Source organism: Myxine glutinosa, chromosome 4, assembly GCF_964187855.1.
Source record: "Myxine glutinosa chromosome 4, kmMyxGlut1.1, whole genome shotgun sequence".
In the NCBI taxonomy this organism is placed as follows: domain Eukaryota; kingdom Metazoa; phylum Chordata; class Myxini; order Myxiniformes; family Myxinidae; genus Myxine; species Myxine glutinosa.
Window position 1 is genome coordinate 15,322,573 of NC_136264.1, and position 144,179 is coordinate 15,466,751.

The following is a 144,179-nucleotide window of genomic DNA, read 5'->3' on the forward strand; positions in this document are numbered from 1 at the left end:
CCACTGGTCCACCTCCACCCAAAGGAATCACCTCAGACTCTGTATCCACTGGTACACCGTGATGCTCAATGCATGAGAGAAAAGCACCCGACCGGTTGAATCTTTGAACATGTTCTATTTTCACGTTGACACATGTTCTATTTTCACGATGATGCACGTTCTATTTTCACGGTGACACATGTTCTATTTTCACATATTTTCATTATTCTCATAATCGTTTGCACACATATTTTCACATGTTTTGGAAATGTTGCTTTTGAAATGTCAATTTTGGAAATCTAACACATGTTGCTCTTGGTAATTTTGGACTTAAAGGGGAGGATGTCATGTATGAAGCTGCAAATATTCACCGTTGTATCCCTACACCATGACCGCGGGTTTATTTCGGTTTTTCCGGAAGTTACGGCCCAGCTCGGATGGTGCTGCGGTGAATCGGGGCCTGTATCGGGAGAGTCAATAAACGTGTGCTTCAATCGATCGTAGTCTGTCGAGCTTTGTCGAGTCGAATTCTGTCTTTCATTTTTTTTTGCCTAAAACACTCACAGGCACTCACTGATGAACCTCTGAAAGTTTGACGAAGATCCGTCCAGCCATCTGAGAAAAATGGCGACACACAGACAGACCAACAGCTTTTTTTTTTCTTTTTCTTTTTTGTATACTGAATCGAGGCTCGTGAAAGAGCTGACATTTACTTCACAAACAAATCAACCAGACAAACAAAATATATAAAAAGAGGGAGCGGAAGACAAGAGAAGGGGAAGCACACAAACACTTGAGAGCACACAACATTTAAGAGCAGGGAGATGTGTGGGAGGGAGAGGGCTTGGGGGGAGGAGGCGTGGGAAGGGGGGTGGGGGTGGGGGAAGTATAAAACACAAGGACACCAAGGACTTCCAGGACAGAAGTTGGTATTTCAAAAAAGTGGAATTGGGGTGAAATTAGCGGGGATAGAAAAGATCAAGGTTTTGGATGGTGGAAGATAAGAGATGGTGGTGCTCTCTTATATAGTAGAATGTTTCTTTCTATCTTTTTCTCAATCTTTTTATCGTCTGTCTGTCTTCTCTTTTTCTCTATTTTTATATATATTTTTTTCTCTTTTTGTATACAGTAAACCCTTAAATATCATGGTCTGGCCTCCTGGGGTTACTTCCTGGAAAATGCCATGATATTCAAAACAACGAGAGTTAAAACCAATTTCCTATGGGACTAAAACGCCTCGCCATTATTAACGGTGTGCGATAACCATCACAGCTCACCTCAAAAACTGTGATTGGTCAAAATTAACCTCCGTGACAACTAAATTGGTAAGCAAAGAGGTTGCCCCGCGATTTGTCAACACCCATGATATTCAAACCCACTATTTAAGCTGTATTTTCCTATTAGTTTTCATTGTCAGCAATTAGAATCAGACTGACCAATAGATGGGACATTTAATAAAGCAATGACATTTTGTGGATTAGTAAGCAACATGTTTTCTGTGGTCTTTGATATATGAATAAAATATAACCACAGATTTAATACAACATGCTTTTAATATGAAATAAAATTTTCGGCTGTTTCAACATATATATATATATATATATATATATATATAATTTTAAAAAATCAACAGGCATCTTTAGCATTGCATCTTCAGCAAATTAAAAACAGCATCGACATACAAAGCATTGTAGAGTACAAGCCCTCACAATGTACATTAAATGCCGTATTACACCCACGTAAGCCTGTCACAATCAATTTGGCTTGATGACAAGCTTTACATTGTGGTGACTCACAAGCAAGGGAGATGCACCTGCATCAGAACCTTTCTGAAGCCCAAACCCACATGATGACTGACATTTGAAAGGCTTTTTGATAGAATCGGTGTATTTTTTGCATCATGATTTTGTCACTTAAAAATCTTTGCATAGTGAAAAACTTTGTGTCTCACATTCATCGATTATAAAAGCCTGATATTGGCTTATTGGTTAAGGTGGCTGGCTTGAGATCTTGGGGTCCTGAGTTTGAGCCCCTGTCGTGCCGTTGAAATGACACCAGGTGCGTTGGCTCAGCCTGTCAACCTATCGAGGTCGGCAAAGTGAGTATCAGCTGACTGGTAATGGGGGGCATTGCACCAGCGGCACAGCCACACCGCCCCCTGAAAATGATGAACCACCACCACCATTGGTTAGAAAAATTTAAATTTCAAGCAAAGAGCCATGGAAAGACTTTGGCCTCGCCTAACCAAAAGGAACAGATAGATAAACAAACTGATCACATGGAAAGCAAAATTCCTTGATATTCTGATTACAATAAAAAAAAAATCTGGATTTCAGCCGAACACGGCAAGAAAAGACGACCAGTTGACAAAAATAACTACAAACTGGAAACCTAAAGAAGACCCTGAAAGAAGTATATCAAAGATCAGATGGGGAGGAGAAATAGAAAAATTTACTGAAATACAATGGCCTAAATAGGCTGGTCAAGTTGAATGAAAATAATGTGTTTCACAATGGCATAATTTCAGTCCAACCTACAACTCTTTATCCCAGCAGCTGATGATACCCAGATCTACCTGTCCATTGAACCTGCTCTGCATCTCCAAATGCTTGTATCTTTGAAATTCAAACATAGATGGCCATTAATTTTCTCAAACTCAATGCTGCTAAGAGTGACACGTTGGTCATTGTTTGGGCCCTCATGTGTTCTCAGAATTAAATAAAAAAGTGTTTTAAAATATTACTGACAACCTTCAAAGCCAAACATAAATTGATTTCTGCCAATATTTCTGAGCAAATCACACTTTATACTCTTGCGATAAAAATGGTTCAAACAGCAGGAATCTCCTCATAGTTCCTCATACACACGAATATGAAGACCTTTTGCAATCGAGCCAGCATTCCTTCAGATCTCAACTGTGGAACTCTCTGCCTTTTTAAATCACACATAATAATCAATTATGGTTTTTAAAGTTTTACCACTTTGTAATAACTGCCTTTTCTCAATATTTACTATTCTTACCTCTGTTTGTAAAGCTATTTGAGGTTTCACTTCTAAATGCACAAGAAAACGATTGATCTTCAGACCCAATATTTGGATAGCAAAAATATTCAGGTGTTCCATGAAGTGCGGTGTCTCTCCATGTTTCCAAGTATTTTTACAGACGTCTAATGAGGTCCAAGGGAAGATTACCTATCTGCTCGCCATTCCAGGTCTGTGTTGGTCTGAAACTCCTCTGAGGATCGGGCTAGAAGGGGTTAGGGTTAGGCAAGAACGACAATTGTGCAAAATGAGAACGATACAATCAAGGAATTAAAATACCATATGTAAAAAAAAATTGCACTTGCTGTAGCTATGGTTGGTATTGATCACTTAATGGTCTTCAACATCATGAGTTCATAGCCATCCTACCATTAATTTGCAATTGGTTACTGGCTTTGACACCAATACAATTTTTATTACGGACCTGAGGCATCAAAAAGCTACATTTATTGAACAAAGTTTCAAATGGAGCACCTCGCCGCCGTGAGGGCATTTAAATTGCATCAGATGTGGCAATAAATGCGAATTATTGCTCCCAGCTTGCTGGCTCGATGACAAGATGCCATTTGCATTTCTGCCTCCTCCTACCCCGTTTAGAATCCTGTGCGGGCACAGACAACTTCCTCGTTTTATGAACAATCCCATTATTAGTCGAGTGGGTAGAAGGGGGGTCTGTGCACCCCCCTGAAAACAACTTCTAATCAATGCCTCTATATCAGAAAAAATGTGTAGAAAACGATTAGCTTTGTTAAAAAATTCAAAAAGTGTCCCACGTATCATTTTTATGCAAATTTATACAAATTAGTGTTGCCATTACAGAAAAATACAATTTTCACTATATCTCAACCAATACTGCAGATAACTGCACAAATAAGATATCTAGACCCATTTTGAGGGTCAAGGATAATTACAATAAATAGCACCGCAAAGCGGGCGTAACCCCTCAGCCCATGCATGGTGGAAACCAATTTCAAGATGGCTGCCGTGGCGGCCATATTGAAAATCGCAGCGTGCCCATTTTCGAAAGGAAACTTCCTCTACTCAACCCAAACACACACTGCAAAAATGGATTTAATCGGATAAGCCGTTCTGCTTGAAATTGACGGAAACCAATTTCAAGATGGCTGCCGTGGCGGCCATATTGAAAATCGCAGCGCACCCATGAACCTTCCTCTACTCAACCCTAACACACACTGCAAAAATGGATTTAATCGGACAAGCCGCTCTGCTCGAAATTGACGGAAACCAATTTCAAGATGGCTGCCATGGTGGCCATATTGGAAATCACAGCGCTGCGCCCATTTTCGAAAGGCACCTTCCTCGACTCAACCCCAACACACACTGTAAAAATGGATTTAATCGAACAAGCCGTTCTGCTCGAAATTGATGGAAACCAAAAGTTGACGGCCGCCCGGATGGCTGCCGTGGCGGCCATATTGAAAATCGCAGCGCACCCATGAACCTTCCTCTACTCAACCCTAACACACACTGCAAAAATGGATTTAATCGGACAAGCCGCTCTGCTCGAAATTGACGGAAACCAATTTCAAGATGGCTGCCATGGTGGCCATATTGGAAATCACAGCGCCGCGCCCATTTTCGAAAGGCACCTTCCTCGACTCAACCCCAACACACACTGTAAAAATGGATTTAATCGAACAAGCCGTTCTGCTCGAAATTGATGGAAACCAAAAGTTGACGGCTGCCCGGATGGCTGCCGTGGCGGCCATATTGAAAATCGCAGCGCGCCCATTTTCGAAAGGAACCTTCCTCGTCTCAACCCCAACACACACTGCCAACATGGATTTAATCGGACAAGCCGTTCTCCTTGACAATGACGGAAACCAAAAGTTGACGGATGCCCGGACGACAATACTCCTTAGCCCAATTTGGGCTGAGGGATGAAAAGCACTCAAAGATAAAGTAAATGTGTACATGGTAACATGTTAACCTGCAAATTCTTAAGTGCCTGTAATACCAAGAATTTGATTTGTCACTATATCTAGGTCAACGTTACACATTAAGAGGGACTTTTGATGGCAATTTTACCATATTGGTGCTATATTTGTGACCAAATGACTTTTACCACCATCCATCATTCATCATCCTCACTTTCAATGAAATCATCAGTGTCAAACTCGTCCTCTTCTTCTTCCTCATCTTTGCTGTCCTCATCTTTGCTGTCCTCATCTTTGCTGTCCACCTCTTCAGGATCTATACAGTACAGTAGATCAACCAGAGAAGCTGGTAGGACAGGACCACAGGACCACACCGGTTCCAGCAGTCCATCAATCAGCGTCCATCCCTGTCCTTCACTGTCGGGTTTTGGCTTTTCTATGCGGGGTTTATGAGCTCGCTTGAACAGTGCAACACGGTGGTTTACACGTTGGACGTGTGGCTTCAGTGCAGAATGGCAGGGAGGAAGGTGAGCCAGCTCCACCTTCGATTTTGATGTAAGTTTATTGTCCTCCCCCACCATCTCCCACAGCAGCTTCGTACGGATGACGTCCACAGAAGACTTGCTACTCTGTTCATACATCAGGCAAGTGAACTGCTCTAACTGCCGCAGCACCTGAGGCTTGATGTTCCAGTCATCACCGAGTTGGCTGAAGGCCTCCTGAAACCCGGGGTTCTTCTCCAGCTTTTCAAGTTGACGCACCTTCCCCTTGCCTTTGAAGGAACTGGTGCAGTCCTCTCCAGTGAACACGTAAAACCCAAGAAGAGTGGCACAGTAATCTTCTCCCTTCTGCCTCCGTAAGGATTCTGCAAACTCAGAGAGGTTGAGTAGCTGTCGATGCTTTCCTGATCCCATATCCAGGTATATAGTGAGCTTGATGGTGTGGGCGTGGTAGAGTAGAATCATAAAGATATCTGTGTCAGTGGTTTTGACCACTGCATTCTTGTAGCCGAGGGCGGCGGCGTGATGAAGGTACAGTACCACCCTTGTATCTGTCTCTTCCTGATCGCTGCAGATAGTGGTGAGCTCACGCACTTCAACCTGAAACATAAAAAGGCATTGAATTTTGTGAAAAGCAGTTTAATATGAAAGAAAGCAGGATACCTCACACATAAGGATGTGAGATTACAGACAATTATCAATAAGGAGATGGGTTAACTCGATTGTTTTAGCTAAGGTAATGAATGAAGTACATACAGTGCATTTAAAAAGTATTCAGACCCCTTCACTTTTTTCACATTTTGTTATGTTGCAGCCTTATGCTGAAATCGTTTAAATTAATTTTTTCCCTCATCAATCTACACACAATATCCCATAATGCTCAGCCAGAGTGACCATCGGGTTATTGGTCACCTCTCTTACAAAGGCCCTCTCGGCCCTCTCGGCCCTCTCCCCCCCTCCCCCCCCCCCACCCCCCCCACCCCCCCACCCCATTGCTCAGTTTGGCTGGGTGGCCAGCTCTAGGAAGAGTCCTGGTTGTTCCAAACTTCTTCCATTTAAGAATTATGGAGGCCACTGTGCTCTTGGGAACCTTCAATGCAGCAGAGATTTTTTTGTAGGCTTCCCCAGATCTGTGCCTCGACACAGTCCTGTCTCTGAGCTCTGCAGGCAGTTCCTTCGACCTCATGGCTTGGTTTTTGCTCTGATATGCATTGTCAGCTGTGACACCTTATATAGACAGGTGTGTGCCTTTCCAAATCATGTCCAATCAATTGAATCGACCACAGGTGGACTCCATTCAAGGTGTAGAAACATCTCAAAGATGATCAAGAGAAATGGGAGGAACCTGAGCTAAATTTCAAGTGTCATAGCAGAGGGTCTGAATACTTATGTAAATGTGATATTTCAGTTTTTTTATTTTTAATAAATTTGCAAAACTTTCTAAAATCCTGTTTTCTCGTTGTCATTAAGGGGTATTGAGTGTAGATTGATGAGGGAAAAAATGAATTTAAACGATTTCAGCATAAGGCTGCAACATAACAAAATGTGAAAAAAGTGAAGGGGCTGAATACTTTCTGAATGCACTGTACATAGGTTCATGCTTTTATTTTTAGGTTTCTTGAAATAGTATAAGCTTTTAACTCACCTTGCCATTTGATGAAATGAGTTGATGGGCTTCCCCCTCCACGATCAGCACTGCCATATCAGTTCTCTCCAGCCTCGAAACGGCTTGTTGACTACTCCATACTTGCAGCAGAAGCTGGCAGAGCTGCTTTTTGTTGTCATCATTTGCAAGGAATCCCTTGAAATCGTCTGGCCTCCTGGTTGCTGGTCCAGCTATAATGATCATTTCTGAGCTGTCTTTTTTCTCAAGCTGCCTCCTCAACCTCTCCTTGGCTTTGATGGATTCCGGATGGTAACTGTCTGTTGAGAACAAGAAGTGTTTCTTGGCCACCATCTGATCAAGCACTTGTAGACATATCTCACCCAACGTCGGGGGAAGGTTGCGAAGAACATGGAGCAGTGCCATGCCGTCTTGAATGAACAGGGCATCCTCAGGGTATGGTAGACTTCGGGTGGTGTTTTTCAGAAGGTAGTGCATCATGGCGGCTTTGTTTGTCTTGCGGAAAAAACCATCTGGAGTCCCAAGGCTAGGGGGCACAGGCATCAGGCAGTACTTCATGAGTTCTTCCATGTCTAATGGCTCATCTTGATTCTGAGACTTGACGAGAAGCAGGATTGGAAGATTGCTTTGCCCTCGATACTGGATGACCTGGAATAGTAAAGTTAACATGTCAGTGTTAGAGTATACCATCAAAATTCATATTAAATTACAAGTGCAAGATGCCATTTAAAAAGGAAACGATCCATTGAGTATTGGAATGCCTAATTACCGTTCCCTGTGATCTTGTGAGGGTAACCTTCTTTCTGGAAGCCAGCATGGTCTTCTGATTCTTCCTCTTGTTAGGGTCGAAAAAGTTTCCTGCGTCATGGAGATGACATGGAGACATCTGGTCACTTCAATAATTGTTTAATCATGATCTTTGATCCTAAAAATGGGTCTAGATATCTTATTTGTGCAGTTATCTGCAGTATTGGTTGAGATATCGTGAAAATTGTATTTTTCTGTAATGGTGACACTAATTTGCATAAATTTGCACAAAAATAATACGTGGGACACTTTTTGAATTTTTTAACATCGCTAATCGTTTTCTACGCATTTTTTCTGATATAGAGACATGGATTAGAAGTTGATTTCAGGGGGGTGCACAGACCCCCCTTCTACCCACTAGACTATATGTCATGACATTTCTCCCGAGACTAGCTCTGCTTCCAGAAGTTTGGAATCCAATTTTGAATCTGCAATTTCTGAAGTACAAGTTTCATATGACTCGCAATGTTTCTTTATAACCATAATAACAAATTACATTTTACATTTCCATAAGATTACCTTCCAATTTGATTCTATCCATCCTATGGGTTATCTGTGATAGATCCGCTGCACCTCCGTCACTTCCCTGAAAGCCTTCCATGTCTCCGGTGGCTCCTCCATTGCTGACGCAGTACTCGATGAACCTATTGTCACACACGTATGTGGATTGTCAGGACTCCATTTATTTGGAATAATTATGGAAAAGTCAACATGGAAGGTTTGTGGAATATCAAAAGTCATGAATTTCAATGTCTGATGAGACAGCAGTGAACAATATGTGGGAGAGGAATAGAAAATGATGGCGATCGAGTTGGAAGAGATGCATTTTGAAGATGCACACTACAAAAATAAATAAATAAATAAAGTGTCAGGTTCCATATTTCTTGCAGCGGGTAACAAAATGAGTCCCCTTAAGTTTAAAATTCACTTTTTAACTTCATTCTATGTCTGCAGTATTACACATCCCATTGTCTCAGTCTATAGCTAGGGTCTATGATTATTTTTAATTTTTTTTCAATATATGGATATCTCCCCAGACAAGGCATGCAGCCACTCTAGGTAATGGGCTAAGAGAAGGTTAGAAAAATATATGGATGAAGCAAAACAAAATAAAAATAAATAAATAAAAAATAACAAGCAAACATCCAAGACACAGTAAGTAGCAGAGGTCGGGTAAAATGCGATTAGACCTCAAAGATGTAGGAAGTAAAATTGTTTGCGATCGATACTCAGACTTTTCTTTTTGAACGATTACTTATAGGATCTTTCACATTTACAATGCAATGAGCGCATATGGGCAAGCTGGAAACTTAGGCCTGCTGGTCAAAATCTCACCCATATGTATACAAAAGCTTGTGGTGAGGCAACATTCTGTGGAGGACTATAAGGAACCTCCTTTCCCTGGAGGCCAATTCAGATATGTGATCAGCCCAGGAAAGGTCAAAGCAGATTTAGTCCAAAAACTAAACTAAAAACTAGGAATAATATTATATTCCCTGCTTGGAAAACCAGTCCTAGCAGGAGTTATGACATGGTAATGCCACCCTTCCTGAACCTGCATGGAAAGCAATGTGTATTACACACCTATGACAAAAAGGTCAGGTGACTTACAATGGAGACTTGCTCACTGGCTATTGCCAACAAATACCCTTGTTAATCGTCTAGAATCTTAGATGTTACCATGTCAGTGCTCTGTCCCTTCTGCAATACGATTGAAGATTTGTTTCATGGTTATATCGTTTGCATAAGATTGTGTCCTCTTCTTCTTTTACTGAAGAATGTATTTGATCGAGTAAATGTTCTTTTTTATTGTAGTTTTCTCCTTCATTTTGCAATTCCATTGTCTGGGTTACAGTACACTGATTGTTCTCCTTTTTGATTTTCTGCAACTTTATTGTATTCTTTTGAAATGTGCTTTGGTTTTATCCTCCAAACGTTTTCTTTTTTCTTTTTTTATAATAAAAGGAGTCAAAGGTCAAGTCTCTCTATCTCTTCTAAGTCCAAGTGGTAAATTGTTAAAACTCTCAGAAACAAGCTCTTCCACAGTCATCAAGAAAGGAGTTACAATGGACGCAGCTCCTCTTAGACGGAATGCTTGAATCAGGTCTTTGCTGAAAGGGCTCGGGCTCACAATCCACCTTTCCTCGTTCTACATCCCCCCCCCCCCCCCCCCACCTCCCCAATTCCAACAGACAACTTCCCAGAGTAGGTGAGCATCTCATATGCAAAAGGTGGAAAAATATCCTCACAAACTTGACTCATCATCCCACCCAGCAATAGGTCCCGATTGCATCAGTGCGCTCTTCCTCAAAACCTGCGCATCTCAAATGGATATTCTTTCACTCCTCTTCTGCAGATTCTGGGAAGGTATCTTACATCATTCCTTTCCATTTTGAAGGGTGCCAAGCTTGACACATGAAGTACAGACCAGTAAGCCTTCTTCCCATAAGCCGCAACGTAATGGAATCACTAATCTTAGCAGACTTCAAGTCTTATCTTTTTAACTCCTTAACATCAGATCACCAATATGGGTCTTGTCTTGACCACTCCATCTTGTATATGCTACTTCTGCTAACTCAGCAATGGACAATGAGCCTCACAAAAGAAGTCAGGGTGGTCTCAAGGGACATCTGGGCATGTGACACCGACTGGTGCCCAACTCTAATCGTTAAGACATTTAGCAAAGGCACCTGGAGTCATCTTCTTGACTGGCTGATGGATTTTCTCCATGCTCACAAGCAATGCATAGTCCTCGATTGTGTGCAATCCCCTGCTCGTTTCCCATAGGTTGGTGCTCCACAAAACAGTGTATTGGGACTTGTCTTGTCCCTGGTTTATATTAATGATCACATGGCTCTTTGGAAAACTCAATTGTCAATTGCAGATGACCTTACTCTTTGCCATAAAGATTCTAACACCAATGACAGGTAGGTTGCAGCCACATTCTTGTCTGCCACTTTGGGGAACATATGAAACTGATCAATTACCTCAAATGTGTCATTCAATACTTAAAAGTCACACACACAAGCTCTATCTTTACATAAAGACCAAATTAATGGTGAACCTTCCAGTTTGGCTCTGCAATCATCCTCTGGTAGTGGTGCTGTCTTTTGAGCTTTTTGGACTAAATCCGCTTTGGCCCTATCCTGGGCTGATCACATATCTGAACTGGCCTCCAGGGAAAGGAGGTTCCTTACAGGCCTCCAGAGAATGAAGTTAATTCCTTGGCTATATATAGCTCAGTGTACAACAGTGTACAAAGCCTTCATCCATAGTTTCATGGATGTCCTCTGGTCTTGTCCTGCGAGATCTCACTTTGCACTCTTGGAAGCGGTGGAATCCAAAGCCCTGAGGATAACCGGTGACACTCAAAAGGAGCCAGAAGTGCAAGGCCTGATAATCTCCTACCACAGACAGGTTGATAATCTAGTAGAGTTTTCTATTGCCTCGTTTATAGTATCACCCCAATAACCTCCGCTCTCAGCCATTTGTCCCTCAAGAGCAGCTCAACCGGGCTGCAGGTGCTCAGTTAGCAACCCATATCTTGTTAACATCCCCAAATCCAATCTACTTGTTCAGTTCCACTCTTTTGTCCCCATCTTCTCTCAACCATGGAATCACCTTCCTGTGTCCAGTCATATTCCTTTTTTCAACTCCTTTCTATTGGTGAGCCATTGCCATCTCATATGTTGCCCCCCATTCCTATTCCAGATCTTTTATATTCTTACTTCCTTTCCTGTCCACCTGCATTTTCCACCGATCCCTGTCGACTTACAGGGTTCCCTTTTCCTGTCTGTATGGCCCTACTTATGCTCTACGTGTTCTCATTAGTCCCCATTTCTAGCTTTTGTATTCCAACTACCTCTGCTACATTAATGTATTAACGTCACCCCCTCTGTCTTTCATCTCTTACATGAGCCTTAACCTGTTTAAAATTAAAAAGGCATAAAACTAAAAATTAAAGCTTTGTGTAAATTAACCATCTGTACTCCGAGAGATATTTGTCTGTCTGTCTGTCTGTGTCGCCATTTTTCTCAGACGGCCAAATGCATCTTTGTCAAACTTTCAGAGGTTCATCAGTGAGGGCTGGAAAGTGTTTTAAGCAAAACCATTTTTTGAAAATACAAAGTTGGATTTTATTTTATAATCGCTCTATTGTGCCTTAGTATTTGTATCTATGTATCCTCAGCCTCAGTAGCCTCAGCCTTTGAAAGGCAATATTACAGTATATTATCCCCAACCCATTCCTCAGTAGGTGTATTTTTTGGCTGTGTTTTAAGCCCCCACAAAAAAGTATTTTCGGCCCCCACAAATATATATTTTTAAATTTTTTAATTCTTTAAAATGCCAACAGGATTAGAACAGCACTGGGCAACACTGGGTACACCCGCTAGTCTTTTATAAGGTCGTCTGATGAATTGCATTTGCTGGTGCAATCTCGTGTAGACTGTGCATATCATTATTTTATCACCTTGTGGAAAATGGAAACAAAGTTGCCTATTTTATCGTGTAACAATCGGTACTTTTAAATCACAAACAAACTTCCACTGTTCAGCTGAACGTGCTATATTTGAATGACGTATCTTTGTGCAATAATAACAAGGCGATAGTGGCAGTTGTGACATAGCCATAGCTTGGTGTTGGCTTAGCGGTTAGGGTGCCGGCTTGGGATCCTAGGATCCTGGGTTCGAATCCCGATCGATCGCTGAATTAACGCCAGGGGGGTTGACTTAGCTTGTCATCCTTCCGAGGTCGGCAAATTGAGTACCAGCTTGCCGGGATGAATGATCACGGTGTGTACCCCGGTTTAGAATAGGTACACCGTATCCCTGCGCATCGTAAGAGGCGACCAAGGGTTGGCGTCAGGAAGGGCATCCGGCCATAAAAACATTGCCTCAAACAGGGAACCATGATTGTCATGGGGCCCGCAAGGCTAACCCCCGCTCTAGCAGGGAAAATGGCCTTAAAACGATCATTCATTCATTCAGTGGGAGTAATAACGACAACACCAGTAAAAGCAGTGCAATTGTGTTTTGAGTAAAAAGCTGGAGGTGGACTCACGTGCGCCAGTTTTCATCTTTGCCCAGGGTGATCGGATTTCCGATGACGATCAGCAGTGCCTTGGCACGTGTCAGAGCCACGTTAAACCTCTGCTCACATCACATGCATGCAGTACTACGTTATCAGGTGTCTAATGTATATACACACTCACCAGGTAGTTCATTGTAATATAATAAAAGTTAATGAGAACAGATAAAAGTAGAGAAAATAGAAAAACAAAACTCCACAAATCTGTCGAGGAACCAGTAAATGCTTTTACATTTTCAGCAAACCAAATGCTATCGATACTTGTAGTTTAATAGTATAGAGTTCTACTATTTGGCTGTTAAGCATGTAAACTCACCAGTCATTGCGCAGAAACTAGAGTCCTTTATTTATATCTGTTACAAAGATTTTGCGACTCTTTCGGCCAGATAGGGTGAGCAAAAAGGAGGACTCGAAAGGAAGCATCATGGAGGAATTAAAATGAAGAGGTGGAGATGAATTTGGCACACAAAAAGAGTGATAAATTGAAAGCCTGAATGTCGAAGGTGGGCTGGAAGACCGACAGAGACCTGGTGGCGTACGGTGGAAAAAGAACCGATTGATGGAGGTAGAAACCACCTGGACGACTATCAGTCAGTGGGCCCAAAACAGGCGAAAGCGGAGTGGTGCAAGTTTTACAACAGGTCCCACATGTCACCAGACATGACAAGCTCGTAACCAAGTATGGTGTTAGGGTTACGCATTCCTAACTCATTGAAGAACTGCCAAAGGAGATTCCATGAGGATATAACAAATACTGAGGAGCCCTATCATTTATTTTTAACACTAACATGGGAAAATGGTTGAACACCCCATATCCACCCACTCATTCTCGACTGGGTTTTTCCCCATCAATCACTCGACTCCTATCGCCCAATCTTCTTTCCGTTCTCTCTTCAACCCTCCCACACATCATGTAACGCTCCTTTCTCTCCCTCCTATTACCCTTGCTCTCTTCCTTTTCTCACGATAAATTGCATACATTTCAGCACCAAGTCCCCTGCCCCCTTCCCCCCCCCCTCCTCTCTTTCTTCACCCCCACGCCAGCCTATGATGTATGAAATAAAAATATTTTACAATTAGAGCCAATCAACGGGAGGAGTTGAAAAGGTTTTGAAGATGGAATTTATAAAGTTCATTGAACAGAATGGTAAAAATGAGAATAATAATAATAAGAAGTAGTACAGATCAAAAAAGCTTAGAATTGGTTTTGTGACTCCACACACACTTGCATCAGAGAACATGTGTGCGGTTGCACAAAGATGAATGCAATGAGAGGTGAATAACAAAGAAACACAGTGAATTATTCAGGTGAGACCTGCCTTTGGGTTCTGAATGAATCCAAGGCAAAAACGCTTATCAAAATCCAGGTACTCTGTAGCACTTCGCACTGTCGAGATGATTATCACTCGCCTTTCCTGCCCTTGGAACTCCTCCACAGAACCCACCTGCAAAAACAAACAGAATATCCACCACACTGGAGTCATTATTTCAGCAATGGATATTAACAAAGCACCTTTCATGCATTCGTTTGTGACTGGCCTGAATTCTACTACTAATTTGCAAAGCATTGACACCAATACAAAATTGTATTACAGACCTTAGGCATCAAAAGCTACATATAATCGAACAAACAGTTTCAAATGGAGCACCTCGCCGCCATTAGAGCATTTAAATTGCATCAGCCGTGCAAATGTCTGTTTGACGTCCAAATTGCAAATGTGAAAAATTGAAGTATGCTAACCACCATGGGAAGCAAGTAGAAGCTGACGTTTTGGGCATTGACCCTTCATCAGAGCATTCCATCGAACATCATTCTTTTGCTCCAATGAAGGGTTAACGCCAGAGGCATCAGCTTCTCCTCCTTTTACCATGGCGGTAAGCATACTTTGATCAACGATCTGCTGATTATACCCATTAATTGTTTGATCTGTCCCACAATAGCCATCACAAGCAAGACTAGTATTTCATTCTACGATGATGTACTGCTAGGGTGAGGGCGAGGGGAAGAAATTGGACACTTTCTCTTCAAATATTATATTTTAAATTTTCTCTTTTTAATTGTTGCTTTTACTATATTTTTGGAAGTTGACTCTTATTGGCCTGTCTTTTTTGGAAGTTGAATTTTGTCTAAATATAGATATTCCTCAGCGCCGAGAGTGCGAGTAGCAAATTTGATTGGTTGAGATAGTTTAAAATTACGTCTAAATCTAGATATTCCTCAACACCGAGAGTGCGAGCAGCAAATTTGATTGGTTGAGATAGTTTAAAATTACGTCTAAATCTAGATATTCCTCAACATCGAGAGTGCGAGCAGCAAATTTGATTGCTTGAGATATTGTAAAATTGTCCAAATCTAAATATTTCCCAGCCCCAACAGTGCGAGCAGCAAATTTGATTGGTTGAGATAATTTAAAATGATGTCTAAATCTAGATATTCCTCAACACCGAGAGTGCGAGCAGCAAATTTGATTGCTTGAGATATTGTAAAATTGTCTAAATCTAGATATTTCCCAGCCCCAACAGTGCGAGCAGCAAATTTGATTGGTTGAGATAGTTTAAAATTATGTCTAAATCTAGATATTCCTTAACACCGAGAGTGCGAGCAGCAAATTTGATTGGTTGAGATATTGTAAAATTGTCTAAATCTAGATATTTCCCAGCCCCAACAGTGCGAGCAGCAAATTTGATTGCTTGAGATATTGTAAAATTGTCTAAATCTAGACATTTCCCAGCCCCAATAGTGCGAGCAGCAAATTTGATTGGTTGAGATATTGTAAAATTGTCTAAATCTAGATATTTCCCAGCCCCAACAGTGCGAGCAGCAAATTTGATTGGTTGAGATAGTTTAAAATTATGTCTAAATCTAGATATTCCTTAACACCGAGAGTGCGAGCAGCAAATTTGATTGGTTGAGATATTGTAAAATTGTCTAAATCTAGATATTTCCCAACCCCAACAGTGCGAGCAGCAAATTTGATTGCTTGAGATATTGTAAAATTGTCTAAATCTAGACATTTCCCAGCCCCAACAGTGCGAGCAGCAAATTTGATTGGTTGAGATAGTTTAAAATTACGTCTAAATCTAGATATTCCTCAACACCGAGAGTGCGAGCAGCAAATTTGATTGCTTGAGATATTGTAAAATTGTCTAAATCTAGATATTTCCCAACCCCAACAGTGCGAGCAGCAAATTTGATTGCTTGAGATATTGTAAAATTGTCCAAATCTAGACATTTCCCAACCCCAACAGTGCGAGCAGCAAATTTGATTGGTTGAGATAGTTTAAAATTACGTCTAAATCTAGATATTCCTCAACACCGAGAGTGCGAGCAGCAAATTTGATTGCTTGAGATATTGTAAAATTGTCTAAATCTAGATATTTCCCAGCCCCAACAGTGCGAGCAGCAAATTTGATTGGTTGAGATAATTTAAAATGATGTCTAAATCTAGATATTCCTCAACACCGAGAGTGCGAGCAGCAAATTTGATTGCTTGAGATATTGTAAAATTGTCCAAATCTAAATATTTCCCAGCCCCAACAGTGCGAGCAGCAAATTTGATTGGTTGAGATAATTTAAAATGATGTCTAAATCTAGATATTCCTCAACACCGAGAGTGCGAGCAGCAAATTTGATTGCTTGAGATATTGTAAAATTGTCTAAATCTAGATATTTCCCAGCCCCAACAGTGCGAGCAGCAAATTTGATTGGTTGAGATAGTTTAAAATTATGTCTAAATCTAGATATTCCTTAACACCGAGAGTGCGAGCAGCAAATTTGATTGGTTGAGATATTGTAAAATTGTCTAAATCTAGATATTTCCCAGCCCCAACAGTGCGAGCAGCAAATTTGATTGCTTGAGATATTGTAAAATTGTCTAAATCTAGACATTTCCCAGCCCCAATAGTGCGAGCAGCAAATTTGATTGGTTGAGATATTGTAAAATTGTCTAAATCTAGATATTTCCCAGCCCCAACAGTGCGAGCAGCAAATTTGATTGGTTGAGATAGTTTAAAATTATGTCTAAATCTAGATATTCCTTAACACCGAGAGTGCGAGCAGCAAATTTGATTGGTTGAGATATTGTAAAATTGTCTAAATCTAGATATTTCCCAACCCCAACAGTGCGAGCAGCAAATTTGATTGCTTGAGATATTGTAAAATTGTCTAAATCTAGACATTTCCCAGCCCCAACAGTGCGAGCAGCAAATTTGATTGGTTGAGATAGTTTAAAATTACGTCTAAATCTAGATATTCCTCAACACCGAGAGTGCGAGCAGCAAATTTGATTGCTTGAGATATTGTAAAATTGTCTAAATCTAGATATTTCCCAACCCCAACAGTGCGAGCAGCAAATTTGATTGCTTGAGATATTGTAAAATTGTCCAAATCTAGACATTTCCCAACCCCAACAGTGCGAGCAGCAAATTTGATTGGTTGAGATAGTTTAAAATTACGTCTAAATCTAGATATTCCTCAACACCGAGAGTGCGAGCAGCAAATTTGATTGCTTGAGATATTGTAAAATTGTCTAAATCTAGATATTTCCCAGCCCCAACAGTGCGAGCAGCAAATTTGATTGGTTGAGATAATTTAAAATGATGTCTAAATCTAGATATTCCTCAACACCGAGAGTGCGAGCAGCAAATTTGATTGCTTGAGATATTGTAAAATTGTCTAAATCTAGATATTTCCCAGCCCCAACAGTGCGAGCAGCAAATTTGATTGGTTGAGATAGTTTATAATTATGTCTAAATCGAGATATTCCTCAACACCGAGAGTGCGAGCAGCAAGTTTGATTGCTTGAGATATTGTAAAATTGTCTAAATCTAGATATTTCCCAGCCCCTACAGTGCGAGCAGCAAATTTGATTGGTTGAGATAGTTTAAAATTATGTCTAAATCTAGATATTCCTTAACACCGAGAGTGCGAGCAGCAAATTTGATTGGTTGAGATATTGTAAAATTGTCTAAATCTAGATATTTCCCAGCCCCAACAGTGCGAGCAGCAAATTTGATTGCTTGAGATATTGTAAAATTGTCTAAATCTAGACATTTCCCAGCCCCAACAGTGCGAGCAGCAAATTTGATTGGTTGAGATATTGTAAAATTGTCTAAATCTAGATATTTCCCAGCCCCAACAGTGCGAGCAGCAAATTTGATTGCTTGAGATATTGTAAAATTGTCTAAATCTAGATATTTCCCAGCCCCAACAGTGCGAGCAGCAAATTTGATTGGTTGAGATAGTGTACAATTTTGTCCAAGTCCTCATAAACTGGAGGTTTGTGGAAGTGCCACCAAGGTGATTTGTGTTCTACAGTGTTTAAATGTATAATTCAATTTAAATAAAATAATAGTTTTAGAGAACGTCAAAAAAAATAAATCGGAAGTTCACTGCCGTTGATGCAGCATCTTTTACACCACCTTATTTAACACATTAAATTAGTTATCTGTATCTGTTGTTTGCGTCCTTCATGACGTCCTTAAAAACAGCAAGTTTCCTGTTTGGAATGATTTTCTATTTTGTTTGACTGCCAGACAAGCAGACGGAGTAAACTAATTTACTTACTCATATCTGCGCATGTGCGATCAGGACGAGATATCCATACAATTTGTCAAATTCAGAGCCAAAGTACTACTAAACTGCAGGTTTGTTTTCCGATCTGTATTCTGCAGTGTGGAAATATATAGAAATAAATAGAAATTAAGTAGTTCCTCTATCATATAGACTGATATCTGTAGACAGACAGACAGACAGGAGAGTGAACCAATTACTTAACACTGCACTGTGCTTCACGTGCAGGGTAATGACAATGAAAACCCCCAGCTTTGACTTGTAATATTATTGGTGATGCTGGATGGGGGAGGGAGGGTGGGATTGAAGGGGGGGTCCAGCTGAAACAACTGCACAAAGCTCATTGTAAATCTGAATCAATAATGAGCAGAGATAATGAGCCCTGAGAATCAATAATGAGCCGAGGCTCAGCATGTCCTGCTTGCACATTTCTTTTAAGGTGAACATCATAATTTTATGTTCAAAAATCAGAGCCGAGGATTTGCATTGTTGTACCAGTTGGAAAATCAAAATCCTTTGAATGCACTTTTTGACTGCAATTTAAATCTCGGGTAGTATGTGGTTCTGTCCTGAATTGATAACTTTCATGAAAAATAATTTCAAGCAAGGAATGAACCAAAAATAAGTTTACATCATCTGGGAATACAAAAAAAAACAAAATGAGTTGCATCATCAAGGAATAAAATTCTTCTTCTTCTTTATCAGCCACAATTATTAGCCCACCTGGGCCCAGTTGCTAGAAGCTATCCAGTGGATACATTTCATTCACCGGATATGTGATTTATCCACAGCATAGGCTTATCCGGGCTTCTAGAAACCGGGCCCTGGACTTCTAGCAACCGAGCTAATGCGATCGAGCAGTGTCTGTAGGTGAGTCAGTGAGTGAGAGTTTGAGTCTGTAAACACTTCAGTCTTCAGTTATTTGGCTTGAACCAAATACATGATTCCGATGAAATTTGGCCAGAAACTTCATATGTCATGCCTAACCATGGGTGTATTGACCGCATCAAAATCTGCGCTCATTATTCGGGTCTACAAGGGGTTTTTTTTAACCCACCTCCCTCCTCCTCCTCTCCCCGAAAAATAGGTATTTGCTCTCTTTGCATAATCCACTCATCTCCCTCCTCCAGAAACAACACACATTTCCAGGAACTAAACACTTTTTTTCCCCCCCACACAGAGGGGTAGGAGGAGGAGAGAAAAAGAGAAAGGTGAGGAGGTGGGGGGGGTGGTCGTTCAGCAAAGAGAATGTTATGTTATGCCTAACGACCACACACACTCACTCACACTCTCTCTAATATGAGCGCTTGCCAGTGGACCGTTGTGACCGAGGCACCCTGGCCTGTTTGAACTTTCGTTGCAGTAACACACACACACACACACACACACACACACACACACACACACACACACACACACACACACACACACACACACACACACACACACACACACACACACACACTACATCAAAATTAACAACCCCAAAGGTTTATCTTGAAACAGAGGTATGTATGAGCGTAATTAAAGTGGGAACTTTTCGAAATTCAATTGAAAAGTATATCAAGCCACACAGAACACAAAATGTCAGTTGATGCGTTTCACAGCTCGAACTAACACGGCGGAACTCTGAATATGAGGTCGATGGACGTTATTTATTACATGTATCTATTTATGTGGAAGTGACAGGTCGTTATAATGAAAGCAGATCACACAGAAGGAGGGAAAATATGATAGCACAACATTTTTAGCAGGCGAGGCACCACACTGCCCGAGGAAATAAAGTAGACTATAGCAGGAGGAGGGAACATGGGTGTTCCATTACCAATAAGCTCGTAGAGTGCTCGCCAAGTGGCTTAAGCACTCAAGCAAGCAATCCAATGAAACGTTTGATAAGGAATGGCTTGGCAAGCGATTAGTGATCGCTACTTATGAAGATCAGGCATTCGATGATGAGCGCTTGGAGTTCACTTGTCCCGTCATTGCTTTACTCATTGTAATCCTCCCATTATGTTAATCGTTCTTTTAATTTGAGCTTTAATTTGATTTATTTTGCCTTCCCAACTCCGGAGATTTTCCCCACGGAGTGCCAAGGTGCGACTGTGGAAGCCTTCACCTTGATTCTACTGGTTAATTATTTTCGTTGCACTCAATAAAGTTACACATTGGGCACATTCCTTAATCTTTTCTTCATTCAATATAATTTTTGGAACAGAAAAGGTTACGTTTAATGCTCTGGCAATATGGAAGAGGAAGAACAGCCCTGCTTAAAGCTTAGTTATAAGAAATACACTTAATTATAAGAATCGTTAATTTCTTTAAATTTTCAGATTTCATTCTACATTTCGATACTTATTTACTCTATGGGGTCCGATTTTCAAATGCGAATCCAGATTTCAATTATATTCTTTAATTAGTCAGTTAGGTCATCTTGGTTCCAAGGCAAGGCACGTTTGAATAGGCTAAAATAAAATGGCACCTTAAGAACCCCGCGATGTGACAGAAGGCTGACCAAGATGGCGCACCACCATTGCGGTGAGGCATATTTTGTTTTTGTTTTTGTTTCATTTGTGATGAGCATCCCCTAAATTATCTTCAAACGGGGTGTTTTAACACACCCAAACACCCAGTTTTCATTTATGCACTCCCTTAGAGTTCCATAAGTATGCATGCAAAGTTTGGGGCCACTAGGTTTCATGGTTTTGGAATTATGTAGGAGACACACGCACGCACCCACTTATTATTATAATAGATTATTGTGGGGTTGGCCATGGCAGGGTTTTGACCTAAATCTTTCACAAGCAGGCTTGCTTGGCCTGACGCTCAATTAAGTAGTTAGGGGAGGAATTTGCAGTTTGTTCAGAGTGCCAGCAATAGCAATGGTGCAGATGATTCCCCTACTCTTTGTAAAGGACACTATGGGATCTTTAACGTCCACCAACTAATGCCGGCAGACAGGATGCCCGCTTAACACTCATCAAGGGACCGCACACACATTCATGAATCACCCTGCCTGTGAATCACAGGGATGACAGTTTATCGCTGGGTCGGGATTCAAACCCAAGCTTGCTAGGTTAGAGGCGAGTGTGCCACACCAAGGAAAACAACATAAAAAAAGGAGTTCCATCATCAAATAATTCATTCTAAACTCAGTTGAAATTGGAAGAACTTGAACTAATCAAAGCTGATAAATATGTCACACACATTATCACAACACACGCCACAAAAATCATGGGAATCGGATGTTTTGAGTGTTGGAAGAATTTTGAGACTGATATTCAATCCAAGCAACTAATTACAAGTTTAAATCCAAAGGTAAATATTAACATGGATTAACAAGGGAATGACACTTTGAATGATGATCAATCAAGCAAAAAATTGAGAAACCGTACATATGTGAAAATTTACCTTCAATTCCGTAATGTTGTTCAAAGAGCTGAACTCTTTATTCCTTTTCAGAGCTTGCCTGATCTTCATCACCTGAAAAAGTCAGAAACAGAGACTCGGTGATTAAAATTTAAAAAAATCTGAGCACGTGGTGTTTCCATCTGAGCACTTGATCCATAACGATGGGATCCTCCAGGTTCAAATCCCACATACATTATGGATTTGTCCATTGCTTATTTATTCATTGCAGCCCCCCCCAAAAAAAGTTAATTGCCTCTTGACCCCCAGGCCCTACAGCGCATCTCACCACCATGGCTTGCATATACACCGGCCATAGTGCCATACAGACCACGATCGGTCGTTCAAAAGCACGTAGCACTTCCATGTGCCATGAAACATCCAATTCTTCAACTGACCACGCCTGAGGTGGTTTGCGCATGCGTGGAGATCGGGGAGGACTCGTCATGTTTTATAGGTTTTCAATGTATTTTCCACCCAATCGCACATACTTTTTTTTTTGTGTGTATACAAGACCGAGGCTCGTGAAAGAGCTAACGTTAATCACACAAAAAGTCAAGCCGACACATAAAACACAAAATAAGGGGGAGCGGTAGACAAGATGGGGAGAGAGGGGGAAGGACACAAACACAACTTTTGAGAGCACAGGCATCGAGAGAACTGTGGGAGGGAGAGGGCTTGGTGGGAGGTGGGAGAGGTATAAAACATATGGACACTGCAAGGACTTCCAGGAAAGAAGTTCTAATTTCAAAAAAGTGTATCGGGTGAATTAGCAGGGGTAGAAAAAATCAAGGTTTTGGATGGGGGAAGATAAGAGATGGTGGTGAACAGCTGTTTTAAAGACCTGGAGGGAGGAGTGGGATTGAAGGGAGTGGGGGAGTTTGTTCCAGAGGCGGGAGAAAAGGGGAATGAAAGAGTGAAGGTGAGCAGAGAGCCTAGATTTTGGCAGTTTAACCATAAGGGGGTTGCTGGGAGATCTTGTGCGACCTGTAGGAATATTTGGGGGACAGAGCACAGAGAGCTGGGGGAGCAAGGCCGGAGAGGAGTCGGTAGAAGACAGAAAGACCACCAACCTGCCTGCGGTGAGTGAGTGAAAGGCCTTCGGAGTTAGCTTCATCGCAGGAGATTCCAATGATTCTGAAAGCTTTTGTTTCAACAGCGTGAAGCCGAGCTAGGTGTGAGGCAGGAGCACCGGCCCAGAGGCGGGAACAGTATTCCATTGAGCTGCGGACGAAAGCCTTGTATGTGGTGAGGAGCTCAGGTGTGCCAAGGAAGGACTTCGCACGACGGAGGATGCCCAGTCGGCGACTGGCTTTGGAGGCCAGCTTGGAAATGTGGTTTTCCCAAGAAAGATCATGGCAGACAGTGAGACCCAAAAGCTTGAGCGACAGAACTTCTTGGAGAGGATTGTTGAGAAAGTAGATGGGAGGGTTTTCCAGTCGGTCTTTTCGGAGAGACATAGTAAGAGTGTGAGATTTGTCAGGATTGAAAGACATGTTCCACTTGTTTGACCAGTCTGAGATTTTGTCCAGGTCTGTAGAGAATTAGGAGGCTGCAGACTGCCGATCTGAGAGATGAGGAATGGAGCGGCAGAGAGTGGAGTCATCAGCAAAGAGATAGAGAGGATTTTCCAGAAAGTCGGAGAGATCATCGATTAAGACCAGAAAAAGCACAGGGTCCAGAACACTACCTTGGGGAACTCCAGCCAGAACAGGAAGGGGAGATGAGAGAAATCCATTCAGGGCCACACGCTGACTATGACCAGAGAGGAAGTCCGCAAGCCATGCGTGGAGATTTCCATGGATACAATAGTAGGAGAGTTTGGTGAGCAGAGCTGAGTACCAGACCGTATCGAAGGCACATGATATGTCAAGGGAGACAGCTCTGATTTCCTGTTTGGCATTGAGGACCTCCATCCATTGTTGAGACAGCAGAAGCAGCATGTCCAGAGTAGAGTGACCTGGTCTGAATCCAAATTGATGATCAGAGATCAAGCCATTGGAGAAGAGGAAAGATTTCATATCCGAAGCAATGATGGATTCCATGACTTTGCTGATAATTGGGAGCAGGCTGATTGGTCTGTCGTTGCAAGGATCTGTTTTTGCACCTTTTTGTGTAAAGCGGTGATGTTGGCTGATTTCCAAGCTGATGGCAGATGACCTTGAGCAAAAGAGAGGGTGAAGAGAACAGAGAGAGGGAGTGAAACAGCGGCGGAGCAGGATTTTAGGACCCGTGGGCTGATGCCGTCTGTTCCAGTTGCAGAATCAGAGTCGAGGTTTGACAAAAACTTCTCCATCTTGTCAGGAGAGAAGGACAGAGTCCAGGAGCAGTTGGGAGTAGTTGGTTGGTTTGCATTTGTGGAAACGGACGTGTGTGTGGCAGACACATTTGTTTCATGCGGATTATGCGGTGTTTACTGGGTGAGACATAATCTGTAGCTGATGCTCTACCTTCAAGTCAGGAAGTACATTTCTCATAACGGTTGATTATGTTGGTCATTGTTTCGATTTTCGAACGGTGTGCCACCGTTACGAGGGCAAATGAGGCCGAAATCTGGATAGGCAGCTCCGTTTTGACATTTAACCAATGACCACCGTGGAAATCTCAATATATATTGAGTGGCCGGCTGACGCCTCCGGATCGGAGATGACACTTATGGTCTGCACATGGGTGGAGATCGGAGGAGCGCTCGTCATGCTCTTATACTATAGGCATCTACATATCTACATATATTTCTACATTGTGTGTATATATATATATATATATATATATATATATATACATACACACACACACATATACACACACACACACACACACACACACACACACACACACACACACACACACACACACACACACACACACACACACACACACACACACACACACACACACACACACACACCTCAGTTACTTCTCAATTGCAGTTGGATAATTTCAATGATCAATGTTTTGACCAAATACAATAGATTAGGATACAGTGCACCCTCAAAAATCACCAATAAACTCCAATACATTCAGAACTCCGCTGCCCGTCTACTCACCCATTCCCGGACCCGTGACCACATCACCCCCGTCCTTTACAAGCTTCACTGGCTCCCCATCCCCCAGAGAATCCAGTACAAAATCCTCCTCTTGACATACATAGCCCTCCATAACCTGGTCCCATCCTACCTGGCTGACCTCCTCTCCAGACACACTCCCACCCGCAACCTCCGCTCTGCTGGTACCAACCTCCTGACCCCCTCCATCCGGACCAAATTCAGATCCTGGGGGGACAGGGCCTTCTCCATCGCTGCTCCCACCCTCTGGAACTCACTACCTCACACCATCAGAGACTCCTCCTCACTCACCACATTCAAAACATCACTAAAGACCCACCTGTTCAACACTGCATTCAACATTCAACACACAGCATTTAACCCCTGACTATCTCTTCTCCTTCTCCCTCCTTTTGCTTTAAATATTTCCCTATTGATTCTTGTCTTTTTGCAATTGTTGTTTTCATGTATTGTTATGCATTATGTTTGCCACTCTGTCAAAGCACCTTTGGGCTTCTGGAAAAGCGCTATACAAAATAAATGAATTATTATTATTATTCAGGAAGTATTCACACCCCTTGACTGTAAATTCACAAGTGGTCACATTTTGTTGTGTTAGTCTGAATTTAAAATGGATTATATTGAGATGTTTTTGGCGCCGATCCACACGTCGTACTCCATAATGTCAAAGTGGAATTTTTGTTTTACAATTTTTTTACAAAATAATGAAAAAATCAAACAAAGAAATATATAATTTACATGAGTAATCAAAACCGATTACAGCTTCGAGTCTTCTTGGGTATGTCTGTATCAGCTTTGCATATCTGGATTTGGGGAGTTTCTCTCATTCTTCCTGGCAGATTTGCTCAAGCTGTCAATTTGGATGAGGAGCGTCGGTGAACAGCAATCTTCAAGTCTTTCGATAGGTTATCAATGGTATTCAAGTCTGGGCTTTGGCTGGGCCACTCAAGGACTTTCACGTTATCGTTCTGAAGCCATTCCAGTGTTGCTTTGGCTGTATGCTTGGGGTCATTGTCCTGTTGGAATGTAAATCACCGCAGTTTAAGGTCTTTTTCACTCTGGAGCAGGTTCTCCTCAAGGATTTGCTCGTATTTGACTCCATTCATTGTTCCCTCTATCCTATAAGTCTCCCAGTCCCTGCTGCTGAAAAGCATCCCCATATCATAATGCTGCCATCACCATGCTTCATGGTAGGGATGGTGTTAGATTGGTGATGAGCTGTACTTTGTTTCCACCAGACGTAGCACTTTGCATTCAGGTCAAAGCGTTCAATTTTTTATCTCATCAGACCACAGAATCTTTTGCCTCGTGCTCTCAGTCTTTCACGTGTCTTTTGGCAAACTCCAGATGTTCTGTCATGTGCCTTTTTGTCCAGCTCTAGGAAGAATCTGGGTTGTTCAATATTCTTTCCATTTCCTAATGATGGAGCTCAATGTGCTCTTGGGAAACTTTCAAAACTCTATAAAATTATTTTACACCCTTCCCCAGATCTATGCCTCACAGTTCTACGGACAGTTCCTTGGACTTCAAGGCAGAGTTTCTGCTCTGACATGCATTGTTAACTGTGGGACCTTGTATAGAAAGGTGTTTCTCTTTACATCATGTCCAATCAATTGAATTGGCCACAGGTGTACTCCAATCAAGTTGTACAGATGTCTGAAGGATGATCAAAGGAAATTGGATGCACCTGAGCACAATTTGGAATGTAATATCAAAGGGGTTGAATACTTATTGACTCGATATTTCAGATTTTCATTTTGAATTTTGTAAAAAAATTCTAGAAAAAAATATCCACTTTCACATTATGTGGTACTAACAGAAGTACCCGGCATTGCCGGGCGGGGGAGGGGTGGGGGAGGGGAGGGGAACGGGGGGGGGGGGGAGCGAGCCCCTTGGCAAAGCGAGCGTTTTTTTTTTTCATAGCGTCATAGCGTCATAGCGTTCATAGCGTTCATAGCGTTTCATAGCGTCATAGCGATTTTTTTTTTCATAGCGTCATAGCGTTCATAGCGTCATAGTGTCATAGCGTTCATAGCGTCATATCGTTCATAGCGTCATAGCGTTCATAGCGTCATAGCGATTTTTTTTTTCATAGCGTCATAGCGGTCATAGCGTCATAGCATTTCATAGCGTCATAGCGATTATTTTTTTCATAGCGTCATAGCGTTCATAGCGTCATAGCGTTCATAGCGTCATAGCGTTCATAGCGTCATATCGTTCATAGCGTTCATAGCGTCATCACGTGATCGCTCTGAGCGAATCAGCGCCCACCTGCTCTGATTCCGTTGATTCCGTGCGCTGAGGTAAATATGAATAAAAAATATGGATCGTCAAATATTTTGAGTTCGGCCATGTTTGTCCCAGGCTCAATAGCCATGTCTATGCCAAATATCAAGCACGTAAGCCTCTCCGTTTAGGAGTCTATCGGTAACATTACACACACACACACACACACACACACACACACACACACACACACACACACACACACACACACACACACACACACACACACACACACACACACACACACACACACACACACACACACACACACACACACACACACTGTGTTTTATATATATAGATTATGTGTAGATCATTGACAAAAAAAAAATCTCAATTTAATCCATTTGAAATTCAGTTTTCAACACCAGATGTGAAAACGTCAAGGGGTGTGAATACTTTCCGAAAGCACTGTATAATTGAAGAAGAAATTGATCGATTAGAGTTGAGCCAATCTGAACTCGAGTGAATAGCGAGAGTGGTGAAGTTTGAGACGTTTTCCAGTTTGGCTGTACATAAAGGAAACAGAGAAGAGACTTTTGGATTTATGCTGTCTTACTCACCTGCTTACGGTATGGCGTGATTATGCCAACTTCCTTTGGTGAGAGTTTCGCACCACCTCCTTTTTTGGCCTTCTGGCAAAGCAGCTCTTTCAGGTAATAGAGAACTTGCTCTATTTCTCGAATATTGAAGAACGATGGGTTGCTCTCTTCCCGTTCATCTTTGCCAAGAATGCCATGGAAAATGATGGGAAATGCCTGTGGCAGATGGGATTTGTAAAACATTCAGAAGTAAATAAAACATGAGGAACTGAGAACCTGGGGCACCTCAGTTCAGTCATAAAACTGACTATATTATCTGAGTGTGATTTAATTTTTTTTTAAATGGAGAGATTAAAGAAGTTTATCAACAATAACAATAAACTGCTTTTTTAAACTCATCGCATATAACTTTGACAAACATTACTCTGCATGTAAAATAAATATTTGTATTTAATGTAAATGGAAGTTTAAACGTGGTGCCATTAACATTCTTGGATTAACTAGTATAGGATAAGAATGAATAACTAGTCTTGCTGGTGTTGATCTGTGTCACCAGACAAGTAGAGCGATGGATAAAATCAACAGGATATCGATCGAGGTATGCTAACAACCATGAGAAGCAAGGGGAAGCTGACATGTCAGGCCTTAACTCTTCATCGGAGCAAAGAGGCAGACAGGACATTTGAGGGTTTTTTTTTTTTTGATGTACCATACTCTTTACAGTGTTGGTGCTGCTGGAATAGTTTCTTGACAAGAGTTATACTGGGTGGTTTGCTATTGCCTTCCCAGCAATGTATGTACTCTATCCTTTTAAATGCTGAACACTAAGCAAGAAAGCAGCACGTACCATTTTTCAAGTCTTTGGTATTAGTCTGGCAGCTAAGCTAAATATAGCATAACAATTGTGCATTTTGGGAGGAAAGCACCAAATTTGGCACACTAGTAGACTATCATATTATGAAAAGATCTGGATATTGGGCCATCTCAGATTCAGAGATTTGATTTTTGCAAGATTTGCAAATTTTGCAGATTTGCAAGCTGAGATTGCAACGCCAGGGACGGACGACTCCTTCCTGCGAGCTGCCCACGACACCCGCACAAGAAGAGCTCATCAAATCACTGCAGTGGCACTGCACATCCTGCAACACCGTGCGTATGAATGCCACTGTATGACATATGCTGATGATGCAGAAGACCTGCCTGAGTTCGAAGACTGGTGTCACCAGAGAGGAGAAGACATTCCCAACTTTCAGTACTGGGCAACTGTGCTGGAACTAGAGATGTTGGAACTGGTCTACGTGCATTCTCTGCGGCAGGCTTCATTCACGATGTACCTTGATGCCCTGACGGAACTGGTCCCATGGTTCCATGCCTTAGACCACACACACTATGCCAGGTGGGTCCCCGTTCACCTGAGGGACATGGTTGCACTCCCAATGAAGCACCCAGATGTAGCCAGAGAATTCAGGGCTGGCAACTTCACTGTACAGAAGACGAAGAAGGTGTTCTCTTCGATCCCAATCGACCAGGCGCATGAACAGAATAACGCCTGCATCAAAGGAGATGGTGGAACAGTCGGCCTCACTGACAACCCAAGTGCCCTGCGGCGTTGGATGATTGCCGGGCCAGAAGTTGCTAGGGCCATAGAAGAGTTCCAAGATGGCCATCAACACTGGGGGAGGCGAGAGGACACACGTCATCACGACCAGACACCAAGTGTGCAGACCTCTTTCGCCAAGGATGTCAGCGCCGTTGTCAGCGTCATAGAAGAGCTTGGCAACCCCTTTGAGGAAGAGAGCATGGATCTGGTTGTCCTTGACACAAAGGAAATTACAGGTCCTGCTGCAGTTGAGACTGTCAGTAATGTGAAGAAGATTGGCCAAGAGCAGTTCCAGGCTTTCACCAGAGAATGCCTGGTGGAAAGGACCAAGCCAATTGATGATGCAATTCGTCGGAACAAGCTGAAGGTGTCATTTTGGAAAATGGCTGCCACAGCCATCAAGGGCTGAATTTGAGATGGCCCAATATACAAATCTGTTCACAATAGAATAGTCTACTAGTGTGCCAAATTTGGTGCTTTCCTCACAAAATGCACAATTGTTATGCTAAGTTGCCCCACTATATGCCTCGGCCAGAGTTCAAACCTCTGACCTCCGAGACTCAGAGTGGACACTCAAACCATTACACCACCGAGTCTGGTGGGATCAGGATAGCTTCACTTAATTTCGCAAGACAAGTGCACACACCTTCTTCAATGCTGCTTTTGGAAGACGCTCCCAATTGCAGAAGGAATTGCGAAGAATCTCATCAGCACAAGCTTTAAGTTCGTCGTCATAGAACATCATGTTTGGAACCTTAAGAATATCAGGGTGAGATCTGGGGAAAAACAAATATCAATCCATATGAACCTATTAGTATTAGTATAGCTTTTGGCTTGATATGACAATATTAGACATATAGTCAATGTAAATACACAAATTAAAGGCTCTTAACCCTGATGGCAAATTAGGCAGTCACTATTTTGATGAGCTACGACGAAAAGAAGCAAATTTTTGAGAGGGATGGGGTGGTTTAACGGGTATAGAAAAGATCATGTGTTACGGGGTACTCCCCTATCGAGTCCCCGGCAGAAAGATGTGTTGTCCTTGTGTGAAAACCAGCCAATCAACCAACGAGTCCACACCAAGGGATACGAACAAACCACAATATATTATAACACTTCAAACCCACAATATTTTATCACACTTCAAACACCATATAATTCATATCGACAGGTGGTACCACCTTATTGAGTCCCTTAACCCCCATACTCACGGCCCTTTCCCCCAATGTCTCTGTACTCCTCCATAACCCTCCCACAGCCGCGGACTGGTGGGTTGCACAGTCGTCCCTGGCAGCCCGCCGGAGAGAAACGCCTGGTCGACGCGCCGCCAAAAACCCGGTCACGGCCGGTGATGCGCGTGGCGAAAGTGGCGGTCGGCTTTCTCTCACTGCTCGGTCGGGAGCTGCAATCCGACCACGTTTCACTGCTCGGTCAGGAGCGGCAATCAGAACACGCCTCACTGCTCTGTCGGGAGCTGCAATCCGAACACGTTTCACTGCTCGGTCGGGAGCGGCAATCAGAACACGTCTCACTGCTCCGTCTGGAGCTGCAATCCGAACACGTTTCACTGCTCGGTCAGGAGCGGCAATCAGAACACGTCTCACTGCTCCGTCGGGAGCTGCAATCCGAACACGTTTCACTGCTTGGTCGGGAGCGGCAATCAGAACACGTCTCGCCGTTTTCTCTTCACTCCACCCCTTTTCTCCGCTCCACCGCTTCCGGTCTCGATCCGGATTTCCGGCCACATTTCACCAGGAGGGCTTTTAATTCTTCGACCCACAACAACCCTGTCCCATAAGTCACCATAAGCATAATATCTAGGATACTTCGAACCAACAACAGTAATCATAACAATCATCATTAGGGCCGAATACGTAACACTTCCCCCCCTCAAGAAAGAAAGTTGGAACACCGCGAAAACTTTCTTTGCATGCCCTCTTTGAACAGGCAAAAGTAAATTCACAACCCAAATCAGCAATCCCTGGGGGCAACAATATTCAACCTTCCCCAAAAATAGAGCAACAAAATTTTACACAACCCCCAGAACTTTCCCAAAGCTAATTCCCTCTGGACCAAGCGTCAACAACTTCTAGTTTCTCTTGAATGAAGCTTAAGGGGTGGTGACCAAAACCCCAACGTTAAACAACTTGATAGCACTTTTTTCGGGAGGCCAAGCTGAGTATTCACTACATGGACGCCTTTAAGAACGTGGCGTTCACGGTTAGTCCGTGTAGGAGTCTGGGCTCGGCGGCTCCGCCGTATTTAGTGCTTCAACTTCTCAGGACTCCTAACAGTTACGGTGGGACCACTTGTCACAGTAGTCGCCTGAATGGCGGTCTCCTTCTCGGCCAGTGCTCTGACAATCATTCTTTCGGGAGATGCCGTAACTCTGGGAGCCTCCATAGTAATATCGGCTGCTGCCACCACCAAAACTACCGCCAAGTTGTCCTCTTCTGTAGACCTCCCGACGCCTACGAAATGCCTTCCCTACTGTTATGGTCCGACCCTCCAAATCCTTACCATTCCAATTCTTCTCTGCCTCTCTGGCGTCTTTTGTGCTTGCAAACTCGACAAAACCGAACCCTCTTGACTGTTGCATTTCCCTGTCTTTTACCAACCGCACTTCCACAAGCAGCCCATATCTGTTGAAGACAGAGGTCAGAACTTCCTCCCCTGTTTTGAAGTTCAGTCCCCCTACAAATAACTTGGTACTTGTGTCGCCATCCCGAGCTGGTGGGGTGTTATTTTCCCTGCTGGGCTCTTTACCAACCCTCGGGTTACCATAACCTTGACCCCCGGCCAAATCATTCCCGATAACCACAGATACTCCCTCTACAGGAAGCGTGGCTTGTAAACCAATGGTGACCGGACCTGACACCAAGTCAGACTCCAAATGGATGACATGAAGTGGAGCACTAACACAGCCACCGATCCCTTGTAACCGAACACTATCACCAGTTGCTGTACTCTTCGACAATGGCAAAATGCCTTCAAGCATTAAGGATTGATGTGCTCCTGTGTCCCTCAATACCCTAACAGGTTTCTGGTTAGTTGAGTCGCCATCCAGTGATACCAACCCCTCTGAAATTAAAGGTTTGTAGCCCTCCTGAACAAGGTCGCTCCGGGATGCCGTAACTTTGACCAGGGAACCTGCACAAGGCTCTGCTCTCCAAGAACGATTTCTCGCACTTGCCAATGCATTCGGAGTCGTGCTAGTCCGATTCCATTCTGGGTTTTCCCTTTTCATGAGGTAACAACTGGACATCAAGTGTCCAGGTTTCCGGCAAAAGGCGCAAGTAGGCCCGGAGGGGAACCTCATGGTCTGTCTCGAGCCCCCCAGAAGATAAGGTGGTCTCGGGCCCATAGTCTTCTGATTTCAAAAAGTGGTGGTATCAGAGTGGTCCCCATAATCTTCTCGAGGCCGCCCCCATGCCTTGTCGTTCTCCGCACCGGATGTACCGTAGCTCCCTGGTTTAAATCTAGGCGAGGGGTTAGGTTTATGGAACCCCATCCTGTGTGTTAAGGCATAGTCATCTGCCATGGTTGCCGCCTCATACAACTTTGGTACCTTCCTTTCCTCCAGGTATATTTTAATGTCCTCGTGGACACACTGTTGGAATTCCTCCACCAGGATCAATTGTCGCAATAGTTCGAAGTCTTTCCCGACATCTTTTGAATCACACCACCTATCAAACATGGTTTCCTTCACTCTGGCAAATTCCACATGGGTCTCACTCTCCCTCCTCCTGGAATTCCGGAATTTTTACCGGTAAGCTTCCGGGACCAATTCATAAGCTTTGAGAAGGTGTTTTTTTAATACCTCATACTCTGCACACTGGTCAATCGGTAAAGCCGAATAAATCTCTTGAGCTTTACCCACCAGAACACTTTGCACTAGTATGGACCAGTACTCCTCAGGCCAGTTTAACTGTCGAGCCACTTTCTCAAAGTGGGGAAAAAACTTGGCTACCTCCTTCTCATTGAAGGGTGGGACCAGCCTCACATGTCTGCCAACATCCCAGGTGTTCTGACTAGGTGTCGAACCAGCTGGCATGGATGGTACCTCTCCCCCGTTCTCTTATTAACTCCAGCTGCTTGATTTTAATTTCCTGCTGAAGCTCCATGTCACGTTCCTTTAACTCCCTTTCGGCTCTTCTTTCCTCCGCTCTTTCCCCTGCTCTTCTTTCCTCGAGGTCTCGGTCCTGTTCTATTCTTTCCTTCTCTGCCTTCCTTTCCTCTGCTTTTAACCTTTCCTGGCTCTGCAGTTGCATCGCCAGTTTCCGGAGCTCCACATTTTCTTGTTCCTCGGGTAACCAATCCAAGGCTACCTCTGTCCATATGCCCTGTCCCACCAGAGCTTCTATCACCAATGTATGCATCTCTGCTTTCTTCATATTAACTCGGACCTCCAAGTTAAAATGTCTGGCCAATATGAAGAGTTCCGATTTTTTTTAACGCTTGGAACTGTGCCTCACTAGGGGACGCCGCAAACTTTTCTGCATCAAACACCATGGTGACTATTCGTCAGCACCTGTTAACCTTCACACAAAAATTTTCCAACAAACAAAACAAAAGTTTTTTTTGTTGTTGTTGTTGTTTGTTTTTGGGAAAAATTTGGGAATTTGGAAAAAGTTCCAAACGTGGGAATTCTTTCCTGGACTAAATTTAGGAATTTTTCAGATCCCGGACGCAGACCCAATTGCGAGTCCACGAATATCAATTGGACGAGCCCCCAATTTCTGTTACGGGGTCCTCCCCTATCGAGTCCCCAGCAGAAAGATGTGTTGTCCTTGTGTGAAAACCAGCCAATCAACCAACGAGTCCACACCAAGGGATACGAACAAACCACAATATATTATAACACTTCAAACCCACAATATTTTATCACACTTCAAACACCATATAATTCATATCTACAGGTGGTACCACCTTATTGAGTCCCTTAACCCCCAAACTCACGGCCCTTTCCCCCAATGTCTCTGTACTCCTCCATAACCCTCCCACAGCCGCGGACTGGTGGGTTGCACAGTCGTCCCTGGCAGCCCGCCGGAGAGAAATGCCTGGTCGACGCGCCGCCAAAAACCCCATCACGGCCGGTGATGCGCGTGGTGAAAGTGGCGGTCGGCTTTCTCTCACTGCTCGGTCGGGAGCTGCAATCCGACCACGTTTCACTGCTCGGTCAGGAGCGGCAATCAGAACACGCCTCACTGCTCCGTCAGGAGCTGCAATCCGAACACGTTTCACTGCTCGGTCGGGAGCGGCAATCAGAACACGTCTCACTGCTCCGTCGGGAGCTGCAATCCGAACACGTTTCACTGCTCGGTCGGGAGCGGCAATCAGAACACGTCTCGCCGTTTTCTCTTCGCTCCACCCCTTTTCTCCACTCCACCGCTTCCAGTCTCGATCCGGATTTCCGGCCACATTTCACCAAGAGGGCTTTTAATTCTTCGACCCACAACAACCCTGTCCCATAAGTCACCATAAGCATAATATCTAGGATACTTCGAACCAACAACAGTAATCATAACAATCATCATTAGGGCCGAATACGTAACACATGGTTTTGCATGGGGGGGGATGACTTGAGATGGTGGTGAACAGCTTCTTGAAGACCTGGAGGGAAGAACAAGATTGAAGAGAATGTGGAAGGTGGTTCCACAGGTGGGGGAAAAAGAGAGGCACAAGTGAGTGGAGGTGATCAGTGGTTTTTTATTTTGGCTGTTTCACCAAGAGGTGGTTGCTGGCAAACCTCGTGCATCCTGCACATACCTGTGAGGAGGTTTAGGGGGGACAACGTGAGAAGGCAGAGGGTGCAAGTCCAAGAAAGAGGTGGAAGAAGACATAGAGACCACCGAACTGTCGGCGATAATGAAGTGATTGGCCCATAGAGTCAGCTTCATCGCAATAAATTCCAATGATCTTGAAAGCCTTTTTTTGTACGGTGTCAAGCAGAGCAAGCTGTGCAGTACTCCATCAAGCCGTGGATGAAAGTCTTGTAGGTGGATAGAAGCTCAGGTGAGCCAAGGAAGAACTTTGCTTGATTTAGGATGCCCAAGTCTGGCTTTGGAGGCCGACTTTGAAATGTGGCTTGGCCAAGAGAGATCATTGCTGCAGGAGAGACCCAAGAGTTTGAGTGACTGAACCGCTTCGACAGGGTTGTTGAGAAAGTAGATGGGAGGGTTTGTGTTAAGGTATTTTAGGAGAGCGAGGGACAGAGCGAGAGACAGAGCGAGAGACAGAGCGAGAGACAGAGCGAGAGACAGAGCGAGAGACAGAGCGAGAGACAGAGCGAGAGACAGAGCGAGAGACAGAGCGAGAGACAGAGCGAGAGACAGAGCGAGAGACAGAGCGAGAGACAGAGCGAGAGACAGAGCGAGAGACAGAGCGAGAGACAGAGCGAGAGACAGAGCGAGAGACAGAGCGAGAGACAGAGCGAGAGACAGAGCGAGAGACAGAGCGAGAGACAGAGCGAGAGACAGAGCGAGAGACAGAGCGAGAGACAGAGCGAGAGACAGAGCGAGAGACAGAGCGAGAGACAGAGCGAGAGACAGAGCGAGAGACAGAGCGAGAGACAGAGCGAGAGACAGAGCGAGAGACAGAGCGAGAGACAGAGCGAGAGACAGAGCGAGAGACAGAGCGAGAGACAGAGCGAGAGACAGAGCGAGAGACAGAGCGAGAGTGAGACAGAGCGAGAGTGAGACAGAGCGAGAGTGAGACAGAGCGAGAGTGAGACAGAGCGAGAGTGAGACAGTGAGAGAGTGAGACAGTGAGAGAGAGAGACAGAGAGCGAGAGACAGAGAGCGAGAGACAGAGAGCGAGAGACAGAGAGCGAGAGACAGAGAGCGAGAGACAGAGAGCGAGAGACGGAGAGCGAGAGACGGAGAGCGAGAGACGGAGAGCGAGAGACGGAGAGCGAGAGACGGAGAGCGAGAGACGGAGAGCGAGAGACGGAGAGCGAGAGACGGAGAGCGAGAGACGGAGAGCGAGAGACGGAGAGCGAGAGACGGAGAGCGAGAGACGGAGAGCGAGAGACGGAGAGCGAGAGACGGAGAGCGAGAGACGGAGAGCGAGAGACGGAGAGCGAGAGACGGAGAGCGAGAGACGGAGAGCGAGAGACGGAGAGCGAGAGACGGAGAGCGAGAGACGGAGAGCGAGAGACGGAGATCGAGAGACGGAGAGCGAGAGACAGAGAGCGAGAGACAGAGAGCGAGAGACAGAGAGCGAGAGACAGAGAGCGAGAGACAGAGAGCGAGAGACAGAGAGCGAGAGACAGAGCGAGAGACGGAGAGCGAGAGACGGAGAGCGAGAGACGGAGAGCGAGAGACGGAGAGCGAGAGACGGAGAGCGAGAGACGGAGAGCGAGAGACGGAGAGCGAGAGACGGAGAGCGAGAGACGGAGAGCGAGAGACGGAGAGCGAGAGACGGAGAGCGAGAGACGGAGAGCGAGAGACGGAGAGCGAGAGACGGAGAGCGAGAGACGGAGAGCGAGAGACGGAGAGCGAGAGACGGAGAGCGAGAGACAGAGAGTGAGAGACAGAGAGAGTGAGAGACAGAGACAGAGACAGAGAGTGATAGACAGAGAGAGAGAGAGAGACAGAGACAGAGACAGAGCATGTAGGAGATTGCTCAGAATTGAAAGACATAATCCAAGTGGTGTTTAACCAGTTTGTGATTTTGTCAATTTTTAAAGAGAGGGAAAAAGCTGCAGCCTGTCTGTCTGAAGGATGACGGATGACACGGTAGAGAGTGGAGTCATCAGCAGAGATAAACAAGAATTTTCAGAGAGTCAGTGAGATAATTGATGAAGATTAGGAATAGGATAGGGCCGAGAACACTGCCTTGGGATACTCCAGCTTTGACAGGGAGAGGAGATGAAAGAATTCCTTTGAGAGCCACGCGTTGTCTACAAAAGTTGAGGAAGTCAGTAAGCCAAGTGTGGAGTTGGCCTTTGATTATATCAGCAGACATCTTGAAGAGCAAGGCAGGATGCCAGACTATCAAAAGCTTGAGATATGCCAAGAGAAATGGCTCTGATCTCATGGACGATATTGAAGGCCTCCATGCATTGTGGGAAAGCAGAAAGCAGCATGTCCAAGTTAGATTCCCCATAACCTTGCTTGTAATTGGAAGCAGGCTAATAGGCCCATAGTTAAGAGGATCCGTTTTTACATCATGTTTATGGATTCCAGTGATGTTGGCTAACTTCCGGGCAGACGGAAACTGCCTCAGATAAAATTATCACGTGAACAAAGCGTGATAATTGCTGGTGTTGGCTTAGCGGTTAGGGTGCTGGCTTGGGATCCTAAGATCCTGGGTTCGAATCCCGGTCGATCGCCGAATTAACGCCAGGGGGGTTGACTCAGCCTGTCATCCTTCCGAGGTCGGCAAATTGAGTACCAGCTTGCCGGGATGAATGATCACGGTGTGTACCCCGGTTTAGAATAGGTACACCGTATCCCTGCGCATCATAAGAGCGTGACCAAGGGTTGGCGTCAGGAAGGGCATCCGGCCATAAAAAACACATTGCCTCAAACAGGGAACCATGATTGTCATGGGGCCCGCAAGGCTAACCCCCGCTCTAGCGGGGGAAATGACCTTAAAACGATCATTCATTCATTCATTCATTCAACAAAGCAGAAAGAGGATGAACAAGAGCGGATGACAAGGTTTTTAGGACACAAGCATTGATGCCACCTGGGCCTGTTGCATATTTTGAGTCGAGGTTTGCCAGAAACGTCCCTACCTTCTCAAGTGGAGAATAGGAGCGGTTGAGTATGAGAGGGTAGGGTAGCATGTGTGAGGGATTTGGTACACAAGTATTGGAAGCAAACACAGGATTGAGAGTTCAGCCTTGATTTTGGCCAGATGGTGTTTTTTGGCCTTCTTGGGAGTGGACACAAACTTGTTCTGGGCTTTTTGGAATTTACTTAAGTTGGAGCAACTTTGATGAATGCGAATAAACGTACCTGTAGTTGTTCAGCAGTTTTGTAACAAACTTGATGTCGTAAGCTGATTCTTCCTCCCTGCGCTGGTACAGTGGGTTAGACGTCATGAGTCTCTCCAGCAGAGACATTTCTGCACCCAAAAGAAAACAATTAATTCATAATGATTACAGATTCGTGATCTTGGTAAAAGCACAAAAGTAACACAAGCCGAAAGGGAAGTGTTTGGGCCCAATTTTAACCATGAAGTGACTATTCATGAATCAATGCTGATGGATCAAATATACCTTCCTGGGGCAGAGGGTATTCTGGGGTGTGACACTGCAATGTAAATGGACTGGAATTGTTGGATGCATTTGATTTTTACAGTGACAATAATTAATGGATACACTTGTAATCGATCGACTATAATAAATCGAGGTTTTGTGGCTGCAGCTGTGTCAGCAATATTCATTTGTCGATTGGTCGTGGCACTGACCAATTGGGTGTGTCCATTTTTCCCAGCATCGTTATTCGTGTCTATTGTTATCGCATCTGTCTGTCAGCAAACAATGGTCCATCTATGTGGTGCGGCCAATCACATGCTTTCCTCACCTCGTGTTTCCTCACCCCTCAGCGGTGATTACAATGTTGGTGATTACGGTGCGGCATCTTTATCACATTCTTTCCTCACCTCATGTTTCATCACCTCTCAGTCATGATTGCCGTATTGGTGATTACGGTGCGGCAGCTTTATCACATGCTTTCCTCACCTCGTGTTTCCTCACCTCGTGTTTCCTCACCTCTCAGCGGTGATTGTAATATTGGCGATTATGGTCCGGCATCTTTATCACATGCTTTCCTCACCTCGTGTTTCCTCACCTAGTGTTTCCTCACCTCTCAGCGGTGATTGTAATATTGGTGATTACGGTGCGGCATCTTTATCACACGCTTTCCTCACCTCATGTTTCATCACCTCTCAGCGGTGATTACAATATTGGTGATTACGGTGCGGCATCTTTATCACATGCTTTCCTCACCTAGTGTTTCCTCACCTCTCAGTGGTGATTGTAATATTGGTGATTACGGTGCGGCATCTTGATCACACGCTTTCCTCACCTCATGACTCATCATCCTGGTGATTACTATATGGACCATGATGCTATCCTTGACTCACCGGCATTAAGTAGCCATCCATGTTCGGTGGGCCGATACGGGTAGTCCCACACGCGAGCCAGATTATGGGTATGAATATTATAATGCAGTAGATTATAGCATTATAAATATAAGATAATTAGAATTTCTCTTTACAAATCAAAACACGAGTAAGGGAGACCACCTGTTTTACTCTTTCGTTATGAGTAAAAGTATGATTTATGTTGGCGATACACAATAACTAAAGAAAGAATTCTGGTTACACGTGAGGGTGACAGAAAACTTGTTACCAAGGCCATTTTTCTTGGCTAACGAAGATCTCAATATGGGTCCTAGTTGTTTTGGGTCTCCAGCCAACACCAGCTGTCCTCCTGTAAGATTGTCTTCGGACATAGGCTTCAGAAGACCTGTACAAGATGGAAATGAGATAGAAATGCTAAACAGGCCAAAACTTCCCTTGTTTTAGTCTAAATTATACACAAGTGAGAACTGTTCCACTCACCTGCTACAGGGATGAGGCATTCTGGTTCAATGGCATGCGCTGCCTCATCAACAAACACGTGCGAGAAATGTCCGGGTGGAAAACCTGCCGAAACGAGTCTGCCGACAAGAATTGCCGAAGTTAATCAAAAGCTCAACGTTCACAACACAACATGTCAACATACGCTCAGAGGAAGTTTACGGACAACCATAGGCAGAGAAGGCTTTGTGTTAAACAACCTTATGTGGAACTCTTTAGGCAGGGAATCCTAGCAGTGATTTCTTTTTTTTTTTGTATACTGAATCGAGGCTCGTGAAAGAGCTAACATTTATTTCACAAACAAATCAAGCAGACAAACAAAATATATAAAAAGAGGGAGCGGAAGACAAGATGGGGAGAGAAGGGGAAGCACATAAACACAACATTTGAGAGCAGGGAGATGTGTGGAAGGGAGAGGGCTTGGGGGGAGGGGGCGTGGGAAGGGGGGGAGGGGTGGGAGAAGTATAAACACAAGGACACCAAGGACTTCCAGGACAGAAGTTGGTATTTCAAAAAAGTGGATTTGCGGTGAAATTAGCGGGGGTAGAAAAGATAAAGGTTTTGGATGGGGGAAGATAAGAGATGGTGGTGAACAGCTGTTTTAAAGACCTGGAGGGTGGAGTGGGATTGATCTGATGATATTGCATCAGAAACAAACCTGGATAATAAAATGGCATATTTAAAGTCATTGTATGGCGTAACTGCAAAGCACACAGTCATCAATATTTTAAAGTGGCCACAACAATATAATTCTGCAATTTTCCATCAGGATTTGAACAGCAATTTTAGAGTTAAGGAGAAACGAGTGAAATGTATTCCTTGGGCTACAGGATGTTATGTGGATGGAAAGTAAATGCATCTACATTTGACAATCATTTTCTACAAAATCAGCAAATGCCTTACCTGCCGGCTGTGACCAAGGTGACAACAAGCAAATTGTATTGCATGAGATCATTCTTTGATGGGTAGATATATTCTCCTATGTCTGGATCCCAGTTACAACATTGCTGAAAGCAAAAGAATCAGAGTTAGGCTCACAATCTTTTTATGTCCCAGGCTTGTGAAGTCTCTTAAAATATGATCAACTTTCCAAAATAAAGAAGAAATGAGAATGGCACTCAGTGAAGAACTGAGCTCGACCAGGCTGAACAGTTCACGGTTTGTATCCCACTGATATGCTAGATCTGCATCCTGACCTGAACCAAAATCGAATCAGGTTGTTCTTCTCACCAATCCAACTCATCCACCAAGTTTTGGCATAATCTGTCCACAACTATTTGAAACGTAATGCTTTAGTTCTTGGCTCCATACCTCAATGGTGAAGAATCACTTTAAAAAAAAAATTCCGGATCCGGACCGTCACCAACATTGTTTATTAACCTCAAATCCTTCCTCGTCACAAACCAATCTGTCCACCAAGGTTCGTCTGAATCCGTCCATAACTTGCTGAGACACCATGCTATACCCTCGGACCCCGCTATTCGCAGGGGATACGTTCCTGGAAAACCCACAAACAGTGAAACCCGCAAATAGCGGGGCATTGGTTCAAAAAACAAAAACCCGCAAATAGAGAGGGCCAAACGGTGAATAGAGAGGCAAAATCCGTGAATGGTGAGGCAAATCCCACGAATGGCGAGGCAAAATCCGCGAAGGTTTTATAAATACTGTACTGTAAAGCTAACGGCTCGTCAACATTTGTTGCACCCCTGAAAAACCGTGATTTTGCGGAACACGGCCGCGAATAGGAAAAAAGAAAAAAAAACCGTGATTACACGGAACACGGCTGCAAATAGGTAAAGAAACCGCAAATTTGTAGGACACTTTTCCGTGAATAGAGAAACAGGTCGCATTTTATCAACCGCGAATAGCGGGGTCCGACAGTATATCGTTTTTGGCTCTTTCTCAATGGGGAAGAATCAGTTAAAAAATACAAAAGAAAATAAAAAATCCTTTTGGATCCGGTTTGGCACCAATATATATATATATATATATATATATATATATATATATATATATATATATATAGCATTCAGAAAGTATTCAGACCCCTTCACTTTTTTCACATTTTGTTATGTTGCACCCTTATGCTGAAATCGTTTAAATTCATTTTTTCCCTCATCAATCTACACTCAATACCCCAAAATGACAAAGAGAAAACAGGATTTTAGAAAGTTTTGCAAATTTATTAAAAAGAAAAAACTGAAATATCACATTGACATAAGTGTTCATACCCTTTGCTATGGCACTTGAAATTTAGCTCAGGTACCTCCCATTTCTCTTGATCATCTTTGAGATGTTTCTACACTTTGATTGGAGTTCACCTGTGGTAATTTCAATTGATTGGACATGATTTGGAAAGGCACACACCTGTCTATATAAGGTCTCACAGCTGACAATGCACATCAGAGCAAAAACCAAGCCATGAGGTCGAAGGAACTGCCTGCAGAGCTCAGAGACAGGATTGTGTTGAGGCACAGATCTGGGGAAGCCTACAAAAAAAATTCTGCTGCATCGAAGGTTCCCAAGAGCACAGCGGCCTCCATAATTCTTAAATGGAAGAAGTTTGGAACAACCAGGATTCTTCCGAGAGCTGGCCGCCCGGCCAAACTGAGCAAGTGGGGAAGAAGGGCCTTGGTAAGAGAGGTGACCAAGAACGCGAAGGTCACTCTGGCTGAGCTGCAGAGATCCTGTGTGGAGATGGGAGAAACTTCCAGAAGGACAACCATCACTGCAACACTCCACCGATCTGGGATTTATGGCAGAGTGGCCAGACGGAAGCCTCTCCTCAGTGAAAGACACATGAAAACCCGCTTGGAGTTTGCAAAAAAGCACCTAAAGGACTCTCAGACTGTGAGAAACAAGATTCTGTGGGCTTTCATGTGTCTTTTTTTGTAGGCTTCCCCAGATCTGTGCCTCGACACAATCCTGTCTCTGAGCTCTGCAAGCAGTTCCTTCGACCTCATGGCTTGGTTTTTGCCCTGATATGCATTGTCAGCTGTGAGACCTTATATAGACAGGTGTGTGCCTTTCCAAATCATGTCCAATCAATTGAATTTACCACACGTAGACTCCAATCAAGGTGTAGAAACATCTCAAAGATGATCAAGAGAAATGGGACGCACCTGAGCTAAATTTCAAGTGTCATAGCAAAGGGTATGAATACTTATATCAATGTGATATTTCAGTTTTTTCTTTTTAATAAATTTGCAAAACTTTCTAAAATCCTGTTTTCTCTTTGTCATTCTGGGGTATTGAGTGTAGATTGATGAGGGAAAAAATGAATTTAAACGATTTCAGCATAAGGGTGCAACATCACAAAATGTGAAAAAAGTGAAGGGGTCTGAATACTTTCTGAATGCACTGCATATATATATAGTTTTTTTTTTATTATTATCTCAGATCCTTCCTGGTCACACACCCAACCTGTTGACGAGGTTTCATCCAAATTTGTCCATAACTTGCCGAGATATCCTGCTATATATCGTTTTTGGCCATATCTCTCAATGGTGAAGAATCATTTACAAAAATTCTCATATCCGGATCCAGATCCGGATGTTCACCAAAATCTAATCAATTCGTCCTTGTCACACACCCAACCTGTCTACCAAGTTTCGTCCAAATCCGTCAAATAACTTTTTGAGATATCCTGCTCACAGACAAACAGACAGACAGGGGTGAAAACATTCTCCATCCATCTTCAGCAGAGGAGGTCGTAAACGAGCCTGACCTTAATGTCTTGTGGAACATCTTCCCAAGATCGACTTCTGGCAATGATCCTGTACAGGTTGCGTCTGTCGATGTGTGGAACCAAATTTTGGCACAGCAGGTCTGCAGCACTGTTTGACGTAGCACATGCCAGCACATGGGTAGTTGGTTGGTATTTCAAGACCTGTGAAAGACCAAATAATATGTATACTACAAAGCATTCAGTTTATCATTTAACGCAACAGTTAAAGAGAAGCATTTACGATGACGTGATTGATAAGTGGCCTCGTAAATTGTTTGATGCACCAATACGTACCACAAACATTAAGGAAATGCCAATGTAAACAAAATAATGTTTTGTGAGTTGTATTTTTGACCCATACATCAGCTAGTGGAAGGAGGCCATTTGAGAACCACGACAAACTTTGGCCATTTGACTCCATATCAAACTCCATTGGGAGTATCTATATCATTGTTCCCTTCACCATCTGATCACACCAATTTCATTTTCTAGGCACTGGGACAAGCCAACCATACAATGGTGCATCCGCAAGTACATTTTGTGGTAAATGCCTTTTCACAGCAATACTTCAAAAATGTCTCACCTGCTTGATCGCCTCCACCATGGTTGTCGTTTTACCCGTGCCTGGTGGTCCAAACAGTAAATAAGGAGCAGGTCGTGATATGCCGCTAACAATATGCTGGATGGCACTGCATTGTTCTGGGTTGCCTTCAAGCTTTCTGTCGTAATACCTGCAGGCCAATGAACAAAATTGACAGCACATCATGTGATAACGATTCAACATAAAGATGGAGCAAATGCCCACAACTTTAATCATTAGATCAAACATTTAAACTGAATGAGCAAAACCAGATAGTGATCCATCCCATGAATGGAGCTCAGGTTTAAAATAAACAAGCGTTACGCCTAGGTCCCCCGCCGGTGAAGTGATGCGAGATGACAAAGTGGAAGACGCAAGGCGGCCATCTTGGATTTTGACGTGGCGACCCAATTTTCAATAGCGTTCTTCCTTATGCCTAGATACACCCAAACACCAGATTAGAAGTTGGTACTTCGCTTATTTTTCAAGATATTCAGCTCACAAGGTTCAGACATACATGGCATCAGACATACATGGCAGCGGCCATCTTGGATTTTGACGTGGGTTGCACCCACACACCAAATTCGAATACGGTCCTTCGCTTACGCACGCCCGCACGCATGCCCGCACGCACACACGCCCGCACGGACGGAGGGGAAAACCATAGTCCCCCTTTCGCTCCGCGGTGCGACGGGGGACAATAAGTGAATAAAATCTGTTGTCCTCTTTATACCTCCGCCAACAAAGTCACCGTTATGTTTTCTGGTTGTCTGTCCGTCCATGATAAGTTTTCATTACCGCGTAACTTAAGAACGGCTGAAGGGATCTTCGTCAAACTTGGGTGCAGGTATGTACGAATATAATGATGTTGTAGCGGTTGCCGCTGAACATACACAATCGCCTTACACCTGCCGAGGACAAAACCACGGAGCGATCGCTGTGCCGGGCTCGCCCAGACCGCCCGGAGACGCTCAGTCTCGCCTTTCCCGGGCATGCCCGGACTCGCCTTTCCCGGGCTCGCCCGGCCCCGCCGTTCCCGGGCATGTCCAGGCACGCCCGGCGACACCCAGTCTCGCTGTTCCCGGGCATGTCCAGACTCGCCCAGGTCTCCCGGACACGCCCAGTCACGCCTTTTAAGGGCAAACGCTCCGGCATGAGATATTCGAGTGCTTGTATATAATGCTGCCCGATAAACGGGCTTTTCAGTTTACCCGAGTTGATTTGATGGAATAAAGAAACTCGGACGAATTCCAGCTTTTTGTCGCGTCCATTCTTTCGATTCGAGTTGGAGCACAGCTCCTTCATTGGTGACCTACCGACATGGACACGGCAGTTGCCCTCAAATTGCCTACCTTCTGGGAGGCTCACGCGGCGGTTTGGTTCGCCCAGGCGGACTCCCAGTTCGCCCTGCGAGGCATCACCGCCGACGACACCCGCTTCCATCATGTGGTAGCAGCACTCGGCTCAGCCACCGCGGCCCGCGCCCTCAGCCTCCTCCAGCACCCGCCAGCCGCTGACAAGTACGGCGCGATCAAGAAGCTCCTCCTCGACGCTTTCGCCCTCTCATCGGCGGAACGCGTACGGCGCCTGCTCGACCTGCCCGAGCTCGGCGACACGCGCCCGTCCGAGCGAATGGATTACATGCTCTCGTTGCTCGGGGAGCATGCCCCGGATTTTCTTTTTCAAGAGCTGTTCCTCCGTCAGCTGCCTAGCCAGGTATGCCTCACCCTGGCAAGCACGCAGATCACGGATCCCTGCGCCCTCGCCAGGGAAGCCGACAAGATCTCCTCGGCAGGGCAATGCATGGGGGCAGCGACCTGGAGCCCGCCGCCGTCCGAAGCAACGCCCATGGCGCCCGAGCACCCGGCACGGTCGGCGGCCGAACTGCCGGCGCAATTGGCGGCCGCTACGCCGCGCCGACCGCCTCCAACACGACGACCGGGGCCTCCACCTGACCAGGCGTGGTGTTACTACCATGCCAGGTTCGGACAAAAGGCCCGGACATGCCGACCCCCGTGCACTTTCGGCAAGTCGGGAAACGGCCGGGCCGGCGTTCATTACCAGCCATGAGCGCCGGCCACACGGGCAACTTACTTTTTATGAGGGACAAAGCGTCCGGACGGCGCTTCCTGTGTGACATCGGCGCCCAACTGAGCGTCATACCTGCCTCCGATCAGGACAGGCAGTCCGCGGTTTGCGGCCCCTCCTTGGTGGCGGCCAACGGATCGGCCATCCGCACCTTCGGCCCGCGCAACGTCACCCTCTGCTTCAGCAGCCAGTGCTTTCATTGGACTTTTGTGACCGCAAGCATGCCCATGGCTCTGCTGGGCGCCGACTTCCTCTGCGCACACGGGCTGCTGGTTGACGTCAAACGGTGTCGCCTCGTCAACGCCGAGACCTTCAGCTCCCTGGCATGCACGTTGAGCAGCTCCGCACCGACCGAGCTAGCATGCGCCCTCCCGGCGGCGAACGAGTTTGCTCGCCTGCTCGCGGAGTTCCCGGCTCTCACGCGGCCGACGTTTTCGGCCGTCGCGGTACGACATGGTATCGAGCACCACATACCAACCACGGGCCCGCCGGTCTACGCCAGAGCCCGCCGCCTCGACCCAGCCAAGCTCGCCATGGCCAAAGCCGAGTTCGACGCTTTGGAACACCTCGGCATCGTGCGGCGCTCCGATAGCACGTGGGCTTCGCCACTACACATCGTACCGAAGCCGGGGAGCGGCTGGCGCCCATGTGGCGACTACCGCCGCCTTAACGACGTCACCACCCCCGACAGGTATCCGATCCCGCACATTCAAGACTTCTCCGCCAGTTTGGCAGGACGGGTCATTTTTTCGAAGATCGATTTGATACGGGGATACCATCAGGTACCTGTCAAGCCGGCCGACGTCCCAAAAACGGCCGTTATCACGCCGCTCGGCTTATTTGAATTCCTTTGAATGCCATTCAGCCTCAAGAACGCGGCTCAGGCGTTCCAGCGCTTGATGGACGGCGTGCTGCGCGACCTGCCGTTCCTCTTCATCTACCTGGATGACATCCTCGTCGCCAGCGCATCCCGGGCCGAGCACCTCCTCCACCTCCAAACACTGTTCGGGCGCCTCAGCGAGCACGGCCTAATTGTCAACCCGGCCAAATGCCACTTCGGCATGACGGCCGTTGATTTTTTGGGCCACCACATCACCAAGAACGGGGCCGTGCCGCTGCCTACCAAGGTTGAGGCCATCACCGCGTTTCTGCGTCCCCGCTCCATCAAGGCCCTGCAGGAGTTCCTCGGAATGGTGAATTTCTATCACCGCTTCGTGCCCCGCGCTGCTCAGCTCATGCGGCCCCTCTACGAAGCCCTCTGGGGCAAGCCGGCCAAACACGACGTCGTCTGGTCCGCAGCCATGGACGCGGCATTTACAAGCTCAAAGCGGGCCCTTGCCGACGCAACACTGCTCGCTCACCCGGTGCTCAACGCTCCCATCGCCCTCACCACAGATGCCTCCGACTACGCGGTGGGCGCCGTACATGAGCAATGGGTGAACGGGGTTTGGCAGCCACTCACTTTTTTCAGCCGGCAACTCCGGCCGAACGAGCTCAAATATAGCACGTTTGACCGCGAGCTCCTCGGTCTACACCTGGCCGTTCGCCATTTCCGCCACCTCCTGGAGGGCCGACCCTTCACGGCTTTCGTGGACCACAAGCCGTTGGTTTACGCAATGGCCAAAGTCACGGAGCCGTGGTCGGCCCGCCAGCAGCGCCACCTCTCCGCCGTGTCGGAGTTTACCATGGACATCCGGCACGTCGCCGGCAAAGACAACACCGTGGCCGACTGTCTTTCTCGGGCCAGCGCGGTCCACCTCAGCGTGGACTTCGTGCTTATGGCGGCTGACCAGACCACCGACACCACGGTGCAAGCCCTCCGGGCGGCAGACATGGGCCTCCGCCTGGCCGACGTCCCCTTCGCGGACACTGTCCTGCTCTGCAACATCTCCCAAAGCCAGCTCGCCCCATCGTGCCCGTTACCTGGCAACACCGCATCTTCGCCTCCCTCCACGGCCTTTCCCACCCGGGCTGGAAAGCTTCCCAGAAGCTGGTGTCGGCGCGTTTCGTCTGGCACGGACTTCGACGGGACGTCCGCGATTGGGCCAATGCCTGCACAGCCTGCCAGCGGGCCAAGGTCCACCGCCACACCCAGGCCCCGCTGGCACCTTTCACCGTGCCCGAACGGCGTTTCGACCACGTCAACGTGGACCTGGTGGGCCCCCTCCCCCCATCAGGGGGTTTCACACACCTGCTCACCATGGTGGACAGGACCACCAGGTGGCCGGAGGCCGTTCCCCTCGTCTCCACCACCACCGCTGACGTGGCGCAGGCTTTCATCGCCACCTGGGTCGCCCGTTTCGGCGCACCGGACATCTCTTCGGACCGCGGGCCGCAGTTCACCTCCGAGCTGTGGGGCGCGGTCGCCTGCAACCTGGGGGTCAGGCTCCACCGTACCACGGCCTACCACCCCCAAGCCAACGGGTTGTGCAAGCGGTTCCACCGTTCCATGAAGGCCGCGCTCATGGCCGGCCTCCAGGACGGCGGCTGGACCGACCGGCTACCGTGGGTCCTTTTGGGCCTCCGCACAGCCCCCAAGGAGGACCTCCGGGCGTCCACCGCCGAGCTGGTCTATGGCCAGCCGCTACGCATCCCGGGCGAATTCGTGCCTGACGCTACCAGTCCCTGGTCTGCAGCTCGACAGCGCTCGGACCTTCAGGAGACCGCCCGACGGTTTGCCCCCGTGCCAACGTCCCACCACGGTGACCCCCAGTCCTACGTCCCCCCAGCACTTCGCACAGCGGAGTACGTTTTTGTGCATCATGTCGCACACCGGGGGCCACTCAGGCCGCCGTACGACGGACCCTTCCGGGTCCTGCGATGGGGCGACAAGTCCTTCGTCATCGACGTCGGTGGCAGGTCGGACCGGATTTCGGTGGACCGCCTCAAGCCAGCACACGTTGACATCGACCAACCACCTCGGTTGGCCCTTCCTCCGCGGCGAGGCCGCCCCCCATCGATGGTGCCTCCCGCTCGACCACCCACCCCCACACCGGACCCCCCCCCCCCCCCACAACCCTCCAGGGGTCACTTTGGCCGGGTCATCAGGACCCCCCTTAAATTGACCCTGCCGGTGCAAGTCGATTCTGGGGGGGCGTGTGTAGCGGTTGCCGCTGAACATACACAATCGCCTTACACCTGCCAAGGACGCAACCACGGAGCGATCGCTGTGCCGGGCTCGCCCAGACCGCCCGGAGACGCTCAGTCTCGCCTTTCCCGGGCATGCCCGGACTCGCCTTTCCCGGGCTCGCCTGGCCCATCCGGCAACACCCAGTCTCGCCGTTCCCGGGCATGTCCAGGCACGCCCGGCGACACCCAGTCTCGCCGTTCCCGGGCATGTCCAGACTCGCCCAGGTCTCCCGGACACGCCCAGTCGCGCCTTTTAAGGGCAAACGCTCCGGCATGAGATATTCGAGTGCTTGTATATAATGCTGCCCGATAAACGGGCTTTTCAGTTTACCCGAGTTGATTTGATGGAATAAAGAAACTCGGACGAATTCCAGCTTTTTGTCGCGTCCATTCTTTCGATTCGAGTTGGAGCACAGCTCCTTCAATGTAACGATGAACACATTGGATTTTGGGGTCATGAGGTTAAAGGTCAGAGGTCCCTTTTCTGTAAAACACTGCCACTGTGCTAACTTGTGAACCAGTGATGGGATTTTGACCAAATTAGGTATAAGTATATCTTATGATGCAAAGATAAACTGATTAGATTTTTGCATCAAAGGTCAGAAGTCATCTCAGGTAAAACTGATGCTTGAGAACAGCTGAAGGGATTTAAATCAAACTTGGTGCAGGTATGCATAATAATGTAATAATGTGGGTGGAGGCACATCGGTCGACATCTCGACGTCAAAGAGTGTTCTTCTGGTTATCATTACGTCCGCCACTGAAGGTGGATGGAGGTGATGTTTTCAACCCCGTCTGTCTGTGAGCAGGATATCTCAAAACATTTTGGACCGATGCGGACAAAATTTGGTGGAGAGGTTGGGTGTGTGACAAGGATGAAATAATTAGATTTTGGTGAAGATCCGGATCCGGATCCAGATACTAGAAATTTCTAAGTGATTCTTCGCCATTGAGAGATAGGACAAAAACGATGCATAACAGGATATCTCAAAAAGCTGTGGATGAGTTTTGACAAAACTTGGTGGATGAGTTGGTTAGATAACAACAACAAGCCAATGAGATTTTGGTTCAGCTCAGCAGATCCGGCCCATCAGTGGGATCCAAAACGTGAACCGTCTTATCTGGCAGAGGTATGTGCTCTACCGAGTGCCATTTTAGTTCGCAACTGAGCTGATGGCCGACGATGCTTGGAACAAAGGTTCAAGTTCAATATGCTATGTGTTTCTCAATTGTCTACAAACTATGATCTTTTCTACCCTTGTTAACCCACTCAAATCCCTCCTACTTTCAATTTTTCAGTTTTCCCTCCTTGGAATTTCCTTCTGTATCCACTTTGTCCACCAAAGTCCACCGCTCTTGCAGGGAAAATGGCCTTAAAATGCCTGTTGTTGTTGTGTATCCACTTTGTCCACCCAACACATGCAAGTTTTGCGTCCTGTTGTTGTGTTACGTCCTCATGCATTCACTGTACTAGCTCTTACACGAGCCTCGACTAGGTATACAAAAAAAAAACTCCTTGAAATTCACATTAAGGTGCAATGATGTCAAATTAATGTATGTGTACTTACTGCATATGATAATGTTGACAAACATTCCATGAATGTCAAAAAAAGAATTTAAAAAAAAAGTAAATTGGTGACTGCTAAATTTGGTAAATTGGTGAATTGGTGACTGTCCACTGGACACAAAGTAAATTATTGGTGGCCATGAACAATTATATGTCATGATGGAGGGTTTGCTACAGCTACATTCTTGGCTGTGCCGCTGATTTCAGTGAGTTGGTACTCATTTTTCCGACCTCGGAACGATGACAGGCTGAGTCAACCCACCTGGCATTAATTCAACGGCTCGACGGGCTCAAGCTCAAGAACCTAAGATCTTAAGACAGCCACCTTAACTGTTAAGCTAACATCAGGTAACTCATTAATAATATGTCACAATAAAGGACGTCTGATAACTAGAAATAAACAACATACGAGGGACGTTCAAATAGTTTCATGCAGAAAGGTGCTCACAATAGTCGTAGACAACAAAACATTTTTAACACCTGTAATACCCAATCCCACCGGTAGCGAATTATGGTGTCAATACCCCCCTTCCCTTCTCGAGGTCCTGCTTCGTATTCACGTGACGTATAGACGGAGGCGTCTCCTTCAAGTAATAGCAATCCGTCCCCTCTGAGTTTGTTTTTTTTTTTTTGTATACATAATCGAGGTTCGTGAAAGAGCTAACATTTATCACACAAACAAATCAAACAGACAAACAAACAAAGTATATAAAAAGGGGAGCGGTAGACAAGATGGGGAGAGAAGGGGAAGCACATAAACACAACATTTGAGAGGGACATCGGGAATGTGTGGGAGGGAGAGGGCTTGGGGGGAGGCGGCGTGGGAAGGGGAGGGGGGTGGGAGAAGTATAAACACAAGGACACCAAGGACTTCCAGGACAGAAGTTGGTATTTCAAAAAAGTGGATTTGGGGTGAAATTAGCGGGGCTAGAAAAGATCAAGATTTTGGATGGAGGAAGATAAGAGATGGTGGTGAACAGCTGTTTTAAAGACCTAGAGGGTGGAGTGGGATTGAAGAGAGTGAGGGAGTTTGTTCCAGAGGTGGGAGAAAAGAGGAATGAAGGAGTGAAGGTGAGCAGAGAGTCTTGATTTTGGCAGTTTAACCATAAGAGGGTTGCAGGCAGATCTTGTGCGATCTGTAGGAATATTTGGGGAAGTGAAGAAGAAGTGTCAATACCTGCTCCCTCCGACAGGGCTCAGTGGTTAAACCACTTGCACGATTCCCAGTGTACCCAGTGTACGATTCCCAGCCCCTTTTGATGAATAACACATCCACTGCTCGGGTAAGGGTTGTGAATCCCATCCAAAACGATTCATTACGAGTTAAACAACAAACAATTGTTCACAATGAAATAAAGAATCAGGGATGTTTCACGTGGTGCTGTTGTGTTGTTGTAGAGAACGATGCGTTGGCTTTTTGTTGTTGTTATACAAGTATCCCAACCTTGTTTATTTTCATTTTGACATTGGGAGCCATCCATACATTTTCAATAAACTTGTACATGTATAAATTTTAAAAGATTTTTTTCAATGTTTTTAAACATTTTTTAACTTTTAAATTCATTTTAAAATATTTTTAAACATATTACTTGTTTTAACATATTACTTGTACTAATAGTTGGCATGACTTGAACTATTAAGAATATGTCGTTTGTATAACTTTTTCCAACACATTACATAACAAGCTTTAAAATGTTGATCACTCACAAAAGCCTGGATGAAGAGTCCATGTAAGAGCTGCCATGTGATTCTTTTGGGAAAACAAAGTCAACAAGTCCATCCCTTTTGAGCAACTCAACGGAGCGATGCTCAACCATGAGAGGCAGTCGATTGAAGGTAAAGGTCACATCGAAGGTCATATTGTCTATGAACTCATTCAGCAACCTAGGGTAAGGGTTAAACAGACTGTTGTCAGATTCACCAACTACCAACTTATAAAGTTTTTAGGCCACACCGCTTTGGATATTCTGTCGCATTTAGCCAATGCTGGTATGGAGACAGTTGGCGCATGATGAGTCGTTAAATCGCCATCACATGCATGACAAGAGTGCAGAAATTTCAACCGAGCATCAATGGGAATCAAATGCACTCCACTGCAAGCAATGCAACAAGGTGGCTTTATTAAGTCAACCATCACCCTACTCGATTGTTTTTTGGGGGTTTTTGTATACATCGTCGAAGGTCGTGGGAGAGCTAGTTGTATTGTTGGAACCCATCTGTGGATCGGTCCCATCGGCCGATGGGTCTGACCCATCTGTGGATGCACGAGAAATGACAATGCAGACCCATCGGCCGATGGGTCTGCGCCATCTGCGGATGTGTTGTTCACCTTGAAGGTGAACCCATCTGTGTTTCCTATGCATCAATGGTGGATGAGTATGTTTATTTGAACCTAAAAATAAGCAATTGATGTCATAAATGTTTATAAAGCAGTCCGTGACATGTGGTTTAATCTGTTAAACATTTAAAAATCATCTCTGTTAAATTCCTACCACATGTAATTCCAATGACTGTGTACCTGATTGAAGAGCACCATTCTGTCAACACATTCCTTCAAGGTGAACAACACATCCGCAGATGGCGCAGACCCATCGGCCGATGGGTCTGCATTGTCATTTCTCGTGCATCCACAGATGGGTCAGACCCATCGGCCGATGGGACCGCTCCACAGATGGGTTCCAACAGTATTACACTGAACGGATCAGGATGCAACAGGACAAAGAATTCGTTGAGAAAGGAGGAAACAAAAACAGCATAGTTGAAGGCCAAGCTAGAGGCAGACTTGGACAAACTGTGTGTGGGGAGAAAAGGGGGGCAGGAGAGGATGAATGGGATTGACAAGATGGATACAGAAGGAAACTCTCAAGAGGGAAAAGTGGAAAGTTGGAAGGAGTGACTGGGGTGGGGGGTTTAAGGGTGGGGGTTAACGAGGGTAGAAAAGATCAAAGTTTTGGATTGGGGACAATCTGAGATGGTGGTCAACAGCTCTCTTGAAGACCTAGAGGGAAGAATGAGATTGAAAAGAATGTGGAAGATGGTTCCACAGGCGGGAAGAAACGGGTGAGCAGTAACACCAATAGGTGAGCAGTGATCTTGGATTTAGGTAGTTTCTCCAGGAGGGGGTTGATGGTGGACCATGTGAGCCCTGCAGAAACCTGGAATCGTGTGTGCCCTGCAAACTTTAAATGTAGAACTTGTTGGTGAAGGTTAGCGTCGATTTATCAACATAATCAAGATCACTGTAACTACCGGTCCTTAAATATCTAGACTTATGTGTAAAAAAAGAAACATCAAACCTCAAAATGTTTCTCTCTAAAATGTCAGTGCTCGAGAATGTCTATGGAGCAAACTTGTACTGTCACGACCAAAAACAAATCAACATTGTTTTAACACTTGTAACCAGGGGTGTAGTGATGCCGGAGTGCACCGGAGTGCCGCTCTGACACCTCACTCCGGGATCCAAGGCAGTGACTTAGTGCCACAACCGTTTAAAAATATAGGGGCAACAACCCTGGGCGCTCCCTGGTAGAATAAAGCAGTATACGACACCAATGAAGGTATTTTAAACAGTATCACGGTATTTTAAACCAATTTCAATGGTTGCTAGAAGACAGGGCAGCATGTACAATCATACTAACGTAATTATAAGACTTTAAACAAACAAATTTTCTTATAAGGCCCTGAACAAACATTGGTACATCACGGGTGAAGGTTGTGGTCAAATTTCATTAAAATTGTGTGTGTAGTGTCAAAGGAGAGAGAAAAAAATACATACTTTGGGGAACAACGCCAGGATGGTCAATTTGGGGAACAACGCCAGGATGGTCAATTTGGGGAACAACGCCAGAATGGGGGTGTGGGGGGAGGTCAATGATGAAGCAGCACTTACACGTAAGGAGTAAGGAAAGAAGTGAAGATTCATTGCGATCACGAACAGGGGATTTATTTTATATCTGTTGCCTCAGTTTTGTCGTGTGTGTGTCTGTGTGTCTGTGTCTGTCTGTCTCTTCCACCCTCCCGTTCTCTCTGTGGGAATAAACCTTTTGTTCATAAAATCCTGTACATGGTCATTCAAGGTATGGGACTTTGCCATTGAGAACGAGTGAATTGGCTATTTTAAAAAAAAATCCGGTAGCAGGCCGATTGGAAAACGCACATTTAATGCACGTATGGCGCCATTCAAAAATTACGTAACACTATTTTTCGTGAGGTGCTTATGGGCTTGACTAAACCTCACTAAGAATTTAACACTCGACCCAAACAAAGCCAGTGGAAATCTGACGCAACAAAACCGAGCATTGTATAATCAGCATAGGCCTACAAGCCTAATGTTAGGCCCACCAGGAAACAAGATGGTGGCCATATCATTTTGTCTTGGCACTATGGTGGGTGGAGTCAAGCAACAGATGTGGGTGTGGTCCAGTGACTGTCTAACCAATGGTGCACCTGTCAAAGGGTGACCACAAACGAGCCCCAGCAACAACGCGAAGACCTTGTAGACATGTGACATTTCACAAGTAAAAATGAATTTAAGTTGTATCATGCATACACTTTGGTACCGTTTAGGTCATCGATTTTCGATTATTGAACAGATGAGCTTATAAAATGGGTTGTGGTGCCCGGATGACTGTCGGCCATGAACAAACCAACTCCTTACCTCCCTGTCTGTCCAGTTGTCCGTTAGATTTTGCTCTTTTTTCTATTTTTAATACTCCCCCTTCTCACTCGGGTGATTGTTCTGAAACTTGACTCATCAATACAAGACAGTAGCCCACAAAATCACTCAGACTTCGATTTCAAATCATGGAAGCTCCCAGGGAGGTAAGGAGGGGGGAGTGAGGGGGGGGGGGTTATCCCATGAAATTTTGGATCCCTACTCGTCCCTTATTTACCAACTGCTTGCTCTGAAATTTGATACAACCCTTCTACTCAATGGTCCACAAGATTGTTCATTCTTGCATTTTCCGACTTCGTTTTGTTTGTTTTTCATTTGAGATCATAGGGGCCGCCAGGAGGGGGAGGGGTGGGGGGAGAGGGGAGGGAGGATCTCCAGATTCATACTCTTCCCTTATTTACCAACCGATTGCTCTGAAACCCGATAGAGCCCTTCTACTCGACGGTCCACAGGGTTGCTTGGTCTTGCATGTTTCGATTCCAGATCAGGGGGCTTGAAGGGGGATTCCCCCAAATCAGCAGAGGTCTGAACTACAACCTCAAGAGATGGCTGTCTGCCCACTCAGGGCTATTTATTAAGCATAATTTAATTTAAAATATATATATATCAAAATTTGTTTGACCAACACTTTAGTGAACCAGAATGGTACTCGGTAGAGCACATACCTTCGCGAGGCTGAACAGTTTACGTTTTGTATCCCACTGAGAGGTCAGATCTGGATCCGAACCACTCGATCACACCTACCTAAATCACCCACCATGTTTTGTAATAACCCATCTCAACCTTTTTCAAATATGATGCTATATGTCGTTGTTGGTCCCATCTCTCAATGGTCTTACTTAAAGAATCACTTGAAAAATCCAAAAATGATCGTATCCGGATCTTCACCAAAATCGATCAATTTGGCCTTGCCTACCAAGTTAGCTGACCTGTCCACCAAGTTTCTCCGAATCAGTCCATGAATTGTTTGTGATATCTCGTTTTAAATCGCTTTTGGCCCTATCACTCAATGGTGAAGAATCACTGAAAAAATATATTGGATCCAGATCTATTGATGAAAGGAAGGTCATGGATTATTGTGAATGACATTTTGATGTTTGTAGAGTATTGTTTTGTATTGTTTATTTTTTTACATCTGTAGAGTATTGTTTTGTTTTTGGTAGAATTTTTTTTTTTGTCAAAATGTCGCCCATCTAATTTGCAAACTTGGTGGGTAAAAAGACCAGCGACCAGCAAACAGCTCCTAAATACATCCAGGATCACCGAACCGCTCTAATCTTAGGAAGAAAACTATTGGGATTCGATAACTTTTTGCAGCAAGACAATGACCCCTAGCATGTATATAATGCAGATGGACTTTTAAAGAGGAACAAGATCCGGCTGTTTAATTAGCCCGGTCGGTCTCCCAACCTCAATCCATGGACACATTGAGGGAGAACAATCTATTGATTAGGTATGCTAAAATTACCTAATTCAAGAATTACCAAATTCAAGAATGGGCCAAATTGCCGAAGGGAAGACATTTGTCAAGGGTTGAAGAGGGCGATAAGAACTCGTGTGTTTGCATACTTTTGTCCACAATGGAAATACACAACTGAGTTTACACAACAATGTTACTTGGTTAGTGGATTGTGAAAACACTTTTTGATTAAGTATTTCTAGATTATTACAGCTTCTGTATAAATGCCCTTCGTTAACTCCATTATAATTTGCCTGCAATATGCAAGAGGTGTAAAAAGATCTGCATCAAGTGTGACTCGTAGTCCAGAAAAAAAAAGCCACTTGCGTTTCTGCAGTATCTGGTAATCCAACCAGGCACTTTGGTCTACCAAAGGATAAATCATTTGGCCTACCTTCTACTGTATGTTACTGGTAAATAATTAAATGGTGGAAACAATTCCAACATTTACCACCAAACCCATCACACCTTTGATGAAAGTTGATCTTCAAGACATCCAATTCCACATGATGGACGTAACCACGAAAGCGATTGCGAGAAAACCTGTTTCTGGTATCACTCTGAATGACGTCGACATAGTCCCCTCGAAGTACTGATGGTCGTCTTTCTGACACATCGGGCACCTGCCATAAAAAGCACCAATGGGAAGATACCAGTGAGATTCAAGCAATCCCTTATTTTATGTATAAAATTGGGGCTCATGGAAAACTGAGTTGACAAAGTTAACATTCAGTAGAGGTAACAAACAAAAGAGGAAAGAGGGGAGGGGAGAGCAGGAAACATAGTAACCTACAAGTAAGAGGGTTGGGCTAGGTATGGATAATGGGGGTAGTAAAGATTATTATGGATAGGGATGGGGATGGGGAGAAGAATCCAGCTAAACTGTCTTGAGTAAATAGTTCCACAACAGGTAAAAAAGTACCAAAACAAGTACAGATACATTTAAAGTACACCGCCCCCATGCCAAATAAATAAATAACAGATCCTCCAGCACGCGACATTGCGAATGTGGTAATTTTTGAAAATTAATTGAGTAATTAATCGAAATTTTTTTTAAAATAAATAACCGATTAAATGATTAATCAATAAATGAAATACCCTTTATAGCCACATCACTTGGCCACTGTCGTGTCCAAATATCAGCTCCCTCGCTCAAAAGGTGCCCGAGATATTGCCCAGATGGGAAAGAAAATAAATAAATGATTAATAAATCAATAATAATTAAGTAGTTAATCATTCAATCGATTACTTTTTTTTTTTTATCCTTTTATTGCCAAAGCACTTGTTCACTATTGTGCCAAAATGTCAGCTTCCGAGCTCAACATATGGCTGAGATATCGCACGGACAAACAAACAAGAAAACAAACAAACGGAGTGAAAACCGAGTACTCCCATTCAGCGCGCGTGATGCAGTGCCTCGAGATTGAATAGGGAGGGAACAGTGTACAACAAGCGGAGCTACATTCAAAGTACACGCCCCATGCCAAATTTATAAATAACATATACTCCAGCACGCCGGGGAGCCTTCGGTGCCCAATGATGCCGCTGTAGAGCACATGGTGAGGGAATTGGGAGTGTTGGAGTGAATTTTTAATTAGAGTGTTTTATTTCCCAATATGGCCGATTGTCGCCAGTATAGAGAAATAAATAAAGCTGGCAAGTATTAAATTTTTAGCCGCGTCGCAGACGCTGCTCATAGAGTGCCCTCTGCTGTTGTTGTTGTTGTTCTTCTTCTTCTTCTTCTTCTTCTTGTTCTTGCAGAGAAGACAAAACCTCAAAGCTCCAACCATTCTCGGAACCATAGCTCCACCCATTCTGGGAGAGCCTTCATAAAAACAAATATCCACCATTTTATTAACTCGCATAGCTTTGAGGCCTGTTTTGTAGGCCCGTGGTGTCTTCCTCTCTCACACAGTTTTATTTCAAATCAAATTCGATATATCATTTCATTTTTCACAGTCGCTAACATAGTTTTAGACTCGGTTGAAAAAAAGCGGGAAGAAAATCCGATGAAAGTTGCCCTTTATAGAACGAAATGAATTCTCAAAGGCCTGTAACTTCAAGTCCATTGAGATTTTTTTTTTTTAAATCGCGGCATGCTCAGTCATACACCGCCCGAAATAACAGACGAGAAAATGCCGAGATATATTAAAAATTCGTCCATTTGATGACAATCGTCACGATGAAATATTTAATTTATACGTCGTCACAATAATGTGGAGAGAGAAGCATAGCTTCGTTCACGTGTCGCCACATACGGGAAATTGCCGATATATTTTTTTTTACATCGCGGCATGGTCAGTCATACACCGCCTGAAATAACAGATGGGAAAATGCCGAGATATATTAAAAATTCGTCCATTTGATGACAATCGTCACGATGAAATATTTAATTTATACGTCATCACAATAATGTGGAGAGAGGAGCATAGCTTCGTTCACGTGTCGCCACACACGGGAAATTGCCGAGATATATATTTTTTTTACATCGCGGCATGGTCAGTCATACACCGCCTGAAATAACAGACGGGAAAATGCCGAGATATATTAAAAATTCGTCGCCACACATGGGAAATTGCCGAGATATATTTTCACTTTGCACAAAAATAACATCAAGTAATCGAATCAATAGGAATGTCCTGTGCCTATAACATCGACGTTATAGGCACAGCTGCATCTAGGCATTGGGTAACATCGACGCGGCTTTTGTTTTAATTAAAACTTTTTGTACTTGTTTCTTTACTGGAGCCTGAACCATACTGTTAAAGTGATCCGTTAAAATATAATTAGCCCTTTTAGTATATATATATCTATATATCTATCTATATCTATACGTATATCGATAATCTATATATCTATAATCTATCTATATCTATCTATATCTATATATATCTATATATATAATCTATAAAATCTATATCTATATATCTATATCTATATATCTATCTATATCTATATATATATATAAAATATAAAATAACCACCTTTAGAGGCCATTTTTCCCCGCAAAGCGGGGGTTGGCCTTTTTCAGGAACCGTGGTTGTTGTTGTTTTTTGGTCCCCTTTTTGAAGCAATGTTTTACGGCCGGATGCCCTTCCTGACGCCAACCCTTTTTGCTGCCTTTAACGACAAACAGGGAATTACCAGTGAACTGGTACTCAATTAGCCGACCTCGGAAGGATGACAGGCTGAGTCAACCCCCCTGGCGTTAATTCAGCGATTGACCGGGATTCGAACCCAGGATCCTAGGATCCTAAGCCGGCACCCTAGCCGATAGCCCAACACCAGGTTGAATATATATATAATCTATAAATATATCTATATATCGAGAATCTATATATCGAGAATCTATATATCTATATATCTATAATCTATATATCTATAATCTAAATCTATGTATCTATCTATATCTATGTATCTATCTATATCTATGTATCTATTTATATCTATATATCTATTTATATCTATATATATATATCTCATCTATGTATATATATATATATATATATCTATCTATCTATCTATCTAATCTCTATATATATCTATATATATATCTATATATATATATATATATATATATATATATATATATATATATATATATATATGTATGTATATATATATATATATATATATATATATATATATATATATATATATATATATATATATATATATATATATATATATATCTCTCTATATCTATATCTAGATATCTATCAGTCCATCTGTCTATCTATCTATATATCTCTATCTCTATATCTATATCTACAGTATATCTATATCTATATCTATATATCTATCTATCTATATATATCTATATACCTATATATATCTATATATATAATCTATAAATCTATCTATATCTATATATCTATATCTATATATCTATATCTATATCTAGATAATCTATATATCTATAATCTATATATCTATATATCTATAATCTATGTATCTATCTATATCTATATCTATGTATCTATCTATATCTATGTATCTATCTATCTCTATATATCTAATCTCTCTATATATATATATATATCTCTATATCTAGATATCTATCTGTCCATCTGTCTATCTCTCTATATCTATCTCTATCTCTATATCTATATCGATATCTATCTCTATATCTATCTCTATATCTATATATATACTATATCTACTTCAGCTTGGATTACTAAATATAAATCACCTAAAGTACTTGTAAACAATAAGATGCATTTAATTTGAATAGATTAACTATTAAATAGTAGTAAGAGAACGTACTGTATATCAAATATATATTCTTTGGATAGATATGAAATGCCACGTATTGAGTGAACTTGATATTGAAGTAGGTTTTAAACCTACACTCCAGGTCGCTTTCTGTGTCTCACGTCTGGCCAACAGTCCTGTGTTATCTCAAGGTCAGGCCTTGAAGCCACAGTTTTCCACTCGCTGGGTGTGTAGACCTTTGTTCCACAAAAGTTGTCATCAATCATTTAACATGTTTATAGTTAAAATCCCTGAGAACCCTTCTCTTAGACATTTTGTTATTATCTGAATAGCCAGCTAAAGTCTTCTGATTGGCTGAAGTCCTCCGAATACTAGACTTAAAGGTGCCAGCCGCCGATTCATCCCACCAAGCCTACATTCCCCTTTTCCAGAGACCTCCCCCCTCACCTGCATAGCCAAGAATGTATATAAATGCATGTATTGAAGTTTTCGGCGAGAGAATGTCAGAATTTTATGTTGAATATTTTGAGTACTCACTGGGAAAATCTCCCATGCTCATGTGATGAATGATTTGAGCTCACGGAACCCGAAGAACAAATTATTTTCTCTACACTTTATGTTGATCTAATTTATTTCTTCCACAGGAGGAAGTGGCATGCAATAATTGATTAATTGCGTAATTAAAATACATAATCATTTTTTTAATCAATTGGCCAATATCACACCTAAACCACCACCATTTCATCCAAACGTAATTTTTTGAAAATGAATCAATTCATTGAATATTAAATAATGAATCAATAAATAAAAAATACCCTTTATCGACAAATCACTTGGTCACTATCCTGTCCAAATATCAGCTTCCTCGCTCAAAAGGTGCCCAAAATATTGGCCAGATGAGAAAGAAAATAAATAATTAATTTTAAAAAATCGATAATAATTAAGTAACGAGCCGAAACCCGTGGAACATCCACGGAAGGGAGGATGTGGTGTATGGATAGAGTGTACCATTATGGATGGCATAGGGGAGCGCTCATGGGATCTTCTTCCGTTAAGCTCCAATTTTTTCTCTTTAAGTTAAGTCCAATCAGTCCTCTCTGCTCGAAGTGCTCAGGCCATGCCTTCCCGCTCTCATACTTTTATTTCCGTTCGGTGTAGAAAGAGATTGACATATCGTTCGTCTGTTTTCAGCTCGTTATCTGTAAGCTTCCTTACGTCTCGCCACCTGTTACACCTCTCTGAGTTACGAGGATTTATGCAATGCACCCCGAGTATCGCAACGTCACTCCATTTAACTTCATTAAAATGACGATAAAGACGTTTCCTTATATATCCTAATTTAAAATGTTCAAGGGAATAAAAAGACCATTTGGTTCACACCACCCATGTTCACACCACTCGACTGTCCAATCAGCGGACGGCTCGCATCGCCTTCGCCCAGCAGACGCCAATACGATGGCGTCGTAAGATGGCGTCGTATCGGCCGTTAATCGGATGCTTTTGGGCCCCAAAGTCGACTAATTCAGATTTTTCGAGTGTGGCTGTAAGTGTGTGGCTCTCTTCTGTAAGAAGTTTCTGTAAGAAGTAAGAAGAAGAAGTTTTGTAAGAAGTCTTCTTCTTCTGTAAGAAGTTCTGTAAGAAGTTCTGTAGTTCTGTAAGAAGTTCTGTAAGAAGTAAGAAGTCTTCTTCTGTAAGAAGTTTTGTTTGATAAACAAAGAGCGCGGTTCGTAGATGGTAAATCCATTAGTGCCGTGGGCATCGGGTCACTGGGTGCGGCGTAAAAGGGATAACAAAGTCGAGTCCTTACGGTATTATTATATAGATTCATCAAATCCAAAAAAATAAAAATAACGTTTTTGCCAAAGCAATTGTTCATATGGTGCACAAATTTGAGCTTCCTAGCTCAAAGGATGGCAAATATATCGACCGGACAAACAAGGAAGAAAACTAGAACGTCACTCGGTAGAGAGCACACCTCCACCAGGCTGAACAGTTTACATTTTGTCTCCCACTGATAGGCCGGATCTGGATTCGGACCTGAACCAAAATCTAATCGCCTTGTTCTTGTCACCTAACCAACTCGTCCACCAAGTTTAGTCATAACTCGTCCATAACTTTTTAAAATACCATGTTATAAACCGCTTTTCACCCGATCTCTCAATGGTGAAGAATCACTTAAAACTTAAATAATTCTTGTAGCCGAATACATATTCAGATCTTCACCAAAATCAAATCTATTTGTCCTTGTCAGACACCCAACCGGTCCACCAAGTTTCGTCCAAATCCGTCCACAACTTTCTTGAGATATCCTGCTATGTATCGTTTTTGGCCCTATCTCCCAATGGTGATGAATCACTTAAAAAATTAAATAATTATCATATCCGAATCCATAATCAGATCTTCACCAAAATCAAATCTATTTGTCCTTGTCAGACACCCAACCGGTTCACCAAGTTTCGTCCGAATCCGTCCACAGCTTTTTGAGATATCTTGTTCACAAACAAACGGACAGACAAACGGACAGACAAACACACAGGGGTGAAAAGATAACCTCCATCCACCTTTGGTGGTGGAGGTAACAAGAAAACAAACGGAGTGAAAACAAACCGAGTACACCCTTTCGGAGCGCAACATCGCCGGGCGGTGAAGGCCTTCAGTGCCCGGCGATGACGTCGTGCAGCGCCTGGAGATGAATAGCGAGGCTGGAGTACAATAATGGAGGTGTGTGGAAAGCATGGATTTTTGTAGTTGAACCAGGAGAGGGTTACAGGTAGAAAAGACAAATACTGGAGGAGATGGAGAGGGTTGGATGGCTGAGCGAGCAGAGTAAGGCTGGAAAATATCAGATACTAAATACAGAGGCCGCTAACATTTCTGCAATGTGAGAGCAGCAAGCCTTGTCCTTCAGCATCATCACAGAGGATTCTAATAATGAGAGCTTAAGATTCCAAAGATTCAAAGCAATCCATCTCTTTGCTTGTACCTGCTCATCTATTGGTAGTATCACTTTGTATTTGAATAAAAATACATCATATCTCATACCTGTGGAATCCCTCACCTCCATCTTTAGTAGTCCACGTTCAGCCTTAGTCATGGATACATCCTCACGGGAATACTGAAGGATATCTTCCTTCATCTGTGCCTCCTCTAGGTGCAGAAGCAACTCGAACTTTGACCAGTAGTTTCTAAAGGTCAACGGAGCAGCCAACTCGCCTCTAGGAAACATAGAGAGAAGCAGCAGTTGGTTGTAACCGCTGATATTTAGAGGGGAAGGGATTGCGGGAAGTTTGGGGTGGCTGGGCCTATTCATTGGTAGAATTTTAATATTATGGGAGATGAAGAACCCAACCATGAAGTGCGGACTGGAATCGCATGGAGACCAGACGAGGTTAGGGCAGGCAGATCAACAGATTCATGTAGGTCATTAGTGAGTCAGCTGGGTCTTCTGTGCAACCCAATATGGGATTAGCAACATGAATTAATTTCTGCCTATTATTTGAACTATGATAGAGAGTTGTTTTTCCATACATACTGTTTATGTTACAACAAGGAAATTATCAACAAAAAAGGAAGCAAGCACAGCAGAGCAGAAAAGCAAGTTCAATGAAATTAGACAAATTATATCGATGAAATAAACATTGTCTGACTGGAATTCAGTTTACTGGTTAAATCAATAAATTTGCTCCCTTGTGTTGGCTGCTGGGGTTCAGCGTGATGGATGGGCGGAGAGACAGACAGAACGGTTTACGATATCCGGGGTTTTTTTTCTTTTCTTTTCTTTTCAAAAAGAGTGGGGATAATAATCTACTCCAGAATCTCCATCACATTTGTATTTCCGAGCAATACTAATTTTGAAAGTTGCGCATTTGAGGCAGTTACGGACCAGGAAGGGTCGCAACGAGGGAGTTTGTGGTCAGGCTTAATCTCGACACATAGGCCAAAATTTGGTCATGTTAACAAACTAAAGGCCAACAGACAATTAATTATTTACATCAATTGGTGCAAACAGATAGGAAAGCCAGCACAATTCACTTCTTGTAAAGATACTTTGAGAGGTGACACCTCAGGATGACCATGAACCTTCCTTGGTGGATGTTATATCACAAATCGCTAAGTAAGAAGCTGCCGTGTAGTTATCACCACTGTACTTGTACAAACGCTACACGTTCATTGGCAAACATGGTACCAAGCTTGTAGAACAACACACCACTCAAGTTTGCTTACCGGATTTCAGAGGAAGCACGTGTCATAAACTGATAACGCGTCCTGCTCATCTCCGCAAATTCGATCACATGTGGTGGGCAGAAATAATTGCCCAAAGGAATGGACCTCTCCAGCTGAGATTCCCCGCTGCACAACATCACCAAAATGGCTTTAGTATTGAGCAAACCACGTGTAGTAATTATGCATTTACTCGAAATCATACTCACGGGCAGAGCCTTTGTCCAAACAGAAGCTCTTCTTGCACATGTGGTTGCACCACTTGGCGTACGCGCGGGTGGTAAGGGGTAGTCGGCGCCAGAAACTTTGACAATTCGGACTGGGTGAACGCAGACAAAAAGCGAAGGATGTAAAATGGAGTCTCGCTGTCCGCACCGATCAGCTCGAGTGCAAGGGTCAATGGGAAGTATCCGCTGTAGTGGGTCAGACAACAGACCTTAATCAAGTACGTGGCACCTGAGGAAGACAGGAAATGTGAAAAAATAATTAAAAACGGAAAATGAAAAGGGGGGAAAGTCAAAAGGTGTGAAAAGGAAAGCAGGTATCATTACAACTACTTTGGGGTTTTATAAAATGTGATAAACAGTCAAACATGCATTAAAGTTTATGGATCCATTTATTTATTATGTACACATAATATGTATGTTCTATACATGCCGCTCACCCCCTCCCCTTACTCTTACCTCCTATCACTCCTCACCCATACCTTCTCAGGAAAAAAAAAAGCACAGGATTTAAAATATTAATTTTAACACATTACCCTCCAGACCCCCAATCTCCATTGCCCCCATGCATTCGTAACTAATCAAAAGTTTTTTTTTTTTTTGTACACACAGTCGAGGTTCGTGGAAGAGTTAGTATCAGTACACTGACCGGATTATAACACAACAAGACAAGAGGAACAGCAGAGAGAGGAGGAAACACCAACAGCAGAGTTGAAGGCCGAGATAGAGAGATGGACAAACAATGTGGGTGTGGGGAGGAATGGGGAGGGCAGAAGCAGATGCATGGGATGGACAAGATGGATACAGAAGGAAACTTTCAGGAAGGAAAACTGGAAATTTGGAATGAAGAGGGACTGGGGTGGGGTCAACGAGGGTAGAAAAGATCATGGTTTTGGATTGGGGACGATCTGAGATTGTGGTGAACAGCTGTCTTGAAACCCCAGAGGGAAGAATGGGATTGAAGAGGGTGTGGAAGGCAGTTCCACAGGGGGAAAAAAAGAATAATGAATGAGTGAAGGTGAGCAGTGATCCTGGATTTAGGTAGTTGCACCAGAAGGGGGTTGATGGTGGACCGTGTGAGCCCAAAATAAACCTAGAGGGGACAAAACATGGAAAAAGCAGAGGGTGCAAGACCAGAAAGGGGGCGGAAGACAACTGAGAGATCACCGACCTGTCTGTGATGGCAAAGTGATAGACTCAGCTTCATCGCGGGAGATTCAAATAATCCTGTAGGCCTTTGTTTCTGCGGCTTCAAGCTGAGCATGATCTGAGGCAGGGGAGCCAGCTCAGTGGGGAGAACAGTGTTCCATCAAGCTGTGGATGAGGGCCTGTTTGGTGGATAGGAGCTCAGGTGTGCCAAGGAAGGACTTCGTATGATGGAGGGTGCCCAGTTGGTGGCTGGCTTTGCAGGCAATCTTTGAAATGTGGTTTGTCCAAGAAAGATCATGGCTGATAGTGAGAGCCAGGAGTTTGAAGGACTGAACTTCCTCAAGAGGATTGTTGCGAAGGTAGATTTGAGGAGGGCAGCATTGCCAGACGGTTTCAGAGAGAGAGAGAGAGAGAGAGAGAGACAGACAGACAGACAGACAGAGAGAGAGAGAGATTTGTCAGGATTTAAAAAACATATTCCAAGTATTTCACCATGTTGTGATTTTGTCATGCTTTGGTGAGGATGCTGCCTGCCTGTCAGAAGGATGAGGGATGTCACAGCTGAGGGGGTGGAGTCATCATGAAATAGATAGAGGATTTTCCAGAGTCAGATCGATCATTGATCAAGATCAGGAACAAGACTGGGCCCAGGACACTGCCTTGGGGTTTCATAACCAGTGCCAAAAAGAAAGAAACAGCATGAGCACAAAACATTCCAAAGATTAAATCTCAACCTGTGTTTATTAAATTTTTATTTTTAACCATTCAATCCCAATAAAATCTGCTCACTTGTTCTGTATAAGCATAAAGTCATCGTATGAAGGGCGTTAATAGGAATTTTGCTGTGTTATGGATAAACAGATTTAACATTTCCAAATCAAGCTAAACCGGTTTGTTCTCGACGGTAAAATAAGTCACTGTACGCCATGTGAAATAATTTCCGAGAAGTCATAATCAAATCGAGATGCCAATGACGTCACAAGTGGCCATACTGTTAGTATGAGTATGGCCACCATACTGTTAGTATGAGTATGGCCACTTGTGACGTCATCGGCATCTTGCTTTGATTATGACTTCTCAGAAATTATTTCACATGGCGCACTTTGAAGGTGAAGTCGTCATGTATTGAAACAGAAGAACTAAATACTGCATTGGGGTCATCAGAAGGAATCCGAATAAGTAAAGAGCAAAGATGGAGTCATCAGGCGGAACCTGGATAGGATTTGGGTTTCAGCCGCTACTTCTTTACACTCAAACCCATCCAGGCACAGCCAAGTGAACCTTCCAGAAAAATCTCTGCAATAATTCACTTCGCCTTGGACAGATAGATAAAGAAACATAAAAAGAAAGAACAAGCAAGAATTAGAATGAACTAGCAACAGTACCCGCCCTACGGGCGGGGCTTCAATTGGGAAGCCCAAATGAAAAGGTAAAATATCAGAAATTGCCTTTAAAACGATCATTCATTCATTCATTCATTCATTCATATAAACATCCATTGAATCATATCACACACAAATCATCAAAATCTAAACAGTACATGGCTAAACAGTACATGGACGATCACGTACCACGTACGTGTCGCGTCTCGCTTGCTCTCATGTTGTCCCGATAATGATCCTTCCGCAGGTTCACCGACAGAAATCTTGTTACGACTTTTACTTCCTCTGGACAGTCACATTCGCTCATCTTTTCGGTGCACCGGCACGAGCCGAGAACGGCCCATGCAGGGGCTGATCCGAGGATCTCATCAAACCGTCCGATCGGTAGTAGCGACGGGCGGTGTGTACAAAGGGCAGGGACTTAATCAACGCGAGCTGATGACTCGCGCTTACTGGGAATTACTCGTTCGTGGGACACTGTCTCAAGCCCCAGTCCCCATCACGGACGGGGCCAGCGATTTACACGAGCCTGACGGCGAAGGGCAAGGTACACGCTGGCCCGTCCAGTGTAGCGCAGGTGCCGCCCTGGACATCGAAGGGCATTAAACGTTCATTAAACATTAAACGTTCATTAAAGGATTACGAAACGAAAAACATGACGAAATTACGTTCACACCGTCACATCAAACACTACCGTGAACACATACATCGTCACATCATCGTCACAATGAGAACATCGTCACAATGAACGTTATGTGAACGCGAATGTTATGCGGGAGTCCAAACCTGAGAATGCTGGAGACCAAAGCTGAAATTGGGAAAACGAAATAGCCTATTTTACTCCCAGGGGTACCAGGATTACCCACCCGAAATATCTTTGCGATCGGTTCAGCAGTTTTTACGATACCTTCGAACAGACAGACGGACATTTGGTGAATTATAGTAAGATAAGGAGAAATGTGAAAACAGTATAAAGAAATGAGAAAGGAACAAAGATCCCTAACTCCCAGCCCTGGCCCATTCCCTCAACTCCAGCCCAAATTCCTATTCCTAGCACTAACTCCTAGCCCTAACTCCTATATGTACCGGGAAGTGGATTTCAGTTCTATACAGGTAATCGACTACAAGGAGGAGCTGATGATGCCATTGCCCACAAGCATGAAATCTCAGGCTTTTGTAATCATCGTGCTTTTTTAATAGCAACCAAAACTCCATTGCAGCTTATAGGCGAAATACTGTACATACATTACACGAGAGGGTGAAGAGCTTGCAGGTACAACGTGAAAGATACTATAGACCACGTGGTTACAACAGCATCAGCAGACATGTACTTCTCACCAGGCTGGATGTCAAAAGGTGTTTCTGGTGAAGCATCGCTTTTGATTTTAAATACGTGCAGTAGGTTGCCTGCTTCTACACGCCGAAGTTGCACAGGACTCAGACCCTGGTTCCGCACAGAGAGGTTGGCCGTGCACTCCTGTCCTAGTGAGACGGCCATCTGAATACGGCCATTCTTTTCTTCTGGTTTTGAGATGACGGTGACGTCGAGCTTGTTATCAACGAGCCACTCTCTGCCAATCACCACGTGCAGAGCAATGAACTCGAGCTCAATGTCAATGTAAACAAAATTCAATAATATCCTACTACGACTACAACACACACACACACACACACACACACACACACACACACACACACACACACACACACACACACACACACACACACACACACACACACACACACACACACACCGATGAGGTCAAAGCCCCCCAAACCCCACACCTGTGGTCTCGGAGAAGGCGGTAGATCTCCTTCCAGCGTTCAGCAAAGTTCATGCCCGTTCTAAACTTCACATCAGTTGGTTCAGGTCTAGTGCTCGGTCCTTCAGATGGTCCATCAGCGGATGTATCAAAATGGATGCCCATACGATGCATAATCTGTTTGAGGGTTAAGAAAAATGAGCGTGTCAATGTTTTTTCATAAAATCAAAATTCAAATTAAACTCAAAGTAAAATGGTCACTTAAAGGAACACGGCAAATGATGTTACCGATCACTGCAAACCCATTCACGTCACGTCTGCACCAAAGAGACAGAAGTATTGAAAATGCGGAGATTATAAATAGAATGGTCATTCACAATGGAAATGAGAACGAAGTTGAGGTCAGTGACAGGACGTCGCAAAATCGTTGCATATTCAATGTGTCCCCCAATGCTGATGGCATATACAGAGTTTCATTAAAGAATGTGCTGGTAATTGCATTTTTTGGTATTTGACCTTTTGACCTTGCCTCAGAGGGCAGGGCCAAACACGATACAGCTCTCGCACATCCGTGCCATGTGGTGATCAGAACTACCAAGTGTGGTGAATTTCTGCACAACCGAGTAGGAGGTGATAGCGCGACGGTCGGACGGATGGACACACAGACGGAGCCGATTACAATATCTGTCGACCTGTTGTTTTTTCAAAAAGCGTGAGATAATGAAATGGTTCCCACGGAGACATGTGGTCTTTGTTACATTTTTACTGTTGAATAAACAAGGAATAAGTGCAGTTATTTTTCCACCTTATTTTTCAACATGCGTCATTGTTCATCAATGGTTACAGAAGAATATTCAAATCAGATCAAGAGATGTACATTATTTCTGCCCCTGGGGTCACCTTGGACCCCAAACAAGAAGATGACCAAGTTGTGTGCTTGGTGTAACGAATACCTGCAAGCATCTTCTGTTTCAACCATGAATTGTCACGATACATATATAATTATTACTGGAAAATAAGGAAAAATATACATTTCCTTGTAAAGAATCCTTCAATATACAGAAAAGAAATGTTTTTTTGCTCCAAAAATATACAAATAGTGAACTTGAATGCATTAAAAACCATAACATTGGATCAGGTACGATCCAATTACCAACAAAAATATAATGAAACCTTTGCAGTCAGGTGATTCATCAATGGGCGTGATGTCCTTCGGATGGACGTTAAACTGGGCGATCAGTCTGCCGGCATTAGTTGCTGGACGGTAAAGATCCCACGGTGTCCTTCGCGAACAGTAGGTGATATAGCACAGGCACCGGGAACAAATTCCAAATTCCTGCTCTAACCTATAGGTGGCACTACAGCAGTGGCACAGCCGTGCCCCCTCGGCAATGATGCAAACCAGCAGCCATGGCACAGCACAGGAAATGAAATGAAATATAACTTGATGCGATTCCACCAGGAAAGTGCAGAGGTCACGTACTTACTTTGTCAGTGCTTCACAGGCAGGGCCTTGCATCACAATGTGCATTAAGCTGGCACTATCTTGTCTGCTGGCATAGTTGGTGGATGTTAAAGATTCTGCAGCGTGTTTTGCAAAGAGTAGGCAAGCAATTGCCAGCACCCTGAACAAATTTCTGTCAACTTTATTTAGATGTCAATCCTAGCCAGAAATTTAATGACATTACCTTTGGATGTTTTACCTTCGGATGACGGGAATAGGTTTCATTCCATGGTGCCAACCAGACTCGGAGGTGTCCAACCAGACTCTGAGTCTGGGAGGTCGGCGGTTCAAACCCGGCCGAATCATACCAAAGACTGTAAGATCGGTACATGCTGCTTCCTTACCCGATGTTCAGCATTTAAGAGGATAGAGCATGGACAAATGACGTTGGAAAGGCAATGGCAAACCACCCAGTATAACCTTTGCCAATAAATTGTTTTTTTGAGCACCAACACCCTGACATGGTTGCCCTTCGTATCTGTAGAAGGCCATTCACGTGTAAGACGCAAACCATCTGGTAATTTTGTTTACAGTGCAAAGCTGCTGCCAAGACAGCAACCACACTAAGATAGCAAGCTGTGTAACCTCATGTTGAGTAACTTCTGGGAAGGCCTCACCACTTCCTATCTGAAGTCCAGCCAGGAATTTGTAATTCGTTGTTGCCGACGATACCTCTAATGTTCGCGAAGAGCACCGTGGAATCTTTAATGCCGGCAGATGGAGGCAGCCAGTTTAACGTCCATCTGAGGGATGCCACACACATTGATGAATCACCCTGCCTGTGAAGCACCGAAAAGACAGTTTATAGCCGGGTCGAGATTCACATCCAGGATACACCGTTCGTGCTGTTAAACCCTGCGGTATCCTGGTCCTTTGCTCGGGCAAAAGACCAAATCTTTCCTTTCTGTTAACAGCGGCATGGTCAAGGAAACAGGAATGTGTGAGAGGCCACGAGGTCAATTCACCTTCCGAGGCACTGTGCACATTCCTGGTCCCCCTCCCTCAATCTCCTACTCTTGCAGCTGAGCAGACAGAAGCCCTGTTTTCCCCTCAGGACACTTGCTGTCCAGTATGAGGACCAAGATGGAAGTTAAATCCTTCATCCTTTTTGTAAATTTGTAAAATGGCCAGTACAAAAGATGGACTGAAGACACTTCCATGTACTATCACATTGTAAACAATATAATGTTCATTCCATCTCTACCCTCCTACTCTCTCCCACCCCAATGCAGTAAATGTATATCACTAGTATTTACATGACAACACGCTATCATTGTTACCTTCACATCTCCTGATGGATGGACCTGGATCATGTGAGCATTTCTCAAAGCGAAGAGTACAACGGAGAAGTTTGGAAGTGGAGAATCATAGCTGGAGAGAAAGAAAAGTATATATATATATTGTTACACATAGTACAACAACAACAACAACATGCATTTTAAGGTCATTTTCCCTGCTAGAGCGGGGGTTAGCCTTGCGGTCCCATGACAATCTTCTCCATTTTGCCCTATTTTCTGCATCTCTCCTTGTTAACCCCCTTGCCCGCATTTCTTCTTCCACCATCTTTAGCCAAGTCTTTCTCGGTCTTCCCCGTCCTCTGCTTCCTTCTACATTCATTTCCATCACTCTTCTCAACCAGTCACTTTCATCCTTCCTCAACACATGACCAAACCATCTCAACCTGTTCCTCATCACAGCATCAATCACAGGCTCTATTCCCATCATCTTTCGCAATTCATCATTTGTCTTCCTCTCCCTCAACGATACTCCGCACATCCGTCGAACCATTATTGTTACACATAGTACATGGTCAATATTGGGTATTCTTTATTGTTGTCCATGTAAAAACATGGAAATGTTCCTTTCACTAGCCATACGCACTGGGTGGTGGTGAGTAAACAACTTCATGTTTTGGGGGGGTTTTTTGATGGGATAATAATCAATGAGTCAGCTGTGTGGTCATGCGTAAACATGACATCCATTGTGTGTCGGTTGGTAGAATGTACCAATTTGTAAAGGGCCAGAAAACAAAGCTTTTGCTGTATACATAACAGGAGCGGATCCGGGGGTGTCAGGGGGGTTCACTGGGTGCACATCGATTTCTGCATATTGCAGGCCAGCTACCACTTTGGACAAAAACGCCAACAAGAAGGCAAACGAACCACATGCTACAGAATCAAGTCGTACACAACCTTCAGAGTCCCAGCTATCATCTTTTCTGGCTCTGGAAATTTTAGTTGATACAGAGGTGCACAGTGGTCAGTTAGAGTGGAAAGGCAAGTCAGCAACAGAGGTCCCAAGCACAGCCGCAAAAACCCTCAAACAGCCAGAAGATCATTCTTCCCCAACATCCACTGCCTGATACGTCTCTTCTGCACGATGCCCGTAACATCATGCGAGTGCGAGTGGTCCGAGATATCTGCAGACGACAACGTGTGAAGATCAGATGAATGGAGTGCTGCTAACGCACATTCACTATGGTATGGATACCAATGTCATGGTTGATGACTTTGCAAGGCGAAATCCACGAAGAATGGAGCTTCTGGACAGTCTTTAGTAGAGCTAGTTGACTACAAGAGCTAACAATGTACAAATAGTAAACAGTCACTTCACTCAGTAGGCCGGGTGGCACAAGCTTACGTTCATCACGATTCAGGACAATATCTGGCTTTTAGATAAATATTGTCAAGTGAAGAAAATAGAAGATGAATACATTGACTTGAATAAGGCTTGGTGGTAGATTTTGTGATCTGTGACTATTTTAACCTCAAGTGAACCCACCCTAAAAATTTCTGGATCCACCCCTGCATAATACAATATATATATATAACTGTAAGAAATAGTAGAAACTCCAAAGTACGAGCAGGGCGTCTCATTTGTATTGAATAAATAATCGTTAGATTAAATAAGACGCGGACGTAGCTTCAGGACGTCGATCTTTAATTAAAGATCGACGTCCTGAAGCTACGTCCGCGTCTTATTTAATCTAACGATTATATATATATATATATATATATATATATATATATATATATATATATATATATATATATATATATATATATATGTATATATATATATATATATATATATGTATATATATATATATATATATATATATATATATGTATATATATATATATATATATATATGTATATATATATATATATATATATATATATATATATATATATATATATATATATATATATATATATATATATACAGGGCGGCATGTAGAATCATACTGACGTAATCATGACTTTAAACAAAAAAAAATACCGAATTTTGGGGAGCAAACCCCACCTCATAGACTCCCTTACACCTCGATTTTTCTAATGCCGTGAACAAACCTTGTTACATCATGCATAATGAAGGTTGTGATTTATTTTATTTTTTTTGTATACTGAATCGAGGCTCGCGAAAGAGCTGACATTTACTTCACAAACAAATCAACCAGACAAACAAAATATATAAAAAGAGGGAGCGGAAGACAAGAGAAGGGAAAGCACACAAACACTTGAGGGCACACAACATTTAAGAGCAGGGAGATGTGTGGGAGGGAGAGGGCTTGGGGGGAGGAGGCGTGGGAAGGGGGGGGGGGGGTGGGAGAGAGAAGTATAAAACACAAGGACACCAATGACTTCCAGGACAGAAGTTGGTATTTCAAAAAAGTGGATTGGGGTGAAATTAGCAGCGGTTGAAAAGATCAAGGTTTTGGATGGGGGAAGATAAGAGATGGTGGTGAACAGCTGTTTTAAAGACCTGGAGGGTGGAGTGGGATTGAAGAGAGTGAGGGAGTTTGTTCCAGAGGTGGGAGAAAAGAGGAATGAAGGAGTGAAGGTGAGCAGAGAGTCTTGATTTTGGCAGTTTAACCATAAGAGGGTTGCAGGCAGATATTGTGCGACCTGTAGGGATATTTGGGGGATGGAGCCCAGAGAGAGCTGGAGGAGCAAGGCCAGAGAGGAGTCGGTAGAAGACAGAAAGACCACCAACCTGCCTGCGGTGAGTAAGTGAAAGGCCCTCGGAGGTAGCTTCATCACGGGAGATTCCAATGATTCTGAAAGCTTTGGTTTCAACAGCGTGAAGACGAGCTTGGTGTGAGGCAGGAGCACCAGCCCAGAGGGGAGAGCAGTATTCCATTGAGCTGCGGATGAAAGCCTTGTGTGTGGTGAGGAGCTCAGGTGTGCCAAGGAAGGACTTCGCACGACGGAGGATGCCCAGTCGGCGACTGGCTTTGGAGGCCAGATTTGAAATGTGGTTTTCCCAGGAAAGATCATGGTAGATAGTGAGACCCAAAAGCTTGAGTGACCAAGTTTAATAAAAAAAAAATTCGTGTGTAGTTTCAGAGAAGAGAGCAAATACCTATTTTTGGGGGTGTCACACCCCCCCACACACCACCTTAAACCCTGATTATTTTTTTTATATTGTGAACAGACGTTGATGCATCACGGGCGGTGATGGTTGTGATTAAGTTTCATCAAAAGTGTGTGTGTATTTTCAAGAGAAGAAAGTAATACCTACTTTGGGGGGGAACTGTCTGTGAACAGGATATCTCAAAAAGTTGTGGATGGATTCGGACGAAACTTGGTGGACCGGTTGGGTGTCTGACAAGGACAAAATGATTCGATTTTAGTGAAGATCCGAATCTGGACACGAGAATTGCTTAATTTTCTTAAGTGATTCTTCATACCGTGGGAGTTGTTGTATGCAGATGATCTGGTGTTGATTGCGGAAAGTATGGATGGACTGAAGGAGAAGATGAACAAGTGGAAGGAATGTATGGAGACAAAAGGTCTGAAGGTGAATATCAGAAAAACGAAGGTGATGGGAAGTGGTAAAGCATGTAGTGAGGTGGAAAGAACTGGGAAGTGGCCGTGTGCTGTGTGCAGGAAGGGTGTCGGAGTGAATTCCATTCAATGTACAATGTGCGCTGAGTGGGTTCATCAAAAATGTAGTGGTCTGAGAGGGTCATTAACCACTGTGGCAGCTACATTCAAGTGTAAGGTGTGCACAGAGGGAGCTGCAGATGGAGGAAATGTTGAGTTTGATCTTGGAGACGGCGTGAAGCTGGAAGATGTGGAAACATTTTGCTACCTAGGAGATATGCTGAATGGAGAAGGTGGATCAGACTCGGCGATGGTTGCTAGAGTGTGATGTGCATGGAAGAAGTTTCGGGAACTGAGTGGCGTGCTGACGAGGAGGGGAGTGTCGTTGAAGCTGAAGGGAAAGGTGTATGCTGCATGTGTGAGAAGTGTTATGATTTATGGGAGCGAGACATGGGTAATGAACGTAGAGCAGCAACGAAGGATGGAAATGCGAATGGTTCGGTGGATGTGCGGAGTTTCATTGAGAGAGGGGAGACAAATGATGAATTGCGGAAGATGATGGGAATAGAGCCTGTGATGGATGCTGTGAAGAGGAACAGGTTGAGATGGTTTGGTCATGTATTGAGGAAGGATGAAAGTGACTGGTTGAGAAGAGTGATGGAAGTTAATGTAGAAGGAAGTAGAGGACGGGGAAGACCGAGAAAGACTTGGCTAAAGATGGTGGAAGAAGAAATGCGGGCAAGGGGGTTAACAAGGGGAGATGCAGAAAATAGGGCAAAATGGAGAAGATTGTCATGGGGCCCGCCAGGCTAACCCCCGCTCTAGGAGGGAAAATGGCCTAAAAATGCCTGTTGTTGTTGTTGTTGTATTCTTCACCATTGAGTGATAGACCAAAAACCGATATATAACATGATATTTCAAAAACTTATGGATGAGTTATGATTAAACTTGGTGGACGAGTTGGTTCGGTGACAAGAACAAGCCGATTAGATTTTGGTTCAGGTCCAAATCCAGATCCGGCCTATCAGTGGGATGCAAAACATAAACTGTTCAGCCTGGTGGAGGTGTGCGCTCTACTGAGTGCCGTTCTAGTTGTAAATGCATTGTCCATTACAGTAACCACATTTCTTCCTATTGTACAGACTGTGTGGTATCCTTTTTCATGCAGAGGAGAACCGTAATGACTAATGAGGTCTCCAATGATTGCAGTTTGTGGAACAGAAGATTGGGTGTAATTAAGTCACAAGGGGAAGACAGGATAAAATCATTTATGAGAAATCATCTGTTATCTAACGAATTAGGCCATTGCAAGCACGCTGAGCGTGTACACTTTTTAAAGTCTGTTTGTACCTACAACTGAAGCCAAGTCTCCATGAAAGCTCCTGAGCCTAAGGTGGACAAGATGAACAATGTCTTACATCAACCGAATGATGATAAGACCGTTTTCCACCATGAAAAAGGAGGTGTGGGGTTCATTCAGCGATACGGCGTTAGGCCCCAATTTGAGGATAATGTACAATCTGTTACTCCGACAGTAAACATACTATTTATCAACATTTACTAAATTTAGCACCAATCTAATTGGGGCTTATTGTTGAGGAGACTGGAGGTGTTGGGGGTGGGAGGGTAATGCAAGGGGAGGGGATTTGTTCACAACAAGCCATGATTGGAGAGACTATGGGGTAGGGGGAGCAGAAACCCCAGTGGTGCAGTGATTGCCTACGGGTGAACGATCGGTGAGGAAGGAGAACTGTGGCAAAAAAAACAATTCTGCATGCTCGAAGGTGCGCTATTGGCCCGTGTCTTTGGTAGCCGAGACATTATGCAAACACCAGCAGCCTGCTTCCTCTTCATCGTACCTACTCTCCTCCCTGGAAAGGGGGCAGTCTGGAGCCCCTTCACCAATGTTATTTCTGTCTCACTCATCTGGTTCAATGTGAATCATCATTTGTGGAAGCCCATAGTCAGGGCGTATTTTTTTGTGTACATGGTTGAGTCTCTTGGAAGAGCAAGAGCAGATTGGAGGGGAACAAAATGGAAAGGGGAGTAGAAGTGGGAGTGAGATCAAGGGGAATGGGGAGAAAGACATATGGGGTGAACAAGCTGCACATAAGATGAAACACAGGAAGAAGAGGGAAGGCGGGGGTGAAACAGAAAAGGAACAAACCAACCGACAACTAACAATGAAAAAGAGGTGAGTGATGGGGGGAAAAAAATAATCAAAATAACCTGGAAAAACAGAATTGCTTGGGAACGGGGTCATTTGGGGTGGAAGAGTTCACGATCATGGGTGGAGGATGACCAGAGGTAGTAGCGAACAGCTATCTCGAAGCCCTGGAAGGAAGAATAGGACTGAACAGACTGGGGAAGTTGGTTCCACGTGTGTGAGAAAGGAAGAACAAATGAGTGGAAGTGAGCAATGAGCCTGGATGTTGGGAGTTGAACAAGAGGAAGGTTAAGTTAGGATGAAAGACATTGCACGACAACAGATGCACAGTTTTGGGGGCTGGCTTTGGAGGCCATCTTCAAAATATGCCCAAGAAATATCATAGTTAATGGTGAGGCCCAAAGGTTTGAGTGACTTAACCTTGTTTATCAAGTCATCATGCATAGTTGTGTTAATTAATCGTGTCATTTTGTATCAAGATTCTGTATCGTGTCGTTTTCTTTATTAAATTATTTATTTCTCAAAGCTTGGTGTACATTTGAGTTCACGCCATTTTGCCATCCTGATGGTTTGAGTTTGATCGATTATGTTTGGAGGACTAAATTCATAACAAATCTGCATTTGATAGCATATGTTTAGACACGCACAGGATTAATGGCCTTGGGTCAATCGTCCTTGAACTGTAGCTTCAGTGAGGTCAGTTCCTGCTCAACAGCGTGTTGGCCATACACGTGACATTATAAACAAGAAAAAGACGTAAAATGTCATAGCCCCCACCATGGTTTTAGTAATTTTGCTGTACAGAGTTAAAGGCTGTCATTCAGCCATCTTTGGTCGGATGACAAAACAAAATCGTCCGCATATGTAAACTCCCAATTATTGCCTTTGTGCCAGGTTTGAAGAAAATCGGTCTATGCATATCTGAGAAATGGATGGGGACACGTTTAAGTAACAAAATGGCCACCAGTCAGCCATCTTGGATATGATCTCAAACAAAAATGCCGTGCATATGTAACCCGTCATTCATTATCTGTGTGCCAAATTTGAATAAGATCAGTAAATGCATGTCCAATAAATGGTTGAGGACGTGGTCAATATCAAGGTTTTTTTTACAACCAAAATGGCCGCTAGTCTACCAGTCGGCCATCTTTGATCAATCACAAAATGAAGTGAATCGCACGTATATGTCATCATGCACTGTTTGTGCATGGTGCCCGGCTTTGAGGCAAGTTTGAACAAAGTCGGACCGTGCAGTTCAATAAATGGACGGACACATTTAAGTAACAAAATGGCCGCCAGTCGGCCATATTGGATCTGATCTTTAAAGAAAAGAAAAACGACGTGCATATGTAACCCGTCATTCATTTATCTGTGTGCCAAGATTAAACAAGATCGGCAACTGCATTACTGATAAATGGTTGAGGACGTGGTCCATAATTGGGTTTTTTTACAACCAGAATGGCCGCCAGTCTACTAGTCAGCCATCTTTGATCGAATCGCGTAACAAAATGATGTGCATATCTATACCGTCATGTATGTCTTTGTGCCATGTATGAACAAAATCGATCCATACATCTCCGAAATATGGTTGTGTGGATGCACAGGTGAGACCAAACCCGAACCCCCCGTTTGGACCAAGTCCAACAGGGGCTACTAATTAGTGAGGACACGGGTGTGTTTATCAACACCCCCGTGTATGTGTGGGCTAGCAGCCCAGCTTAGAGATATCCACTCTCGCCTCTGATTTGTCTCGGTGTGGGTTTGAATCCCGGCTCAACTATAAACTGGCATACTTGTGTATCACAAGCAGGACAGTTGATCAATGTGTATGCTGTCCCTCGGATGGACATTGAACTGTCCTGTCTTCTAGAATTAGTTAGTGGACAACTGGACATGAAAGATCCTAGTTGTCCTTAATGAGGAGTTGGTGAGTTTCATATGAATGACCTTCTTCTGATAGGAAAGGCAACCAATTTTAAATAGTTACTGGAATACAAGACCCGTCGCTTCGCTGACGGAAATACCAATCTTTTCTGTAATGGCTAATCTGTGAGGGAATTTAAAAAAGGATTCCTGGGAGATCCTGCTCTCCGTGCAGGGATAACCAATGTCACGTGTTGGCATTTGCAGTTTTAACACACGTGTCCATGTACCCATTAAAAAATTTTAAATTTAAAAATTATTATCATTTTTTTGGTTTGTTTGGCTCACAAACACTCCCGGGAGTTACCCAAATCCACCGTAGTTGGATTTATTGAAATCCATTCTCAAGTTATAACACGACAAACAAACAGACAGACAGAGACACGTCTCCTTTTATGATATAGATTATAGAAGATGGATGCATTGAGAAATTTAAAAAGCTGGCTTGTCTTAGACTCACTCGGCCAACATTTTGAACTCTTCGAGCTTCAATATTTCCATACAACATCCTTTTTGACATGAATGTCTGCATCGTCGTCCATTTTGCGAACACAAAGAATCATCCCACTCGGTTCTACCTACTCGGCTATAGTTAGCAATTGACATATTTGTTTCTCTACAAACTCGAGGCTCATGGAAGAGCAAGTTGACAGAAGGAAGCAACTGAAAGTAGGGCAGTGGGCAACTACTGGGCTAACTAGAACAGCATACCTCCGCCAGGCTAAACCGTTTATGTTTTGTATCCCACTGATAGGCCGGATCTGCATCCGCAACTGAACTAAAATCAAATCAGCTTGTCCTTCTCACCCACACAACTCATCCACCAAGTTTCATCCGAATCTGTCCGCAACATTTTTAAATATCGTGCTATATATAGTTTTTGGCCGTATTTCTCAATGTTGACAGATTATATTTTAAATTCTCATATCTGGATTTTTGGATCTTCCCCAAAACCGTATCAATTTCTTCTCGTCACACAAACCCAACCTGTCCAGCAAGTTTCATCCAAATCCGTCCATAACCATGAGATATTGTATATCGTTTTTAGCCCCATCTCTTGATGGTGAAGAATTTATTTTTTTGTAATGAAAAATTCTTGCTACCTCGGAGACGGTGGATCAGACTCGGCAACGGTTGCGAGAGTGAGATGTGCATGGAAGAAGTTTCGGGAACTGAGTGGCGTGCTGATGAGGAGGGGAGCGTCGTTGAAGCTGAAGGGAAAGGTGTATGCTGCATGTGTGAGAAGTGTTATGATTTATGGGAGCGAGACATGGGTAATGAACGTAGAGCAGCAACGAAGGCTGGAAAGGGTGGAAATGCGAATGGATCGGTGGATGTGTGGAGTATCGTTGAGAGAGAGGAAGACAAATGATGAATTGCGAAAGATGATGGGAATAGAGCCTGTGATTGATGCTGTGAAGAGGAACAGGTTGAGATGGTTTGGTCATGTGTTGAGGAAGGATGAAAGTGACTGGTTGAGAAGAGTGATGGAAATGAATGTAGAAGGAAGTAGAAGACGGGGAAGACCGGGAAAGACTTGGCTAAAGATGGTGGAAGAAGAAATGCGGGCAAGGGGGTTAACAAGGGGAGATGCAGAAAATAGGGCAAAATGGAGAAGATTGTCATGGAGACAGCAAGGCTAACCCCCGCTCTCGCAGGGAAAATGGCCTTAAAATGCATGTTGTTGTTGGTGTTGTGTAATGAAAAATTATTGTATCCGGATCCGGATCTTCACCAAAATCGTATCAATTCGTCGTCACACACAACCTGTCCATCAGGTTTCACCTGAATCCGTCCATATCTTTGAGATATTGTGCTATCCTGTATAATCGCTTTTGGTCTCATCTATAAATGGTGAAGAATTTTTTTTTATTGTTCTTAAAATCTCGTATCCATATTCAGATCTTCACCAAAATCGTATCAATTCGTCCTTGTCACACACCCAACCTGTCCATCAGGTTTTGTCCGAGCCCGTCCATAACTTTTTGAGATATCCTGCTCACAGTTAAACAAACAGACACAGACAACCGGAGGTGAAAACACAACCTCTGCCCACATTAGGTGCAGACGCAATAGGCAAGGAAATTACCAAACAGGGAAAGGGGAGAAAAAGGAAGGAAGGAAACACAGTAACCAGCTGCGAAGTTAGAGGGTTGGGTTAGGAAGGGTTAATGATGGTAATAAATGTTCTGGGTAAGGATGATGGTGGCATATGATGGAAATGCACCTCCTGCTTGAAAGCCTGGAAGGAAGAGCGGAATACAGTGAGGGCATTAGGAACAAACGGGCCTGTTCCTGGAGAGAAAGCACAACATTCATGATTATCCATGCAGGAATGTCGTCAATCCAGTATCTCCAGTATCTCGTGGTGTCGAGTGTGGGCATAACCAGGTAGTTTCAAGTTTGTTCTTATTGACGGAATTCACCAGTCGCTCGAGCCGCTCGCCTGCGTCATCCCAAATCCCACCTCTGAATCCAAAACTACACAAGTCTCATAGTAACCGACTACAAGTACTAACTGACCATAACACCAAAAATAACCAACTGTGTTGTTGTTGTTGTTGTTGTTTAACCCCGGACAGTTCTCTCGAACAAGCCCGCGGCGCAAGAACATCTGATCAATCTTACAGGAGCGACCCGGAGATCCCCCACATTCAGGATGGTGGACCCCCACCTTCAGGAAGTCAGGGCCATGACTTAGTGAAAGAGAGAAAGAGGGAGGGGGGGGGGAGGAGGGAGTGGGAGAGAAGATTGGGAGAGAAGATTGGGAGAGAAGATTGGGAGAGAAGATTGGGAGAGAAGATTGGGAGAGAAGAGTGGGAGAGAAGATTGGGAGAGAAGAGTGGGAGAGAAGAGTGGGAGAGAAGAGTGGGAGAGAAGAGTGGGAGAGAAGATTGGGAGAGAAGAGTGGGAGAGAAGATTGGGAGAGAAGATTGGGAGAGAAGAGTGGGAGAGAAGAGTGGGAGAGAGAGGGAGGATAAAGTGGTAGGGAGAGGGAGGATAAAGTGGGAGAGAGTGGGAGACAGAGACAAGAAGGAAAGGGTTGGTCCATGGGGACCGATCGGCACTCTTATCGTGACTACGCTGCCCTGACGAATCCAGGAAGCCAGAATAATGGGGAGAGTTTGACCCCCGACTTCCGTTGCGGGCCACAACTACCACGAAGAGGGGTCCCCGATAGTTGTTCAACTGTTGTTGTTGGTGGTGTTGTTGTTGTTGTTGTTGTTGTTGCTGTTGCTGTTGCTTCGTATGCAGCCTGTGGGTGCTGGTGGCATAATTTCCGGAAGAGGAGCTGTGCCGCTGATGCAGTGCCCCTGCTTCCAGTAAGCTGGTACTCATTTTTCCGAGCTTGGAAGGATGACGGTCCAGGTCCTACTTGGTGTTAATTCAACGGCACGACAGAACGCTGAGCCAACCATTATGTATCTTCTTCTTCTTCAATCTTCTTCAATATATATAAAAGAAAGTTTTGGTTTGTTTGTTTGTTTGTTTGTCTGCACGCGCTAATCTCCTGAACGGTGAAAGATAGGAGGAAACCTCTGAAACAAAAAATGTCGGGACGGGCCCCGGGAAGGTTATGGGCCAGGTGACTAGGCCGGACGAGGCCCACCTCGGCCGGGCTGGGCCCATTCCGCAATAAATCTTCTTCTTTCAAAATTGTCTTGAAGTACAACTTATGTACTCAATAGGAATATCTGATTGCAACACGTGCTTTGAAAATTCTCTCTCGCGGGGCCCGACTGAAGAACAAGGAATCATTGAGCACTAACTCATACTGGGCTCGCGTCAGACATATCATATGCACAGAAGATTTAATTCATTCAAAAAGAACCCGGGCAACGCCGGGTGCATTCAGGTAGTATGCAATAAAGTCTACCTGTACCTCCTGTACCACCTGTACGTACAACTCCAACCAAAGTAGCCTCAGGTTCCTATAAAAACTCATTGCTAACTCAGCAGGTATGTGCGTGCAGGTATACTCTCGGGTACGGTACTCACTTGTAGCGAAATTGCTCGTTGTAAATGTCACGCAGGTAAAACCTGTTCGCCAAGGGCTGAGGCAGGCGACCCTGCGAGTGCGCGAAGTGGAAGTACTGCGTCCCGATTTGTAGCGCGTCCCCGAAATCGTGTGGTTGATGAGCCATCGCTACCTCCACCGCAACCTCGACTCGTCCGACCTCACGGTTATAGCGACGATCGATCGCATTCACCACCCATTCCTGTTACTGACGTCACCAACAAGCAACAACACCCGTGAATGCTCAGAAATGACGTCATCACGCACAAGTTTCGGTTCCGTTTACTAGTGACCGTCAATAATTCATATGAATGACGATAATAATAATAAATAACATTATTATTATTTTTGCATTCGGATTATTTCCCATTGGTGACAATTTATGACCGTGTGTAAATGTGTAAATGCACGTTCATCTTACGTACGATCCGAAATACGTCACTTCGTTCGTACGTAAACACAAGTTACATAAAGAAAACATGAAACTCCCTTTAAGGTCTCGTTTTATTAACCTTTAAACAAAAATAATGTAATTTGTGTCACCTGAAGGAAACTGTGTTTTAACAAGTTAATGAATGAATGAAGTCGAGCTTTTCATCGACTTGTTTCGACACTTTAATGAATCGTGTGACTTGTTGTCGTCATGACTACTAGGGGGCGGAGTCAGGGGGCAGGGTGACGATTGTCGCCTGACTACAATGGGAGGCGGAGCCAAGGGGCGGGGTGATGCCGGACTACAAGGGGAGGCGGAGCAAGGTGGCGGGGTGATTCCCGACTACTAGGGGAGGCGGAGCCAGGGGGCGGGGTGATGCCGGACTACTAGGGGAGGCGGAGCCAGGGGCGGGGTGATGCCGGACTACGAGGGGAGGCGGAGTCAGGAGGCGGGAGACGCTTGTCTTGACTACTAGGGGAGGCGGAGTCAGGAGGCGGGAGACGCTTGTCTTGACGACTAGGGGAGGCGAGGCCAGGGGACGGAGTGATGCCGGACAACTAGGGGAGGCGGAGCCAGGGGCGGGGTGATGCAGGACTACTCGGGGAGGCGGAGCCAGGGGACGGGGTGCTGCCGGACTACTAGGGGAGGCGGAGCCAGGGGCGGGGTGATGCCGGACTACTAGGGGACGCGGAGCCAGGGTACGGGGTGACGCTTGTCGTCCTGACTACTAGGGGAGGCGGAGCCAGGGGACGGGGTGATGCCGGACTACTAGGGGACGCGGAGCCAGGGGACGGGGTGACGCTTGTCGTCCTGACTACTAGGGGAGGCGGAGCCAGGGGACGGGGTGAGACAAAATGCGGAAGTGAATACGGATGGACAGGGGAGTGAGCCCGATGTTTGTACAGATCTTCCTGGTGACTCGACAGCTGCCTGGACCGTGAACCCTCTTGATGATGCACAAAACAACCATCATCATTACTCATTCATCAAGCGTCTTTGGGAGTGAGCCCGATGTTTGTACAGATCTTCCTGGTGACTCGACAGCTGCCTGGACCGTGAACCCTCTTGATGATGCACAAAACAACCATCATCATTACTCATTCATCAAGCGTCTTTGGGCTTCCTGAAAAGCGCTATATAAAATAAATGCATTATTATTATTATTATTAATCGACTTGTTCATGCGATGTGTCTGATCTCAATTTCTTTGCACCTCATGTCATTCATAAATCAAAAGGATTTACATTATTACTTGAGAAAATCGAAGATTTTTCAAGTATATTGGTCGGTCTTTTGCGTTATTCTGTCTGTCTGTCTGTATGTCAGTCGCCTACAGGTCACAATTTTCAACCGATCTTCACCAAACTTCACCAAATGGTGGAGTTGGTCATAAGCAGGAAGCTGATTGTTTTGGGGTCAAAAGGTCAATAGGTCAACATTGGCCAAAGGTCACCATCTTTGTCCAGTTTATAAAATCCTCAATTTTCATCTGATTGACTTGAAATTTGAAGAGGATTTGCATATCAGGTCACTGAATTCAACCACCAAGTATTTTTGAGGTCAACATAGGCCCAAAGATCAACATAGGCCGAATTTCTAAAATCCTCAATTTTCAACTGATTGACTTGAAACTTTAAGAGGATTGGCATATCTGGACACTGAATTCAACCACCAAGTATTTTTGAGGTCAACATAGGCCAAAAGGTCAACATTTCTAAAATCCTCAATTTTAATTTGATTGACTTGATATTTAAGAGGATTTGCATACCAGGTCACTGAATTAAACCACCAATTACTTTTGAGGTCATCATATGCCAACAACTTATTTTAAGGACTTTGCAGGTATCGTGCTAAGCATGACATATTTCTTGTTTTTTTTCATTTATTAGCCCGTCCCCTGCACCCAGGAGCCGGGGTTTTGGAATCACGTGTGTGTGTGTGTGTGTGTGTGTGTGTGTGTGTGTGTGTGTGTGTGTGTGTGTGTGTGTGTGTGTGTGTGTGTGTGTGTGTGTGTGTGAGTCAGCCCAAAACATATCAATTGAATCCATTTTAAATTCAGACTGCAACACAACAAAATGTGAAAAAGTCAAGGGGTGTGTATACTTCCTGAAGGTACTGTATCCTAATCTATTTGGTGAAAACATTAGGATACCTTTACCATTCAAAAGGGATGTCTCCACACATTGATCATTGAAATTATCCAACTGCAATTGAGAAGTTAACTGAGCAGTGTGTGTGTGTGTGTGTGTGTGTGTGTGTGTGTGTGTGTGTGTGTGTGTGTGTGTGTGTGTGTGTGTGGTGTAACCGTTTACCATTTGAGTTTTGTCATCACATTTTCAACAAAGCTTTATTATGAGAATATGGAGAAGGCAAATTAATAATTTTGCCAAAAGGTCAAAGGTCAGCATCACATAAAATTGTCAATTTTCATCCAATTGACCTGAAATTTTAAAGAATTTGCATATTGGGTTACTGAATTGGTTCACCAATCAAAAGCTATATAATCCGATTGTTTGTTTTTTTTAGATCAAAAGGTCAAAGATCAAGGTTGCGTAAAATCACAAATTTTCATTCATTTGACCTGAAATTTAAAGAATTTGCATATTGGGTCACAAAATTGATTCACCAATCAAAAGCTAGAAGCCGATTATTTTTTTAGAGGTAAAGCTCAAAGGTCAAGGTTGCATAAAGTCATCAATTTTAATTTTTTTTAATTTTTATATAAACTGCTTTCGTTATTTTTAGCATACGGAAGAATAAGTATATGTCTGAATATAAACGGACGTGTACGGGCTTTACATTTTCAGATGCTTTCTAGTTACCCTCGCCAGAGGAGAGGGTATTGCATTTGAGTTTACTAGTGAGGTACCCGTGCTACGCAATGGTGGGAGGGCAGAAGCAAACAGGCAATGCAGAAACGGCAAATGCTAAAGCATGAAACTAATAAATTCCACATTCCTGTAGCACCTTCAGTCGCACATCAGACATGGACAGCACGTTCGTGAAGGACTTCCATGAAAAACGTACCCGTTCGCAAACAAACGGGTACGTTTGTTCCATACCCAGTCAATGGTGAATCTGCATATGGTGATCCATATGCAGATAAAGCAAAAATTCACGTTCAGAAAGTAGAAACCATCACGGCATTCCGTCATTCAATTGAACTCGGTATCTCTTTTTTCATTCCAATCACAAATCAATCACAAAATAAACTTTTAACAATATTGTTAATGTTTCCTTCATTGTAAAAACTACCTAGTCAACAGTTAAAAGGATTTTGAGCCGATAGGTGTTACGGCCTTGGCAAGATCGATGGAGACAGCGATCTGTTGGCTTATACACCGCCCAAATAGCTATGTGGATTTCTCTCATGTAGAGATTAAACTCACATCGTTTGAACTTTGCCCGAGGTCATTATTTACTTTTAATGATGTTTATATATGAATCAAAAAGAAGATAATTGGTTTTGGGTCGTCCTTTCCGCATATCTCATGGGATTGTGAGTTGGAGAGATGATCGTGATGGCGGGGAGGGGGATGGCATTCTCTCAAGCGGGGATTCAACCCATGTCCTTATAAAAGGTCTTTGTCCGAGGTCACCGAATCCGATCGGTGCAACTGTGCAGCGTTCGGTGCAGCCGTTTGTGCGGCACCTCGGAAAATAACGTTATGCGGGAGTCCAAACCTGAAAATTCTGGAGGCCAAAGCTGAAATTGGAAAAACAATATACCCTATTTTACTCCAGGAGATCCCAGGATTACCCACCCAAAATATTGTTGTGATCAGTTCAGCCGTTTTTGCGGTACCTTTGAATGGACGGACAGACAGATGGACGGACAGACAGACGGACGGACATTTGGTGAATTGTAGTAAGATTTGTTACTTGGCAAAGAAAAAAAAATTGACAAGTATGTTGATCACTCCAGTTTGTGTGTGTGTTTGTGTGTGTTTGTTTGTCTGTCCGCTCACTTATACTTGCCTGCAGGTCACAATTGTAAACCGATCTTCATAAAACTTCACCAAATGGTAGGGTTTGTGGTCTGACAAAAACCGATATATTTTTTAGATCAACATAGGCCAAAGGTCAACCACCTTTTTCAAATTTCTTAAATCCTCAATTTTCATCCGATTGACTTAAAATTTGAATAGGATTTGCATATCAGCTGACTGAATTCAACCACCAATTATTTCTGAGATCAACGTCGGCCAAAAGATCAACATAGGCCTATGGTCAATAACCTTTCCAAATTTCTAAAATCCTCAATTTTCATCCGATTTACTCGAAATTTGAATAGGGTTTTAATATCAGCGAACTGAATTCAACCACCAACTAGTTTGTGGTCGTCGTGGGCCAAAATATCAACATGGCCAAAGGTCAACAACCCTTTGAACCTCGACGGTCCACATTACATCCACGATATTGTTGCGGATCTCGAGCCTGTCGACGTACTAAGGGGGGTTAACGCTTCTCCCCCTCGAGCTTCGAGTCCACGAGGCCGATCCCCACTTTGCACTCGTGGGGGGTGTGGGGGGAGGTGGAGGGGGCGGATTGCTAAGCAATTCCAGCCGCCAACCCCGGAGCGAGCGTGCGGAAGGGTTTCTGGTCAAATACCCAAGTACCTTCGATACACACGCCGCCCCGAGGACGGGGGCTGAACCTCACACGAGTCATGCTGGGTTGATACGCCCGAGCGGTTTGCGTGTCACGTGACTCGTGCCGTTAATTATTACTGACCCGATCGAGCGGTTTTATCTCGTACAATGCGAGGCCAATGGTGGAAAAGACGTGAACGGCCAAATGGAAGCAAAGAACACGGGTTTATTACACTTTGTACAATGATCAGAGCAAAGAGACACAGGGTAGAAACTTAGCCATCCTTAACTTAATTTCCCAGACAAGGGCCCTCTCACTCATGTGGGGAAAAGGATGAAGAGGAAGAACGCGCCCAAAGCGCGGCCGTTTGTTCAGTTCGCCCCGGACGGCTCGTTAGGCGTTCCCCTTTGTGATGTTCGTGGCACGTGACGTCGGCCTCGGTCGTGCATGCACGGGAATCCGCCCAGCATGTCCCGAAGTCAACGAGGCAAATGCGCACGTGCAGGGAGCCCAGGCAGGGAGATTGTTGGAGTCTTGGGCCCCAGGAGAGATCGTCCTGTGAGAGCGCTTATAACAGGGGCAGCTCAGAGCAGGGGCAGAACGCAGACTACAGAGAGAGCGATGAGAGCTTCTTTTGTTCGGGGGCAGAGAGAGAGAGAGATCTGGGCACACAGAGACGTCGACCACCGAGCAGAGAGAGCAGAGAGCGCGCTGGGAGCTTGGCCATAGAGAGAGAGTTCGGGGGCCCGGGACCGGGTTTTATAGCCCCCCCCCCCTCCAGAGTCCCACCAGAATGTTCCAAGCACCTCCCCTGGCTGCTGTTGCTGGCCACTCCCCTTTAGCTCCCATTGGCTGCCGTTGTTGGCCACTCCCCTTTAGCTCACATTGGCTGCCATTGTTGGCCACTCCCCTTTAGCTCCTCCCTCGGGCCTCCTAGACTTGTCCTGGTCCTAGCACATGGCACTCCAGGCCCAATGAGGCCTACCCTTATCTACCTGCCTCAACTCATACTAACACAGGGAAGGAGACTATACTTAACATTGAATAAGAAATAACTGAACTAAGCGAGGCTACATGTTGTGGTGCAACTAACTAAAAGGGGGGTTTCCCTTTATTCCGAAAACCACAACAATATATACACAGTCCACGATACATACACTAAGTTGGTCCAGGTGGTTCTAAGACTTGAATGGAGTATGCTTTTGAGCTGATACAGGTGAATTCAGCGATGAACACGGATATCACCAAGACTGTTATCAGGACTTCACAAATAATCTTGATCGACTGCACGGGAATCAACCCAGAGCATAATGCTGAAGTGGTCCACGCTTAGGCGTCATATGTGATAGTAAAACTGTATTGTTTGCACAAGACTTGATATTTTGTAACAGATATGAGAGCATTGCCATAAAGGTCGGGTTCTTGGACAATGGAGTCAACAACAAAATTCATGCCAGAAGGATGGAGAACAGTTCTTGGTTGTGCAGAAAGAAACCGTTGACAAGAATAAGAGGTGATGACCTGTTTGCAGCAGAAGTGCATTTTTTTTATTTTTTTTTGTGTATAGAGTCGAGGCTCGTGAAAGAGCTAACATTTATCAAACAAACAAATCAAACAAACAAGCAAACAAAGTATATAAAAAGGGGAGCGGTCGACAAGATGGGGAGAGAAGGGGAGGAAGCACACAAACACAACATTTGAGAGCAGGGACATCGGGAGATGTTTTTGGAGGGAGAGGGCCTGGGTGGAGGCAGGATAGGTATAAAACGCAAGGACACCAAGGACTTCCAGGAAAGAGGTCAAAAGTCACCTCAAAAAAGTGGATTTGGGGTGAAATTAGCGGTGGTAGAAAAGATCAAGGTTTTGGATTGGGGAAGATAAGAGATGGTGGTGAACAGCCGTTTTAAAGACCTGGAGGGAGGAGTGGGATTGAAGAGAGTGAGGGAGTTTGTTCCAGAGGCGGGAGAAAAGAGGAATGAAGGAGTGAAGGTGAGCAGAGAGCCTAGATTTTGGCCGTTTAACCATAAGAGGGTTGCTGGCAGATCTTGTGCGACCTGCAGGAACATTTGGGGGACAGAGCCCAGAGAGAGCTGGGGGAGCAAGGCCGGAGAGGAGTCGGTAGAAGACAGAAAGACCACCAACCTGCCTGCGGTGAGCAAGTGAAAGGCCCTCGGAGATAGCGTCATTGCGGGAGATTCCAATGATTCTGAACGCTTTGGTTTCAACAGCGTGAAGACGAGCTAGGTGTGAGGCAGGAGCACCAGCACAGAGGGGAGAGCAGTACTCCATTGAGCTGCGGATGAAAGCCTTGTATGTGGTGAGGAGCTCAGGTGTGCCAAGCAAGGACTTCGCACGACGGAGGATGCCCAGTCGGCGACTGGCTTTGGAGGCCAGCTTGGAAATGTGGTTTTCCCAGGAAAGATCAAACATTTTCAAGAGTCAAGACCCCAGCATTGGACAAGTGTACACAGTAAAGCAAAACCCCATCAAGAAGAACGAGAGAAAGCACATGAGTGTGCATTGAGCGGGTGTGCGACTGAATGTCCAGGGAAATTGTGCGTGACCGAAAGATTGTTAAGCTCATTGACTTCTGTGAGCTGTACATTTCATCTTTAGAAAAAAACATCCTTTCCCAACCCCATGTGTCAAAATGAGACTTGAAAACAAAATTGGAGCACACCTATGGAGAGAAGATGGCCTTTTGCCCCCAAAATATCCCGGGCAAGTTTATCTCACACTTGGTTTACAGATTAGACATGAAGTTGGAAACAGCAATACAGCGGGAATTTCTGGTAGGAACCGAAGATAATTTGGCAGAAGCTGCAAGTTCTTTACGACATGTAATCCTTGATGCTTAGGAGAAGTCAGTCATCTCAAGTGGCCCCCAACTGCTGGCAATCTTGACAACACAGATGATATCATTCCACCGGAGTTGAGCAATTTTCTGAAATGCATTACAGCTGCAAAAGGTAAAGAAACTTCTGCACAGCCCAACAGGCTTGTAATCTCAATCGGGCAAGACATGTGTCAGGAAGTTAGAAATGGTGAATGGAAGATGCCAAAACGTTCCTTGTGTGTGTGATTTTTTTTTTCTTTTTTCTATACAAGATCGAGGCTCGTGTGAGAGCAAACATTGATCACAAAAAGACAAACTGACACATAAAACATATGATAAAGGGAGCGGGAGAACAAGATGGAGAGCAGGGACATCGGGAGATGTGTGGGAGTGAGGGGGCTTGGGGGGAGAAGGCATGGGACACGGGGGGGGGGGGTGGGGGGCGGGGGGATGTGAGTAACACGGACTTTGCGACATATGTAAAGAGAAGTAAGCAGCTGACCAACGCTCATTAACTCATGAACTGGTTAGGAATACTCACGAACTACCTTCCTTGATATTCATGAACTTGAATACTCATGAACCTTGCCTTCAATACGGTCGGGCACCTGTAGAAGTATCAAACTTCTACAGGTAGGCAAGACATCACAAGCATTCCAATTGAAACCTGTACCTTGTCCTTTTAATTGATAAAAATGCATTGTAATGACAATAAACTCTAATGTATTGTTAAAGAGATAGAAATAGTTCAGTTCTTTGATGAATCTTAACAATACTATGCTATAGTTCATAATGATCTTGTAGGAAACGATTAATTATATTATTAAGGATGTGCACATATATATATATATATATATATATATTACATTTAAAGGTATTTAACAGAATAATTCAAACTCTGGTTGACTCAGGTATTGCTTTTGTGATGAAAATACACGCAGTATCTCTCATTTGCAGTCCTGTGTAAATACTAGTTGGGGATAACATTATAAAGCTTTGTTGTGCAAATACAAATTATCTTTTGTTTCGAGCAACTCACTGAGAAGATAACGGTTTAATCAGTGATTCCTCAAACCGCGATCTACCCCACCCCAATCCCTTATCAGAATCCCTCGTCCCCTGATCTCCTCCTGCTTGCCCACCCCACTGTGAGGACCTAATCAAATATTCTCTCTTTGTTCTTATTGATATAAAAGAGGCAAAAACAGTGCGATCAGGGAAGAATACCTGTGTCGGCCCGGGGTCCTTGTGCTGAGTGAGTTGGTTACCATGTATTGCTTTTGTAACACAATGAGTATTTTTCTCAGTGTTATTAAATTTTACAAGTATTCAATGAGTGCACATGAGTTGGTTTATGCACACCAAATTGTTCCTCAACACACCCCGCCCTGCTCACCAAACTCTCCTCCTTTGGTATCCATGGAAATCTCCACGCATGGCTGGCGGACTTCCTCTCTAGTCGTAGTCAACGTGTGGCCCTGAATGGGTTTCTCTCATCTCCTCTTCCTGTTCAGGCTGGAGTTCCCCAAGGCAGTGTTCTGGGCCCTGTACTTTTTCTGGTCTTCATCAATGATCTCTCTGACTCTCTGGAAAATACTCTCTATCTCTTTGCTGATGACTCTACTCTCTGCCGCTCCATTCCTCTTCCCTCAGATCGGCAGTCTGCAGCCTCCTCACTCTCTGCAGGACAAAATCACAGACTGGGCAAACAAGTGGAACATGTCTTTCAATCCTGACAAATCTCACAATCTCACTTTGTCTCTCCGTCTGCGATACCGTACTGTTCGACGTTGTTGCTAACTGTTGCTAACAGTACACTAACTGATGATGTTGTTGCTAACTGTTGTCGATTGATAACAGATAACAGTACAGATAACAGTACAGTAACAGTACAGTACATAACAGTACAGTAAGTTACTTACGTACTAAGTTACTAAGTTAAGTTACTAAGTTATTAAGTTACTACATTACTAAGTAACTAAGTTAAGTTACTACGTTAAGTTAATTCGTTAAGTTACTAAGTTACTTACTTCCTAACTTACAGTAAATAACAGTACAGTACAGTGAAGGAGTTAACAGTACAGATGTACAGATAACAGTACAGTACAGATAACAGTACAGAAAGTAAGTTACTTACTAAGTTAAGTTACTAAGTAAATAAGTTAAGTTACTAAATAACTAAGTTAAGTGACTAAGTTAACTACTTAATAAGTTACAGTACAGTGAAGGAGTTAACAGTACATATGTACAGATAACAGTACAGTAACTAACAGTTGTCGATTGCTAACAGTACACTAACTGATAATGCTGATGTTGTTGGTAACTGTTGTCGCTCCCTCTGGGATAACTGTTCGATGTTGCTCCCTCTGGGATAATGTCGGAATACTGCACTCCCCTCTGGTCTGGTGCTCCTGCTTCACACCCATCTCGTCTTCACGCTGTTGGAAACCGAAGCTTTCAGAATCAGCATTATCTCCCGCGATGAAGTTAATGAGGATTAGGAACACTCCTGACCCGGTTAGGAACACCGATGCACCGGTTAGGAATGCTTCTGCACTGGTTAAGCCACTGTGTATGAATGAATGCAGGAATGAATGAATGAATGATCGTTTTAAGGCCATTTTCCCCCACGTGAGCGGGCGTTAGCCTTGCGGGCCCCATGACAATCATGGTTCCCTGTTTGAGGAAATGTTTTTTTAATGGCCGGATGCCCTTCCTGACGCCAACCCTTGGTCGCCTCTTACGATGCGCAGGGATACAGTGTACCTATTCTAAATCGGGGTACACACCGTGATCATTCATCCCGGCAAGCTGGTACTCAATTTGCCGACCTCGGAAGGATGACGGGCTGAGTTAATTCAATTAATTCAGCCCCCTAGCATTAATTCAGCGATCGACCGGGATTCGAACCCAGGATCCTAGGATCCCAAGCCTGCACCCTAACCGCTAAGCCAACACCAGGCCGTGAAAATCATTAATTTCCTTAGAGCTGGAAACCTCGATTTCACAAGCAGTAGAGCCGGCGTCACCCTTGCTTTCAACACAGATTACAAGACAAGCAGATGTACCATCCATTTTACATTTCGAGTTTGCCAATTTGGACCAGTTGGTAAACTCTCTGACTGGTGCTGGTTCTGTCCACATCTCAAATGGAATTATGATGCAAGAGTACAGGCCTCAAGGGAACATTGCTTTCCAACTGTTCGTCAAAACACAGGACAAAGAGGCACAGATGGATCCGGTGTATCTGCTGAAATATCCTCTGATGTGCCACTTCCAGCATTGGCACAGCCGATGGCTACCAAGCGAAGACCGACGAACCTTCAGGTTTCAAGTACTTGGTGAAAGAGAGAGACCCTGCCAGTAAACCACCACACGAGTTTATTGTCCCCCGTCGCACCGCGGAGCGAAAGGTGGACTATGGTTTTCCCGTGTGTCCGTGCGTGCGTGCGTACGTGCGTGCGTGCGTGCGTAAGCGAAGGACCGAATTCTAATTTGGTGTGTGGGTGCAACCCACGTCAAAATCCAAGATGGCCGCCACCATGTATGTCTGAACCATTTGAGCGGAATATCTTGAAAAATAAGCGAAGTACCAACTTCTAATCTGGTGTGTGGGTGTATCTAGGCACAAGCAAGAACGCTATTGAAAATTGGGTCGCCACGTCAAAATCCAAGATGGCTGCCACCATATATATGTCTGAACTTTGTGAGTGAAATATCTTGAAAAATAAGCGAAGTACCAACTTCTAATCTGGTGTGTGGGTGTATTCAGGCATAAGGAAGAACGCTATGGAAAATTGGGTCGCCACGTCAAAATCCAAGATGGCTGCCACCATATATATGTCTGAACTTTGTGAGTGAAATATCTTGAAAAATAAGCAAAGTACCAACTTCTAATCTGGTGTGTGGGTGTATTCAGGCATAAGGAAGAAGGCTATTGAAAATTGGGTCGCCACGTCAAAATCCAAGATGGCTGCCACCATATATATGTCTGAACTTTGTGAGTGAAATATCTTGAAAAATAAGCGAAGTACCAACTTCTAATCTGGTGTGTGGGTGTATTCAGGCATAAGGAAGAACGCTATTGAAAATTGGGTCGCCACGTCAAAATCCAAGATGGCTGCCACCATATATATGTCTGAACTTTGTGAGTGAAATATCTTGAAAAATAAGCGAAGTACCAACTTCTAATCTGGTGTGTGGGTGTATTCAGGCATAAGGAAGAACGCTATTGAAAATTGGGTCGCCACGTCAAAATCCAAGATGGCCGCCTTGCGTCTTCCACTTTGTCAACTCACATCACTTCACCGACGGGGGACCGAGGCGTAACGCTGTTTTAAATAAGCACGACTTAGGACAAATATGCAAGAACTTGTTCAACAGGAACAACTACAAGCCCGAAAGGTCAAACCTATCTCTGATTGAATAGGTTACACCTTTACATCGGAGGATGACAAAACAACAATGAGGAAAAAGGTTGAAGTTCTGGCATCAACACAATAAGACACTGACACAATGATTATATTATATTGTTGTTTGCAAAGGAGCACGGTTACAAGAACATACAAGTGAAAAGTGCAGACTGTCATTGGACTAGACGGATTTCTGAAAAATGTGGATGTTAGGTGCATTTTTGGGTAAAAGTTGGGAACCTCACTTTTTAACATAATTAGAATCATGTTAATAGAATTTGAAGAATTCTTTTCGTCCCAAGAATTTGAAGCAACAATGCAGAAATGTACCTTATGTGACGATGAGGTGACATGACAACGTCATACTATTGGAAGTAATTTATTATCACCAATAAACAATTCCGAGGGTGTGTTGAAAAGTAATGCCTCCTATTCTTTTTCTCTAAAACAGGTAAATATATTTAAATGAATCAAAGACAGATACTAACATCAATCTTTATTCTATCATAATGAATATTTATTTCTCAACATGAAACCTCTGTGATCTACATATTTCTACCAACGTTCAACTTGTTCTGTGATGATGTCATAATAGAACTGTGTGTCCTATTGACTTAACCGGTGCTTCACAGCAGCCTTGACATCATCATCAGAAGAAAAATGTTCTCCATGAAGGAGATCCTTAAGTTTGGGGAAGCGAGGAAAATATGGCAGAGTGAAGTTGTGGAGTGAAGTTGTGTAGTGAAGTAGTTGTTGGAGATCCTTAAGTTTGGGGAAGAGGGGAAAATATGGCAGAGTGAAGCTGTGGAGTGAAGTTGTGGCTGGAGATCCTAAAGTTTGGGGAAGAGAGGAAAATATGGCAGAGGGAAGTTGTGGAGTGAAGTTGTGGCTGGAGATCCTTAAGTTTGGGGAAGGGAGGAAAATATGGCAGAGTGAAGTTGTGGCTGGAGATCCTCTTTGGTGGTCTCCATTGACCGTCTCTAACTCTCAGTATCGTAGTGGTGCACCCGACTCTCATCTCCAGTCATCCAAGCTCTCATCTCCAGTCAGTCATCCATACTCTCATCTCCAGTCATGCATACTCTCATCTCCAGTCATCCATACTCTCATCTCCAGTCATCCATACTCTCATCTCCAGTCATCCATACTCTCATCTCCAGTCATCCATACTCTCATCTCCAGTCATCCATACCCTCATCTCCAGTCAGTCATTCATACTCTCATCTCCAGTCAGTCATCCATACTCTCATATCCAGTCATCCATACTCTCAACTCCAGTCATCCATACTCTCATCTCCAGTCATCCATACTCTCATCTCCAGTCATCCATACTCTCATCTCCAGTCATCCATACTCTCATCTCCAGTCATCATAACTCTCATCTCCAGTCAGTCATCCATACTCTCATCTCCAGTCATCCATACTCTCATCTCCAGTCATCCATACTCTCATCTCCAGTCATCCATACTCTCATCTCCAGTCATCCATACTCTCATCTCCAGTCATCCATACTCTCATCTCCAGTCATCCATACTCTCATCTCCCGTCATCTATACTCTCATCTCCCGTCATCCATACTCTCATATCCAGTCATCCATACTCTCATCTCCAGTCATCCAAACTCTCATCTCCAGTCAGTTATCCATATTCTCATGTCCAGTCATCCATACTCTCATCTCCAATCATCAAAACTCTCATCTCCAGTCAGTCATTCATACTCTCATCTCCAGTCAGTCATCCATACTCTCATCTCCAGTCATCGAAACTCTCATCTCCAGTCAGTCATCCATACTCTCATCTCCAGTCATCCATACTCTCATCTCCAGTCAGTCATCCATACTCTCATCTCCAGTCATCCATACTCTCATCTCCAGTCATCCAAACTCTCATCTCCAGTCAGTCATTCATACTCTCATCTCCAGTCAGTCATGCATACTCTCATCTCCAGTCATCCATACTCTCATCTCCAGTCATCCATACTCTCATCTCCAGTCATCCATACTCTCATCTCCAGTCATCCATACTCTCATCTCCAGTCATCCATACCCTCATCTCCAGTCAGTCATCCATACTCTCATCTCCAGTCAGTCATCCATACTCTCATATCCAGTCATCCATACTCTCAACTCCAGTCATCCATACTCTCATCTCCAGTCATCCATACTCTCATCTCCAGTCATCCATACTCTCATCTCCAGTCATCCATACTCTCATCTCCAGTCATCATAACTCTCATCTCCAGTCAGTCATCCATACTCTCATCTCCAGTCATCCATACTCTCATCTCCAGTCATCCATACTCTCATCTCCAGTCATCCATACTCTCATCTCCAGTCATCCATACTCTCATCTCCAGTCATCCATACTCTCATCTCCAGTCATCCATACTCTCATCTCCCGTCATCTATACTCTCATCTCCCGTCATCCATACTCTCATATCCAGTCATCCATACTCTCATCTCCAGTCATCCAAACTCTCATCTCCAGTCAGTTATCCATATTCTCATCTCCAGTCATCCATACTCTCATCTCCAATCATCGAAACTCTCATCTCCAGTCAGTCATCCATACTCTCATCTCCAGTCAGTCATTCATACTCTCATCTCCAGTCAGTCATCCATACTCTCATCTCCAGTCATCGAAACTCTCATCTCCAGTCAGTCATCCATACTCTCATCTCCAGTCATCCATACTCTCATCTCCAGTCAGTCATCCATACTCTCATCTCCAGTCAGTCATCCATACTCTCATCTCCAGTCATCCATACTCTCATCTCCAGTCATCCAAACTCTCATCTCCAGTCAGTCATTCATACTCTCATCTCCAGTCAGTCATCCATACTCTCATCTCCAGTCATCGAAACTCTCATCTCCAGTCAGTCATCGAAACTCTCATCTCCAGTCAGTCATCCATACTCTCATCTCCAGTCATCCATACTCTCATCTCCAGTCAGTCATCCATACTCTCATCTCCAGTCATCCATACTCTCATCTCCATTCATCCATACTCTCATCTCCAGTCATCCATAGTCTCATCTCCAGTCATCCAAACTCTCATCTCCAGTCAGTCATCCATATTCTCATCTCCAGTCATCCATACTCTCATCTCCAGTCATCCAAACTCTCATCTCCAGTCAGTCATTCATACTCTCATCTCCAGTCAGTCATCCATACTCTCATCTCCAGTCAGGCATCCTTACTCTCATCTCCAGTCATCCATACTCTCATCTCCAGTCAGTCATCCATACTCTCATCTCCAGTCATCCATACTCTCATCTCCAGTCATCCAAACTCTCATCTCCAGTCAGTCATCCATACTCTCATCTCCAGTCAGTCATCCACACTCTCATCTCCAGTCAGTCATCCATACTCTCATCTCCAGTCATCCATACTCTCATCTCCAGTCATCCATACTCTCATCTCCAGTCAGTCATCCATACTCTCATCTCCAGTCAGTCATCCATACTCTCATCTCCAGTCAGTCATCCATACTCTCATCTCCAGTCAGTCATCCATACTCTCATCTCCAGTCATCCATACTCTCATCTCCAGTCATCCATACTCTCATCTCCAGTCATCCATACTCTCATCTCCAGTCATCCATACTCTCATCTCCAGTCATCCATACTCTCATCTCCAGTCATCCATACTCTCATCTCCAGGCAGTCATCCATATTCTCATCTCCAGTCAGTCATCCATACTCTCATCTCCAGTCATCAAAACTCTCATCTCCAGTCATCCAAACTCTCATCTCCAGGCAGTCATCCATATTCTCATCTCCAGTCATCCATACTCTCATCTCCAGTCATCCAAACTCTCATCTCCAGTCAGTCATCCATACTCTCATCTCCAGTCATCCATACTCTCATCCCCAGTCATCCATACTCTCATCTCCAGTCATCCATACTCTCATCTCCAGTCATCCAAACTCTCTTCTCCAGGCAGTCATCCATATTCTCATCTCCAGTCATCCATACTCTCATCTCCAGTCATCCAAACTCTCATCTCCAGTCAGTCATCCATACTCTCATCTCCAGTCATCCATACTCTCATCTCCAGTCATCCATACTCTCATCTCCAGTCATCCATACTCTCATCTCCAGTCATCCATACTCTCATCTCCAGTCATCCATACTCTCATCTCCAGTCATCCATACTCTCATCTCCAGTCATCCATACTCTCATCTCCAGTCATCCAAACTCTCATCTCCAGTCATCCATACTCTCATATCCAGTCATCCATACTCTCATCTGCAGTCAGTCATCCATACTCTCATCTCCAGTCAGTCATCCATACTCTCATCTCCAGTCATCCATACTTTCATCTCCAATCATCCATACTCTCATCTCCAGTCATCCATACTCTCATCTGCCATCATCCATACTCTCATATCCAGTCATCCATACTCATCTCCAGTCATCCATACTCATCTCCAGTCATCCCTACTCTCATCTCCAGTCATCAAAACTCTCATCTCCAGTCAGTCATCCATACTCTCATCTCCAGTCATCCATACTCTCATCTCCAGTCATCCATACTCTCATCTCCAGTCATCCATACTCTCATCTCCAGTCATCCATACTCTCATCTCCAGTCATCCATACTCTCATCTCCAGTCATCCATACTCTCATCTCCCGTCATCCATACTCTCATATCCAGTCATCCATACTCTCATCTCCAGTCATCCATACTCTCATCTCCAGTCATCCAAACTCTCATCTCCAGTCAGTTATCCATATTCTCATCTCCAGTCATCCATACTCTCATCTCCAGTCAGTCATCCATACTCTCATCTCCAGTCATTGAAACTCTCATCTCCAGTCAGTCATCCATACTCTCATCTCCAGTCATCCATACTCTCATCTCCAGTCAGTCATCCATACTCTCATCTCCAGTCATCCATACTCTCATTTCCAGGTCTCCATACTCTCATCTCCAGTCATCCAAACTCTCATCTCCAGTCATCCAAACTCTCATCTCCAGTCAGTCATCCATTCTCTCATCTCCAGTCAGTCATCCATACTCTCATCTCCAGTCAGTCATCCATACTCTCATCTCCATTCATCCATACTCTCATCTCCAGTCATCCATAGTCTCATCTCCAGTCATCCAAACTCTCATCTCCAGTCAGTCATCCATATTCTCATCTCAAGTCATCCATACTCTCATCTCCAGTCATCCAAACTCATCTCCAGTCAGTCATTCATACTCTCATCTCCAGTCAGTCATCCATACTCTCATCTCCAGTCAGTCATCCATACTCTCATCTCCAGTCATCCATACTCTCATCTCCAGTCATCCAAACTCATCTCCAGTCAGTCATCCATACTCTCATCTCCAGTCATCCAAACTCTCATCTCCAGTCAGTCATCCATATTCTCATCTCCAGGCATCCATACTCTCATCTCCAGTCATCCAAACTCTCGTCTCCAGTCAGTCATTCATACTCTCATCTCCAGTCAGTCATCCATACTCTCATCTCCAGTCAGTCATCCATACTCTCATCTCCAGGCAGTCATCCAAACTCTCATCTCCAGTCATCCAAACTCTCATCTCCAGTCAGTCATTCATACTCTCATCTCCAGTCAGTCATCCATACTCTCATCTCCAGTCAGTCATCCATACTCTCATCTCCAGTCATCCAGACTCTCATCTCCAGTCAGTCATCCATACTCTCATCTCCAGTCATCCATACTCTCATCTCCAGTCATCCATTCTCTCATCTCCAGTCAGTCATCCATACTCTCATCTCCAGTCAGTCATCCATACTCTCATCTCCATTCATCCATACTCTCATCTCCAGTCATCCATAGTCTCATCTCCAGTCATCCAAACTCTCATCTCCAGTCAGTCATCCATATTCTCATCTCCAGTCATCCATACTCTCATCTCCAGTCATCCATACTCTCATCTCCAGTCATCCATACTCTCATCTCCAGTCATCCATACTCTCATCTCCAGTCATCCATACTCTCATCTCCAGGCAGTCATCCATACTCTCATCTCCAGTCAGTCATCCATACTCTCATCTCCAGTCAGTCATCCATACTCTCATCTCCAGGCAGTCATCCAAACTCTCATCTCCAGTCATCCAAACTCTCATCTCCAGGCAGTCATCCATATTCTCATCTCCAGTCATCCATACTCTCATCTCCAGTCATCCAAACTCTCATCTCCAGTCAGTCATCCATACTCTCATCTCCAGTCATCCATACTCTCATCTCCAGTCATCCATACTCTCATCTCCAGTCATCCATACTCTCATCTCCAGTCATCCAAACTCTCTTCTCCAGGCAGTCATCCATATTCTCATCTCCAGTCATCCATACTCTCATCTCCAGTCAGTCATTCATACTCTCATCTCCAGTCAGTCATCCATACTCTCATCTCCAGTCATCCAAACTCTCATCTGCCGTCATCCATACTCTCATATCCAGTCATCCATACTCTCATCTCCAGTCAGTCATCCATACTCTCATCTCCAGTCATCCATACTCTCATATCCAGTCATCCATACTCTCATCTCCAGTCATCCATACTCTCATCTCCAGTCATCCATACTCTCATCTCCAGTCATCCATACTCTCATCTCCAGTCATCCATACTCTCATCTCCAGTCATCCATACTCTCATCTCCAGTCATCCATACCCTCATCTCCAGTCAGTCATCCATACTCTCATCTCCAGTCAGTCATCCATACTCTCATATCCAGTCATCCATACTCTCAACTCCAGTCATCCATACTCTCATCTCCAGTCATCCATACTCTCATCTCCAGTCATCCATACTCTCATCTCCAGTCATCCATACTCTCATCTCCAGTCATCATAACTCTCATCTCCAGTCAGTCATCCATACTCTCATCTCCAGTCATCCATACTCTCATCTCCAGTCATCCATACTCTCATCTCCAGTCATCCATACTCTCATCTCCAGTCATCCATACTCTCATCTCCAGTCATCCATACTCTCATCTCCAGTCATCCATACTCTCATCTCCCGTCATCCATACTCTCATCTCCCGTCATCCATACTCTCATATCCAGTCATCCATACTCTCATCTCCAGTCATCCAAACTCTCATCTCCAGTCAGTTATCCATATTCTCATCTCCAGTCATCCATACTCTCATCTCCAATCATCAAAACTCTCATCTCCAGTCAGTCATTCATACTCTCATCTCCAGTCAGTCATCCATACTCTCATCTCCAGTCATCGAAACTCTCATCTCCAGTCAGTCATCCATACTCTCATCTCCAGTCATCCATACTCTCATCTCCAGTCAGTCATCCATACTCTCATCTCCAGTCATCCATACTCTCATCTCCAGTCATCCAAACTCTCATCTCCAGTCAGTCATTCATACTCTCATCTCCAGTCAGTCATCCATACTCTCATCTCCAGTCATCGAAACTCTCATCTCCAGTCAGTCATCGAAACTCTCATCTCCAGTCAGTCATCCATACTCTCATCTCCAGTCATCCATACTCTCATCTCCAGTCAGTCATCCATACTCTCATCTCCAGTCATCCATACTCTCATCTCCATTCATCCATACTCTCATCTCCAGTCATCCATAGTCTCATCTCCAGTCATCCAAACTCTCATCTCCAGTCAGTCATCCATATTCTCATCTCCAGTCATCCATACTCTCATCTCCAGTCATCCAAACTCTCATCTCCAGTCAGTCATTCATACTCTCATCTCCAGTCAGTCATCCATACTCTCATCTCCAGTCAGGCATCCTTACTCTCATCTCCAGTCATCCATACTCTCATCTCCAGTCAGTCATCCATACTCTCATCTCCAGTCATCCATACTCTCATCTCCAGTCATCCAAACTCTCATCTCCAGTCAGTCATCCATACTCTCATCTCCAGTCAGTCATCCACACTCTCATCTCCAGTCAGTCATCCATACTCTCATCTCCAGTCATCCATACTCTCATCTCCAGTCATCCATACTCTCATCTCCAGTCAGTCATCCATACTCTCATCTCCAGTCAGTCATCCATACTCTCATCTCCAGTCAGTCATCCATACTCTCATCTCCAGTCAGTCATCCATACTCTCATCTCCAGTCAGTCATCCATACTCTCATCTCCAGTCATCCATACTCTCATCTCCAGTCATCCATACTCTCATCTCCAGTCATCCATACTCTCATCTCCAGTCATCCATACTCTCATCTCCAGGCAGTCATCCATATTCTCATCTCCAGTCAGTCATCCATACTCTCATCTCCAGTCATCAAAACTCTCATCTCCAGTCATCCAAACTCTCATCTCCAGGCAGTCATCCATATTCTCATCTCCAGTCATCCATACTCTCATCTCCAGTCATCCAAACTCTCTTCTCCAGGCAGTCATCCATATTCTCATCTCCAGTCATCCATACTCTCATCTCCAGTCATCCAAACTCTCATCTCCAGTCAGTCATCCATACTCTCATCTCCAGTCATCCATACTCTCATCTCCAGTCATCCATACTCTCATCTCCAGTCATCCATACTCTCATCTCCAGTCATCCATACTCTCATCTCCAGTCATCCATACTCTCATCTCCAGTCATCCATACTCTCATCTCCAGTCATCCATACTCTCATCTCCAGTCATCATAACTCTCATCTCCAGTCAGTCATCCATACTCTCATCTCCAGTCATCCATACTCTCATCTCCAGTCATCCATACTCTCATCTCCAGTCATCCATACTCTCATCTCCAGTCAGTCATCCATACTCTCATCTCCAGTCATCCAAACTCTCATCTGCCGTCATCCATACTCTCATATCCAGTCATCCATACTCTCATATCCAGTCATCCATACTCTCATCTCCAGTCAGTCATCCATACTCTCATCTCCAGTCATCCATACTCTCATCTCCAGTCATCCATACTCTCATCTCCAGTCATCCATACTCTCATCTCCAGTCATCCATACTCTCATCTCCAGTCATCCATACTCTCATCTCCAGTCATCCATACCCTCATCTCCAGTCAGTCATCCATACTCTCATCTCCAGTCAGTCATCCATACTCTCATATCCAGTCATCCATACTCTCAACTCCAGTCATCCATACTCTCATCTCCAGTCATCCATACTCTCATCTCCAGTCATCCATACTCTCATCTCCAGTCATCATAACTCTCATCTCCAGTCAGTCATCCATACTCTCATCTCCAGTCATCCATACTCTCATCTCCAGTCATCCATACTCTCATCTCCAGTCATCCATACTCTCATCTCCAGTCATCCATACTCTCATCTCCAGTCATCCATACTCTCATCTCCAGTCATCCATACTCTCATCTCCAGTCATCCATACTCTCATCTCCCGTCATCCATACTCTCATCTCCCGTCATCCATACTCTCATATCCAGTCATCCATACTCTCATCTCCAGTCATCCAAACTCTCATCTCCAGTCAGTTATCCATATTCTCATCTCCAGTCATCCATACTCTCATCTCCAATCATCAAAACTCTCATCTCCAGTCAGTCATTCATACTCTCATCTCCAGTCAGTCATCCATACTCTCATCTCCAGTCATCGAAACTCTCATCTCCAGTCAGTCATCCATACTCTCATCTCCAGTCATCCATACTCTCATCTCCAGTCATCCAAACTCTCATCTCCAGTCAGTCATTCATACTCTCATCTCCAGTCAGTCATCCATACTCTCATCTCCAGTCATCGAAACTCTCATCTCCAGTCAGTCATCGAAACTCTCATCTCCAGTCAGTCATCCATACTCTCATCTCCAGTCATCCATACTCTCATCTCCAGTCAGTCATCCATACTCTCATCTCCAGTCATCCATACTCTCATCTCCATTCATCCATACTCTCATCTCCAGTCATCCATAGTCTCATCTCCAGTCATCCAAACTCTCATCTCCAGTCAGTCATCCATATTCTCATCTCCAGTCATCCATACTCTCATCTCCAGTCATCCAAACTCTCATCTCCAGTCAGTCATTCATACTCTCATCTCCAGTCAGTCATCCATACTCTCATCTCCAGTCAGGCATCCTTACTCTCATCTCCAGTCATCCATACTCTCATCTCCAGTCAGTCATCCATACTCTCATCTCCAGTCATCCATACTCTCATCTCCAGTCATCCAAACTCTCATCTCCAGTCAGTCATCCATACTCTCATCTCCAGTCAGTCATCCACACTCTCATCTCCAGTCAGTCATCCATACTCTCATCTCCAGTCATCCATACTCTCATCTCCAGTCATCCATACTCTCATCTCCAGTCAGTCATCCATACTCTCATCTCCAGTCAGTCATCCATACTCTCATCTCCAGTCATCCATACTCTCATCTCCAGTCATCCATACTCTCATCTCCAGTCAGTCATCCATATTCTCATCTCAAGTCATCCATACTCTCATCTCCAGTCATCCAAACTCATCTCCAGTCAGTCATTCATACTCTCATCTCCAGTCAGTCATCCATACTCTCATCTCCAGTCAGTCATCCATACTCTCATCTCCAGTCATCCATACTCTCATCTCCAGTCATCCATACTCTCATCTCCAGTCATCCATACTCTCATCTCCAGTCATCCATACTCTCATCTCCAGTCATCCATACTCTCATCTCCAGTCATCCATACTCTCATCTCCAGTCATCCATACTCTCATCTCCAGGCAGTCATCCATATTCTCATCTCCAGTCAGTCATCCATACTCTCATCTCCAGTCATCAAAACTCTCATCTCCAGTCATCCAAACTCTCATCTCCAGGCAGTCATCCATATTCTCATCTCCAGTCATCCATACTCTCATCTCCAGTCATCCAAACTCTCATCTCCAGTCAGTCATCCATACTCTCATCTCCAGTCATCCATACTCTCATCCCCAGTCATCCATACTCTCATCTCCAGTCATCCATACTCTCATCTCCAGTCATCCAAACTCTCTTCTCCAGGCAGTCATCCATATTCTCATCTCTAGTCATCCATACTCTCATCTCCAGTCATCCAAACTCTCATCTCCAGTCAGTCATCCATACTCTCATCTCCAGTCATCCATACTCTCATCTCCAGTCATCCATACTCTCATCTCCAGTCATCCATACTCTCATCTCCAGTCATCCATACTCTCATCTCCAGTCATCCATACTCTCATCTCCAGTCATCCATACTCTCATCTCCAGTCATCCATACTCTCATCTCCAGTCATCCAAACTCTCATCTCCAGTCATCCATACTCTCATATCCAGTCATCCATACTCTCATCTGCAGTCAGTCATCCATACTCTCATCTCCAGTCAGTCATCCATACTCTCATCTCCAGTCATCCATACTTTCATCTCCAATCATCCATACTCTCATCTCCAGTCATCCATACTCTCATCTGCCATCATCCATACTCTCATATCCAGTCATCCATACTCATCTCCAGTCATCCATACTCATCTCCAGTCATCCATACTCTCATCTCCAGTCATCAAAACTCTCATCTCCAGTCAGTCATCCATACTCTCATCTCCAGTCATCCATACTCTCATCTCCAGTCATCCATACTCTCATCTCCAGTCATCCATACTCTCATCTCCAGTCATCCATACTCTCATCTCCAGTCATCCATACTCTCATCTCCAGTCATCCATACTCTCATCTCCCGTCATCCATACTCTCATATCCAGTCATCCATACTCTCATCTCCAGTCATCCATACTCTCATCTCCAGTCATCCAAACTCTCATCTCCAGTCAGTTATCCATATTCTCATCTCCAGTCATCCATACTCTCATCTCCAGTCAGTCATCCATACTCTCATCTCCAGTCATTGAAACTCTCATCTCCAGTCAGTCATCCATACTCTCATCTCCAGTCATCCATACTCTCATCTCCAGTCAGTCATCCATACTCTCATCTCCAGTCATCCATACTCTCATTTCCAGGTCTCCATACTCTCATCTCCAGTCATCCAAACTCTCATCTCCAGTCATCCAAACTCTCATCTCCAGTCAGTCATCCATTCTCTCATCTCCAGTCAGTCATCCATACTCTCATCTCCAGTCAGTCATCCATACTCTCATCTCCATTCATCCATACTCTCATCTCCAGTCATCCATAGTCTCATCTCCAGTCATCCAAACTCTCATCTCCAGTCAGTCATCCATATTCTCATCTCAAGTCATCCATACTCTCATCTCCAGTCATCCAAACTCATCTCCAGTCAGTCATTCATACTCTCATCTCCAGTCAGTCATCCATACTCTCATCTCCAGTCAGTCATCCATACTCTCATCTCCAGTCATCCATACTCTCATCTCCAGTCATCCAAACTCATCTCCAGTCAGTCATCCATACTCTCATCTCCAGTCATCCAAACTCTCATCTCCAGTCAGTCATCCATATTCTCATCTCCAGGCATCCATACTCTCATCTCCAGTCATCCAAACTCTCGTCTCCAGTCAGTCATTCATACTCTCATCTCCAGTCAGTCATCCATACTCTCATCTCCAGTCAGTCATCCATACTCTCATCTCCAGGCAGTCATCCAAACTCTCATCTCCAGTCATCCAAACTCTCATCTCCAGTCAGTCATTCATACTCTCATCTCCAGTCAGTCATCCATACTCTCATCTCCAGTCAGTCATCCATACTCTCATCTCCAGTCATCCAGACTCTCATCTCCAGTCAGTCATCCATACTCTCATCTCCAGTCATCCATACTCTCATCTCCAGTCATCCAGACTCTCATCTCCAGTCAGTCATCCATACTCTCATCTCCAGTCATCCATACTCTCATCTCCAGTCATCCATACTCTCATCTCCAGTCATCCATACTCTCATCTCCAGTCATCCATACTCTCATCTCCAGGCAGTCATCCATACTCTCATCTCCAGTCAGTCATCCATACTCTCATCTCCAGGCAGTCATCCAAACTCTCATCTCCAGTCATCCAAACTCTCATCTCCAGGCAGTCATCCATATTCTCATCTCCAGTCATCCATACTCTCATCTCCAGTCATCCAAACTCTCATCTCCAGTCAGTCATCCATACTCTCATCTCCAGTCATCCATACTCTCATCTCCAGTCATCCATACTCTCATCTCCAGTCATCCATACTCTCATCTCCAGTCATCCATACTCTCATCTCCAGTCATCCAAACTCTCTTCTCCAGGCAGTCATCCATATTCTCATCTCCAGTCATCCATACTCTCATCTCCAGTCATCCAAACTCTCATCTCCAGTCAGTCATTCATACTCTCATCTCCAGTCAGTCATCCATACTCTCATCTCCAGTCATCCAAACTCTCATCTGCCGTCATCCATACTCTCATATCCAGTCATCCATACTCTCATATCCAGTCATCCATACTCTCATCTCCAGTCATCCATACTCTCATCTCCAGTCATCCAAACTCTCATCTCCAGTCAGTCATCCATACTCTCATCTCCAGTCATCCATACTCTCATCTCCAGTCATCCATACTCTCATCTCCAGTCATCCATACTCTCATCTCCAGTCATCCATACTCTCATCTCCAGTCATCCATACTCTCATCTCCAGTCATCCATACTCTCATCTCCAGTCATCCATACTCTCATCTCCAGTCAGCCATACTCTCATTTCCAGTCATCCATACTCTCATATCCAGTCATCCATACTCTCATCTCCAGTCAGTCATCCATACTCTCATCTCCAGTCAGTCATCCATACTCTCATCTCCAATCAGTCATCCATACTCTCATCTCCAGTCATCCATACTCTCATCTCCAGTCATCCATACTCTCATCTCCAGTCATCCATACTCTCATCTCCAGTCATCCATACTCTCATCTCCCATCATCCATACTCTCATATCCAGTCATCCATACTCTCATCTCCAGTCATCCATACTCTCATCTCCAGTCATCCAAACTCTCATCTCCAGTCAGTCATCCATATTCTCATCTCCAGTCATCCATACTCTCATCTCCAGTCATCCAAACTCTCATCTCCAGGTAGTCATTCATACTCTCATCTCCAGTCAGTCATCCATACTCTCATCTCCAGTCATTGAAACTCTCATCTCCAGTCAGTCATCCATACTCTCATCTCCAGTCATCCATACTCTCATCTCCAGTCAGTCATCCATACTCTCATCTCCAGTCATCCATACTCTCATCTCCAGGTCTCCATACTCTCATCTCCAGTCATCCAAACTCTCATCTCCAGTCAGTCATCCATACTCTCAGCTCCAGTCAGTCATCCATACTCTCATCTCCAGTCATCCATGCTCTCATCTCCATTCAGTCATCCATACTCTCATCTTCAGTCATCCAGACTCTCATCTCCAGTCAGTCATCCATACTCTCATCTCCAGTCATCCATACTCGCATCTCCAGTCATCCAAACTCATCGCAAGTCAGTCATCCATACTCTCATCTCCAGTCAGTCATCCATACTCTCATCTCCAGTCATCCATACTCTCATCTCCAGTCATCCATACTCTCATCTCCAGTCATCCATACTCTCATCTCCAGTCATCCAAACTCTCATCTCCAGTCAGTCATCCATACTCTCATCTCCAGGCAGTCATCCATACTCTCATCTCCAGGCAGTCATCCATACTCTCATCTCCAGTCAGTCATCCATACTCTCATCTCCAGTCAGTCATCCATACTCTCATCTCCAGTCATCCAAACTCTCATCTCCAGTCATCCATACTCTCATCTCCAGTCATCCAAACTCTCATCTCCAGTCATCCATATTCTCATCTCCAGTCATCCATACTCTCATCTCCAGTCATCCAAACTCTCATCTCCAGTCAGTCATTCATACTCTCATCTCCAGTCAGTCATCCATACTCTCATCTCCAGTCATCCATACTCTCATCCCCAGTCATCCAAATTCTCATCTCCAGTCATCCATACTCTCATCTCCAGTCATCCAAACTCTCATCTCCAGGCAGTCATCCATATTCTCATCTCCAGTCATCCAAACTTTCATCTCCAGTCATCCATACTCTCATCTCCAGTCATCCATACTCTCATCTCCAGTCATCCAGACTCTCATCTCCAGTCATCCATACTCTCATCTCCAGTCATCCATACTCTCATCTCCAGTCATCCAAACTCTCATCTGCAGGCAGTCGTCTCATCTCTCCAGTCTCATCTCAGTCAGGGGCACCCTACATATGGCAAATAAAACACATTTACGCCTTCATGCAGTTGTATGAATCAAATTGGTGCCTCTTTATATTAACTTTTCTGGAGCATTACTTGGTTCCTCCTCAGAACACAAGGGTAGTCCAGCATGCACATTATATTTTTTTGAATGCCCCTTATTTTGTATTGTTTGGCATTTTCTACAAACTATGGATTGTCCCTTCTTTTCTATACTTTGCCACATGGCACACACCCTTATATAAAGGGGCTTTTTCTATGGCCCTGGCATTTTCCCAAGAACTACTACCGGAGTCATACTTTTTCCATGTCCAACTTTTTGGGGATCGCGACCCCATGAGCTAAGCAAAAATAGGACCGCGGGTTCTGAAGCTCATCTGGATCAGGAGCAACAGTCACTCAAACCCTCCTCAAACCCTGATATTTTTAATACCGTGAACAAACTTTGGTACATCATGGGTGATAAAGGTTGTGATCAAGTTTTATTGAAATCGTGTGTGTCGTTTTGGAGAAGAGAGAAAATACCCAGCTAACACAACATAACACCGGTGGGTCAACGTTTGAGCAACGGCTGCACTTTCGTTGGACCAACGTCGAAAACTATAGCCCAGCAAACATCGCCCCGACGTTACTACGTCCCTGGCGACTCTATGGGGGGCCGACCTTTGAAGTGAGGGTGGCACAACTTTGGACCAACGTTAGACAGACGTTGGTCACACGTTGGAATGAAGTGTTGGCCCAATGTTAATCAGATGTTGGAAAGGAGTACTGTTCCAATGTTGGGCTGTCGTTGGGCCCACGTCATCCCCGTCGTTGGACCAACGTCATCTTTATCGTTGGGCCAACGTCATCCCCGTCGTTGGACCAACGTCATCTATATCGTTGGGCCAACGGCCAAAAAAGGTTGGGCCAACAGTGGGTCGACATTGGAAGGGAGTGCTGTCTCACCGTTGGGCCAACGTTAATTAGACGTTTTAGGGAGTGCTGTCCCACCGTTGGGCCAACGTTAATTAGACGTTTTAGGGAGTGCTGTCCCACCGTTGAGCCAACGTTAATCAGACGTTGTAGGGAGTGTTGGACCAACGTTAATGAGATGTTGTAGGGAGCACCGTCCCACTGTTGGGCCAACGTTAATTAGACGTTTTAGGCAGTGCTGTCCCACCGTTGGGCCAACGTTAATTAGACGTTTTAGGCAGTGCTGTCCCACCGTTGGGCCAACGTTAATTAGACGTTTTAGGCAGTGCTGTCCCACCGTTGGGCCAACGTTAATTAGACGTTTTAGGCAGTGCTGTCCCACCGTTGGGCCAACGTTAATCAGACGTTATCGGGAGTGCTGTCCCGCCGTTGGGCCAACGTTAATTAGACGTTGTTGGAGGCGTTTGCCCAACGTTAATTAGACGTTGTAGGAAGTCCTGTCCCACCGTTGGGCCAACGTTAATCAGACGTTGTAGGGAGTGTTGTCCCACCGTTGGGCCAATGCTCCCATCCAGCATTTGCCCGACGTTAGGCTGACGTCATAGTACCCTCACCAATACAGTATGAAGAGCTTCAAAGAACAATTATTGTAAAAAAACATTTATTCAAAACATTATTAAAAGTTCAAATAAAAAACATATAAATCGAAATTTTAATAAAAGACCAAGAAGCAAATTAAGAAAAAAAAAACATTGTAAAACATTCCAACATTGTAAAACATTCCAACATTGTAAAACATTCCAACATTGTAAAACATTGTAAAACTAGAATCCGGGCACTCGGTAGAGCGCATACCTTCGCCGCAGCTACTGTTCTGTACTTGGCATGGGAGTGTATGCGATGTGAAACTTTATGTGAAATGCGATCGATTTTTAAAAATCAGAATTTGAGCAAATCTGTTTCATTCGTCTGTTAATATGCCTCCCCGATTGACAAATCTGCAATTTGAATTTCATTTGAGGTTGAAATGATTGCGGGAGATCGCGTTATAGTGATGACGTCTTGGATGGACATCCTCTTCTTCAGTCGCTCATAACTTTGAGTGAAATACGATCGAGTTAAAAATAGTCAGAATTTGAGCAAATCTGTTTCATTCGTTTGTTAATATGCCTCATCTCTTGACAAATCTGCAATTATAATTTTTTTTGAGGTTGAAATGATCGCGGGAGATTGCGTTATAGTGATGACGTCCTGGATGGACATCTTCTTCTTCAGTCGCGCATAACTTTGAGTGAAATACGATCGAGTTAAAAATAGTCAGAATTTGAGCAAATCTGTTTCATTCGTTTGTTAATATGCCTCATCTATTGTCAAATCTGCAATTATAATTTTTTTTGAGGTTGAAATGATCGCGGGAGATCGCGTTATAGTGATGACGTCCTGGATGGACATCTTCTTCTTCAGTCGCTCATAACTTTGAGTGAAATACGATCGAGTTAAAAATAGTCAGAATTTGAGCAAATCTGTTTCCCAAAATCTAATCAAATGTGTCCCGTATAATAACCAATCATCCCACCAAATTTCATGCAATTCGGTTGAATACTTTTTGAGTTATGCGATTAACATACACACACACAGACATACAAATAAATACACAGCGATCAAAACATAACCTTCCGCTTTTGCGAAGGTAACAAAACAAAGACTCCAACAAGCAGCAACGTTAGGATCTGGGCAGCAGGGAAGACTGGGGAAGATTTACCCCAGACTTGCATTGGAGGGTACAACCACCACGAAGAGGTGTCCCTGATAGTTATGGAATGACAAGTTGTCACGCTTGCTGGACTTGACAAACCCATCGGCAGTGAATCTTGTGTTCAGGACACTGCAACTTGCAGCAGCTGTAATAAAATGACATGTGAAGAACCGGACACGGATGTTGCATTTTTGCAAAAAGAGATAATTTTATTTCACACAAATATAAAATATTCCGGATATTTCAGGCCGGATCTGAATTCGGACCTGAACCAAAATCTAATCGGCTTGTTCTTGTCACCGAACTAACTCGTCCATCAAGTTTATTCATAACTCGTACACACCTTTTCCAAATATCATGTTATATATCGCTTTTCACCCGATCTCTTAATGGTGAAGAATCACTGAGAAATTAAACAAGTCAGGAGACGACGATGGTTCACGAGCGAGCGGTATTATCTGTTATGAGACTAGTTAGCTACACAATACCGAAAATTCGGTTCGATTCCGACAACTTTGAAAATTTGACCTTTGTGACCTTGAAATGTCAAAACGAAGGTTATTGACCTTGAAATGAGATAGAAAATACTGTATAATCAGTTATGAGGTTAGTTAGCTACACAATACCGAAAATTCGGTTCGATTCTGACAACTTTGAAAATTTGACCTTTGTTACCTTGAAATGTCAAAACGAAGGTTATTGACCTTGAAATGAGATAGAAAATAATGTATAATCATTTATGAGGTTAGTTAGCTACACAATACCGAAAATTCGGTTTGATTCCGACAACTTTGAAAATTTGACCTTTGTGACCTTGAAATGTCAAAACGAAGGTTACTGACCTTGAAATGAGAGAGAAAATACTGTATAATCAGTTATGAGGTTAGTTAGCTACACAATACCGAAAATTCCGTTTGATTCCGACAACGTTGAAAATTTGACCTTTGTGACCTTGAAATGTCAAAACGAAGGTTACTGACCTTGAAATGAGATAGACAATACTGTATAATCAGTTATGAGGTTAGTTATCTACACATTACCGAAAATTCGGTTCGATTCCGAATTCCCCAATTCCACTTTTTGAAATACCAACTTCTGTCCTGGAAGTCCTTGGTGTCCTTGTGTTTTATACTTCTCCCACCCCTCCCCCCCCCCCCCCCCTTCCCACGCCTCCTCCCCCCAAGCCCACTCCCTCCCACACATCTCCCTGCTCTTAAATGTTGTGTGCTCTCAAGTGTTTGCGTGCTTCCCATTCTTTTGTCTTCCGCTCCCTCTTTTTATATATTTTGTTTGGCTGGTTGATTTGTTTGTGAAGTAAATGTCAGCTCTTTCACGAGCCTCGATTCAGTATACAAAAAAAAAAAACTTTGAAAATTTGAACTTTGTGACCTTGAAATGTCAAAACGAAGGTTACTGACCTTGAAATGAGATAGAAAATACTGTATAATCAGTTATGAGGTTAGTTAGCTACACAATACCGAAAATTCGGTTCGATTCCGACAACTTTGAAAATTTGAACTTTGTGACCTTGAAATGTCAAAACGAAGGTTACTGACCTTGAAATGAGATAGAAAATACTGTATAATCAGTTATGAGGTTAGTTAGCTACATAATACCGAAAATTCGGTTCGATTCCGACAACTTTGAAAATTTGACCTTTGTGACCTTGAAATGTCAAAACGAAGGTTACTGACCTTGAAATGAGATAGACAATAATGTATAATCTGTTATGAGGTTAGTTAGCTACACATTACCGAAAATTCGGTTCGATTCCGACAACTTTGAAACTTTGACCTTTGTGACTTTCAAAGGTCAAAGGTCGAAGATTCTGAAATTTGTTGGAAAACTTGTATTTCATGATGTATGTGATAATATAAGATCATGTACGACATTTCACCCTATCAGGAAGCGAACAATGTAATAAAACCATCAAAAATCGACTTTTCTAAATTTCGTGACCTCGTGACCTTGACCTTGGGGCGAAAATGAAAAATCGAGCTCCGTGGGGCTGGACACGTGACATTGGCCTAACCAAATATCGAAACCCCTGTCAGATTGCACCAAACCCCTCGGAGAAGATGTAGCTTGAACTCGATTACCCCCTAAAAAGACATCTTTTTCGGGCGTGGCTCCGCCCACAATGGGCGCAATACGCCCACTCTAGGCAGGACACAACTAGATCATGATATCAACCTCCCACCCAAGTTTCATCGAGATCGGATGATATCATCGGCTAGTTATGCTGCGGACAGACAGGCAGACAGACACACACCCATGACGAATATAGTGGTCACTCTGTTTGATAACTCGTGAACCAATAATTCTTGTATCCGAATCCATATTCATATCTTCACCAAAATCGAAGATTTTTCCTCGTCACACACCCAATCGGTCCACCAAGGTTCGTCTCAATCTGTCCACAACTTTTTGAGATATCCTGCTACGTATCGTTTTTGGACCGATCTCCCGATGGTGAAGATTAACCGACAATATTCTAGTAGCCGGATCCGAATCCGGATCTTCACCAAAATCTAATTATTTCGTCCTTGTGACATTTCTGCCAAATTCCGTCCGAATCCGTCAACAACTTTTTTAGATATTTTGTTCACAAACGGACAGACAGACAGGAGTGAAAACATAATCTCGATCCACCTTTTGTGGTGAAGTTAAAAAGGCACGTACATTTTGGGAAAGAGTCCTGATATGGCATTTCAAGGTTTGACAGATTTCATTGACTGCCTGTAATCAGCAGTGTCTGACATATACAGTGCATTCAGAAAGTATTCAGACCCCTTCACCTTTTTCACATTTTGTTATTCTGCACCCTTATGCTGAAATCGTTTAAATTCATTTTTTCCCTCATCAATCTACACTCAATACCCCACAATGACAAAGAGAAAACAGGATTTTAGAAAGTTTTGCAAATTTATCTAAAAGAAAAAACTGAAATATCACATTGACATAAGTATTCATACCCTTTGCTATGACTCTTGAAATTTAGCTCAGGTGCCTCCCATGTCTTGGGAGTGCTCAAGTGTCTCCCTCCGATTTAAACGAAGCCGACAAAAAAATCTCTGCTGCATTGAACGTTCCCAAGAGCACAGTGGCCTCCATAATTCATAAATGGAAGAAGTTTGGAACAACCAGGACTCTTCCTAGAGCTGGGGCCGCCAGGCCAAACTGAGCAATCGGGGGAGAAGGGCCTTGGTAAGAGAGGTGCCCAAGAACCCGATGGTCCCTCTGGCTGAGCTCCAGAGATCCTGTGTGGAGATGGGAGAAACTTCCAGAAGGACAACCATCCCTGCAACACTCCACTGATCTGGGCTTCATGGCAGAGTGGCCACACGGAAGGCTCTCCTCAGTGAAAGACACATGAAAGCCGCTTGGAGTTTGCAAAAAAGCACCTAAAGGACTCGCAGACTGTGAGAAACAAGATCCTTCGACCTCATGGCTTGGTTTTTGCTCTGATATGCATTGTCGGCTGTGAGACCTTATATAGACAGGTGTGTGCCTTTCCAAATCATGTCCAATCAATTGAATTTACCACAGGTGGACGCCAATCAAGGTGTAGAAACATCTCAAAGATGATCAAGAGAAATGGGAGGAACCTGAGCTAAATTTCAAGTGTCATAGCCAAGGGTCTGAATACTTATGTCAATGTGATATTTCAGGTTTTTCTTTTAAATAAATTTGCAAAACTTTCTAAAATCCTGTTTTCTCTTTGTCGTTATGGGGTATTGAGTGTAGATTGACGAGGGAAAAAATGAATTTAAACGATTTCAGCCTAAGGGTGCAACATGACAAAATGTGAAAAAAGTGAAGGGGCTGAATACTTTCTGAATGCACTGTACCCTGCTGGAACACACACACACACACACACACACACACACACACACACACACACACACACACACACACACACACACACACACACACACACACACACACACACACACACACACGTTAGACCTGGTCGGTCTCCGTTCCACCTTCTGAAACCCGCATATGGAGATAACAAACAATGGAGTAGCATACCTATTTCATGGTTCAACCCCTCTTATTCCCCATAAACCCCTTTAATGTGCCCAGATTTTGATGTGGTCAATACACCTCCTTCGTTAGTCGTCAGATGTGAAGCTTGTAGCTGAGTTTCACCAACATCGTGTGTGCAGTTTCTGAGAAGAGAGCAAATACCTATTTTGGGGGCAACCCCCTTTCGGGTCCGATTTTTTTAATTTTATGCCGTGAGCAACCTTTGGTTGGCAATACTAGCGCAGGCTCGATGTACCTCCCGGTCTTTGCCTCCGTTGAAGTTCCTGTTCCTTATAAAGATAAAAAAAACCACCTTGGATCGAAAATGGCCCTTTAGAAGCACGTGACGTTTTCTGACCAATGAGAGATCCAGTACAACGTTCCCGTAATAACCAATCCTCCCCTCTGGGAGTCTAGATCGGTCACGATGTAGCGTATTCAATATACTTATTGCTTATATTCGGAAATTTGTTTTCCTTATTCCTTGCATTCAGGAATATACTGATTTGTCGTTTGTATCCAAGATCGTTTGTATTCTGGAATACTCTGAAGAAGATGTATTGATATTTAATATCAGCTCGGCTGTGAATTTATTTCCTTTTTTTTTTTTTTAAATCAAGTTCGGCTTACAATTGATGTAACATTAGATTTAAACACAAAATGTTGAATACAATGACTAGGTATCTGTATAAATTCAAACGAGCTGCACAAAGAGGGACGTTATTGGCGGAGTTAGGTGCGATGGCGGAACAGCGCATGGACGGTGAGGTTTTGTGAGATGACGAGGTTTGCGGTTGAGAGCGGTTTGTTGTTTTTATAATGTGCCGTGTTCGTGGTTTCTCGAAGATCCTGTGGTGTTGGTGCGCACCACACGTACACGTGGCTAATTTGTGCTCGTTTCGCGCTCTCACTGGGCACTTCCGCTTTGTCAAGCGATGGCGTCGTCCCGTGGAACGGCCCCACAGTTGGTTATTCGGCGGGAAAATGATTCTCGACGGTTGCGCAATCGTTGTGCTGGAGGTTGTAACACCAGAGATGAGGAAGAGCACTGGTAATGGCTCATCGGCTTGGTAATAAAACCACATTTACGACTACAGGTGTCCTTAGTTACCAACAGGACGTATTGCTGTCTGGAGAGGCAGCCCCATTTTAGTGCAGTATTTAGGTCTATTTAGTTAAACCGACGTGTTTCGGGAGAACTTCGCCGTTTTTTATATTTTTTTTATTGACGAGTTTGCTTGACCAGGTGAGGAGCGTCATCCACGAATGCGTGTCTCTGGTTGGTTGATTGGTTGGTCATCATCGGCACTGAGCAGGCACCGCATTGCTTCCCCCCCCCCTCCCCCTCCCCCTTCCCCTCCCGCAGAAGTCACCTTGGATGACCTGGCCCTGGCCCATAAAAGTGAGAATCTAATGTCCTCTTATGACGCTGCAGTACGATCTATCCTGTAGACCGCTGGAGTGAGCATGCTGGATCTGCTGTGTTCGTCCCACAACGGCGTTCGGATTCCCGGATAGATGGAGCGAGCAAGGAATACGATGGATCCGCCTCCTACTTTGTAACGGCATTAACTATTAAATAAATAAATAAAAATTCCAATACAATCTTACCTTATTTCTTATTTACTTTCAAGCAGAACCGATAACATTTTCTTTCCATTTCATATTACCCAATACAGATTTCAGAATTCATTTCGTATTTGAGAATTTAATTTAAAGCTGACTTAAACAAAACAAGCTTTTGTGCACAAAGTCTAGACTCATGGAGGAGTAAGGTGACAGAAGGTATAAACTAAAGCAACACTAATTTGGTCGATGTGCCAGGAGGAGAAGGAGAAGGAGAGAGAGAAGAGGGAAGGAGACCTAACAACCTGCAACCTCTGGTTGTACAAAAATGAGCCTGGCACAACAAACTACAAACAATAAGAGTCGAGCACAGCAACTGTACAAACGATAAAATTCTGGCACAACAAACTGTACAAACAATAAGAGTCGAGCACAGCAACTGTACAGACGATAAAAGTCTGGCACAACAAACTGGACAAACAATAACAGTCTGGCACAGTAAACTGTGCAAACAATAGGAGACTGGCACAAACTATAAACAATAACAGTCTGGCACAACAAACTATAAACAATAACAGTCTGGCACAACAAACTATAAACAATAACAGCCTGGCACAACAAGCTATAAACAATAACAGTCAGGCACAACAAACTATAAACAATAACAGTCTGGCACAACAAACTATAAACAATAACAGTCTGGCACAACAAACTATAAACAATAACAGTCTGGCACAACAAACTGTATGAACAATAACAGTCTGGCACTACAAACAATAACAGTCTGGCACAACAAACTATAAACAATAACAGTCTGGCCCAACAAACTATAAACAATAACAGTCTGGCACAACAAACTATAAACAATAACAGTCTGGCACAACAAACTACAAACAATAACAGTCTGGCACAACAAACTATAAACAATAACAGTCTGGCACAACAAACTATAAACAATAACAGTCTGGCACAACAAACTAGAAACAATAACAGTCTGGCACAACAAACTAGAAACAATAACAGTATGGCACAACAAACTATAAACAATAACAGTCTGGCACAACAAACTATAAACAATAACAGTCTGGCACAACAAACTATAAACAATAACAGTCTGGCACAACAAACTATAAACAATAACAGTCTGGCACAACAAACTAGAAACAATAACAGTCTGGCACAACAAACTATAAACAATAACAGTCTGGCACAACAAACTATAAACAATAACAGTCTGGCACAACAAACTATAAACAATAACAGTCTGGCACAACAAACTATAAACAATAACAGTCTGGCACAACAAACTATAAACAATAACAGTCTGGTACAACAAACTGCACCAACAATACCATTCTGACACAACAAACTATAAACAATAACAGTCTGGCACAACAAACTATAAACAATAACAGTATGGCACAACAAACTATAAACAATAACAGTCTGGTACAACAAACTATAAACAATAACAGTATGGCACAACAAACTATAAACAATAACAGTATGGCACAACAAACTATAAACAATAACAGTCTGGTACAACAAACTGCACCAACAATACCATTCTGACACAACAAACTATAAACAATAACAGTCTGGCACAACAAACTATAAACAATAACAGTATGGCACAACAAACTATAAACAATAACAGTCTGGCACAACAAACTATAAACAATAACAGTCTGGCACAACAAACTATAAACAATAACAGTCTGGCACAACAAACTATAAACAATAACAGTCTGGCACAACAAACGGTATAAACAATAACAGTCTGGCACAACAAACTATAAACAATAACAGTCTGGCACAACAAACTATAAACAATAACAGTCTGGCACAACAAACGGTATAAACAATAACAGTCTGGCACAACAAACTATAAACAATAACAGTCTGGCACAACAAACTATAAACAATAACAGTCTGGCACAACAAACTATAAACAATAACAGTCTGGCACAACAAACTATAAACAATAACAGTCTGGCCCAACAAACTATAAACAATAACAGTCTGGCACAACAAACTATAAACAATAACAGTCTGGTACAACAAACTATAAACAATAACAGTCTGGCACAACAAACTATCAACAATAACAGTCTGGCACAACAAACTATAAACAATAACAGTCTGGCACAACAAACTATAAACAATAACAGTCTGGCACAACAAACTATAAACAATAACAGTCTGGCACAACAAACTATAAACAATAACAGTCTGGCACAACAAACTATAAACAATAACAGTCTGGTACAACAAACTGCACCAACAATACCATTCTGACACAACAAACTGCACCAACAATACCATTCTGACACAACAAACTGTACCAACAATAACAGTCTGGCACAACGAACTGTACAAACAATATGATTGCAGTACAATAAATCGTACAAACAATGAGAGAAAATGAGTCCCTGGGTCTCCCCATTAGGTACGAACGATCCGATTTTCAAACACGAACGCCACTCGGTAGAGCACATACCTCCACCAGGCTGAACAGTTTACGTTTTTTAAAATCTCGCTGAAAGGCAAGATCTGCATTCGGACCTGAACCAAAATCGAATCGGCTTTTCTTGTCACCTAACCAAATCATTCACCCAGTTTTGTCATAATCTGTCCACAACTTTTTGAGATATCGTGCTATGTATTGTTTTTGGCCCGATCACTCAATGGCGAAGGATCATGTAAAAAAAATTGTAGTACCTGGATCTGGTTCCGGATCTTTATTAAAATCGAATCAATCCATGCTTGTCACACACACCTAACTTGCCCACCAAGTTTCATTCGAATCCATCCATAACTTTGTCAGATATCCTGCTCACAGAAGTGAAAACATAACCTCCGTCCACCACCATTGGTGGAGGTAACTAGTCTTGAAAACCAGGTGGTGACAGCTCATATCATGTTGGAATAAGGTCTTCCTTGACGCCTCTCACTTTTGAGTTTGCCAGTAAATTATTTTCAGGCAAACAGTTTATTGCTCCCCACAACGAAATACAAGGTGGTTTGCATGTTCCCTGGTTCTGTCGTCATGACTTTTGAGCTCATTGCATATTCTTACCTTGCAGTGGACTGCCAGGAAGAGTCTGAGGAATCTGGAGATGAGCGACGTAAGGAAAGGCCAGTTTTGGCAGAAGAGCAAGGTGACAACAACAACAACAACCGCTGATGCAATGCCTCTCCATAACCAGTTATCTGGTAATCATTTTGCCGACCTCGGAAGGGTGACAGGCTGAGTCAACCCCACTCGGCGTTAATTCAATGGGATTCAAAATCAGGACCTTGGGATCCCAAGCCCACTGCCCTAACCATTTGGGCTTCGGCGAACACCGGGTGTTCCTTGCTGAATTCTTACAATTTCTGCATTGTCCGAATATGAAAACTAATTTTGTACAAAATATAAATCTTTTCATTTTCCTTACTTATTCAAGAGAGATATGCTGTTTGCATTCCGATTATGACTTTAGTTGCCTTAATTATGTGCTAATATAAGTACTGTGCTAATATAAGTAATATAAGTACTGTTACCAGTTAAACTCATTATGCAGGTAGAAGAGGGAGGCGCAAGGAAACGCGGTTGGGTTTTGCCCTCCATTCCCATCCCTCCCCTCCCCCATGCGTGCAATAAAAAGAAAGAAAGAAAGAAAGCGAGAGCGGTGTGAGAGTGTGTCAGTCGTGTCGGTAAGGCGAGACTGGGGACTGTTCCAGCAGTAGCGTTAGATGGCAGCGGTTTTACTATCTTTTATTGTCCCCCCCGTCGCACCGCGGAGCGAAAGGGGGACAATGGTTTTCCCCTCCGTCCGTCCGTCTGTCCGTGCGTGCGTAAGCGAATTTGGCATTCGAATTTGGTGTGTGGGTGCAACCCACGTCAAAATCCAAGATGGCCACCACCATGTATGTCTGACACCATGTATGTCTGAACCTTGTGAGCGGAATATCTTGGAAAAATAAACGAACTACTAACTTCTAATCTGGCGTGTGGGTGTATCTAGGCATAAGGAAGAACGCTATTGAAAATTGGGTCGCCACGTCAAAATCCAAGATGGCCACCTTGCGTCTTCCACTTTGTCAACTCTTGCATCACTTCACCGACGGGGACCTAGGCGTAACGTTTGTTTAAGGATTAAGAATTGATGGCGGTGTGATTGGCTAAACAAAGAAACAGACAAGAAAGTTCTGTGATCAACAAACTTGGCAAACCTAGTTTTGCTGATTGCAAAGATTGTTTCAATGAAATGGGGGATGTGGGATTTGTTTAGGGGTGCTGAGGAGCAAGAACACAGAAAGGATCAGTATGTAACAGCACACAAGGAACAGTAGAAAGAGTGGGGGCAAACGCACCAACAGCAGGGACGAGGGATAAAATTGAGAGAGGCTTGGACAAATAAAGGATGTGGGGAGAATGCACGAGTTGGACAAGATGGATACAGAAGCAAACTTTCAGGAAGGAAAAACTGGAGATTTGGAAAGAGGTGTGCTTTGGGAGGATTAATGTGGGTAGAAAATCATTATTGGTTGGGGGATGATCTGTGTTGGTGGTGAACAGCTGTATTGAACACTTGGAGGGAAGAATGTGGAAGTTGGCTCCATAGGCAGAAAAAAGAGGAACGAATGAGTGGAGGTGGGCAGTGATTCTAGCACCCTGCTGAATCTTGAGGAGGAAGGGGATGGAGGGGAACAGCACAGAAAGAGCATAATGTGCAAGACCAGAAAGTAGACGACCGACCGACAGAGACCACCGACCTGGCTACAATGTGAAAGTGATAGGCCCATTTTTAAAATCGGCTTCATCGGGAGAGATGCTCTTGGAGGCCTTGGTTTCCATAGCTCAAAGGGGAAAGCATTACTCCATAAAGTCGCAGCCGAAGGCCTTGTAGGTGGAAAAGAGTTCAGGTGTGCCGCTGAAAGACTGCACGACAACACAGAACAAGCCATTGTATAAACTTTTTCGTTCATAAGATTTTATGAGCTGCATCCATCCATACCTACCTGTTGAGTCTCATGAAATAAGCTTTTCCCTTTGAAAGCCCTCCAAATACCAAAAAATAACAGACCTATTTTAACTCGCCCCTGATAACTCCAACTGTTATGTCCAGCTCGCATCCACAGTGCACTGCGAGTGACCCAGTATTTCCTCCCTTTTATCGCACCCTTCAGCATAGGTGAGTATGCTGGGTTTCAAATCAGTCCTGTAATTGGGACCCAGCCCACTCATCTATGCCCAAAACAGCGCAAATGTAAATTTGGTAAAGTGACTAAATGATGAACGTGCCGTTGGCAGGACAAGACATGCCTGTAGACATTGGAAGCATTGAACTTGACTCTGATGCAGAGGTGAGAGTGTTGCACTTTGGGAAATTGCATAATTGTCCTGTTTTATTTGACGTTGACTCTCTTTATGTCTTAATCTGCAATGTATTGAATCAGGACTCACTTCCTGATTTTCATGCAGGAAGTGGATTTGAATCATTGCCGCATTGGGAAAATCGAAAGGTTTGAAACTTTGCGAAACGTGCGGGTACGTTGAGAGGGAGAGGTGGTGGTGTAATTAATTTTACTTCTATGTTTCTTGTCGGCTTTGTCATGCTTGATACACTTGTGCTTTGCTTCGACCTTGTAGTTGTGATGATAAAGTCACTTATTTCAGCTTGCGTAACAGTGCTCCATGTGACACGTCAATACAGGTAGAATTGTATCAAATCATCAATGTGTTATAACTTATAACTGTACCCCGTCGTCTAGGTGTTGTGCTTGCGTCAGAATGTCATCAAAAAGATTGAAAATCTGGAATCCCTCACAATGCTCCAAGAGCTAGACCTCAATGATAACCTTCTGACCAGAATTGAGAACCTTAATGCTTTGGAGTCTTTAGAGTGAGTTGCTAACATTATGTTTTGTTCTTTAAAATGCTTTAAGAGTTGGGGATGACTGTTGAGGGGTTTGGGCATCCACGCTATCGCATCTCAAAGTGCCGCCTTGTCTGTGTGTTGAGGATCCTGGACCTGTCCTTCAACTCGCTTCGCAAGATCGAAGGGTTGGAGAGACTCAGCAAGTTAAAGAAGCTTTTCTTGGTGAACAACAAAATAGTCAAAGTTGAAAAGCTGGAGCACCTTCAGGAGTTGGAGATGTTGGAGCTGGGTTCAAACCGCATTCGGGTTTGTCATGCCTGCTTTGGCACGTTGTCTCCGCAATAATTCTATGGAAGTTGGTGGCTTGCCGGACAGATTCTGTAGTGGGTCCTTCTTGTACTTGCTGTTTAGGAGACCAATTAAAATGCTAATCCAATTAGAAGACCTAGAGGTCATGGAAGTCGTAGTAAGAGGGGTACAGCTCCAAAAGTGGGGATTTCGGATATACAGACTTGGCATTTAATATGGAATATATATTTTTTCTTGACTTGGGTTTACTTTCTTAACTCAGTATATCAATCTGGTGAGTTTCTTTTACACTTTGGTGATTTATTTGTTAAAAGAACCATAACACTGATTGTCTGTCGCAGCAAGAAGTCAAGAACAGGAATATATCACAGGTGGCGTGGCAAAATGTACGGACAGGTGCATTTGATGATTGGCTTCACAGTCGGGTATACAAGTGTTGTTGCGTTCTGTATTAGTGGAAAACAACTGCTGCACGTCTCCAAAAGTTATTGCCGCTTCCTCTGGAGATGGTCCGTCAACTCGACAATGCTGTTCGTCATGGAAGTGGTGGCTTTACGAAATTACGGCATGAAACAGTGTGCTATTGCTCGGCAGTATGGCATCACTCAAGGTCAGGTGTCAAAGATCCTGAAACGAAATGCTCAGAGGGGTGTCCCTACTCCAATACCGAGGCCAGGACGTCCCTGCAGAACCACAAGGTGGGATGATCGCCAGCTGCACTGGTTAGTCCACAATGGCCGTACCAAGTCAGCTAATCGGCTTAGGGCTGAGTGGCAGCAACTGACAAATGTGCCTGCATCCAGAAGGCTAGTCAACCAACGACTGGTTCAAGCAGCTATCATGCCAGGCGTCCCCTGAGAAAGCCACGCCTGACCAGACAACACCGCCAGCGCCGATTGCAGTGGGCCAGAGAGCACCGTCAATGGCAGCCAGGCCACTGGAATCACGTGATCTTCAGTGACGAGTCGAGATTTCTGGTCTTTCGTCAAGATGGCCGCGTCTGAGTGCGCAGACAAGTGCATGAAGCCTACAACAAAGATTGTATAGTGCCAAGAGTCCAAGCTGAGGTGGTGGGGTGACCGTTTGGGCTGCTTTTCATGCAGGGGGCAAAACTGACCTGGTTGTTCTGAATGGAAACCTGAACCAGTTCAAGTACAGGGCCATTCTGGAAGAAACATTGCTTCCATTTGCTTGTGCAACCTTTCGAGGAAACTTTGTCTTCCAAGATGACAATGCACGGCCTCATTGTGCTCACATGATCCAACACTTTCTTGCTGACCGTGGTGTAGAGCATATGGAGTGGCCTGCCATGTCCCCGGATATAAATCCGATAGAGAACTTGTGGGAAGAATTAACGTGTCAAATCCACCACTTGGACCAGCAGCCGACCTCTGTGCATGAATTGCAGCAGGCTATTGTAACTGCATGGCAAGCGATTGCTGTCCAAACCTTGGCAAATCTCGTGAACAGCATGCCTCGACATGTACGTGCTCTCCTGAATGCTCGTGGGGGTTACACGAAGTACTGAACTGTAATTTTACTGTCCGTAATCCCAGTCGTAATTTTACTTTTCTTTTTGTTAAAAATAAATTTGGCTAATGTGCAAAATAAAGAGATACTTCTGGAAAACGTACAGAAGTTTGACACAGTACTGTCCATGAATTGAGTTCGATATCAGTTTACATCACTTTCAAGGATCAATTTATTTGTTTCGAAATGTCAAATGTGGTTTTTGTTTCTTTTAAAGGTCACATTAACAAAATCTAGAATAATTTCAACATAATTCCAATGAACTTTTGGTTCTAAGTCATCTTGAAAAGTAAGTTCACCCCCACAAAAAAAAAATTCCATATTAAATGCCAAGTCTGTAATTGATGGACTTAAATGTTTTTATAATGGAAAATCTTTTGATGACTTTTATCTTGTCTTGAGATGACGTTCCAAGCCTTTCTTTGCTAGTATTATACGAAGTTTAGCAAATATATACGTATGATATGTTTTCTTTTTTGGTTGTGGCTTTTTTTTAGCAGGGTTCTTATAAGTATGACTTCTGCCAAAAGTAATGTTAGTAGTGAGTTTGTGATTTGTGAGTTTTCTAGCAATCAGCTGGATACTGGATAGGCTTCAGCTACATTCAATTTTTCGGATTCTAGTAGAGAGAGGTTGTAGCCAGAAAAGGTTGGGGAGCGAACCCCATTGAAAGTGTATTTCACTTTCACCAAGACTGTTGGCCAATCCTTATGTAATTATGGTAAATTTCTTTAAACTCTTGGTATGGATGTTTTAGCAACTGACTGTGCATGATCCTCGTCAACTTTTTTGTGTGATTTCTAGGGATTTGAATATTATTTGTAATTGTGACATCAGGGATCTTATGAAAATTGGAGCCAAATATAGGGAACCAGTGACTCGGCCATGGAGTTGTATTCCATCTTCGATTGTTACCTCTGCCACCGAAGGTGGATGGAGGTTATGTTTTCACCACTGTCTCTATGTCTGTTTGCTTGTTACTTGCCAGAATAGATTCCGGCAAGTATGTTAGTTGGTTGGTTTGTCTGTCTGTTTGTGCGCAGTACTACGTCTGCATCGTTGCACATAGCATCGCCATACTATACACACATATTTGCCTTGCCCTGGAATAGACTGTGCCCAATTTTTAACTCTCTAGGCCCAAGGTTAAGCTCAAGCTCACCCAAAACGTGAAATCATGGGGGTCGAGTTTTCATTTAAAATATATTTCAAACCACTATAACTCAAAGTACAAGAGATATGCATACACTTACTGTTACTGACATACAGGAAGTCGCATACGACATTTCATTTGGCACCTTGACCTTGAGTGACCTTGAAAGGTCAAACTCAAGGTCAATTTTTTTTTTTACTAATAACTCTGTCAAAGTACATTCCGGCAAGTCCTCGGTCTCTGACCGATTTCTAGTCTGTCTGTCTGTCTGTTTGTGCACAGTACTACGTCTACATTGTTGCACATAGCATCGTCATACTTTACACACATATTTGCCTTGCCCTGGAATAGACTGTGCCCAATTTTTAACTCTCTAGGCCCAAGGTCAAGCTCAAGGTCACCCAAAACGTGAAATCAGTGGGGTCGAGTTTTCATTTATCTGTTTGTGAACAAGATATGTCAAAAAGTTGTGGAAGGATTTGGATGAAATTTGGCAGATAAGTAGTATATGTGACGAGGACGAAATGATTAGATTTTGGTGAAGATCCGGATTCGAATCCGGCTAGTGGAATTTTATAAAGTTATTCTTCACCATTGGGAGATAGGGCTAAAACCGATGCATAGCACGGTATCTCAAAAAGTTGTGGACGGATTTGGACGGAACTTGGTGGACCGGTTGGGTGTTTGACAAGGACTAATCGGTTCAATTTTGGTGAGGAAATGAAAATGGATTCAGATATGAGGATTATTGAATTTTTTAAGTGATTCTTCACCATTGGGAGATATGGCCAAAAACGATACATAGCAGGATATGTCAAAAAGTTATGGACTGATTTGGATGAAACTTGGTGGACAGGTTGTTTGTGTGACGAGGACTAATCGATTCGATTTTGGTGAAGATCTGAATATGTATTCGGAAAGGAGAATTATTTAATTTTTAAGTGATTCTTCACCATTGAGAGATCGGGTGAAAAGCGATATATAATAGGATATTTTAAAAAGTTATGGAAGAGTTATGACTAACCTTGGTGGATGAGTTGGTTCGGTGACGAGAACAAGGCGATTAGATTTTGGTTCAGGTCCGAATCCAAATCCGGGCTATCAGTGGATAGTAAAGATAAACTATAATGGAACAAACAAGATAATGATAATGGAACAAAACAAGATAATGGAACAAACTCCCCCACTCCCTTCAATCCCACTCCTCCCTCCAGGTCTTTAAAACAGCTGTTCACCACCATCTCTTATCCTTCCCCATCCAAAACCTTGACCTTTTCTACCCCCGCGAATTCACCCCAGATCCACTTTTTTGAAATTCCAACTTCTTTCCTGGAAGTCCTTGCAGTGTCCATACGTTTTATACCTCTCCCACCTCCCCCCAAGCCCTCTCCCTCCCACAGTTCTCTCGATGTCCCTGCTCAAATGTTGTGTTTGTGTCCTTCACCCTCTCTCCCCATCTTGTCTACCGCTCCCCTTATTTTGTGTTTTATGTGTCGGTTTGACTTTTTGTGTTATTAATGTTAGCTCTTTCACGAGCCTCGATCTTGTATACAACAACACAACAACAACATGCATTTTAAGGCCATTTTCCCTGCTAGAGCGGGGGTTAGCCTTGCGGCCCCCATGACAATCTTCTCCATTTTGCCCTATTTTCTGCATCTCTCCTTGTTAACCCTGGTTAACCCTGGTGTGTACCCTGGTTAGAATAGGTACACCGTATCCCTGCGTGTCGTAAGAGGCGACTAAGAGGGTTGGCGTCAGGAAGGGCATCCGAACATAAAAAAAACATTTCCTCAAAAAGAGAACCATGACAATTACAACTACATATGGGCAGGGTACAGCCCGAAGTGGAGATCGGTTTCTGAGGTTTGGGACATGGAATGTAGGGACAATGACAGGGAGATCAGGAGAAGTGGTGGAAGTATTGATCAGAAGAAGAGTGGACATATGTTCTGTGCAAGAGACGAGATTGAAGGGAAGTGGTGTGAGAATGGTGAAGGGCAGGCAGGGACAGAAATACAAGTTTGTGTGGCATGGGTGCCCGGAGGGCGTGAATGGTGTTGGTGTCCTGTTTTCTAAGGAGTTTGTAGACAGTGTGGTGAGTGTGACTAGAGTGAGTGATAGGTTGATGATGGTGAAAATGATGATTGGAAAGCTCTTGGTGAACGTCATCTTGGACAAGATTGGAACGTCATCTCGTCACAGCATATCACAGCTGTGCGCGCTCTTTTGTACATTGCCATCACTACTCTGATCAACCATTCCTCCACTCCTAACTTCCTCAATGCCCATGTCAATACTTTGCGTGGAACCCTATCGAATGCTTTCTCCAGATCAACAAACCCAAGAAACAACTTCTTCCTCTTCTCCATGTACTTCTCCTGCAACTGCCTCGCAATGAAGAGCGCGTCTGTCGTTCCTCTTCCTGCATAAATCCAAACTGCATTTCGTCGATCTTCACCTTCTTCCTTATCCTCCTCTCCAACACCCTTTCCAATACCTTCATTCCATGCTCCAATAACTTTATCGCTCGGTACGAGCCACACTCCAGAGGGTCACCTTTCCCCTTGTATAGAGGGACGAGGGTACTCAGTTCCCAAACCACTGGAATGCGGCCTTCTTTCACCAGCCTCGATCTTGTAATACAAAGAAAACAAAAAAACTTCAGCCTGGCGGAGGTATGCACTCTACCGAGTGCCGTTCTAGTTCCTTCGCCACCAAAGGTGTATGGAGTGTTATCCCCCCCATATTTCCGGTTCCCGTCTGGAGAGGATGCTGGCGTTACTGGTTCGCCGCTTCTCCGACTGGGTCATTGTACATAGTCTGCTTTTCTGGTGGTCGTGGCAGCTTTTTGGCCGTTGGGTCTGCTCTCTGCTTGGTCCCGGCTCTGCTCCTGGCTTCGCCTGCCCGGCTCTGCCACTGTTGCCTCAGCCCCGCTCCCGTTGTTTGCGGCCGTTGTTTGCGGCTGCGGCTGTTTGCCGCTGCGGCCTTTGTTGTCTTGGCTGGCGGCTGCGGTCGTTTGCCGCTGCGGCCTTTGCTGTCTTGATTAGCGGCTGTGGTCGTTTTGGCCTCGTACTCGTCCCTTTGCTCCTGCCTGGCATGGCTCTAAGGTACTCCACCGCAAGGCTCCTTCTGCTCAGCACTTACTCCACCCCATCATGCATCTCTGCAATCAAATACCACAGACTCCTGTGATGACCCAGATATATTCATAGAGGCTCTGGTCATAAGTTTGTTTACTTACAAACAGGTCACTTCATTCCTGTACTCTGGTCGGCTCAGCGCACTCCCACTCATCGTCCCAGCGCACCTGGTCACAGCAACGCACACGATCGCACCTCCTGTCTGCAAACCCTGGCTAAATCACCTGAGTTCATCCCCACCGTACAAACCAACATGAAGCTCACCCTGTTCAATACCCGGTCCAACAACAACAACAACATGCATTTTAAGGCCATTTTCCCTGCTAGAGCGGGGGTTAGCCTTGCGGTCCCCATGACAATCTTCTCCATTTTGCCCTATTTTCTGCATCTCCCCTTGTTAACCCCCTTGCCCGCATTTCTTCTTCCACCATCTTTAGCCAAGTCTTTCTCGGTCTTCCCCGTCCTCTACTTCCTTCTACATTAACTTCCATCACTCTTCTCAACCAGTCACTTTCATCCTTCCTCAACACATGACCAAACCATCTCAACCTGTTCCTCTTCACAGCATCAATCACAGGCAATATTCCCATCATCTTTCGCAATTCATCATTTGTTTTCCTCTCTCTCAACGATACTCCGCACATCCATCGAACCATTCGCATTTCCACCCTTTCCAGCCTTCGTTGCTGCTCTATGTTCATTACCCATGTCTCGCTCCCATAAATCATAACACTTCTCACACATGCAGCATACACCTTTCCCTTCAGCTTCAGCGACACTCTCCTCCTCATCAGCACGCCACTCAGTTCCCGAAACTTCTTCCATGCACATCTCACTCGAGCAACCGTTGCCGAGTCTGATCCACCTTCTCCATTCAGCATGTCTCCGAGGTAGCAAAATGTTTTCACACCTTCCAGCTTCACGCCGTCTCCAAGATCCAACTCAACATTTCCTCCATCTGCAGCTCCCTCTGTGCACACCTTACATTTGAATGTAGCTGCCATACTGGTAAATGACCCTCTCAGACCACTACATTTTTGATGAACCCACTCAGCACACATTGTACATTGAATGGAGTTCACTCCGACACCCTTCCTGCACACAGCACACGGCCAATTCCCAGTTCTTTCCACCTCACCACATGCTTTACCACTTGCCATCACCTTTGTCTTTCCGATATAAACCTTCAGACCTTTTGTCTCCATACATTCCTTCCACTTGTTCATCTTTTCCTTCAGTCCATCCATACTTTCCGCAATCAACACCAGATCATCTGCATACAACAACTCCCACGGTAAACCCTCCTTTACGTTCTGAGCCAGCACCTCCATCACAGCTACAAATAGTAGTGGACTTAGTACCGACCCCTGATGCACTCCCACCTTCACCTCAAACTCACCACTGTTCCCGTCCTTCGTCCTTACAGCTGTGCGCGCTCTTTTGTACATTGCCATCACTACTCTGATCAACCATTCCTCCACTCCTAACTTCCTCAATGCCCATGTCAATACTTTGCGTGGAACCCTATCGAATGCTTTCTCCAGATCAACAAACCCAAAAAACAACTTCTTCCTCTTATCCATGTACTTCTCCTGCAACTGCCTCACAATGAAAAGCGCATCTGTCGTGCCTCTTCCTGGCATAAATCCAAACTTCATTTCGTCGATCTTCACTTTCTTCCTTATCCTCCTCTCCAACACCCTTTCCAATACCTTCATTCCATGCTCCAATAACTTTATCGCTCGGTACGAGCCACACTCCAGAGGGTCACCTTTCCCCTTGTATAGAGGGACGAGGGTACTCAGTTCCCAAACTACTGGAATGCGGCCTTCTTTCACCACCAGATTACAGATCTCTGTCATTCTCTTCACACCCCAACTTCCTGCTGCCTTCAACATATCTCCCACAACTCCCGTCGGCCCTCCCGCTTTTCCACTCTTCATTGCTTTTATCGCTTCCTCAACTTCCTTCTCAGTTATCTTCTCTGCCGGTCCTAAAACTGGGTTACTCTCTATGTTGCCATCCCATTCATTCTCTGTATTCAACAGCATTTCCATATATCTTTTCCATCTTCCTTTAATTCCATCTGGGTCGACAACGATTTGTCCCACTTCATCCTTCAAGCAACTCACCCCCATCACATCACACCTCTCTTTCGCTATGTGCTTAGCAATCCTGAATACTGCTTTCTGACCCTCTTCTGAATCCAAGCGTTCTCCGAACATTTTCCTACATACCTCCTGCGCCTTTGCTACCTCTTTCTTTGCAGCCTTCCTGGCTGCCTTATAACTTTCATGCTCTGCTGTTTCTGCTCACGTACCCTTCACCTTCTGCCACTCTTTGAACTTCTTCCTCTTCTCGTCAATCCTCTTTCCAACTTCAACATCCCACCACCATGTTTCTGAGTGCCTCGGTGGTCCTTTTGTCCATCCACATACCTCACCAACGGCTCCCAACAGACTAGCTTTCATTGACATCCAACCACTTTCAAGCTCAACCACATCATCCTCTACCCTACTCAGCCTCTCTTTTAATGCCTCCCTTACTGTCACCTCTTTCAACCTCCACACCTTCATTCTCGGTTGGTACTTCAACCGCTGAGCTCTCCTCGCACCTTTCACCCTTATGTCGCAGACAACCAAGTGGTGCTGTGAAACAGCCTCCTCCCCCGGGATCACCTTTGTGTCCCGGAGGTGCCCCCTATCTCGCCTACGCACCATCAGGTAGTCAACGGTTGTCGTCGACCCACCTGACGTGTATGTAACAAGCTTATTGTCCTCTTTCTGGAACTGAGTATTACAATTCAACAAATCAGCTCCATCAGCAAACTCCAAAATCCTTTCACCTTCTCCATTTCTCACACCATATCCGTAACCCCCATGAACTCCCTCAAAACCATCCATACTCCTTCCCACATGTCCATTCAGGTCTCCTCCCACCACAACAACTTCCTCATCTTTCACGTTTTCCATCAGCTTCTCTATCGCACACCAGAACTTGTCCTTCTCTTCATCGCTTCGACCAACCTGCGGAGCATATCCTGAGATGACGTTCACCAAGAGCTTTCCAATCATCATTTTCACCATCATCAACCTATCACTCACTCTAGTCACACTCACCACACTGTCTACAAACTCCTCAGAAAACAGGACACCAACACCATTCACGCCCTCCGGGCACCCTTGCCACACAAACTTGTATTTCTGTCCCTGCCTACCCTTCACCATTCTCACACCACTTCCCTTCCATCTCGTCTCTTGCACACAACATATGTCCACTCTTCTTCTGACCAATACTTCCACCACTTCTCCTGATCTCCCTGTCATTGTCCCTACATTCCATGTCCCAAACCTCAGAAACCGATCTCCACTTCGGGCTGTACCCTGCCCACATGTAGTTGTAATTGTCATGGTTCTCTTTTTGAGGCAATGTTTTTATGGCCGGATGCCCTTCCTGACGCCAACCCTCTTAGTCGTCTCTTACGACACGCAGGGATACGGTGTACCTATTCTGACCAGGTTACACACTGGGAAATGTTTAAAACATGGAAATTCTGGGGGGGGGGGGGGGGGGGGGGCGGCATCACGGCTGCGGTTTAAACATATTCCAACAATATCCAAACAGAACCATGAAAAACAATCCGGGAAAAGTCTCCAAGCGAGAACGTGGATTTGAGAAAGAAGGAGCAGAGGCGTCAGAAAACGCGATACAGGGGGCGGGGCACAAGCCGAGACGAGGAGGAGAGCGAACAAGCACGTGTCCGGGAGGAGAGAAAGAATCAATATAGAATTCTTTGTCTCGGGAGGTGAGGTGAGGGGGAGAAAACAAAATAAAAGAAACAAGCAATACAGCGAAGGAAATAACCCAAACCGACAAAACACCGATGGGGGGAGGGAAGCCCCAAGTCACCAGGCCGCGCACGAGGTACGACCCAGAAAACGATGAACTACACACAAGTTTGCACGAACCACAAACCAACACCAACTAGAAACACACAATAACACGTACACAGCAAAATAACCAGTGGAAATTTGACAAAGACAAGAATGGGAAAACACTCAAACTTCGATGCCGTGGAGAGCTCGAAGCACGCCTCACTCGCCCGAGGAACCGGAAGTTCGCACCTCCTGTCTGCAAACCCTGGCTAAATCACCTGAGTTCATCCCCACCGTACAAACCAACATGAAGCTCACCCTGTTCAATATCCGGTCCCTCAACAACAAAAGCCTCATCCTGAACGACTACATTCTGGATAATAAACTGGACTTTCTCTGTCTCACTGAAACTTGGCAACAACCTCTGGACTACTTCACACTCAACCTCACTACACTCAATGGATATTGTTACATCAATAAACCACACTCGGAGGGCCGAGGTGGTGGAATTGCCATAATACACCGACAGGACATCAAGACCAGCCTCATCTCCATCTCATCTGCTCCATCATTTGAACACCTGGCTTTTAAACTCTCTGGTCACATGCAGTCAGTCATGGCTGTCGTCTACCGCCCTCCCAAACCACACCCATAATTCCTGTCTGACATCTACTTTCTGACCCAGCTCTGTTCCCTCTCCCCCTCAATCCTCCTCCTCAGTGATTTCAATATCCACATGGACTCTACTGACTCCACAATAACCACTGACTTCACTGATTTACTCACCTGCTTTAACCTCACTCAACATGTCAACTTTCCTACCCATAACCGTGGTCACATTCTGGACCTTGTCTGCTCTACTGGATTAATTTTGCACCATCTCTCTGGCTCCGACCTCACCCTCTCTGACCACTTAGCCATCACTATGACCATCAACATCCCCACCCCAGCACCAAGGCATTATCGCACTATCAACTTCCGTAAGCTAAATGCTCTTTCACCTACCTCATTCTCATCCACCCTCTATGAAAAAATGTCCATTTCTCCCTTCGTTGACCTCCACACCCCTTCTGACCTCACTGACTACTACAACCACACTCTCTCCTCCTGCCTTGACCAGCTTGCGCCTATAAAAACCAAAACAGTTTCTTTCACCCATTCTGCTCCCTGGTTTACCCCTGAACTCCGCCTGATGAAAACTCGTGCTCGCCAACTTGAAAGACTCCGCAATAAAACAGGTCTCACAATTCACTCCCAAGCCTACAAGGACCACCTACAGCGCTACAAAGATGCCCTCTCCCGCGCCCGCTCCGCCTACTACTCTCAAATTATCCACTCTGGCTCTGGAAACCCAAAAGCACTCTTCTCTACAATAAACAAACTCCTCAGCCCCCTGAACACCACCGCCCAGTCATTCACAGTGGACAACTGCATCTCCTTCCTTTCATTCTTCCAATGCAAAATTGACAACATCTACAACAGCTTAACCACCACCGCACCCGCTCCCCCTCAAACCACCTGCCCCCCCTTATCCTGCCAACCCCTGTCTCAGTTCTCCCCAGTCTCCCCTACTGACCTCTCTGAACTCCTCATAGGAATGAAAACTGCCACCTGCACTCTTGACCCCATCCCCTCCAGCTTTGTCAAGGCCTCCCTTCCTGCTCTCTCTCCACTTATCACTGCAACAATAAACTCCTCCCTGTCTACAGGCATTCTCCCACCATCCCTCAAAATTGCTGCTGTTACCCCCATTCTGAAAAACCTGGTGTTGGGCTAGCTAGCGGCTAGGGTGCCGGCTTAGGATCCTACGATCCTGTGTTCGAATCCCGGTCGATCGCTGAATTAACGCCAGCGGGGTTGACTCAGCCTGTCATCCTTCCGAGGTCGGCTAATTGAGTACCAGTTCACTGGTAATTCCCTGTTTGTCGTTAAAGGCGGCAAATAGGGTTGGCGTCAGGAAGGGCATCCGGCCGTAAAACATTGCTTCAAAAAGGGGACCAAAAAAACAACAACCACGGTTCCCGAAAAAGGCCAAGGGGAAAAATGGCCTCTAAAGTCGGTTATATAAAAGTGGTTACCCCCATTCTGAAAAAACCTGGACTCAACCCTGACACCCTAAATATCTTCAGACCCATCTCCAACCTACGCTTTCTGTCAAAAGTTTTGGAACGTGCTGTAGCCACTCAACTCAAGCATCACCTCTCTGCCAATAACCTGTATGAAACATTCCAATCCGGATTCCGCTCCAACCACAGTACTGAAACTGCTCTCCTCAAAATCACCAACGACCTTCTCCTCTCCTCTGACGCTGGCAACCTCAACATTCTCATCCTCCTCGACCTCAGCGCCGCCTTTGACACCATCAATCACACCATCCTCCTCACCCGACTTAAAACAACCTTTAACATTACCGGCACTGCCCTCTCTTGGATCAAATCATACCTCTCTGACAGACGCCAGTTCATCTCCATCAATAACTGCAAATCCCCCACTGCTCCCCTCCCCCAAGGTGTCCCCCAAGGTTCAGTTCTTGGCCCCCTCCTCTTCATCCTGTACCTGTCCCCCCTTGGTGACTTAATCCGCCGTCATGGTCTCCAATTCCACTGCTTCGCCGATGACATCCAGCTTTTCATCTCTACCAAGTCCATCTCCACCGCCACCCACTCTATCCTGACAAACTGCATCACTGAAATAAAATCCTGGCTTCAAATCAACTTCCTCAAACTTAACTATGATAAATCCGAAATAATCATCATTGGCCCAAAAACGCTCACCAAATCCACCCATAACTTTGCCCTCAACATCGACGGTTTCCCAGTATCCACCTCCCCTCACATCCGGAATCTTGGCATCATCTTTGACCAAACCCTCTCCTTCGACAAATACACTAAACAGATCACAAAGACAGCCTTCTTTCACCTGAAAAACATCGCCCGTCTCCGTCCATCCCTCTCCTCCACGGCTGCAGAAACCCTCATCCACGCCTTCATCACCTCTCGTCTGGACTACTGCAACAGCCTCCTCTATGGTTCACCCTCAATAATCACCAATAAACTCCAATACAATCAGAACTCCGCTGCCCGTCTACTCACCCATTCCCGGACCCGTGACCACATCACCCCCGTCCTTTACAAGCTTCACTGGCTCCCCATCCCCCAGAGAATCCAGTACAAAATCCTCCTCTTGACCTACAAAGCCCTCTATAACCTGGCCCCACACTACCTGACTGACCTCCTCTCCAGACACACTCCCACCCGCAACCTCCGCTCTGCTGGTACCAACCTCCTGACCCCCCCCCCATCCGGACCAAATTCAGATCCTGGGGGGACAGGGCCTTCTCCATCGCTGCTCCCACCCTCTGGAACTCACTACCTCACACCATCAGAGACTCCTCCTCACTCACCACATTCAAAACATCACTCAGACCCACCTGTTCAACACTGCATTTAACAATTAACCCACAGCATTTAACCCCTGACTATCTCTGCTCCTTCTCCTTCCTTTTGCTTTGATTATTTACCTATTTATTTTTGTCTTTTTGCACTTGTTTTTTGTACCCTGTCAAAGCGCCTTTGGGCTTCTTGAAAAGCGCTATATAAAATAAATGTATTATTATTATTATTATTATTATTATTATTATTATTATTATTATTATTATGTTTTCACCCCTGTCTATTTGTCTGTTTGTTTGTGAACAAAATATCTCAAAGTTGTGGACGGATTCGGACGAAATTTGGCAGAGATGTAGCGTATGTCACAAGGACGAAATGATTCGATTTTGGTGAAGATCCAGATTCGGATCCGGCTCCTAGAATTTTTAAAGTGATTCTTCACCATTGGGAGATAGGGCCAAAAACGATACATAGCATGATATATCAAAAAGTTGTGGACGGATTTGGACGAAACTTGGTTGACCGGTTGGGTGTCTGACAAGGACAAATAGATTCGATTTTGGTGAAAAATCTGAATATGGATTCGGATGTGAGAATTGTTAAATTTTTAAAGTGGTTCTTCACCATTGAGTGATATGGCCAAACAGGCGGAGGTATGCTCTCTACGGAGTGCCGTTCTAGTTGATTCATTTTCTGATTTTGTCAGTAAAATGTGTAATTTTATGTTTTCTGTAAATATTTTTAGTGTGTGGGAATGATTGTGGAAATTTTGGACAAAAGGATTCACTTTTTTAGTCGTCGGGCCTTGTTTTCCCAGGATTGATCAAAACCATTGTTGAATAAGTTGATGTTTGTCAGGATATTTAGGATCTGCATGAGAAGTATGTTATAGCTCCGGCAGATAAAGCAGCTAATCGTTTTGTGGTGGTTTGTAAGAAGTTTTACATTGAGGTTTTATTTAGGGAGTTAGGTATTGATAGACTTACTTTCACGAGTATCAGAAATAGCATTATACGTTCCATGGTTTCAATTGTCACCATGCCAGTTGGCTGGGTGTGGGTACCTCTCTCACCAGCCATGGCTCTTCAGCAAAGGACTTCTGCGACTCACTGGGACTGACACAATCTGTCAATTTCCCGACCCGGATCTCAGTCAACGGAGCATCTTCTCTTCTGGATTTGGTTATGACAAACTTCCCTGAAAATGTCTGCTGCTCTTCTTCTGCTCCAATCGGCTCATCTGATCATGTGCTTGTCAAAGTGGACATCTCTCTGACCATTCTCAGAGAGCCTCCTCAGCGCCGACGAGTCTGGCATTTCACTCAGGCCAACTGGCACGGTCTTCAAGCAGCCATCAATCATCTGGACTGGTTTCCCATCTCTACCGCCTCTGACATCAACTCATCCTGGGAATTCTTTCAAAGTAAATTGCTCTCTCTCATGCACAGATTTATCCCATCTCGTCTTCAGTTGTCATACCCTTCCTCCCGTCCATGGTACACGGAATCTTGTGGTGAGGCTGTTGCCCTGAAACAACTTGCTTTCGTCTCCTGGAAAGCAAATCCAACGGAAGGAAATCTCATTTCCTTTCACAAAGCCCGAAACAAGTGTGTGTCCACCCTCAGGAGAGCCAGGAAACAATATCTCACCATTCTCAAGACCGAACTCTCTTATCTGTCTCCCTCTTCCAAATCCTGGTGGCGTCTGGTCAAATCTGTTTCTGGTGTTTGTTCCCCCTCCATCCCCTCCCTCACCTCAAATGGCTTAACGGCTGACTCTGCACGTGAAAAAGCTGAATGCCTCAACTCTGTGTTTGCCTCTAAATCTTGTGTCCCAAACCCATCCCTCTCTGTACCCACCGTACCCACCGTACCCAGTCGTACCCAGCTGCTCCTGGACTCTGTGTCCTTTCCTCCTGACAAGGTGGAAAAGTTTCTGTCAACCCTCGACTCTGATTCTGCAACTGGTCCTGACGGCATCAGCCCACGGGTCCTAAAATCATGTTCTTCTGCTCTTTCACTCCCTCTTTCTGTTCTCTTCACCCTCTCTTTTGCTCAAGGTCATCTGCCATCTGCTTGGAAATCAGCCAACATCACCGCTTTGCACAAAAAAGGTGCAAAAACAGATCCCAGCAACTACAGACCAATCAGCCTTCTCCCAATTATCAGCAAAGTCATGGAATCCATCATTGCTTCAGATATGAAATCTTTCCTCTTCTCCAATGGCTTGATCTCTGATCATCAATTTGGTTTCAGACCTGGTCACTCTACTCTGGACATGCTGCTTCTGCTTTCTCAACAATGGATGGAGGTCCTCAATGCCAAACAGGAAATTAGAGCTGTCTCCCTTGACATATCACGTGCCTTCGATACGGTCTGGCACCCTGCTCTGCTCACCAAACTCTCCTCCTTTGGTATCCATGGAAATCTCCACGCATGGCTGGCGGACTGCCTCTCTGGTCGTAGTCAACGTGTGGCCCTGAATGGGTTTCTCTCATCTCCTCTTCCTGTTCAGGCTGGAGTTCCCCAAGGTAGTGTTCTGGGCCCTGTGCTTTTTCTGGTCTTCATCAATGATCTCTCTAACTCTCTTGAAAATCCTCTCTATCTCTTTGCTGACGACTCTACTCTCTGTCGCTCCATTCCTCATCCCTCAGATCGGCAGTCTGCAGCCTCCTCACTCTGCAGACCTGGACAAAATCACAGACTGGGCCAACAAATGGAACATGTCTTTCAATCCTGATAAATCTCACACTCTTACGATGTCTCTCCAAAAAGACCGACTGGAAAACCCTCCCATCCAGTTTCTGAATAATCCTCTCCAAGAAGTTCTGTCTCTCAAGCTTTTGGGTCTCACTATTTGCCATGATCTTTCCTGGGAAAACCACATTTCAAATCTGGCCTCCAAAGCCAGTCGCCGACTGGGCATCCTCCGTCGTGCGAAGTCCTTCCTTGGCACACCTGAGCTCCTCACCACATACAAGGCTTTCATCTGCAGCTCTATGGAATACTGCTCTCCCCTCTGGTCTGGTGCTCCTGCCTCACACCTAGCCCGTCTTCACGCTGTTGAAACCAAAGCGTTTAGAATCATTGGAATCTCCCGCGATGAAGCTAACTCCAAGGGCCTTTCACTCACTCACCGCAGGCAGGTTGGTGGTCTTTCCGTCTTCTACCGACTCCTCTCTGGCCTTGCCCCCCCCAGCCCTCTCTGGGCTCTGTCCCCCAAATATTCCTACAGGTCGCACAAGATCTGCCTGCAACCCTCTTATGGTTAAACTGCCAAAATCAAGACTTTCTGCTCACCTTCACTCCTTCATTCCTCTTTTCTCCCGCCTCTGGAACAAACTCCCTCACTCTCTTCAATCACACTGCACCCTCCAGGTCTTTAAAACAGCTGTTCACCACCATCTCTTATCCTCCCCCATCCAAAACCTTGATCTTTTCTACCCCCGCTAATTTCGGTCCCCTTGTGTTTTATACCTCCCCCCCCCCCCCCCGCCCTCCCCCTCCCACGCCTCCTGCCCCCAAGCCCTCTCCCTCCCACACTTCTCCCTGCTCTCAAATGTTGTGGTTGTGAGCTTCCCCTTCTCTCCCCATCTTGTCTTCCGCTCCCTCTTTTTGTGTGTTTTGTTTGTCTGGTTGATTTGTTTGTGAAATAAATGTTAGCTCTTTCACGAGCCTCGATTCAGTATACAAAAAAGAAAAGAAAAGAAAAGAAAAGAAAAAAAGAAAAAAAAAAAGTCAAAAGTCAAAAGCCTTTCCAAGACATTAAAGCCGAGCATCAGGAAGTTTTGGGTAATAATTTTATCATTAAATGTAAACAGGTAAAATTATGTATTCCTAATTTTTTTCTGGATTTCTACGCTCAATAAAAACCGATAAAAGTTTTGGTTTATAGCACAATGGACTTTGAAACAAGTCAGTTTGGGTTAATGCTGGATTACGGGTGGTTAGGGAGCAATTTAGGAAATATGGTTTAGCAATTAGTAAGAATTCTGGTATTAAAACTTTCAGAAGTATTATTTCAACTTTAGAGTTCTCAGATCGGATTAGTTTCCTCAATATTAAATCTGTTCTTGTTCTTAAATCCGGCTTGGGATCCGAGGATCCTGGGTTCGAATCCCGGTCTATCGCTGAATTAACACCAGGGGGGTTCACTCAGCCTGTCATCCTTCCGAGGTCGGCAAATTGAGGACCAGTTCACTGGTAATTCCCTGTGTGTCGTAAGAGGTGACTAACAGGGTTGGCGGCAGGAAGGGCATCCGGCCATAAAACATTGCTTCAAAAAAGGGGACCAAGGTGCCTGAAAAAGGCCAACCCCTGCTCTGTGGGGAAAAATGGCCTCTAAAGGTGGTTCTATATACAAAGTTAAATTTGGCACTGGTTAAGGTTGCACTCTTTAGTTAAAGATTTATGTTGTTACCCTGCGCTCGTGAAGCGAAAATCAGGGTTAGGAATTCGGTGGCGTACGTGTGGCGTCTGCATTTTCAAAATTCATTTTCTTGGCAACCGTTGGTCCGATTGACACGAATCTTTACCAGAGGAGTACCTCCACCTGTAGAATTTTTTATTTATTCATAATTATGTCATTGGTCACTTGAT

General features: G+C 44.4%; 2 protein-coding genes across 19 annotated transcripts in view; one reads left to right on the top strand and one right to left on the bottom strand.

The window, feature by feature from the left end:
* Window positions 1-2,260: 2,260 nt before the first annotated feature.
* On the bottom strand, window positions 2,261-84,848 carry LOC137424461 (putative helicase MOV-10). Its single transcript, XM_068111935.2, has 25 exons — window positions 84,610-84,848; window positions 72,971-73,061; window positions 70,209-70,363; window positions 69,762-69,994; window positions 65,878-66,124; window positions 65,672-65,797; window positions 64,506-64,662; window positions 57,701-57,855; window positions 52,806-52,982; window positions 44,318-44,465; window positions 43,735-43,896; window positions 40,911-41,014; window positions 39,990-40,087; window positions 39,778-39,894; window positions 38,378-38,486; window positions 30,055-30,184; window positions 27,830-28,024; window positions 21,919-21,990; window positions 14,258-14,383; window positions 12,912-13,000; window positions 8,370-8,494; window positions 7,813-7,901; window positions 7,065-7,691; window positions 5,134-6,019; window positions 2,261-3,226 (listed from the first exon to the last, which is right to left on the bottom strand). Exons 1-25 carry the CDS (start codon window positions 84,753-84,755, stop codon window positions 3,168-3,170), a joined length of 4,623 nt encoding a protein of 1,540 aa, XP_067968036.2. The 5' UTR covers window positions 84,756-84,848; the 3' UTR covers window positions 2,261-3,167.
* A 34,536-nt stretch (window positions 84,849-119,384) lies between these two features.
* The window catches only part of PPP1R7 (protein phosphatase 1 regulatory subunit 7), a 75,576-nt gene continuing 50,781 nt past the window's right edge, over window positions 119,385-144,179 (top strand). For 2 of the 18 annotated variants that reach the window (XM_068111943.2, XM_078775490.1), the window contains exons 1-6: window positions 119,385-119,510; window positions 123,400-123,529; window positions 125,613-125,665; window positions 125,784-125,849; window positions 126,074-126,204; window positions 126,324-126,486. In XM_068111943.2, coding sequence (XP_067968044.1) covers window positions 123,433-123,529; window positions 125,613-125,665; window positions 125,784-125,849; window positions 126,074-126,204; window positions 126,324-126,486 — 510 coding nt within the window. In that variant the 5' untranslated portion in view covers window positions 119,385-119,510; window positions 123,400-123,432. Of the gene's footprint in view, window positions 119,994-120,113; window positions 120,307-123,399; window positions 123,530-125,612; window positions 125,666-125,783; window positions 125,850-126,073; window positions 126,205-126,323; window positions 126,487-144,179 lie in introns of those variants that run through there. The other 16 variants (XM_068111941.2, XM_078775489.1, XM_078775488.1 and 13 more) reach the window with 16 other exon arrangements.

Coding starts and splice junctions, on each gene's coding strand:
- LOC137424461 (XM_068111935.2), bottom strand. CDS start 84,755: ATGGCTCATCAACCACACGATTTCGGGGACGCGCTACAAATCGGGACG. Junction 64,663..65,671: donor CGTGCTTCCTCTGAAATCCG/GTAAGCAAACTT, acceptor TATGTTTCCTAG/AGGCGAGTTGGCTGCTCCGT. Junction 7,902..8,369: donor GGATAGAATCAAATTGGAAG/GTAATCTTATGG, acceptor TCCATGACGCAG/GAAACTTTTTCGACCCTAAC.